We start from the raw sequence: 106,885 nt of genomic DNA, 5'->3' as shown, positions 1-106,885 counted from the left end.
CCAGGTCATGATCCCGCGCTTCGTGGGTTCAGGCCCCGCGTGGGGCTGTGTGCTGACAGTTCGGAGCCTGGAGCCTGCTTCGGATGCTGTTTCTTCCTCTCTCTCTCAAACCGTCCCCTGCTTGCACTCTGTCTCTCTAGCTCCCCAAAATAAATAAATATTAAAAAAATAAGTACATAAACATTAAAAGAAAAAGCATAAAGAGTGATATGTAAGTGATGTATCACTAAATTCTACTCCTGAAACTAATATTACACTATTTGTTAACTAACTGGAATTTAATAACTTGATACAAACAAAGTATAAAGGGTGATAGAATTGCCCTCTATTTCAAAGTGCCTGGATAGGCAAAAAGCAGTATATTCCCGCGCTGAAGGAATCAAAGCTTTGCCTTACCCATTTACATTCTGCTGCACTCCTGGGTAATGTACTGGGAAGGCTTCTTCATACTGGATTCCCATTAAGACTGATGTGGAAGTGTTGGAGTTCAGAGCCCATGGCCAAGAAAGAATTCTTGAGATGTCTTCAGTGCAAAAAGGTGGTTTTACTAAAACCTTGGGAAAGGACCTGTGGGCAGAAAAGGCTGCCCTAGGGTTGTGATGAGTGACTAATTATATACCTTCAAATTATGAGGGGGTTAGGGATAGCGTAAGTCTCTAAGGATTTTTGGAAGCAAGGTTTCCAGGACCTGGAGGGGGCTAGCTATCGTTAGGAAAAGTTCATTTATTACTGTTTAGTCAAAACTCAGTCATGAGACCCTTCAGATGCATATCAGTGGGCCATAAGTTTGGAGGATGATTCCTAACATAACGGGGGGTGGGTAGAAATAAAGGAAGTTTGGAAAGGAATTTTTATATGTTAAAGTAGACTTAAAGGATCTTGAGGTCAGGATAATGTTAAGCTAAGATTGCTTTTTGCCCTCAGCAAAGTGTCATCATCAAGCTCCTAGAGGGAGGTCACTCTGCCTGTTTCAAGGACTTGTCAACGGGCTGTAGACAGTAAGGAAATTTAATTTTTCACTTGCCTCTGTTTCCCACATCATGACCACGTGACATTTGGAGAAAAAAAAAAAAGTGACCTTGGATTCCATCTAGGCACAAACCCTCCACGCGTATTCCCCCTCATGTGTAAAATGGAAATACCACCTTTATCACCGTTGTCGCAAAGATTAATGACAAGATGCCAAATGTACACCTTCACATGGTAGTCATTGAGTCTCCTCTTTCAATTACCTACTTAATGAGTCCCCACCCTGGTGCTCTCTCATTCATCCTGTCTCCTAATTTTCCTGTGCAAAAAGTGCACTTGTTCTCTTATCCAAGGTGCAATCTGGTTCTTGTTCTCTTGTTGAAGGTGAAATCTGGTTCTAATGATTTTGTGGTGCTGGAGCAAAGTTATTCACAGCGTGAGCCAGTGGTTCAGGTTCTTGCCACGCGTCCCCTGGCAACTGAATTCCAATGTGTTCTATTCATATAATGTACTTGAAGTGATTGACCATAAGGCACACAATAAAAAGGAAGAGCAGTCTTGGGTGAAGGGTTAGCCCAATATTCAGTTCATATGCGAAGAGAAAACACTTGTTGAAAAGCGTGGGGGGGGGGGGGTCACTTTTGACACATTTAATTAGTAGGCATGAACATTTAATTAGTAGGCATGAACATCATACTACCCCCAAAATATTTGAAAATGTATTCGTTTGATTACCTACCTTAAAACTATTTGCAATAAAATCTTTTGTATGGTGCCTGGTGTATATATTCTGGCTTTATGTTTGGATTTCAATGAAAAAAGTTCATTACAGCTAACTTCAGCAAAGGGGAATTTACCAGAAGCCTATCAGGAACTCACAGAATTGTTACGAAGCTGGAAAAAAGGCTTGGGAACAGTTGCACAGGAGCTAGAACCCAGAAAACAACTACCGCCAAAGCACTCAGAGCCAAACTGTCTCTGATCTGGAGCATTCTTTGCTCTCTCTCTTACCCTCAGCAGCTGAGGAAGAAAATCATTACTTGTTTGCCCCCTCCCTAGCTTTCTATTTCGAAAACTTTCAAACCTCCATGAAAGCTGTAAAACAGTACTCTAGGTGTCAATATATTCTCTACCTGCAACAGCCAATTGCTGACATTTCCCCACAATTGCTTGCTCTTTGGGTTTTTTTGCCTGAACTATTTGAAAGTTAGTCGTAGACATCTTGACACTTCACCCCTAAATACGTCAGAATGGCATCTCCTAAATCAAGAACAAGACATTCTCTTAACCAATACAATAAACAGAACATTTGGCATTGGCAGAATACCATAATTAACATAGTCAATTTCCTCAGTTGTCTCAAATGCCTTTTTTTAATGTTTATTTCTTTATTTGGAGGGGGGAGAGGAGAGGGGGAGAGAGAGAGAGACAGAGAGAGAGAGAGAGAGAGAGAGAGAGAGAGAGAATCCCAAGCAGGCTCCACATTGTCAGTGCAGAGCCCCACTCAGGGCTGGAACTCACAAACCGTGAGATCATGACCTGAGCCAAAATCAGGAGCTGGATGCTTAACTGACTAAGCCACCCAGGCGCCCCTCAATAATGCCTTTTATAACAGCTCTCCTCAAATACAGCATCCAACAGAGGATTATGCATTTAGTTGTCTTGTCTCTTCGTTCTACTTTCATTTAGAGTAGTCCTCCAGACTTTCAGACTAGTTTTTGCAGAATATTTCTCAATTTGGATTTGTCCAATTGTTTCCTCATGAAAACATGAGCACTTAAAAAAACAAAACAAAACAAAACACACCAGGCGCCTGCATGACTCAGTTGGTTGAATGTTTGACTTTTGATTTCTGCTCAGGTCACGATCTCACCGTTTGCAGGTTCGAGCCCCGCATTGGGCTCCGTGCTGACAGTGTGGAGGCTGCTTGGGATTCTCTCCCTCTCTCTGCCCCTCTCCCGCTTGCTCTCTCTCTCTCTCTCTCTCAAAACAAACAAATAAATAAATTTATAAAAAAATAAAAACAAACAGTTGGAAGATAGGATACAGGCATACTACATAGGTATTGTTGGGTGTTTCTCACAATCACATCAAGTGGCACATGAGGCCAGTCTGTCTCTGTTTCAAAATCTGCCTGACCTCTCTCTTCTCTCAAAAGAAAGCATTTCACCTGGCACCTCTTTCTAGCTGTTGTCTTTTTAGTCTTCTCCTTCTCAGCCCAATTTCTTTTTTGGTAAATTGTAAGTACCTGGTTAGTGGTTTTCTTACTATAAATCCAGTAGATGTGATTATTACAGAAAGATACAAAAATAGACACAAGGATATGGAGAAAATGAAACGATTCTTATGATTCCATTAACTATATCTGGCTACAATTTCATAAGAGACTCTCATCCAGAATCACCTACCTGGGGGGCCCCTGGGTGGCTCAGTCAGTTGAGCATCTGACTTTTGATTTCAGCTCAGGTCATGATCCCGGGAGCTTGGGATCAAGCCCCACGTTGGGCTCTGCACCAAGCATGGAGTCCGCTTAAGATTCTTTCTCCTCTGCCCCTCTTCCCCGCTCATTCTCTCTCTCTCTCTCTCTCTCTCTCTCTGTCAGATAAAATAATAAGAATAAAAAAGAATCACCTGAGTTTGGTTAACCCACAGAACCAAGAAACTTAACATGTTATGTCACTACGTTTTGGGATGGCTTGTTATATAGTCACAGATAACTGGAACAAGTGGGATTATACCGTAACACTGTTTCATGATCTGCTTTTTCACTTAACAGTATGAACATCGTATCATATCCAGTATCATTCATCTATATCATTCTTAACTTAGCCAAACATTTTGAAAAAATAATATTCCTTTTTGTCTCCATTTACATTTACAATGCAACCTAATGCAGTCTGACTTCAGCCCTCACTGCTAAAGGAAAATTGTTCGAAACAAGGTCACCAATGATTTGTCAGTAAAAGTCTATTTTTTCATTTCTCATTGTCTCTTGAGCATTTGACATCAGAGACTACTCTCTTTTCTGTCACTCTCCTGTCCCTATGTGTTACTACTTTCGTAGTGGGCTTCTCCTAGTCCTCTCTGGCTTTCTTGGCTTGTGTCCTCCCTGTCATATATATTTGTCCAAATCCGTAGAATACACAACTTATGTAAACTATGGGTCTTGGGTGATTATGATGTATAAATGTGGGTTCAGAGATTATAACAAATGTACCACTCTGGCGGGAGATACTATAATGAGGGGAGGCTACGCATGTTTGGGAGCAGTGAGCATATGAGAAATCTCTGTGCCTGCCTCTCAATTTTGCTGTGAACCTAAAATTGCTCTTAAAAATGAAATCTTAAGAAGTATCTAAACAAAGATCGCACCAAATGTTGATAGCGGTTGCCTTTGGTGAGACTGGATGATTTTGTTATTGTTGCAAGTTCACCAATTTGCTTTATTTAAAGTGATTTATTTTCATAGCATGGTTTAATTGAAATTCAAAAAAAATTTTTTTAAATAAATTCACTAAGAATTCCAGTGAGTCAGACGTGAATCTGGTGAATTGTTATGGTACATTCTTTTTTACTCTTTTTTATTTTTTTTAATGTTTATTCATTTTTTTGTGAGGCAGAGAGGGACAGAGCGTGAGTGGGGGAGGGGCAGAGAGAGAGGGAGAGACACAGAATCCGAAGCAGGATCCAGGCTCTGAGCTGTCAGCACAGAGCCCAACGCGCGGCTCGAACTTGAGAACTGTGAGATCATGACCAGAGCCGAAGTTGGCTGCTCAACCGACTGAGCCACCCAGACGGCCCTGTTATGGTACATCCTTAAATACTTTTTCCCTGCCCAAAAGATAGTTAGAAGGATTTTGAATACAGTTGTAGGATACACTGCAACTTCTATAAAACTAAAGGAAGTACTTAAATTACTAGCCTCTTGTTCAGATATGAGATTTTTTTTTTTTAATTTTAGTATTATGGGAGCAGTTTTCTTCTTTGAGCTCAAAACATTGCAAACATTCGATTATAATTTCCTAAGACTATTCGGAAAATCTGAAGAAGTAGAATTGCAGAAGCTGAAGTAATTTACTTATAGACATGGACTTGAACTAAACTAAACCACCAGCCAAAAGTATAGTAAACAACAATGGATCATGAACTGAATACAAATATCAGTTTTGGGGGTGCCTGGGTGGCTCATCCAGTGAAGCACCTCTTGATTTCAGCCTAGGTCATGTTCTCACAGTTCGTGAGCTCGAGCCCTGCATCAGGCTCTGTGCTGATAGTGTGGGGCCTGTTTTGGATTCTCTCTCCCTCCCTCTCTCTCTCAAAATGAATACATAAAAAAAAAAAATGCCAGTTTTTGGCTGAGCCATGAACCAATTGCAATGTCTAGGTTTTTTTTTTTTTATTTTTTTTAAAGTTTATTTCTGACAGAGAGAGAGAGACAGAGCATGAATGGTGGAGGGGCAGAGAGAGAGGGAGACACAGAATTGGAGGCAGGCTCCAGACTCTGAGCTGTCAGCACAGAGCTGGATGCGGGGCTTGAACTCACAGACCGCGAGATCGTGACCTGAGCTGAAGTCAGACGCTCAACCGACTGAGCCGCCCAGGTGCCCCTGCAATATCTAGGTTTTAAAACATGGCTTGACTCAGGAGACACTATTGCCTGGAAGTTAAGAGCACAGTGTTGGAAATCAGACTTCCCAGGTTTGAATCTCAGTTTGGCAGTTTATTGGCCCTTAACTGTTCTAAACCTCCTCTCTGTAAATGAGACTCTTCTCTTTAGGGTAGTTGCAAGGACTAACTACACAAATAGCAATAGAGCAAACTGGTCAAAGGCTCAGACTTGAGAGCTTGATCGTCTGAGGTCACATCCAGCTCCACCACTAAATAGTGAGGTGACCTTGAGTGCCGGTGCATGCCTCAGTTTCTTCTTCTGGGTGTAATAACAGTACGAGATCATCAGGTTGTTATAAAGATTTACTGAGTTAATATATGTAAAGCCTTAGAACAGTACCGGGAATTATGATAAGTATGGCATATTTATATATATTCAAAACGATCTTATTCTTACTCTGATAATAATTATCAGTTCATTTGGCAACATCAAACTCAAGACACAGGGATAGAGGCATGAGTAACATAGATTGAACTGAACCAATCCCAATCCTTTTTTTTTCTGTGATGCTGTAATGACAGCAGAAGCAATTTCCCCTGTCTATATGAAGAGCTCAAAAGAATGAATACTTTATATTGAAAAATATAAATATGACTGTAAAGTCTCCTTTTGTTTTCCATATAAAGGAGTTCAGTGGATCTAACCCTGAAGAATCCTTTACTCATCCACTCACAATTTTGTATTAAATGTCTACTATGCACTGGGCACTGTGCTTGCACCTCGAAGATACAGATTGGGGGAAAAAGACCATTTACTCTTTAAAAAAAAAATCATGTAAACTTACCTATTCGAACATACTTATTTAATCATAACGTGGACAACATAAATATATACTTTTTTTTTTAAGTTTATTATTTATTTCGAGAGAGAGAGAGAGAGCACGAGCAGAGGAGGGACAGAGAGAGAGAGAGAGAGAGAGAGAGAGAGAGAGAGAATCCCAAGCAGGCCCTGCACTGTCAGTGCAAAGCCCAACACGGGGCTTGAACTCATGAACCGTGAGATCATGACCTGAGCCGAAACGAAGAGTTGGATGCTTAACCGACTGAGCCACCCAGGTGCCCCACAACATAAGTCTTTTAAATCACTATCGTAGCTACCAGATAAAATTTGGTTATTATTTTCTTAAAATGCTCTTGCTTAAAACCTATTTTGAGGTTAAACTATTCCATCTTGCAAATTGATATTAGTACTTGGTTGGCAATGTTTTATTCTTTTTTCCTCCTCATATTGACCAGCTCTTTTACTTATTTATTTAAAAAGTGTGGTAACATGCATAATATAAAATTTACTACTTTAGCCATTTTTAAGTGTGCAGTTCAGTGGAGTTAAGTATATTCAAAGTGTTGTGCAAAGTTATGTATAGTCTTAAATATATATATAAAAATATATAATATATATCATTATAAGTATATACATATAAATGAACCCCAAATAATTTTTATTTAATTCGTCTCCCTGCTCAAAACATATCAGATCTTGGTAATTAAGATGAAATTCTGACAAACATTTTATACATAAGGAGCAGTGATATTGTAAAGTAATTCAGGGCACCTGGGTGGCTCAGTTGGTTAAACGTTAGACTCTTGATCTCAGCTCAGGTCTTGATCTCAGGGTGTTGAGTTAAAGCCCTGCGCTGGGCTCTCCGCTGGGCATGAAGCCTACTTAAAAAAAAAAAAAAAAAAAAAAAAAAGTAGTTAAACATCAATAATATGAAGCAAAACAGAGCTCTGAATGCATTACAGGGGAACCTGCAACGTTCAAGTTTGGTTCAGATCAGGCAGCAAAAAAGACAGGATAAAATGTTAAATTTCAAGAAAAAGAAGTTCATGAGTCAGGGAGGAAAAATGTACTTAAGTGTGAAGCGTAAACTGTGTATGCCCTCCAAGATTCAGATGTGTTATTTGACTTCACGTTTAGAAGACAAAGTAGCAGAAAGACTAAAGGCTCGAGCGGACACTGATAGGATTCCAGCCAAGGATGTGGTTGTGGTGATAATACCGGGAAGCTATTGACTGAGTACATTATGTCTTTTCAGATAGGACTCTTTTTTTTTTTTTTTTGAGGGAGGGAGGTGATGCTATTTGGTTTGAAGCAAAATGCTTTACGCTGAGGTCAAGGAGGGTCAAAAGTTTCAATGCAGAGTCAGGTTGACACTGGTCTTTCTTTCCAGTAAGGCAGGGTGGTGGGTAGGATTTTGGTCAGTTCACATTTAATGAGTTATTTCACCTCTCTACAATCCAGTTTTCTCTTCTGTAAACTTGAGAAGATAAGAGTATTCTATTTCACAGTTTGTACCGGCAATTAAATAATATCTGTACCACAATTTGAGAGGTGGTGCAGAACACAAAAACTCCTTGGGTTGAATCCTAGCCCCCCTACTTAGTTGGTGGAGCCTTGGACAAATTATGTCTATGCTTCTGTATAACAAATAAATTTATTTCACAAGTTTATGGTGTGAATTAAATGAGTTTGAATGCATAAATCACTTAGAACAATACTAGTATATAATAATCACTCAAGAAACATTGGCTGATATTATCATGCACCACATGTAGCAAATATTCAATATAAGTGTTTGCTCTTTTGTTCAGCACCAAGAAGGCAGGGACCATATCTGTTTTTTTCACCTTTACCGTTTGTCATTTAGTAAAAGCTCACATTTTTCTTGAATGAGTGGGTCATTTCCAATCAATACAATTGCATTCAATTCCTCAGCAAGTATTCTAGTAAGAGCATCCACATTTGTATAATCAGGTTAAGTTTATTTTCACTTATATTCTGTCATATGTAGATACTTCACAGTACCCTCTACCACCTCAAAAGATTTCTTTATCATCTTCATCTTGAGAAGCTTAAAAACAGGAAGAACCCGTGAATAATTTATGTTACAGCTTCTCTTTCTTCTTTCGAATTATGTTGAATCTGAAGAGGAAAATAGAATGATGAAATGTAAAACTTTGTAATTTGGAGTGACCCGTTTACTGCTGAATTGTGATTTAAACATCGATGTCTGGCAGATTTTTAACATAAAATCGTAAATACATTATTGCTTCTTAGAATTCTAACAGTAAGAATTAGCTCAATGTAGGTTTCACTGTGGCTTGTGTTTCTAGTGTCTTAAGCATAAAGTAGTCAGTGACATTTTCAAGGTAGTGGTGAATTTGCTGACAAAAAGTTTGCCAGACAAATAAATCAATTGCAATGACTCCTCTTTACAGACATCTCAGGCTTCATCAATAGCGGAAATGATCTTGGAAGCAATTGAAAAGCTAAAATCGTTATTCTCTGTTGATACAGGGCATTCTCCAGCTAGACCACAATGCAGCTTATGCTGTTTCACATACTTCTCTACTTGGCATAGGAATTCTGTAAATCAAACACATTTGCGTTTCTGAAGAATGATTTATTAAGGCCCTGGAGAGAGCATTGCTTTGTTCTGTTTTCTCTAAATAGCACGCTTTATACGGTGTTTAGATTTTATTTTATTATGAAAAGAAGATAACTGGCATGAACCTTACCCCATAAATTCAACTAAGAAAAGTCACATTACAATTTTTTTCTTATATAGTGTTCTAAAAAAAAATTTTTTTTAATGTTTATATTTGAGAGAGAGAGTGTGCGAGTGCGCAAGTCGGGAGAGGGGCAGGAAGAGGCAGAATCTGAACCAGGCTCCAGGCTCTGACCTGCCAGCACAGAGCCTGACCCTTTGCTTGAGCTCACGAACTGCAAGATCATGACCTGAGCCAAAACTGGACACTTAACCGAATCAGCCACCCAGGCGTTATGGTGTTAGTTCTGACTGAGTCCTCATCCTGCCTGGTTTGGTGGGGTGAAGGCGAGAAATTTAATCTCACAGATCACAGTGTTCTCTCCTCTCTTCTGGGGTTTGCACAAGAATCCAGTGAGTGTCTTCTGTGGTGCTAAAGGCATTTAGCCTTCAGTTCACTTTACCTAATGCAGGTCATTGTCCAGCCTGAGTGTGTTGGCTGAATATGGGAGGAATGTGCTTCCTACCTACAGAATGAGATGGAAGAAGGCAGGGAGGGGGAAAGAATGTAGAGGAAACAAACACACACTATTATCTGACTAAATGATAGCCTTTAAGAAACAATATAACAAATAGTTAAAATTTGAATAGGTAGTTTACCATATATGGACCATTATCTTTATCTGTAGGTAAATATCTTCTAATTGAGAGGATCTTTGAAAATGTATCCTTAAGAGAATGCATCATGCATCCATAATGCTATGAGTCTATTCCTTTTTTTTTTTAAACATTTATTTATTATTGAGAGACAGAGAGAGACACAGCATGAGCATGGGAGGGACAGAGAAAGGGGGAGACAGAATCTGAAGCAGGCTCCAGGCTCCGAGCTATCAGCACAGAGCCTGACGCGGGGCTTGAAGTCACAAACCACGAGATCATGACCTGAGCTGAAGTTGGACGCGTAACTGACTGAGCCACCCAGGCACCCCGAGTCTATTCTTTAATGACAAAATTTTAAAGGTGTTATTTTAAAGATTGAAAATATAGCATATTTTGGGGCACCTGGGTGGCTCAGTCGGTTGAGCATCTGACTTGGGCTCAGATCATGATCTCAAGGTTTGTGAATTCAAGCCCTGCATCAGGCTCCTGATGACAAGCCACTTTGTATCCTCTTACACAAAACCACCGCCCCCCCCCCGCCCCCGCTCTCAGCACCTCCCCTGCTAAAAAAAAAAAAAAAAAAAAAAAAGAAAAGAAAATATAGCATATTTGGTTCATAAGTCAAGAGCAGGAATTGACTTTTAAAATACTTTGAGAGTATTTTGAGCTACAAAAATATTGACATATAAGAGCAAACTATGCAGGTTCTATAAATAGAAGTGCATTTAAAAGCATAAAATATAGACTATAAGTATTGGCAGTAGGCTGTAATGCAAAAAAACCTGTGCCTGTCTTGAACATTGACCTTGAAACTTATTTGGAAGCTTTAGTCTGTGTTGTAAAAGGGCATTAGGTAAAGCTGTACTTCAAAATCCATCCTTGCGTCCTATTTGCAATTTTTAAATGATGGAGTTTAATCTTTAGGAAACTGCTTGCCATCCTAGGGGAGTACCGCTTCTTTGTCCTTCACAAAATCAACGGAAGCTCTCTAGCTTTGTAAAAAGGTTGAATTTTGGGTAATAAAAGAAAGCTAAACTTCTTTGACTTTTTGAATGATGCTTTTTGTTTTTTCTGATTTAAGTATGAAGTTATGATGATGACTTCATTTAAAAAATTTTAACTTTACTTAATGATAGCATAACAATATTAGGAGACAACAAATAATTCAAAAGCATCCATATTACTACTGCTTAGTACAGTAATTTTTATTATTGCACATTATTTATCACGTTAGCATTCACATTTTACATATAATGACATTCATATAGCTTTTAAAATGTATATTCCAGAAACTATTATTTACCTGCTACTGACAATGAGGATTCTCTGTATCTTCATGTTCCTGTTTTTCTTTTTCCCACTGATGTATTTTTGCTTTTCTTCTTGCACCTACTCAGATCCCCCTAACTTCCTCACTCCTTCCCTCCTCTGTAGCCATGTTAACAACCTGGTATGTATCTTTCAGTACCTCGCTTTGTTCACTTTCAATACCTCATAGAAATCCCTCTAAGTCAACCATGAAACATCAAACTCATTCTTAAATGCTGCATAACGTTCTATGTGAGGCATGAATCATAATCTTTTCAATTATTCTTTATTGATGGTCATTCACCCTGTTGCAGTTTTTTCTTCAGTAGTGTGTGGCAGTAAATAGTCTTGTGTATGTATCCTTTCATGTCTTTGGTGTAGCCACCAGGAATAGGATAGCTGGGTCAAATATGCCTATTTTAACTTTCAACAGATATTAGCAGATCGCAAATTAAGATTTTGCTTTACCCCAAGGCTATGCAATGCACATTGCCATCAGCATTACACGACTCCTTTCTTGTTCTCTAACCTCCTTTTTGGAATTAGAGTGTTATCTCTGTGAATTTTGCCCATGCGTTGGGTTCTTGGTACTTTGCTTTGCATGTCTCTGGCTACTAGTTAGAGCATCTTTTTATGTTTATGAGCCATTTGGATTTGCTCTTCTCTGAACCGCCTAGTAATATTTCAACCATTTTTCCTTTGGATTGTTTCTTAATTTCTAAGAACTCTTCGTATTTTATAGATATGAACCCTGTGTATTTTATACTTTCCCAAATCTACTTTATAATATATTTTGCCAAATTATATATCCACATCTACATATCTATATATAAATATATATTCTTTAATTTTATTATAATTTAAATACATAAAATGTTTTAATTTTAAAATAGCTTCTGAGTTTCTTGAATTGGCTAAGGTCTTCTTTATCTCTAGACTACACTTCTAGTCTCTTAGGTTTTCTTCTAAGATTTTTGTTTTACTTTGTAGCTTGAAAATTTTAGATATATTTGGAATTTGCTTTAAAAATTTTTTTTATTGTTTATTATTTTTGAGACAGAGAGAGAGAGAGAGAGAGAGAGAGAGAGAGACTGAGAGCAAGCAGGGAAGGGGCAGAGAGAGAGGGCGACACAGAATCAGAAGCAGGCTCCAGGCTCTGAGCGCTCAGGACGGAGCCTGATGTGGGGCTCGAACTCACAGACTGCAAGATCATGACCTGAGCTATAGTTGGCCGCCCAACCAACTAAGCCATCCTCGCGCCCCTGGAATTTGCTTTATATAGAAGTTGAACTTTTATTTTCTTCAGATGGATAGCTACTTGTGTCAGCATCATTAAGTAACATTCTTTCTTACTGAAATATATATTTTTTTCATATATTAATTTCTGTTATATACTGGAATCTACTTCTGGATTCAATTCTATGCTGATTAGCATCATTGCTTCTTTCACTTGAACTTTAAGATCATTTAAATTTCGACTTCAAAACTTCACTCAGTTGAAATTCAAATTGGAATTGTATTACATTAAAATATTAATTTGGGGGAATTGATATTTTGTGATATTGTCTTTCCATTCAAGAATATATTATTTGTCTAAATCTTGATTTATGTGCTTTAGTAAGACTTTATAATACCTCTTCCTTGTCAGCCTTATTTCTTGAGGCATTTATAGTTTTTATCATAAATGTTTACCCCCATCTCAACTTTCAAGTGCTTATTGTGAATATAAAATAAAGCTATTAATTTTTGGCTTACTTATCTTGTATCTAGCCCCTTTCCTAAGTTCCCGAAGAATTCCAGTAGATTTTTTTCCAGCTTTTGAGGTATTCTCTTCCTATTATTTTTAAAGTAATCTCTACACCCAACATGGGGCTCAAACTCACAACCCTGAGATCCAAGAGTCTCATGCTCCACCAACTGAGCCAGCCAGGAGTCCTGAGGTATTCACTTATAATATCAGCAAAAATAATTTCATTTTCCAGTGTACATAATAAATATATATTTCTATTGATTTAATGCCTTTGTTAACGGTATTAGAGGACACTAATAACCCCTACTTCAACAGCATTGTGTTGAGGATTAAATAAGATAAACACACGTAAATTGCTTAGAGCAGTGGGTGGAATATGGTAGGGGGCCCAAGAAATGATTAATATTATTATTACTTCTCACCCATTAGAGCTTGAGAGTTCTTCCATCTGAAAAGGTCTCTTTCATGTAAACATCATACCAAAACAAAACAAAACAAACCCAAGAATTAAACTATTATTTGCTAGTTTTTCTTATTTCATCATTCCCCATTTTGATTGGTTTTGGGGAACCTGGGTCACAGCTTTCTTAAACTTTTATTTCTGATTCTCTCACCTTCTGATTCTCTCACAGAATAGCAGGAAAGGAAAGCAGAGAAATAGCTTGTGTATGAATGATTCATTCCACGGACTGTAATTACATAACAACAGATTAATAATTATAATAATTATGATTCTACAGATTATTTTTCTTTGAAGAGGAGTTACAGTCAAATGAGGCTTAAGGCTTGGTGACTATATTTTGGTTTAACTCATGTGGTGTTTCAGAGTTTATTTTGCGCAGGTCTGTCACAAAATCTTTTGCTTCCTAGAATTTACCTTTCTTCTTCAAAGTGAGATAAAACAGGTAAGTCAACTGTAACCAATGCTACTGCCTCTTTGAGGGAGTTTTAGGAGTAACTAAGAAAAAAGCTCTTTCTTATGATGTAATAGCTTTGGAGAGATGCAGCTCTTTCCTGACAGCGGTGGAAGAAGTGGCATTGGAAATTGTCTTCACTTTCCAGGGCTGACACAGTTTGGCACTTTACATCTACTCTGGATGACATCTCGAGATTCGTCCTCTTTACCCACCCTGAACGAGCCTTGGCAGAGGGCCTCGTGCAACAAAATCATTAACTCTACATCTGGCATTAGCCACATCCCGAGAAGGGGAGAATGCCTTGACCGTAAGAATATCCTGTATCGGTTCAGGGTAGAAAGAGGACAGCAGGTGCCATCCTCTAGGACAGCATTGGTGGAATGAAATCAGTGTCATGGCAGTGGCTAACAATACTCTTTGTTCCTGAAAAATTAAGGGCTAGCTGTTAGGTTTGCTAACTAGTTAATTACTAGCTGGTCTAGCTTCTGCAAGGAGCTCAAAATGTATTTCAGGAACTGATACCGTCTTTTAGTCTAATCCAATAGACTCTATTAAATAGTTTCCAGTTAAAATCTTGTATGATGCTTTACTGAAGTCAGAAAATTCAAAGGAACAAATGAGTGAAATGAGAACTTTTTCCAGAATAGTACCAGGAGACAATGACTAACTCAATTTCTGGAACTGTAAGTTTGTTTCTTAAACATGTAAAGCACACAAATGGTTACTGTCTCCTTATAACATTACTTACGGTAATTAATGGATAAAACTTCTCTGGAGAAGGCCCAAATCCAGTTCTGAGAAGTGATTACGCAGACAGAAACCTCCCCCTTAATGCAGGATGTACTAACAAATACAAAAAAACCCTATTGGATTGAATTAGTCCCTAATTTGCTTGTCATTTGGCTCTTGTGCCTGTCCATCACTCCAATTACTGAAACAAAAAACAAACAAAAAAGCAGTAAGGAAAACATTCAATTAAGTGCAGCAGTGGAGTAAAATCTTCTAAATCATGATGGTTTCAGAAGTGCTCACTTTCTTCTAATACGAATCATGTATGTCCGGATTAAGGGTGGAGGGGAGGGGGAAAGAAAACCTTGAGTCTGAAGATGAAAAGTAAGAAAATAAAGTTTGTTATTTATATCACTCCTAAATCTAAGCCAGTGGAAGGGGGAGATTATTGTCAGCACTGAAAAAATAGAATATATATAGTGAAGACAAGACGTATGCTAACACAAGTGGAAGGTAATTCAGCGGGATAAATTAGCAGAATTACATGAGTATTTTATAGGAGTACTATGTTGGTTCTGAAATTGTGGCACTAGCCTGGAATGGACCCCTTATCGACTCCTGGAAGGCTCATCTGATTCTAGGTTTCCCTCCAAAGAATCTCTACAGAGTAGCTTAGACGTGGGGCTTTCCGAGATTGGATTTCTCCAGGGAGATCTCTAGGTCTGTGGATTCAATTCAGCATGTTTTGGGTTATCATGCTGGTCTTTGTTACTGTAAAATTAGTAGGCTGACAATGGCTCCCAGATAATGTCCTAATCCCTAGCTTGTGGTATTACCTTTATTTGAGAAACAGGCAAAAATAAATAAACATAAAAAAAAGAGCCTTTGCAGATGTAATTAAGAATTCTGAGAGATTTTCTTGGATTACCCCAGGTGGGTCCTAAATGCCATCACAGAAGTCCTTAAAAGACAGGAGACACACATAGAGAAGATATGAAAATCGAAGCAGAATCTGGCATGTTTGTGTTTTCGTGTCAAAGAATGCGAGCAGTAAGGAATGGGTTCTCTCCTAGAGCTGCTAGGGAGCAAGGCCTTGCTTACACTTTTGATTTTGGCCTTTTGTCCTCCAGAACTGTGAGAAAAAGTTTGTGTTCCTCTAAGCCACGAAATGTGTGGTAATCTGTTACAGTAGCCCTAGGAACTAATACATACTGCTTAACTAGGACATGAATGTCTTTCTAGAAAGCTATATAAATAGAGCAAGAACAGATGAGAGTCCAGTTAATAACAATTTATCTCCCTAACACATTTCTGTGGGTAAAATACCAAAGTGCCTTATAAGAAAAATGAGAGGGGCAAAAATGTTTATTGGAAAGGTATGTGGAGAAATACTTCAATGGCATGTATTTGAAAGACGCCTCATGGCTTCGGTTTAGCAGAATTTGAAAAAAGCCTTGTCAAGGTTGGCTCTGAAATGCTTTATAGCCGCTACACGGACATCCATAGACCTGATACTAATTAAAGGCTGGAATTTCCAAAATCATCCTATTGTCTCCAATTAGTAGCCAATTCCCCACCAAGAAGTATATAAAGGGACAGGCATAAATTATATGTGTCTAGATTCTTTTGACATAAATTATGATGTGTCTAGAGAATAAAATTACTGCTGGCCTACGGATCAAGTAGAGAACGTTATCTTGTTCCTTGCCCTCGAAGGCGCTGTATTCTCAGGCTGTGGAAGGCTATTTGCTGCCTTCTCTCTGTAACAGCAATCCTTCGTACTCCAACCTTCTCCACTCCGGCCCACTTAGGCTGGGCTTTCCTATTTCACTTTCTCCATGCTTAATCCTTATGGAAATAATTTAATTCACTCACAGTTTCAGTTGCCTTCTGTATGTCAATGACCCCAAGGCCCAACTGTTACCATCTGCCTCTCCTCAGAATATACTCAGCAAAATATTTCCCTTAACATCAACATCTTACCAAAAAGTTCTTTCACTCATGCACTAAAAATAATTCCTTACAGGCTTCTTTCCATGTTACTGTCATTGGTGCTCAGTCTCTCTGGTCTTGTTGATAGATCAGGTTGTTTCACTCTTTCCTTCAGTTTCTATACCTAAGCCATTAACCAGTTCTCTAGTTATTCCTTTAAAAATTCTCTTCGACTTCCCTGGTCACCACGGCTCCAATCATTTCATGCTTACAGACCCCAGCAGCCCACAAGCTGTCTGGGTTAACTCAGGCTCTACCATCGCTCCTCCTGGGACTATCCTTCATGGCTCTCAAATCTGTTGTTGCTTTAACCATATGATTCTCATTTAGAACAACAGGGTATTTCCCTGCTAACTACCCACTGTATATATTATTTATTTGATTGTACTCCGTTCCCAACATGGAAAGGTACTTTTTTTTCCTGCCAGCTATGCAGTTCTCCAATCAGTCCTTAATTTGCTCAGAGAATCTAACTAAAACTGACCTGAGCAAAACAGAAATATAAATCAAATAGTTTACATATTTTCTTAAAAATTTTTTTTTCTTATTTATTTTTGAGAGAGCGCGTGCGCGGGAGAGAGCGAATGCAAGCAGGGGAGGGGCAGAGAGAGAGAGAGAGAGAGAGGGAGACACAGAATCTGAGGCAGGCTCCACGCTCTGAGCTGTCAGCACAGAGCCTGACGTGGGGCTCTAACCCACAAACTTTGAGATCACGACCTGAGCCGAAGCCGGATGCTTAACCAACTGAGCCACCCATTCACCCCTCAAATAGTCCATATATTTTAAAGCAAAATGCAATTTTTAGGGGCGCCTGGGTGGCGCAGTCGGTTAAGCGTCCGACTTCAGCCAGGTCACGATCTCACGGTCCGTGAGTTCGAGCCCCGCGTCGGGCTCTGGGCTGATGGCTCGGAGCCTGGAGCCTGTTTCCGATTCTGTGTCTCCCTCTCTCTCTGCCCCTCCCCCGTTCATGCTCTGTCTCTCTCTGTCCCAAAAAAAATAAATAAAAAACGTTGAAAAAAAAAATTAAAAAAAAAAAAAAATAAAATGCAATTTTTAATCATTAGTATCAGTAGAGATAATAAGCACAAACTGTCTGTGGTTAGATATGAATTATTACATTTTCACTTTTTTGATACTTGTTGACTGATCTTTCCCACCATCGATGCATTAAACACCTTGCCAGTAGGGTCTGGGCTTATTATATCATTTATTCTTTGCTACTCCTCTATGCCCGAGCATGGTACATTACACATTCAAAACTTTGACAGTAATAGTTTCCTGTTCTGAACTTAGTGCTCACAGGGGATATAGACTACTATACTATCTATAGTACAGTATCTGTAGTACAGACTACAACAGAAATTTGAATGGGTATTAATGGCAAATGACAAAAACATTAGACTTTGATCTCTGCCTACTTAAAAACTGCTATAACCTTTTGACTTAAGTGAAAGTATTATTCACATAAAAATCCTGCAAGATATGTGTTTCGTTTTCAGAAAAAAAACCTGGATTTTGACCCGTGTTGAACCTGGGTAATTATTTATGTCATCGTATAAGGAAAATCAGGTTACACTAGGTTCCTAACAGTAAAAATTCTTTCCATGCCCTTTCAGACAAATCAGAGAAATTATTAACTGCCTATAAATGATATTTATACATATTAAAAATAGTATTTTCCTGAAACCATTAAATTGTCCCAAATGGAAAGCTCTGAGAAAGTTTAAAAGACAATAACCAAATGAGCTTTGCTCATTCGCCACTTGTCTTCCCCCCCCCCCCCGCCAATAGAATGTATGCTCCATGTGGGTGAAACGACCCTGCCGTATCCCTCACACGGCCAACAATGCCTGGAACACGGCAGACATGGAATACTGAATACATCTGCTGATTCTTTGATACAAAAACCAGGTAGAGGTCTCTAATTTTGGATAAAATCTTTAAATTCTTAGTTCAGTAATCTATAGGCTACAAACAAGGATGTTTTAAGAAAGCAAGTTAAAATTATGTGCAACACGTGCAATACTTTTCATCTGCATTTAGAAAACAGACCTCTTTAGCAGTATTTTACTTTCAAAGAGAAACTAATGTCAAGCCCACAAACTTAGCTGCTCCATTAACAGGCTTACTAGCTAATTTTGAGAAATACCATCAATACCCCAACAAAGACTCATGCATTTTTCTCTGAATTGTCAGTTATGAGAAACTAGGTTTCATTCTACTCTGAATCTATTACACTTCTCTTAGTGCATTCATAAAAGACCAGATGTATTGATGCAATGGAGCAAATTACAGAATAAAGCAAAAACTTGAGTCCTATAAATCACAATTGTTAACACTCACTGATAGTTTAGGAGAAGCCTGAAAACACTAAGATTTCGAAGCTAAAGTCACAGGAGTATTAATCATAAAATACTGTAACTCCTCACTACATTTCCAAGACTTAAAAGGGAGGGGACAAAATAACAGCTGGAGATTAAATTCAGTGAAGGCACAGAATGAGGAAAACTAAAAGAAAAGATGTTGCAGGGATAAGTTTTGATTCTAAGTTTGTTGCCCCACATCTAAAGATGAAAGGATTTAAAAAAGAAAGCAAAATTTACTTTCATAACTGGGTATTTTAAAACTTTCTACTCCTAGTATCCACATGTGAAGATTATATATTAAATAAATAAAAAAACAACAACATGAAAGTCAAAGCAGCATTTTTTACACCTTTGTAGAAAAAATTAGGTGAAATGTCACTCTGGTTTTCTCCTAAAATTGAAGTTTCTCCAGGTATTGTTGGGGACATGAAGAAGTACTCATGATTTTTCCCGATTGAATTATATTTTAGTATTTTTCCATTTAAGCACCAGAAAAGTCCATCGATAGGATTCGAATTCCTAAGCTGCAGTTACTAATTTGGTTTTTTTAAACTTTTTTTTTTTTTTTTTTTTTAGTGTTTATTCATTTCTGAGAGACAGAGACAAAGCATGAGTTGGGAAGGGGCCAAAGAGAGAGGGAGACAGAATCGGAAGCAGGTTCCAAGCTCTGGGCTCGAACTCACGAACTGTGAGATCATGACCTGAGCTGAAGTCAGATACTTGACTGCCTGAGCCACCCAGGTGTCCCTGTTGTTACCATTTTGTATGGGAGACAATGATGCTTTTTGCCAAACGACAGTCCTATTTCCAGTAGCAAAATACAAAATAAAAAGCAAAACAAAATATTGACCAAGAGGATGGCACTGGCATTTACTTCACTCCCTTTAACTCTATATGAAGGGGTGCTATTATCATTCCTATTTTACAGATACGGGAACAGAGGTGCCTAACCACTGTCACATGCTAGGAAGTAGGAGAGCTGGGATTAGAAACCCAAGAAATCTGGTTCCCACAGTCTTGTTCACTATACTGAAGTGTCCACTTTACTCCCCTAACACTCATCTGTAATTAATGTGTTGTTTCCCACCAGATCAGTGGTTCTCAGGCAGGGTGATTTTGCCCTTCAACAACCCCTCACTCCCTGAATCTAGCTGGAAAACACTTGGGCAATGTTTGGAGACAAGTTTGGTTGTCACGACTTGGGGGTGGCGGTAGTATTACTGGCATCTATAGGGCAGATACAGGATGTGCTGCTAAAAATTCTGTAATGTGCAGGACAGTCTCCCAACAACTCGTTATCCAGCATAAAACATACACCGCGCCGAGGCTGAGAAGTCCTGTAACAGAGTATAAATTCTAGAAGGGCAGGGTCCTAAGCTGATCTCAGTTTTTGCTCTATCCTCACACCTAGAACAATTGTGCTTGACCAGTAAGTCTTAAACTTACCTGAATATTTGTTTTCAAGAGCCTAGAACTCAGCCTTGTGCCCAGCCGGTAGACAACATTTATTAAAGGTAACAAAATTAATGGTGATGCCCTCAAAGAAGGTCAAATGGGTATAACAGGACACAGCAAATCAAGGCAATTTTAGTGTCCCATAATCCCACTTTTTGGGTTTTTTTTCTCACAATGACTATTAATAAAACCAGTTCTTCCAAGATAAGTCTCTTAAGTGAGACTTCTGAAAGAACAGGTTTTTCTTTAGATACATAAAACTTTTAAATACATGGAACTCTTGGAGTTAAATTTGTAAAAGATGAAACCTTTTTCTTTAAAATGAAAGCCTTTAAAGTTCCATTCACGGGGCGCCTGGGTGGCTCAGTTGCTTAAGCGTCCAACTTCACCTCAGGTCACGATCTCACGGTCCGTAAATTCGAGCCCTGCGTCGGGCTCTGGGCTGATGGCTCAGAGCCTGGAGCCTGCTTCCGATTCTGTGTCTCCCTCTCTCTCTGCCCCTCCCCCGTTCATGCTCTGTCTCTCTCTGTCTCAAAAATAAATAAACGTTAAAAAAAAAAAAAATAAAGTTCCATTCACATGGCATGTATTAAGAGATTAGTAGACACCCCTAAATTAGATGGCATCACTAATCGATTGCTGATATGCTCCAGTGACTGGGAAATACTTTAAGAAAGTCTGAGTTAAGACTGGTTTACAAATTTCCAAATAACTGAATTATAGCACACATAAGAAAAAGCCAGGTTATCTAAAAAGAAAGTAGTACTTGAGTCCACTTCATTCCAAGATCTTTATAACCATAATATTCTAAGTATAACTTCATCCTGTATTTTTAAAAAACCCATGAAGCGTAACATTTGTCGAAGTATTTTCAATTCTTTCCCCTACACTTCAAAGAGCTACTAAACATTACCCAAAAGGCATACGTTCATTAATATTGCTTGATTTACAAAATTCTTTTCCAAGAAAAAATTCAAAAGGTGGTTTATGTGGCTATTCAAACAATACTAGGGAAAAAAATCTGACATCTTTCACTCACCATTTCTATAATTAATGAATGAATCTGGCTTGTCCAAATCTTAAATTATGAAATCACACTATGTAAAATGCACCTATTACATTTAAAAAGTTAAACCCATATTTATTTACTAGCACTGTTAAACATTACACAAAACACAGTCAAGTGGCAAGTAATTATAATGCAAGCCCTTGCATGGCAATCCAAATTTATTGAACTACTGATGCTAAGTTATACAAAATTGCACCACTTTAATTAAGGCTTTTAGTTTACATTTGGCCACCTCAAAGTCGTTGTAACATTAGGTTGGTCAATTTAAATACTGTGGCTCCCTGTTGGATAGACACACAATCTTTACACCCAAACGTTAATGCATACAAAGCAACAAGGCATTGTTAAATAAAACAGCAATAGTTACTGCAACTTAGGCCTTGTGACCAATTACACATGATTAAAATTACTTCCCACATTCACATCCACAGTACTCGTCCACCATTTAACATCTCAACCAAAACGTTACACATGTGAAACAATCACTAACAGGCAAAAATACTAAACCTGTATATTTGGTATTGCAAATACACTTATGCATGAGCAAGCAAGGGATTCACAGTGAGAATCTACAGCTGCAGAAGCCTGAAAATGATTTACAAAAATTGTTAAATCATTAAAAAATTGTTTGAAAATATACACTTCTTGTTGTAGACCCCCACTGTACACACAACTATAAACATTGTTCCCTATGTAAACAAAAAAGGAAACATATAATAAAAGATTTGAAAAGTCTGGACATTTCCTTCCCAACAGATATTAAAGGCAACGTCTTTAATCTAAGACATTATACTGAAAGGACTATCATATTTTAAAGACAAGATCACTGTCTCCACAGGTTTTTTTAAAAATTAAAAAAACTATATAGCTGTGTTAATCAAAGCACTTATTTGTACAATACAATGATAATGACCTTGAATTTCTTAAAAAAAATTACAATAAGCTACAAGTATCAAAGAAGCGAAGTTATCTGGAGTAGTCTATATAGGAGCTCTTTGGACTTTCTTTTATTATGCTAAAATAGTGGTGCTTTTAGGATTTACATTATTGTACTCTCCAATACAAAGTATGGGGCATGTTAAAGTATACAGTACACCATTTTCATACATGTACAACATTGGTGGATGAAAAATGTCTCTTAGCAGTAATACTGGATTGTAGCCTCTGGTTTTACCAGCTGCATACTCTAGGACTATTATATAAGTAAAAATCTCTCTTGTGATACTGGAAAGTGATTAGAATGTGCAAACTGATGTAGTAGCTTTCATCCGCCTCTTAAAGGGTACCACCACAGAAAGTCCATTTAAGATGTTGGTAGGTTTAACAAAGTTGGAATGCTGGCACTGTTGAATTGGGCAACAGTTCTTCAGACCTGTCAAAACGAAAAAATTACACTGAAAACATGGGTTGAAAACAGCACACTCAAGATCCAAAGGAACACATTAAAACAACAGTGTTAAAGTGTTAGAAAATGAAGAGAATACAGGCCCTTGTCATTACATTCGTGACGATGTACACACAACTCATAGCAAAGCAAAGCATGGGGAGACATTTTCATCCTTTTGGAATGACTTCATCTATTCTGCTGCCCTCCTGAAAGTCAGTCAAATGAAAGTTTTAGATATAAAAAGGGAATGTACCTTAGTGCAAATTTCTGCGTATTACCCTTCCAAAGACTAAAAGCAGAATAATAAAAAACACCACATTAAAACTTTAGGTCAGGTCAACTTTATTAGAATTAGGATTAAAAAACAGAGCGACATTAACAAAATGAATGTTTCCAATCCTAGAATTACAGAAGTATAGAATGCACATCTAACCAGTGTTTCTAATACCAGAAAACCAAGACCTTTCTTCCATACTCTTCCAGGAAGAGTGGCTACAGAGCTAGTTCAGAGAAGCAGACAAAACAGAATTTATTTCATGATGGCTCTTAACAGTTGACAGTTATCAATGTTCTAATTCCATATTTAAACAAATTAGATCAACTTAAGATGGATGTCAGAAAAAGCTGGTATTACGCTAAAATCATACGTAATTAAACTTAAAAAGTTCGTGAGTGATGTAAAAGAAGTAAAATCAGAACTCTTTCTGCCAAATATTTATTTTCTTTGGATGACTTTCTGTATACATTCCTGACTACGAAAAAGTTTTCTTTTTTTACTGTTTCTCTGGGGTTCAGACTTGCTGCAAGTTCCAGAAATGCTGTTAATATAGACATGGCTGTTGAAGCAATTTTTATAAATGCCTTGAACTTTAAGTCCTCATTTAGTCTGAATGAGTTTGGTAACTTTTCTAAATCCTAGCAGACTGAATGTAGCAAATTGAATAGCACAGATGGGAGTGTGTGAGCTCACGCACATGTGTGCCAAGAATGGGCATGTGGTCAGGAGTGAGAGGATGTCAGGAATGAGAGCACTTATCTAAACAGAAAGCTTTAAATGCAGAGTAGGGACAGAAACTCTAAGAGGCAGAATCAGAAGTGCTATAGTAGAGGGCCATTTTAACACAGGAAGTAGCAGAGCCACAAATACTAAAAGTTCTCAAGGATAAGTACAGTAAAATATAGTTTTAATGATAAGGGGGGAAGAAACCATTCTCATTGGCAAAGAGCAGCAGATGATAGTTGAGGGTTTACCAAGTACCAGGTACTGATCTAAGTGATTTACAAGTATTAACTCATTTAAAAAAAATAAAAAAAAAATTTTTTTTTAACGTTTATTTTTGAGAGAGAGAGCACAAGTAGGGGAGGGGCAGACACACACACACAGAATCTGAAGCAAGCTCCAGGCTCTGAGCTGTCAGCACAAAGCCCGACATGGGGCTTGATCTCACGAACTACAAGATCATGACTTGAACCAAAGTCGGATGCTTAACTGACTGAGTCACCCAGGCACTCTGATATTAACTCATTTAATATGACTGTTTTAAAAAACTATATAAAAATGTTGCATGTTCAGTTTTCCTTCGTTGTCTCATCTCTTGAGTTGTTTCTGTGGTTTTCTATGCCTGGGAACTCTTTGGCTATCAATGTCTCTTGCTGATGGACTTTCCCTGAATCTGCAGTTTATATTTGACTAATTTGGTGCCCCAGGTATATATGCTCCTATAGGACCTATAACAGCATAGTGACTAAGCATGGGCTTGAGAGCTAGTTCATTGTTTAAATTCTGAGCCATGAACTCAGATCACTGGATTCAAATTCTGGCTCTGCTATTTACTAACTGCAGGGCATGAACAAGAAATAATCTTTTTGTGCTTTAATTCTCTCATCTGTTATATGAGAATAACAGCTCCTGCCTCAGAGGACTGTTGTGAGAATTCAATTAAAATGTGGACAATACTGAGTGCCAGGAGTTTTTACTATCAATCTGATGCTGGACTTACACTATCCTGCATTTATCATATTTTGCAACTGTTTGTCTAATTCTTCCACTAGACCTGACTTAGCTTAAGGCTATAGATAGGAAAGAAGGTTGGTTTTGCTCACCACAATACCGTCAGCACAAACCAATGTCCCAGTGGGGCATAAGTATACATTGGATGAACTTACCTACAATATTCAGTTACATGAAATACCCTACTTTTGATGATATATAAAGGAAATAATTAATTACTGGGATATCATACTAACTTATGGATATCTTAAAAAGGAAGTAACCATCTTTTTTTTTTAGAACAAAACATTCTATACTCGTTTTCTTCATAGAGTGCCCTTAATGAAGCTGAAGTTAAAGGTTAGGGAAAAAGATAAATTAACATACCTGGCTCAGAGCTACAATGCATTTAATATATTAAAGCAGCTGACATGTTGACTTTTTGCGGGTCTTCCCAGGCACTGGAGTTTTTCTGTTAATTTGCCGCACTAGGTCATAAAAGATCTGCAAACACAGTATTTTTTTTTTTTTAATTTATAGGAGAAAAAAACCCAAAAAAGAAAAAGAAAAAGTAAAATGAAAGACTGAACTTTCCATGCATATATATATGAACTCCAACAAGTATTATGTTCAGTTAAGGAATAAGTAAAACCAGGTATTTCTGTAACTGCTAAATTTTCTTATTTATTTTTTAGGGGCGTTAAAATTATTCTCCTTAAAACAAACACTGACTTAAGAAGCAGCAGAGATCTTATTGTAGTTCATTAGAACATTTAACACCATTCAAAGAAAACAAACTTTTACTCTTTAAATCTTTCTATGTATCTTTATCCTACAATATTACTTAAGCCCCTTCAAAGCAAGAACCGTGCATGCCTTCTTGAATTTGTCTCCATCTTTTTTTTCTTTTAAAGTTTATTTTTATTTATTTTGAGAGACAGAGAGCAAGCAGGGGAGGAGCAGAGAGAGGGAGAGACAGAATCCCAAGCAGGCTCCATGCTGTCAGTGTGGAGCCCAATGCGGGGCTTGAACTCACCAACTGTGAGATCATGACCTAAATGGAAATCAAGAGTTGGACGCTTAACCAACTGAGCCACCCAGGTGCCCCAATTTGTGTCCATCTTTTACAAAACATCCTTTATACACACACACTTGAACTCTTAATCCTGTCTTTCCCACCCCTATCTTTTTTTGTCCAGTCTTTCTTTTTTTCATGGTAAATTCCAGCATTTAATAAAGAGGCTATAATAGATAGCTGTGCTACTTATTAACATGTATATATTTAACATAAGATTTTTGGTTAGAAGATCAACAAGCACCCGGAGTAAGCATTAACTTGGAGCTGTGTTAACACACAGCACACATATTTTTCATTAATTTTAAATCCTGAATTCCAAATCAAGAGTTTTTTTTAAAGTATGTCACCATACCTCATTAACATTTATTTTTGATTTTGCGGAGGATTCTAAGAATGCACAATTGTTCCATTGTCTTGCTAGATTTTGACCTTGTTCCTTTCCTACAACTCTTTCATCTTCCAAGTCACACTTATTACCAACCAGAATCATTGGAACCTAAAAATACAAAACAAAATTGTGAGGGTAAAAAAAAGTAAGTGAATATGCTCTATACATTCAAATCCAAAGAATTCTAAGAGTCAACCCTAAGGATTACTTTTTATGCCCAAGAAAAATACTAAATTAAACAATATGTAATAAAATTTATAATCAAATATGAAAACCTTAACTCTGTTCAGAACCTTTCATGTGAAATTTTTAGAAAACAAGCTATGATGTACTTATAAAAGAGGGGAAAAAAACTTTAAAATTATGTCCCAATGGACTTATAACTAAATATAGTAAGCAAAACACAAAATATTTTTAAAAAGTACAAAAGGGTATTACTATGAAATGTTAATATATTTCAAAAGTTTTAAATGTTTTTCTAAGGGATGTGAATCAATTACAAGTTTTTTGGTTTACCGACATGCATTTATCAAATAATCATTCTTAATTTAATAATACAAAAAGGAGAAATTTGGAAAGCTCCTAAAAGTTTTAGTTTTTACTAAAAATTTAGACAACCTTAATCATGTGATGTCTGTAACTTTAAAAGGACACTAAAGAGATAAATAATACTTACTCTGTAAAATTCCTATTAATCATTTAGAGATTGGTTTTCTAGAGAATTTTTGGGAAAAAAATCCAAATTAGAATATCAAGAATTTTGGCTTTTAGGAACAGATATAAAATTTTATATTCATACTTATTTAATTTAACGTAACTGATAGAACACTAATTATCAGAAATAGCAGAAAACGGACTAATTGTGAAATGTTCACTGAGCTGTAAAGATGTAATAATTCCCGAAAGTTCTCCTGTTTTAGAAGTCGAGGAAATGGGAACATTTCCCACAGATGCTTCTGAACTCTCACAATATTTGCTTATAATTAAGTTATGTATATAATACAGTGGTTCTTAAAAGTGTGATACCCAGACCAGCAGCATCAACACCATCTGGAAACCTGTTAGAAATGGAAATTCTTGAGCCCTAATCCTAGACCTACTGAATCAGAAATTCTGGGAGTCAGAGTTGGCAATCTGTTTTAACCAGGCATATAGCTGGTTCTGATGCAAGATCAATTCTGAGAACTGCTATCTATAGTATGATGAGGAAGTTAAGTAATCCTTTTAAAGTTTCCTACAGGGATTAAACTCCATTATGGTGCACTGTGAAGAGGTACGCAGGTTAATGTTAGAATCTAATGCATTTGTTGGCTTCCTTCTAAAAAATATTATTATGCTCCTTTTCTATCAGTTGAGGTGTGTTCATACGTAGTTCTGATTCTTGTTAGAAAGGCTCTTAAGTCTACCAGAAATGTATAGAACATCTATTAGTAACATTTGCCACCCACATCTTTCCTTCCTTCCCACCAAATGCATGATTTAAAGATAGGAGGGGGATAAAATTTATTTTACACAGGTTAAGAAGGGAGGAGGGGATTTCTTACTTTCCACGTTATATATATTTGAAAATATTATGAGTGTTAAAGATGTATTTCTGCCTTTTAAGGAAAAAAGCTTTCGAGAAACAAGTCCCCCAACCCCCCACCAACCACATTAACTTTAAATTGGATTTAAATTCAAATTCTTAAACTGGGTATCACTACAATAAGGGTTTGAAATAAAATATATTCATTAGGAAATCAGCTTACATCATCAGTGTCTTTAACTCGAAGAATTTGCTCTCTCAGATCTTGTAAATCATTAAATGTGGACTGTGCTGTGATGGAATAAACTAATGCAAAGCCTTGTCCGTTTTTCATGTATAAATCCCTCATTGCGGTAAATTGTTCCTATAGCAGAAACAAAGGATCATTAAAAAACAATAAAGTTCTTACAGTTAATTTGATAATTTTAAACGTCTATAATTAGTGCTTGATGAAGAATATAGTAGTATTATGTAACATTACTTAAAATTATAGTCCATGGCAAGATGCTATTTGAAAACTGGTATTTCATGAAATTTTTACTTAACAATAAAACAACCAAAGCAGATTTATGTGCAATAAATATACTTAAGTGGGGAAGAAATATCCTTTCTCCACAAGAATCCGAAGGAGGCTCCAGGCTCTGAGCAGTCAGCACAGAGCCCGACACGGGGCTTGAACTCATGAACCGTGAGATCATGACTTGAGCTGAAGTCAGACGCTTAACTAAATGAGCCACCCTGGCCCCCCAAAAGGCAGTTTTTTAACATATAATATGTAGGGTACGGAAACAATCCCCAAGTTACTCACAGCTCATTTACTAGCTAGTTTACTATAGCTCTAAGGGGACCACCAGCATGCTTACCTACCTTATCTTGCCATTTTCCCACATTTTTCCTCCTTCACTAGACTGAGAGCCTTTGCAAGTAAGAACACAGCCCATGCCACATTTCCGGTACTCAAACATTAGATGAATGAATACCATATACCCAGAATAAATCTTCCCTTCACCTTCAGATACCAACAAATCTAAGTTGGTCTATAAATACTTTGAAAGAAAAAAGATACTGCTCAAGATATTTCACAGAGCCACTGAGAAATAAATGTTTACCAAAGTATTTTCCACATTAATTAAAATATGGTAATACAGCTTAACTTGTTTTAAAAGTACTAGTGAGGCTGAAAATTTTCACACAAATTTTCTACTTTTCTTCAATAAATGACCCGCTGCAATTACAAAGCACACGCATAAAAAACAGAATCCAAGAGAACAAAACAGCTTTAAGATTTAAGGCAAGTAGTAAACTTTTAAATAAGCTTAACTAGTATTTGTCTATAGAGTACTAGTATTTACAAGGTCAATATTACACAAGTTGTACATATACTTTGGTACTTGTTTTACATACCGTTCCTGCAGTATCCAAGATTTCAAGCATACACTGTTGTGCATCTACTTCAACTTGCTGGGGGAAAAAGCAAAATACATCCTCATTTTTATAAGATATGAAAGAATACCTCATTATATACAAAAGCCAATATGACATTTAAAATAGAGATTGCTACTTTACAACTAATCTCAAGCAATACCTGAATAAAACAGGAGAAAAAAACAGCTAGATAATCAAGGTCCACTGACCCTACCCACCCCCCCCCCCCCCAACTGTGTAAGGTGCAAAAATGACATGCTTGCTTTTTATTTTTTTTTATTTTTTTTTATTTTACAGAGACACAGAGCACACAAGTAGGGGAGAAGGGCCGAGGGAGAGAGAGAATCTTAAGCAGGCTCCATGCTCAGTGTGGAGCCTGATGTGGGTCTCAATCCCAAAACTGTGTAAGGTGCAAAACGACATGTTGTTTGTTTGTTTGTTTTTTTCAATGTTTTATTTTACAGAGACACAGAGCACACGAGTAGGGGAGAAGGGCAGAGAGAGAGAGACAATCTTAAGTAGGCTCCATGCTCAGGGTGGAGCCTGATGTGGGTCTCCATCCCACGACCCTGGGATTATGACCTGAGCCAGAATCAAGAGTCAGACGCTCAACAGACTGAACCATCCAGATGCCCCTAAAACCATGTGTTCTCAACTCAAAGAAACCTACAAGATCCAAGTTCAATACGAATCACTCAGAACTTAATTCTGGGGAGGAAAGGATTCCAAAATAGCTCAAAAAATAATTTAAACCAGTAGTAGTTCCAAATAAGATCAGAAGTCATTCTATCTCATCACTGCCATACTTTACTTAGATATACCTTCACTTCTCTAGATAACTACATCGCCTTCGCTGCACTGGAACATTTCTGGTAGCAAAGAAGAAGACATGTATCAAATAAGTTATATATCCCTGTGACCTCTTTCCACCTAACATTTCCTAGGATAAGAAGTAAAACAGTATCTACACAGCAGCAGAGGACAAGCTGGCTATTACATAAGAGAGAACTCTCTCCCGACTAATTAAAAACGTCTTCATATTAAGTTTTATTGTCACATGTTGTGTTAGTGGACACTAACAGCAGCAGTAGCACTTTCTCAAAGAGTTATAAGTAAAAAGGTTAGGGGAGACTTGTGTATTTCCGTCTCTAGTTTAAAAGGAAAGGAACCTGAGAGTATTCAGTCTTTGGGGGAAGGGTGAGGGGATGTGGAACTATCACTTGAGATGGCCTCGTTCTGAAGTTTGTGTGTCAAATTATAATTTTAATTGTAAACTTTAATTGTAAACTTAAAATTCTCTGAGAGAGAGATAGAAAGAGAACAAGTGTTTTAAGATTCTCATTAACTGGTGAGGATGCAATGTCAGGATATAATCAAGTGTGAACTTTTCCTACTAATTTTATAGATTAACTCAGCTTCTTCATCCTACTTTGTAAACAATATTCAACACTTACAAAGCTAAAAATATTCATTTATATTTAAAGTCTAAAGCAAAAGGCTTTCTAGGGTAACATGTACCTTTCTATAAGAATCTTCTATCGTAGGATCATATTTTTCAACAAAAATTCCTTGAACAAACTGTACAGTCTGAAAAAAATAAATAGCACACCATTATACTTCTTAAAGAAAACTACAAATCCAAATCTGTATGCTTTAAACTATTAAACTATTGATTTCATATAGGCAGTTATGCCATTGATGAAAACAAAACCACCACTATATTTAAAGTATGCATTGGGTGAGAAAATTACCTTAGAAAGCTTTTTTTAAAAAACATTAGTAACCACTATGCTCCTTATTAGGTAATTCTAACTTTAGAGCTCACATATTTAAAAAAATTTTTAATGTCTTCTATTTCAAACAAACTCAAGGCTTAAACTTGAATTTGAATTAGAAAGAGGCTAATTATTTTGTGTACACAAGTGCATACACCCTCAAGACACCGCCCATCACTTTGGATACATTTACAAGTGAAAGAGCAGCTCAGGTCCCATGGTACACACTTCGCAGTTTGATCTAAACATATCAAGTTCTGTGCATGGTGGCCAATGTAAGTGGCTGAGTTAGATGGTCAATCTGTCTTATCGTGGGGTTTTGTTGAACTGAACTAGATGTACTCAAGTTATTTAGCCTGAGTTTCTCCCCTTCCCCAGCCACTACTGTCAAGTTTTCTTTTTTCTTACTATACTATTCTTGAAATGGAAAGCATGGCTGCTAAAATAATGTGAAAACTGGACAGTCACAGGAAATATTTGAAAAAGGTTTTTTATAAGCTTTAATATTTTTTAGCATAAAATGTATATTATAAGCCAAGTCACAGTGAGAAAGACCAAAATTCATTCCTATCTGGCTCAGAATACAGATGGACACACATTTATGTGTTCTGTGCTTAGCCCAAATTGTATTCTGCTTATCTCATGTTGGTCTGGAACTAATACACCAGAGAGAATATGATCTACCCAGATACAAGTAAAAGCTGACTAAAATTACAGGAAAAAAAATATTATATTGCTTCTAAAATCACTGAGATTTCACCTTAAAAATAAATGAAGACAAAATAAATGATAATCAAAACCTAAAACTCAACAGAAAAAGAACATGTGTTGGAGTGAATTAGCTTAAGTACAGCGAGAATGACTTACCAGAGCAGATTTTCCAACGCCTCCTGAGCCAAGAACAACTAGCTTATACTCACGCATGGTGCACGCTTGTCAAAAGCTAGTACCTTGTAATGAAAAAAAAAAATTCTTAAGTAATGTCTTTGTATTCATGTGCTTCTTTTATAAATTAGATATTCAACCAAGTAACTTAAAAATGATTACTCTACCATACTAGTGTGGCACGTTCCATAAACAGACTTACTAAAGGATGCTGTTGGTAGGGCTCTTTATGCAACATCAGAGGTAGAAAGAAGCCACAAAATTACAACTTGCAACCCTATCCTAAATTTATACAGAATATTTGCTCTATATTAAGTAGAAAAAGGGGGGGGGGCTGAAAAACAGCATGAAGGGATATTTTACTGGTTACAAGATGGCAGTGACAGGCATGTTTAACTCCCTTTCCTGAACCATCTGTAACCTTGAGACCCAAGTAGAGTGCCTACTAAGTACAGGGATATATCCAATGAACAACAACAACAAATTCCTGCCCTCACTGAGCAATATTCCAATAAAGATGAACAGACTACAGCACAGGTCTGCAAACAAATCCAGTCTATCACCTGTTTTTGTACATAAAGTTATTGAAATTTAGTCATGTCCATTCATCTGTGTATTGTCTGTAGTTGCTATCTTGCTTTAGTGACAGAGTTAAGTAGTTACAACATAGGCCATCTGGTCCACAAAGCCTAAAATATTTACTATCTGGCATTTACAGAAAAAATTTGCCAACCCCTGGGATACATGAATGGTAAATGAGTTAGCAGAGAAAGCAGACCAAATATCTATTCCTGAAATGGGGGAAGGTACAAGGAGCCTGACAATGGTCAGGAATCAGAGGCAGAACTAAAGAATATGAGTGCCCAGACTGAAAAACTATGGCATGTTCAGGATGATGAATTAGTGGAAATCAAAACCAAACCAAAAAGAAACAACTAAAATTTCAGTATACTAAGGATAGAGAAAGAAGATCCTAAAAGTTTCCAGGCTAGGAAAATAATGTAAGAATACAAAACTCCTACATTCCTAGAAAACAGTAATTGGTCAGTGGCCATTATATAAAGTAGCCACCAGAATAAGTTCTAAATCTTCTTAATCAAGAAATGATAGTTCTATAGTTATAATTAACAAGTAACTACTAGAACTGGTTTAAACACATTTAATCTACCAATAACCAATTGCTTCAATGAATGAACATGCTTCTGCAAACTAGCCATTACCATCAGCCCCTTAGTTCTAAAAGTCGGTCAATCAAGAAGGGAGACTCAATTTAGGCACATTTGTGTTAAATCTCTTTATATATTCTTTTTTTTTCTAAGACTTTCTACAGTCTTAGAAAAGATATCATTTGTTTTACCTTTTTATGCCACTCTTTTATTTCTCCTTAGGACACCGTATCTATTGCCATGGCTTCCTTTCAAAACTTTCTCCATTTCTGACTTTAAATATGTAGACTATCTAGCATATTTTCTCTTCTCCTGAATGGGAGGAAAATCGCCCAAACCAACCAACTATAAATTAGCTAACTTCTCCACTTAACTAGTTCCTATGTTTATTTCTACACTGATTGAATCCATCATTTCCATGGACTTTTACCCCAGTTCTTGAACATTGTCTCCTTGACTTTTGTGACCTGGATGATTCTTACCAGATTATAATTTTAGAAAAGGGGATATAAAATAAAAGTTGGATCTACTTTTAGCTTTAAGAATATTTCACACAGTAGTATCCATACAAACTTAGGACAAATTACTCTTGCAAATTTATTTTTTAATGTAAAAAATCATTTAAAAACAGGATTACTCAGGTGACAATTCTATTACCAGTCCCATGCTGACAATACTCAACCACACAGGATCTATAATGACCAATTTGAGAAATACTGTTTTAAAAACCTAAGGTTCTATGAAAGAGGTTTCCAAATTTGTGCTTCTGAATCCAACTAGAGAAAATATGGTAATTTTGGGGATAAGAATTTCCTAAACATCCCAAATACTTCAGTAACAGTAAACCAAATATTTTAACATCAAGAAAACTAGACTCATCTCTCTGCATTCTTTTATCCTTCATGTAGCTGGGCTGTGCCAATTTCTGATAACTTCATCATGGTTTATCTATTACTTAAAAAAACAACTCACTTCGATGAACATACACCAAAATGCCAAGCAACCGCCTTGAGTGACAGTGTTTCTACAGTTGACATTAATTCACTCCTGCCTTTGAAAGTTTGTCAATGTTTGAACTCTTGAGATTCCTTCAAACCCTGTAAGATTAGAAGTCTGGTCTGCTGAGGGGAGGTGTCTGACCCTTAAGTAACCAATAACTGCAGCTTTGTGCTTTTTGTTTCAGATATTGAATGGTGCCTTCCACTCTTTGATATTTGACCTCAGACCCTCATTTAGCATCATTCCACATGATGCCCTTAGACAAACAAATGTACTGAATGGGATGCTTGTGTCCGACCAATTTGTTTGTTCTATGAATTTGCCATCAGATGGATCAGTCTCAACAATGATGGGAACTCCAACTGGCTCCTTGAGCTCACACTGCCAAATTTATTTTGTTATCCTAGCATTTGTACCAAGCAGGTCTTTGTAGAATGCAATTAAGCCTTTTGGATATGGCTTGGAGGTGTACTATTTGGTAAATATTTTTGCCATTAGTTTAATTCTTTAGCTACTTGCTTTTTGTTCACCTATGTGCGTAAAATTTTGTGTCATGTGTTTTGTTTTGTCCTGGACTGTCTTGTTTCCAATCACTGAATAAAGGAATGCTCCATTTGGAATGAATGGAGGCATAGGCCCCGCAAGCCTCCAGTCCAATTCAAGCTGGCCCCAGGCACTAAACGTTGAAGATGAGTAAAACCAGTGGCCCCTTAGGCAGAGGCGAATGATTGGTCAAATGTCACCCTGGGTCACTTGCAAAATTTTGTGACGGTATATTATAAGGTCAATAACTGTGGGGCTGTTGATTATGCAGCTCCTCCCTAACCTCTGCTTGGTCAGGGAACCTGAGAATCTGTAAAGACACACTTGTTAAAAAATTTTTTTTCCAAATATTTATTTAGAGAAAGAGAGTGAGTGGGGGAAGGGCTGAGAGGGAAAGAGTATCCCAAGCAGGCTCTGTGCTACACAGGGGCTCGATCTCACTGAACCGTGAGATCATGACCTGAACCGAAACCAAAAGTCTGATGTTCAACCCACTAAGCCACCCAGGCACCCCTAAAGCACTCTTAAATCACTTTTACTTAGGAATAATTTCTATCCAGTGAAACAAACAGATCTTAAACAGTGAAATGAATTTTGACATATGCTAATACCCTCACAACCACAGACACAGCCCTCATTACAATTTAAAACACTTCCATCATCCAGAAAGTTCCCAACGTGCCTCTTCTCAGTTAATTAACGGGATACCCTTTTTCTTAACTCTAGGGACTGCTTTCTTAGTTGTCAAAGCCACAACTTTCCCTAGGAAGAACTTCTGTGTTTTTTATAAACTCAATATAATCTTGATTCTTTTAATTTTTTTTTTATGTTTATTTATTTCAGAGACAGAGAGAGAGAGACACAGCATGAGTGGGGGAGGGGCAGAGAGAGAAGGAGACACAGAATCTGAAGCAGGCTCCAGGCTCTGAGCTGTCATCACAGAGCCTGACACAGGGCTTGAACTCATAAACCGAGAGATCATGACCTGAGCTGAAGTCGGTTGCTCAACCGACTGAGCCACCCAGGCACCCTTAATCTTGACTCTTGTACGTATATGGGCAAATGACAAAAATTGTGACTGACAAGAATGACTTAATTGGACTTATGGCCAACTTTTAAAATATCAAAATTAATACATTAAGAGAAACTGTAACTACAGAAAAAATTATTAGACAAAATAACATTCAATAATCAACTTCTTTAATTGGTATTCTGGGGCCTCAAAATAAAATGACTAAGAGAGCCTACTCTTCTTGAATCGTTCTGTCTCTTTACTCACACTACCCACACAATCCTATTCCTTTTGCTCCTTCCCCTTACCTCTGAAATACTTTTCTTGAGGGTTTGTCACCAAAGGAACAATTATACTCACCTCTTTAATTGCTGGAGTAAAAGAACTATATAGAAACTGAATTTAAACATGAGTATAGATTTAGTTGAAGTTATGGTTAAGGATTTTCTTAAATCTCAGGATTTAGAAGACAGAAATTTGTTTCTGGATTTCAACTTAATCACTAATTTTGAGTAGTTTTAAGTAAGAGAAAATTACTTAATTTTCTCTTTATAAAGAAAAATGTTAAAAGCAGAATAGGAAAGACCAGATTCAAAGAACCCAGCATATTTTAAAAACTGGCCTTGACAGAACAAGAACCTATTTAGGAAACACACTATTTCAGAAGTCTTTTTTAGAGGTAGACGGGTCAAGATTTAAAACTGTAAATAAAATAAAAATGACTTGATATGAAACAAAATAAAAATTAATGTCAGGAAAGTGTAAAATATATTGTTTTAGACCCAATAGCTGAGATAAAGAAAGGCATGTCTGCTCTTTCTGTTAACTGGGCTTAGACCTGAATAGGAAACTTAAAACAAGAAATTAGTAATTTAGAAATCTACAATGGCTGAGATTTTTCAAAGGCCCTTACAAAGTAAAAAAGCTAGAAAAACCAAACCAAAAAGGTCTTTGTTTTATGAGAAATGGGAGTTTATGGATGAAGACACTTACATAATGCAAGGAGGAGAGCCATAGGAAGGACCAATGTTTCATGTTTGCTAAGAAGTGAAATACAATGATTCAAAATCTGTCCCATAATGCTGCTCCAAGTAAAACATGAGCACCCCACAATTCCTGCCGTTTTTCCACAAAAGGTAGCAATGGACTGACTACATAGAATCACAAGGGAATTTTGGGGGGTGATGGAAGTGTTCTAACACTAGTTGTAGTGATGATGCACAACTTTATAGTTACTAAAACCCAAAACGAAACACTGACACAGCTGACTGAATTAACATAACAATTACCATTAAAAATATTGACTATAAAAAGTAAACATTTATGGGAATTGCATTTCTTAATGAGAAGGTTGAGACCTAATTCCCCAATTGCTTTATTTATCCGTATTACCTATTGTTAGAATTAGAATCAGGTTCATCCACATTATTACTTCCATCAGTATTTTGTTTCTTTTATTCCTTATGATCAAAAATTATATTCATTGTAGGGATACATGACATTTTCTTTACACATTCATCAGGTGATGAACATGTGGATTATTTTCAGCTTGTGGGTAGTATAAATAATGCTTATCTATTTGTTTTAATTTTAGAAATTCAACCAAAAAGAATTTTTATTATAGAGCCCTATGGTCACAGGAAGTTTAAAACATTTCAAATTTTGAAGTAGAGAAATCTGATGTTGTCAACAGACTTTCAAACCTAAAATCATAGTGACAAAACACATCTAACTTGCCAAAAAGGTTTGTAACAAGGAACACTTATAAGGAAATGCAACCAAGCAAAGTCATTATCTTTCATTAATTTTTACTAATATCTCCTTATATATACCAAACTAAAATATTAAAAAAAAATTTATCTTGAAAGAGAGAGAGAGCATGAGTGGGGAAAGGGCAGAGAGGGAGAGAGAATCCCAAGTAGGCGGGGCTGACATGTGGCTGGATTTCAAGACCCTAGGATCATGACCTGAGCTGAAATCAAGAGTTGGACATCCAACCGACTGAGCCACCAGGTGCCTTCAACTAAAATATTTTTATTTAAATCCCGATAAATACCAATGCTAGGGATATTTTTTTCCTTAAAACAAAAAACCTAACTGTATGATAGCCAAAATTTGAACTAATATCTACATTTCAAATTGGTACTTTCCACTACACCAGCTTTGAAAAATTGTTTAGAGATTCTAAGATTGAAATAATGGATTTCATTGTGAATGCTAGTGACTGAGAAAGGCCACTGCTTCTGTTTTGAAAATGACTGTGGGGTTGCATCTAGTTTTAGCAGAAAAGACAACTCTGCTCAGCAAGTAAAGTCTGTCATTGGCTTTTGGTGGGGAGGAGGAAAGAAGGTGCTGGCACCTGTGTATTTGAGTTGTGGGCAGAACGTTCCTGTTCAAGTGCTGTTAACTTGAAGCCCAAGAATAAGCACTTGAGAAATCTGAATTTCTAATTTCATGCACAGTTCTGATGGGGAGAGTTACATCTGAATTTCTAAGGGATCTGTGATAACTACTGTTTGAGACATCGAGAATAACTGCTCTCTTTTACAGAATCCCAAAAAGGGACAATTTTGACAGCATAGCATAGTGGTTCATAGCACCTAAGTTTCAAATCCTAGTTTTGTACAACCTTGGGCAAGTCATGAAAACTTTCAGAGCTTCACTTTCTTTACGGTGAAAGTGGAAGCAGTAATACCTACACGATAAAGTTATGAGGCAGATACAAGAATGTAAACTCCAGAAAAAAATTTTGTCTGTTTTATTCATTGCTATATCCCCAGAACCTGAAACAGTGCCTGGGGCACATAGTACGTGCTTAAGAAATTAAGGAATGAAATGTAGTAGTACTTTTCTTAAAAAAAAAAAAAAAAATATATATATATATATATATATATATATTTTTTTTTTTTTTTAATGTTTATTTTTGAGGCAGAGAGAGACAGAGCATGAACGGGGGAGGGTCAGAGAGAGAGGGAGACACAGAATCTGAAGCAGGCTCCAGGCTCTGAGCTGTCAGCACAGAGCCCGACGCAGGGCTCAAACTCAGACCGTGAGATCATGACCTGGGCCGAAGTCAGAAGCTCAACCAACTGAGCCACCCAGGGGCCCCTGTAGTAGTACTTTTCTGTAAGAGTCATGGATCCCATGCACATAGTAACAATCAACAGAAGATAGCTTTTTAAATAATAATAGAGGAGGGGTCCCTGGGTGGCTCAGTCTGTTAGCATCTGACTCTTGATCTCAGCTCAAGTCCTCATCCCAGGGTCTGGAGTTCAAGCCCCACGTTGAGCTATGCACTGGGCATGAAGCTTACTTAAAAAAATAAAAACAACAGCAGCAATCCTCTGAGCTGTTGCTCAAGTTACCTCAGTTGAGAATCCATGCTCTACCTTTTTACCTACTCACTCAATAAAACATGTTGAGGGAATAGCAGTCCAGCTTTTGTTTGAGAAAGTTTCTTCTAGGTAGGTAAAGAGACACAATGTACAGGCTAAAACTGTTTTCCATCCATATATGGGTTTTTGTCCTTATTTCAGTCCTCGTGTTACTACAACCAGTAGTGGAATAGTGGAACAGTTGGGAATATTTTAAGATCAACTGAACTATATTGTAATTCTTTAGCTACAGACTCTAAGGCTTCCTACTATATTCTACTAAATCTAAGAAGCACTTAAAAAAAAACAAACACATTTTAGGGGACCCCTGAGTGGTTCAGTTGGTTAAACATCTGACTCTTGATTTCAGATCAGGTCATTATCTCAGGGTTTGTGAGTTTGAGCCCAACTCAGTTTGTGAGTTTGTGCGTCGGGATCTTCATTAACAGCACACTGTCTACTTGGGATTCTCTCCCAAGGCCCGTGCTCCCCGCCCCCCCCCCCCCCAATACATACCTAAACTAAAAAAAAAAAAAAAAAAAAAAAAAAAGTACTATACAAAAATTTCTGTAATAGTGTTGTTATCTTTGCTCTTTAACATTAATTACACAAGTGAATGAAGATTACTGTATGTACCTCAAGTTTTGCAGACTGTTATTTTGACTACCTAGGGAGAATCTCAGTATACTTTAGAAGCAGAAATATCTTGAGATGGTAATGTAAAATGAATTTTAATTCCTTTTGAACTTGTAAAATAGATACGTGTATGTGATAATGTGGTGGGATCATTTTCTTCTACTTTTGTTTTTTCCTGAGTTTTTAAAATTACTAATAAACAATATATTTATAAAATATGCAAATGAAAATTAAAAATTGAAGGCAAAAGAGGAGTTGTGGAGTTGTCTTTTAATTACCCCATGTTACTATCATTTAAGAATGTTGATAATCATTGGCATTTTTATAATTTTTTTTAAACGTTTATTACTGAGAGACAGAGTGTGACAGAGCATGAACATGGGAGGGGCAGAGAGAGGGGGAAACACAGAATCCGAAGCAGGCTCCAGGTTCCAAACTGTCAGCACAGAGCCCGACACGGGGCTTGAACTTATGAACCATGAGATCATGACCTGAGCCAAAGTCAGTCACCCAACCAACTGAGCCACCCAGGCACCCCTTATAATCACTGGCATTTTTAAAAAGTGGTCATTAGAAACTCAAAAATACCAAGTTGAGTCATTCAATTCACAATGAATAATAATTATAATACTGCTACTACCAGAGAAAAGTATCTTTCTGATAAATAATATACTGATGGTGACAGTGCATGTTTAAAGAAAACAAACAGGCAAGCTTAAAAGAACCAATTAAAATTCTTTTAATGCTATTTTTAAACCTTAGTAACTACTGTGCTTGTTCTGAAAAAGGGCTAAGAGGTATTATTGATAATTACAAAATTAAACATACCGTTTTAAGTGCTTTACAGAACTATCAACATAAATACTGACAATATTTACTCTAAAAATGTAAATATTGAAATTTTAAACATTTTCCTCTCTATTGTCAAAGAGATATTTATCCTTATGCTAATTAGCATGCCAAAAAAGTCTACTTAGAAAGAAAAGATAAGTAGGGTGGCAAAGGAGTTAAGTTCTAAGTATTTTAACAGGCATGCCAGGAGCAAAGGTTTGTATTCTGAAAAGCTGGCTGGTTTGTTGTATCTTCTTGTACTTCAGCAGAAAATACAGATTGAAACAAAAAGATACAAAGTAAAATTAGGGTACTTGATATTAGAAATTATTAAAAATTCTAGTTGTCAGGTGTTATTGCCATGGACTGTCATCTGAAGAAATGGGAAGTGCAATTAAAACTATTTCATAATGATCTAAAAAATCTACATTGGAAGAAATTTTAAAACCTTCAAGCAGTTAAAGGCAACACCACAAGAAAATGATAAATGAAGATGTATCAGCAATGGGGAAGTAGGTCTTGGTCAAACTCTATGACAAAAATTATGGTGCTACTGGTCAAATGTGAAACATTCTAGTTTGAGTTTCTAATACAGGTAATGGGATCTGGTTGATTTACATATGATTTTGTGGCATTCCTTGTAAATAATGGCATTTATTTGTAAAAATTAAATGAAGTGTGGAAGTTGAAAGCGAAGTTATGAATTGCTAATTAAAAAAATAATATGCTTATGTTAATCTGCATTTGAACCAAGCTTTAATCTGTTAACTCACCTATTATGTTAAGTCATAAATTAATAAGGGACTCTCAGATCCTCAATTTATTCAGGTGGTTAAACCGGTAAGAATGCTGTATATATGCAAAATGAATTCAGTGCTGTTAATAGTGCCACTTCTCACTTATACTTCTTCAGCAAAAAAATGTAATTTCTACAACAAGCAGGCACTTACACAATTATAAATATGAAGCATGATTCACATTACTTCTCTAATCATCTAAGATTACAAATGAAGAAAATTAAACACTAAGGAATCTACTCCTGAAATCATTGTTGCACTATATGCTAATTTGGATGTAAATTTTAAAAAATAAAAAATAAAATTAAAAAAAATTAAGAAAATTAAATTGGTTTAATAAATAAATTGAATAAAAAATACTTGAGGTTAAAATTTGCATAAAAATTTAGTAGGAAGGGGTAATTTTTGGGTATTGTATGTCATTTACATGTAAAGATTTCTAATTGTAATTACTTATACAGATTTCCTAAAATTTGTGTGACTTACAACCAACTCCTGATCAAGGAAACAGACTGATATATCTTAGACTTTGCTGCATTTCTTGCAAAACACTATTCACTAATTTAAAAGATTGTACCCAATGAGCCCTTTGAATAGATTAAGTTGTGTTTTCAACATAAGTTTCTACCATTTGGCTTTATTGTTTATTTACTTTTATTAAAAAAAATTTTTTTTTTTTTAGTGATTGTTTTGAGAGAGAGAGAGAGAGAGAGAGAGCAAGCAGGGGAGGGGCGGAGAGAGAGGGAGACAGAATCCCAAGCAGGCTCCGCATCGTCATCATGGAGTCTTGCGGGGCTTGAACCCACAAACTGTGAGATTACGGCTTGAGCCAAAATCAAGAGTTGGGCACTTATCAGACTGAGCCACCCAGGCACCTCCTGTTTATTACTTTTAAATCAACATCTCTGGTGGGGTAATATGCCAATTTATTTGTGGCTGGAGTTACACTTGGATTTGGGAAAGTCACAGAGATCTGTCTGGGATCCACTGGAGAGGTCATGGCTACAATGTCCCTTCCTCTGCTAATGGGTGAAAATGGGATTTCTGTAGCAATCTAAATGTAGTTGGTATTATGAGGTACCATTATTCAATATGTACAAAATGCCCCTCAGTGATTTCCTTTCTCTGCTTTATACACAAAGATATTCATGATGCCCTCTCCTGCCCACTGCCCCCCACCATTATGTAGCAAGAATAATACACAGATCAGGATAGAATGTTCCTGACCAGCATATACTCAGAATGCAATTCTGAGGAGGGTAGTGTCAAGGAAAACTTTCTGAAGTATTCTTGAACTATCTCAGTCCACAATCAGTTCCCCTTTCTGACAAACTACACCAAATACTCTAGCACTTGATTATATACTATCTTGTACTGTCTTTTAAGAGGACAATTATAGAAAGGAACATTATCTTAAGGTTTAAGAAGTTTGGCTCTATTTAAAAAGTTATATAACTTGAGATAAACTACTTTATTCTCAATTTACAGTATCCTTGTTTGTAAAATGAGGGTAGAGGGAAGGAGGAAGAACGGAACACAGAGATGCCTTACATCAGGCAGGTAGGCATGTAAATGCTTGAAGCAGGAAGGTGTTAATATTAGGAAATGGTGTGAGCAGAATGAATGCTTATACAGATGAAGTCATTCAAATTCTGAAAGTTGTGAATATTGTGAAAACCAACAAAATCTACTTAAGGTATGGAGATCTGGGTTCTGGTACTAGTTTTCTACTTCTGTACTAAATGATCTCTAAGGTCCCTTTCAATTCCAAAATGTATTGTTACATATACCAGGGCTTTGAAGAATTATATATAGACAGAGCTTTTAAAAGTATCTTAAATGTTATATTCCCTTTTTTAAAAAGTATTTTTTTAATGTTTACTTAATTTTGAGAGAGAGACAGCGCGAGTCAGGGAGGGGCAGAGAGCGCGCCAAGACACAGAATCCAAAGCAGGCTCCAGGCTCTGAGCTATCAGCACAGAGATCGACACTGAGCTCGAACTCACAAACGTGAGATCATGACTTGAGTCGAAGTTGGACGCTTAACTGACTGAGCCACCCAGGCACCCCTCCCTCTTCTTAATTATTATAAAATAAAGGGGCTAAAAACAATACAGGACAATGTACACATTCACAGGCTGCTCTCAGCTGGGAAAATCCATTAGTACCACCAGGTACTCAACCAAGGCAAGATGCAAAGGCTTTCCGTATTTTCTTCTTCGTTCTGGCATGCTAGTCCAACATGCTTTGTGCAATTAAGATCTCCTTTTCAACTAATTTATGATTAGGGCATGGACATGAGGTTCTCTCTCACTCAGGGTGGTAAACATGGAATGTGGAAAGAAGGGAGCCCTAGAACTGACTACCTATGCAACTTACCAGAGGGTAGTTACTTATTCTAGGCTTGTCTTAATCTATAAAATACAGACAATAATATCAATTTTACAAACTTAATGGACAGATTAAACGTATATGGTCTATGAAAGTCTTAAGTGTTAATCATTACTATCATCAACGAGATGAAGAGGGACAATTTTGTCCCCAATTTGGTCTAGAAATATTTGTTAAATCAAGGAATGACTAAAGACTAATAATTCACTTCCAACAAAGGAAAGAACTATTTAGATCCTTTTTTTTTTTTTAAAATCTTTATTTATTTTTGAGAGAGAGACAGAGTGTGAGCAGGGGAGGAGCAGAGAGAGAGAGGAAGACACAGAATCTGAAGCAGGCTCTAGGCTCCAAGCTGTCAGCACAGAGCCCGACAAGGGGCTCGAACTCACGAACTGTAGGATCATGACCTGAGCTGAAGTTGGACGCTCAACCGACTGACCCACCCAGGTGCCCCAGGTCCTTTTTTTTTTTTTTTTTAAAAGAACTATTTAGATCCTTAAGAGACCACAAACAAGTTACCTTTTGTACATAAGTTGCCATTTAAGTTCACATTCTTGACAGACGTCAAGAATCCCAACTGAGAATGAATTACACAAATCTTGAGAAAAATCAGTTCTTACACTTGCCATGTAGAAATGTAATTCAAGTAGAAAAGAAAATGCTCTGGAGCAGGAAAAGTATTAAAAGCAACTTTTAGGTTCCAGAGACACCTGCTCTCAACCTCAATCTGATTTATTCTTTAAATCAATCTCATTAATAAATGTAAAAAGCAGGTTATGGTAAGAATCAAATCCTTGAAAAGTGGTAAGTGATATTTAAAAAGCATTAATTCCTTGGGGTGCCGGGGTGGCTCAGTGTGTTGACTCTTGATTTTGGCTCAGGTCATGATCTCAGGGTCATGAGATAGAGCCCTGAATCGGGCTGAGCGTGAAGTTTGGGATTTTCTCTCTCCCTCTCTCCCTGGCTTGTGCTCTCTCTAAAAATAAAAAAATAAAAATAAAAAGCATAATTCCTTTCCATTAAAATGTCATAGGGTCTCCAAATAGCTATAGTCAAATTAAAAATTTTCCAAAAACAATGGTTAACTCAAGCAATTCTATCCTCAAGTTATTTTGCTACAACACCCACCCCCAACCATCCATCTTGAAATTCTGTGATCTTAAATTATAAATAAAGGACTAAGTAAAAAACTTAACTACTGGTTCCTGAAGTCAAGTGGCATTACTTCTCTCACTGAACACTTTCTGGAAGAGACGATATTTGATTTCTCCTTTCCGCCTCCAACTCCAAAAGAAGTATTTTAGCAGTTGAAGAGGACTGCTGTGTTCTCTTTGCACTCCTAAATAAATTTAACTAATTAAAATGTTAGGAGAACCTAGTATTAATCCATTGGACACAATGACAGAAATCAAAACTTCTGAGATTTAAAAATTATTTTTGGAGGTCCAAACACTACCTCTCATACTCTCTTTTAAAAATAAAACTAACAGGGGCGCCTGGGTGGCGCAGTCGGTTAAGCGTCCGATTTCAGCCAGGTCACGATCTCGCGGTCCGTGAGTTCGAGCCCCGCGTCGGGCTCTGGGCTGATGGCTTGGAGCCTGGAGCCTGTTTCCGATTCTGTGTCTCCCTCTCTCTCTGCCCCTCCCCCGTTCATGCTCTGTCCCAAAAAAATAAATAAAAAACGTCGAAAAAAAAAATTAAAAAAAAAAAAAAACTAACAATGAACCACAAAATAAACAAAAATCCATTAAAATGACTATTACTTATCATATTTACTTTCTGAGTTGTCTGCATCTCTCTTGAGGGGAAAATGGGAAATGTTTCTAATCTTATATTCTGCTGAGAAAGGTCTTCTCTGTGAATCAGTTTTAAATCTAGTTAAGTGCAGAATTTGTAGGCTACCCAACAATTTCACTGTTCTGACTACATTTATAATACCTCAAGTAAGGAAAAAATTTTTCTCTTGCCCTTTTCATGGATTAATATTGCCAGTAAATAAAGCTTATTCCTACATATACTATGACATGCAATATAAGGTCATGGTTTCTAGTTTTATTACTGGAGTTATTACTATAGTTACCTTTCAGTTTAGTACTTGATCATTTCTCAGCCAAATCAAGAGAGCAAGGTAGTTAGGTGACAAAAAAAAATGGAGATTCCAACATGTTTTGAAAAGAAGAAGAAATAATATGGGCTCAAGATGACCTGTTTGTTAGTTTCTATCAGATCCATCCCAACAGGTTGGATTTGTAGAACTCTCCTCTGCTCCCAAGAGTTCTTTGGACATGACTTAAGAATCTACCTTGGGGCGCCTGGATGGCTTAGTCGGCCATGAGCGTCCGACTTCAGCTCAGGTCACGATCTCACGGTCTGTGAGTTCGAGCCCCGCGTCGGTCTCTGGGCTGATGGCTCAGAGCCTGAAGCCTGCTTCCCCTTCTGTGTCTCCCTCTCTCTCTGCCCCACCCCGTTCATGCTCTCTCTGTCTCAAAAATAAATAAACGTTAAAAAAAGAAAAATTAAAAAGAATCTACCTGTCAGGGTTTTTTTTTTTTCTTCTTTTTCTCATCAGATCTAGTAGTAAATTCTATAGGTTATACATAGTGACTAAAAGATCTTCTGTGTCTCCCAAACATAATTTAGGTAAATATGGATAGAATTATGGATATTAACTTTACTATTTGTTATATATAATTTAGAATCTAATACACACACGCCTTATTTAACTATATCTTAATTAGGGAAAAAACAGGAAAATATAAGAATTAAGAGCACAGATTTTACATCTGATTTCCTAAAATGCCAGTTCTAACTATTAGCTAAATGACCTTGGTCATGTTATTTAACCTCTCATTTAAATGAGAGGTTATGTGCCTCATTTCCTCATCTGAAAATGAGAATAACAGTATTTGCTTCATAAAGTTTTAAATATTCAAATGAAATACGCAAATGTTAACAGATAGTAAGCAGTATTACTTGCTATTTTTAAAATCCCATCTACCTATTTACAGTGCTCAAAATTTGAAGCACCTACAGTACCTCAAAATCATACTATACTATAGGAACTTGTATATCTAGGGGAGTTGTCACTCTCTCTTATCCATCCCACTACCAAATCTGATCCATTCTACCTTGGCATCTCTGAAATCAATTCCATTCTCTCCACTTCATTCCTTTATAAGAGCCCTCATTATTTCCTACAATGAAAAAGTGCAGCGGGGAGGGGTGGTGGATCCAAGAGGCAAACATGAAGAGAAAACATTAATATGTTGTACACTTGAATTTCAATGACCAGATTACAGATGTTAGTTTATTTTTAACTGTGAAGACAAAGAGGTAGGACAAGCTAGAAATTTGAGGGAAAAAAATATGACAACTATATTTTAGTGGACTTTATACCCCAGAATAACTGTTGGTTTAAGACATTAAAATGTAGTGTTCGTGGGGCACCTAGGTGGCTCAGTCAGTTGAACATCCGACTCTTGATTTCAACTCAGGTCATGATCCCAGGGTTGTGGGATTAAGCCCTGTGTTGGGCTCTGTACTAAGCATCTAACATGCTTAAGATTCTCTCTCTCCCCCTCTGCCTCTGCTCTTGTGCTCTAAAATAAATAAAAAATAAATAAATAAAATAAAATACAATGTAGTGTTTGCACTGTTACCTCACAATCAAGCAGGGTCTACAGAACAAAGGGCTATGTGTACACAGAAGAGAATTCTCTGCCTATACAGACATGTCGAACAAGGCTCAAGAAAACTATATGGATATTTAAACCAGACCAGTGGATATTTTAAAGAAGTAGGGGAGTTCACTAGGAAATGAGGACATTCTGGGAAAAGGGATTATGAATGTATGGTGTGGAGGGAGGGGGGAGTGGATGGACAAGGAAGGGGACCCTCTTAGCTTGAGAGTTTGACCTGTATTCGACAAGAAACTGAGACAAAGAGTTTGCAAGTTGGGAAATGATATGACCATATCTGTATTTCAGAAACCGAGTATTAGTTTTCTGAATTTTGGGAATTGGGTAAGAAGCTACCACAGGTGAGAGATGGTGACCTAAGTTAGGGCAGTGAGAGAAGGACATGGTGACTGACTAGATGGGTGAGGAAAATGGGATGGGATACAGCATGATCAGACATGGATAGTGAGGCCATTAAACCAGATTGGGAGCCTAAGAACAGACTTGGTTCAGTAAGTATCTTATCTTTTACAATAGGTCTTAAAAGATGGCGGGGTAAAAACTGACAATGGTATAGACATGGTAGTAGGATTTATTACTAAAGAGATTAGGAAGAAGATGCTCAATGTATTCAAAAGGCTTCAGGCATAGAAGAGAACATTGATTTGTTTAGCAAGACTGTAAATGTACCATGTATAATGTTCCACTCAATATTCCTGGCTTATTAATTGAAATATATAATTCATTTAGATGACTACAAATCTCAATTTTAAGGTTTATAGTTTTAGTTAAGTCTTCATCAAATGATCTTTGATTTGATGAAGGCTTTTATCAATTTATGAATAGAAAAAATTAATACTGTACAAAACCAAAAGCCTTCCTAGGCTTAATGAGTATCTTGGGGCAAAATATTCAGTAACAAACTTGTGTTGTACAATAAACCATAACATATAAAAATCATTTGCCCACAAAGTGTCAAATAGTGTCTTTACACTTGCTTCTTTTCCTCCTTATCTGAAGCCTTTTGTGACCAGGGCAGTAAATATCTTGCATCCTATTTTCTCATTTCTTTAGGATTAAACAAGTAAGTACTGCTATGGTGACACCACTGCCAGTGTTTACTTCACATTCTTTTATTAACATCTAGTCTAAAGGAAAATTTATCTATTAAAAATCAGCCAAAACTACTATAAGCAAAGTACAGATTCCTTCCTTCTTTTGTGAAAAGAACACCATTCTTTCTCAACTTCAACCTAAAATTTTCCATTTTCTTGTCTTCTCAAGTTTTTTCATCGCTCAAATCTGATCTTTACATTTCTATATAGGAATATAATGTTGGGATACGTTTGCTCTAAAGGCACAAGTAATTTTTCTACAACAATGTGGTCCAAGATACAAGCTGGCAAGTCTCACAGACTGGCAAAAAGAACCATAAAAAGCTAAAACAACATCAGAGGATTCTATTCACATTCTTAAAACAAGAAAAAAAGAGGATAACAACCAAGCAAACTATTCCAGAAGAGCCTATTTTAGCCAACAGATTAGTCAAATTAAAGATGCTATTATTATTTTACATATAGCCCCAAGAGGTACAGTTAAAAAATTTAATCATTACAAAATGGGGGGGGGGGGGGAAGGAAGGGAGGAAAAGGGGGAGAAACCAGGTCATTAATGTCCTTTTGGTATAAAGTATCAATATTTTGAATGGCTCTTTCCCAATAATACCACCAAGGCACGGTGCATGTCCCAGAATAGTTAAGCTACTATGGCTTAACTGCTGATAAAACTTGCAAAGATTTTTGGTAATTTTAAGTTATATACCTGCTATTAGAGAGATTTCAGCCATGGACTTCTCTGACTTATATACATGAGGACATACAAAAGCCAATTCCAGCAAAGGAATGACTAGGCACAGACTATCCTAGACATTTCTTTAGAAACAGTCTCTGCAGTGCAAATCTGTGAGCAAAACTCAAACCACTGTAAAGGGAACTAAGAGAAAAATTTCAGGTCACCTCAGACTTTGCTTTATTTAATACAGTGCACTGAAATAAAGCATTAATCATCTGACAGATTATGCAATTTTAAATTAAAAAGTTGAGCAGCACCACGTTCTCATAAAGTCACCAATGATATGTCATACACAAATATATTCCTAAATAGATCAATTAAGCCAGTGCACTTTTGTATCTTCATTTGAACATTTAAAAATGTACAATACTCAGAAACTTAAAAAATAAAAGCTGAAGTGCCCCCCAACACCTCCTCCCGCCAAGCCAATCACCTAGTTACCAGGCATTTACTACACTTCTTAGAAACTGTGCCAACAGTGATATGCAAAGGAGATGGCTACAGCATAAAGTGGAATCAGGGTTACCAAAAGTCCTGGTTTTAGCACTGTAAGTCTTGTGTCCCAGGAAATCCTTAGTTCTGAGCAAATCAAGGTAGTTGTTCATCTTAGTAGGAATACATCTTCATATGAATTTGCTTTCTGTTATGTTTCACAATCTTAAAGATACGAGAAGCTTCTGGGTGGCTCAGTCAGTGGAGTGTCTGACTCATGATTTCGGATCAGGTTATGATCCCAGGGTTGTGGGGTCAGGCTCCACCTTGAGCATGGTGCCTGCTTAGGATTCTCTCTCTCTCTCTTTTTTCCCTCCCACTCCTCTCCCCTGCTTGCACATGTGTGCACTCTCTCTTAAAAAAAAAAAAAAAAAAAAAGAAAGAAAGAAAACAAAAGAAACTGCAAAGGCTTAGAAAACATCTTGCACAAACTTGGGGTACGACATAGCTTATCTTTTTCTGCAACAGAATCATACTCTTCTCTGAAATAAAATATGGAAATTAAAAACCAAATTGTGTGTGACACTATGCGTAAGAGCCAAGTTGAGTGTTTATATGGTAACAGACAATATTCGTATAGCATTTACAATTTACTGTATATCTTGACACGAGTTTTCTCATTTGGATACAAGTCTAGGGACGTTTCTCATAAAGAAACACTGTCCCTTGCTTAATTAGGAGTACCTTTCATCTAATTAGTATTTGAATATGCCTTAAGTGAAAGTCACAATGAAGGTTACAAAGATGAACAAAACATACTTGGTCTCAGGAAGCTTACAATTTTGTAGGAAAAATGACATAAAAATATGAAAAATATCAAAAGAAACAAAAAATATTGTGAAAATCTGAAGACAGGTCAGGGAGAGATTTATGAAGAAGGAGGCAAATGACCAAACGGCACAGCACTTCAATAGGAAAGAACATACTAGAGAAAAGAAAAGTGAAAGCAAAGGCACAGAAGGCAACAAAATGTAGGAATATGAGTAGACTCCATAGGAAGCACAGTCTGAATGGATCTCAGGGTATAAATGGGAAAATAAAAACAGCAAGAAGGTCTACATACAGTTAACATAATATAGATCTCTGAGTTTGGTCAAGAACCTTGTCTCATTTTAAAGAAAAAAAAATTTTAATGTTTATTTATTTTTGAGAGAGAGAGGCAGAAACATAGGGAGACACAGAATATGAAGCAGGCTCTAGGCTCTGAGCTGTCAACATGGAGCCTGATGCAGGGCCATGAGATCATACCCTAAGCCAAAGTGGGATGATTAACCGACTGAGCCACCCAGGTAGCCCTAGAAACCTTGTCTCATTTTTATAAGCAACAGTCCTAGACATTTTGAAGAGAAACATACCAATATTGAAAAAACTAGAGGTACTTTTTAAATGAATAAAAATAGTTCTAACAGAAGGCTGGACAATACATCTAGAAATATTAAGCATTTTATTAAGATGATTTAAATATGGTCTACTTTTAAAATGCACCGGTTTGCAACAAAAACCTATAATGAGTTGATGAAAACTAAAATTAAGAGATCAGAAATAATGTACTGCGTGGAGGAAAGAAACTGCAAGAGACTGACAAAAAGTTAAGACAATCAGTAATTTCAGCTTCATTCTACAAGACTGTAGGAATACTATGTACCTACTATGTGCACACAGTGCAGATACCAGATATACACATCAAGGCTATTTTTTACAACAGGATGTTAACTTTGATGCCATAGCATGTGACATCCAAAGCATACTGAGATTACTTTTAGTTAATACCGCTACCACACAACATGGCACCACTTAGGGTATTTGCGTTAAGATCTCACTTATATTGACAAATGAGGCAGATTCCTAGGGCAGGCCATACTTTTCCTCAAAAAGCTGCTTTGGATCCATCCAAGTACATAATACTCAGTTATGACTTAAATATCTCATGGCCAGGGATCTAAGTGTGAAGTTAATTGCTGCATAACCAGCACTTAACAGTTGGAATACAGAATGCAATTATTTGTTGAATGAATCAAAACCAGTTTCTTGCCCTAGGGTCTGGCAAACTCCAGACCTCAGGTCAAATCCCATTTACTGTCTGTTTTTTTATAATTAAAGTTTTGTTGGAACACTGCCACGCAATTGCATATTGTCTACGGTTGCTCATACTACAATGGTAGAGTTGAATGGTTGTGACAGAGACTGTATGGTCCACAAAGGCTAAAAATTTATGATTTGGCACTTTACAGAAAAAGTTTGCTGATACCTGCTCTATAAGCTAGAACCTCGAAGTAAGGATAGATCTTGTCCACTAATTCACTGGTGGCCAACGGGTTTTAGCTCAAACAACAACTCAAAATATCCTGGAGTGCAGTGTTGAGAAGGATTCTGAGACCAACTCCGGTCTCAAAGGGAAAGATTACAGTTCTTAATTATCAATGACTACTGTGGTTTAGGAGGAGAAATAGGGTTGTAACTCTAAAAACACTGAAAACTTCTGTTGCAGAAAACTTTATTTTAAATAACTAGCACTGCTGTTTGATAGTTTACAAAGATGTATTAATTAGCCACAAAATAATATGCACACTCTCTCCCCCCAAAAAACGTGAAAGGAATCACTGAGAATGGTTTGCCTGAATGCTGAAGACTGTCTACCAAAAACAATGACTTTGGATTCTGGCATAGTTGCTGATGCTCATTTTTACAACATTCATTCATTCATCATTCATTCATTCAATATTCATTCATTATTCACTTGGTCAACAGATTCAGTTGTTTAGAACCATTCCTAAGGATGATTAAACAGTGTTACCAGGGGAACCTATGGCAAGAAAATAAGCCCCCAACATACCCCAAAACTCAATCAAGCTTTAAAGATAAAACTGAAAAGGGCATGTTGGGTAAAGTACATTTTTACATTTGAAGCTAAATTAAATCTGCCCCCTTTGATTCTGGAAGTAGTTAATAGAGCAAACAGTTTAACATTAAAGGATTCATGCCACTGGAGCTCTGCAAAGTTTCCCTTTAGATTATTTTAGAAAATTCCTTTGTTGGGGCGCTAAGTGGCTCAGTTAAGCATCCAACTTTGGCTCAGGTCATGATCTCACTCACGGCTTGTGAGTTCGAGCCCCACATCAGGCTCTGTGTGGACAGCTCACAGCCTGGATCCTGCGTCTTCCTCTCTCTCTCTCTGCCCTACCCCTGCGTGTGTGCGCGCACGCTCTGTCAAAAATAAATATTAAAAAAGAAAATAAAATTCCTTTGTTTGCTGGACCTACCACAAGTACTTGCACCCTAGCTATAAAGGAGGCTGGGAAAACTAGTCTCCAGCATTTTTATTTTCTACAAAGCAGGTTGTTAAACAGGACTTATTTAGATCTGTGTCTTTTCGGGGCGCCTGGGTGGCTCAGTCGGTTAAGCGTCCGACTTCGGCTCAGGTCACGATCTCGTGGTATGTGAGTTCGAGCCCCGCGTCAGGCTCTGTGCTGACTGCTTGGAGCCTGGAGCCTGTTTCAGATTCTGTGTCTCCCTCTCTCTCTGACCCTCCCCTGTTCGTGCTCTGTCTCTCTCTGTCTCAAAAATAAATAAACGTTAAAAAAAAAAAATTTAGATCTGTGTCTTTTCAGACACTGGTCTCTCTAAAGGTAAATGTGAACACACACATCTGTGTATCTATAAAAGACATTTTAAGGCAGATATTACATTTCTGTTAGATGTACTCTGGCCCATATAGGCCACACCCCAGAACGACAGGAAGTAAGGAGCCATGCATGGGATATGGGAAGAGGTAACAAAACCACTGCGGGGAATGGTGACAAGGAGGGTCTCAAGATCAGATCAAATTTAAATCTGAAGACCCAGAAGCCTACAAGAGCTAAGTGGTATTACAGCAGTGGTTATCATATTGATGACCTCTCATCATAGTAGGGATTTTAAGTGTTTGTGTGTGAGTGCGCATAAGTCTTTAAAAGCACTTCTGAAAGACTCTGATAAAACCTCCTTGTTCTTCCTAAAGTCCCTAAGACCTACATTCCTAGCAAAGAAAGGTCAGTTCACCACAGACTGTCTTACTCATCTTTTTGCCTTCAAATAACTGTCCGCCAATTTAGTAAAGAAAAAGAGGGTCTCTCTGTTCCTCAGGTCTCCAGAAATCAGATTCTTCAGTAATTTAAATAACTTGCTCTCAATGTCTTAACTTTCACAAGTCACAGAAAAAGAGAAAACAACCACTGCAAAGAGATGACCATTATTGGAGGTAAGAAAGCTAATGATGTATTTTTCTGTTCCTAGGTGAAGTCACATCTTCTCCAAGTTTGCTGATTTGTCATTTCAGAATTTAATACTAACACCAAAGATGCTTAATAAAGTCTTCTGAACAGGTTGCAGAATCAGATAACTACAACCACAGAGACATCCCTATTTGTTAGATACAATATCTGCTTTCATATATTTCAAGCAAATGCTACACTAAGTACAGTTTATGAGCTGTTAGGGTAGAGGTAAAAGAAATCAGAAGTGAGGTGCTTTAGTACTAGCAGGTAAATTAGAATTTAAGTTAAGGGTAGATTCCAGAACAAACCAAACCTGTCTTCATAAATGGAAGAACACCACGACTATTTCTTTTAATATAAACACTCAAATTTTACAAAACACCACCATCTATAAGGATGGGGGAACATTTTTTTTAAAACGTAATTTTACAATCTGTTTCAACATAAGGCTGAATTCAGAAACAGAATTAGTGTCTTCCATGAAAGAAGGAATAAATGACTGCAAAAAATATTTTATTTCATTGTACTGTTAACCTCCTAACTAGGATTAAATGACAAAGCTTAATGTGACTGCCCTCAAATGCATTTGAAACCATAAGAGGAATGCCATGATTTAGACTGTGGGTTCATAATTTGCATGACTAAGTTACATTCTAAATGAAATTTCAAGCCCAGGACATTCCTAATGGAAAATTCCCTAGTAAACCTGCCAAAAGTTCAGAGGAGAAAAATTAACCAACTAACAAAAAAAAACAGTGGAAGCAGAGGTACTTCCCATAGTTTTCTCTTGTAATTTTAGTATCTCAATCTAAGTAAGCAGCAGTTTATGCTAGCTGCTTAATGCCAACACTGGTTTATGCAACTAATTGTTTTATGAAGTTATTTTTAACTAATTTAAGTTCTTCCTTTTACACTTTGCCATGGCCAGTTTGTTCAAAGATGCTCTCAGTTATTGAGTAAAATAAAGTCCATTTAGAAAAATAAAATGCATGCCACACTTTGGAAGCCACAAATAATGCTTGTATTTGGCTTTCTCATACATTACTCACTTACTTGCATAATTAGTAGGTCAGTAAGTACTTTTTTTTTTTTTTTTTTTAAAGTAGCTTCAGAACTTGCCTGTCTTGGCAATTCTAAGAAATAGAAGTCAGTATCCAAAAAATAGCATATACATGTTTGCATTCTTGGACATTCGTATATACCAAATGAATGGAGAAAAGCAATGAGAACCAAAGTTTGGGTGTTAATTAGGTTGTTAGAATAAGGAGTGCACATGGGGAAACCACAAAAAGTATGCAGGGACTTTCTGTAATCAATTCTGAGTTCCAAAGAAGCATCTTCAGATATTTCCTTCCTTCCTTGTCAAAAACAAGTGATTCCATCAAGGATTTCTATTTTTTATATATTTATGTATTTTGAGAGAAAGAGCATGTGTGTAAGAGAGCATGCATGCATGGGCAAGGTGGGGGAGAGGAGAGAGAGAATCCCAAGCAAGCTCCACACTGCCAGTGCAGAGCCCAACTCAGGACTCAATCCCAAGAACTGTGAGATCATGACCTGAGTTGAAATCAAGGGCTGGATGCTTAACCGACTGATCCACCCAGGCACCACCCACCCTGCTCCGGATCAAGGATTTTTAGAGATCAAGTCAGCCCTATATAGTATTCCTATTCCAACCTCCTATTGTACTCTTCACAATTAAATGTATCATGTAATTTTTAGAAACCTTATGAACTGGGAGACAAACTACATGATATCTTAAAAGACTTTAAAAATCTACTAAGAGGGGCGCCTGGGTGGCGCAGTCGGTTAAGTGTCCGACTTCAGCCAGGTCACGATCTCGCGGTCCGTGAGTTCAAGCCCCGCGTCAGGCTCTGGGCTGATGGCTCGGAGCCTGGAGCCTGTTTCCGATTCTGTGTCTCCCTCTCTCTCTGCCCCTCCCCCATTCATGCTCTGTCTCTCTCTGTCCCAAAAATAAATAAAAAACGTTGAAAAAAAAATTAAAAAAAAAAAAAAAATCTACTAAGAAATTGTGGCTAATATATGAGCTGTCAATCATTAAACATTTTTTAAAAAACCACTTATTATGTTCCAGGCACCAATATACACAAATGAATCTTCACTATTTCCAAACATTTAACTGGATTCTAAGGAATTAGGTGGTTTTCCCATTCCTTAAGAGACTCATCACCCTAAACAGGGCATTCCAGCCTGAATCTGTGTTGAAAAGAATTGCTTGGCAGAGACTGTTTCTAAGCTAATGTTTTCAGACCCTGATGTCCTCCCCAAAGACACAAAGTAATAAAGAGTAAAGTCTTTCTAACAATTTTAGATCCATTTTTCATAGAAGATATAATTTTTTTACAGAGCAAAACCTCACCTAAGTACTACCATGAGGCTATTTAAAGTTTTTATTCATCCTATTCAGTGTGACTATTCATGTTTCACTTTAGAAATATTAAGAGTTTGAATACTCTTACTAATATTCAAAACAAATCTTTCCACAAAATTCTGAATTCCAAAACACCTGGGACCAAGAATTCTAAGTGAGGGATTCTGGGCCTATAATTCATTTCATAAACATCTATGATAGCAAAACACTTCTTTGAAAAACTTTGCATTTTCTAATTTCCGTATTGTTGCCTACCCTGATTCACTGATGGTCTAAACCTTACGTTCTCTCTTGATATCATGTATAGATCATACCCACCTCATTTTTTAGGTCTTTTTGGACTAGTAGAGCCTAAGATTTTTCACTATTCCTCCGACTCTATAACCATTCATCTCTATCACTCATTTGGGTATCAATTATTATTATTTTGAACTGCTATTTAAATTTCAGATTAACTTTTCATGTCTTTGCTAAAACCTTTTGTGCATAATTACGTGATTTAATTCTAACATATAGTAACTGAGAACAATTAGCTCTCAATAACATTCAGTCAGATGAATGAGTCCTCAAGAGACAGATGCCCTAAATAATGAAGAATTATAGTTGGAAACAGATATAACACTTAAAAAAATTAGTGTAAATGGTCTATGATGGGAACTGATAAACTACGGAATACTTTATGTATTTTTCTCATTAAAACAAAAAATTGTTGAGCACTATGTGCCAGTTACTGGGCTAACCATTTGAGATTGTGGTGGCAAAGTGACATGGTATTCCTGGCCTCCTGAAACAGTTTAGAGGGCAAGAGAGAATAAGTGGATAAATGTTAATTACTGATTATGATAAGAGCCATGACGACAATAAACGGGATACTCCTTTATATAAGGTGATCAAGAGAAACTTCCCTGTAAATGTACAGCTGAGTTAAGATATAATGTTGACACTGAGTCAGAACTACAGAGAGCGGGAGAAAGATCACACTAGAGAGTAGCTGTAACCCCCAAATCTCAAAAGATGGTAAAGGGCTTGTTGGGTCAAGATCAGAAAGAAGTTCAGTACGGATAGAGCTTTGTTAACAATGGAGAAGAGATAAAGTTGTGAAATAAGCAAGAACTGGATCTGGTTTCTATTTTAAGACACTGGGGGGGGGGGGGGGGGAATTGGGACTGGAGGATACTACATGATCTGATTTACATTTTTTTTTTTTTTTTTAAATTCTAGGTGTAGACTGAGCTAGATGAAGACAAGAACTGAAACAAGTTAGGAAGCTCCTGTAGGAGTCAAACAAGAGAGGACTGGCTTAAACAAGAGTTAATACCACAGAAACACAGGATTTTAGCGCTCAAAAAGACCTAAACAGCCATTTAATCAAACTTGCTTTATGGAAAGATAAGTCCTAAGAGAGAAGTTAACTTGTTCAAGGTTTTACAGCCAGTGCCAGAGAGAAGCCTGAGACGCTTAGGTCAAAATTATAATCACTAAGCCACGCTACTTAACAGGCTGGAATCAAAGGTCTAGCAACTACTGAAAACTAGCACATCATTCCTCAAATTTACCCCTCAAGCTTCAAGTCATCAGCTAAAGCTTATGCGAAAAGTAAGTGTCAATTTGAGCACCTGAAGGTTCAGAGGAAAGTACATAAAGGGTCGGTCTGTTGAGGAATAAAAGTACTCTCAGCTCACACTGCTTAGTGACGGAACTTTTACTTTAAACCCCACACTCTCAGATAGTTAATATTAATTTATCTTCTACCTAGGACCCTTTCTTTGGTAGACAAGATGGATTAATCACTAAAACATCACAAATGCTTTTCAAAGTGTTTATCATTCCTGTTCAATCAGAGCTCTAAAGTGAATGCAGTTAACAGTAGTCTTGATCATTAGAGAACGTCTTAATCATCTTCCTTACTCTTTTCTGCACTATTTCCTGCCCTTCTACCTCTTCACTGCCTATTATCACCATCATCACTCTCATGTCAACAGAAAAATGTTATGAATGCTCTTCTGTTCTTAAAAGCTTGCACATCCTGTCTTCTCTTTGTTGAAGATGATGAAGGTGACAGGACTTTTGAAAGAAAAAAATGTATAAGAAAATCTAAAATAGAGGAAATTTCATACAAATTTTTTTTTCAGCTAGCAACTAAAACTGCATAAGCAATAGCCAGTGCTATTAACTGTGATTAATTTGGGTGTCCTGAACCTAAAATATAATCTCAGTATGTTCCTTAGTTCAGAACAGCTGACCAGGTAATTGTTTAATATAAAGAGAACTAAAGCTTCCTATTAAATTCCCTCCCCCTCACTGTGGAATTAGCTTTTGTAGGCAGGGGTTCTATAATGCTTACTCCTCAAAGCTACCCCAAAGTTAGCATTTTTACACTTACTCCTCTACACCACTCCACGCCTCTGCCTCTTCCTCTTCTGTCAACGCTGTTCTTTCAAACAGTGGAACTCAGACTCACTACTCTTCACAGAACACATCCATTTTATTATCTCTAGGGAAATAACTGGCACTAAATTTCTAAGAAATTAAGTACAGTATAAGCTACAACTTACCCACCTTTCATAATCTGAAACTTATTACTTGAACTGAATGCAGATTAGCCTAAAACTCCTTTAAAATTTGGAACTGGGGTGCCTGGGTGACTCAGTCGGTTAAGCGTGTCTGACTCTTAGTTTTTGCTCAGGTCATAATCTCCCCGTTTGTGAGTTCGAGCCCCACATCATGCTCTGTGCTGACAGTGCAGAGCTGCTTGGGACTCTCTCCCTCTCTCTCAAACATAAATAAACTTTACAGTAAATAAAAAAAATAAAAGATTTGGAGCTGTTCTATGACATGAAGTTTATAAAAATCCTTAACAAGGATTGCTACAACTGTTCCTAAACAAGCACGAAAGAAGAACTTTCAGAAGAACTTACATTTGTTTTAAAGGTATCTACTAAAGGGGCTCTTGGGTGGTTCAGTCGGTTGAGCATCGGAATCCTGATTTTGGCTCAGGTCATGATCCCAAGGCCGTGGGATCTGCATTTGGGTCTATGCTAAGTGGGGAGCCTGATAAAGACTCTCTCTCCCCCTCTTACCTTCCCCACCTTGTGCATGCTAAAATTTAAAAAATACATACATTTTAAAATGTATCCACTAAAGGCAGACAACACAGCAAATTCTCAGGTCAAAGAGACATTATTAAACTTGAAATGAGAAGAAAATTGATAGCTTTACTACAGGAAAGCTACTAAATATTCTAAAATCATGAAAGTCAACTATTAAAAAAACTACCTTAAGGTTATGTCAGAATTTGGGCACACGTACAATCTATGTAGAGATGAATTACCAGGTGTACAAAACAAATATTAAAACCAAGAAGTAGGCTTAAAAAATAATAATCAGCTAATCTGTTACTATGATCAAAAGTTGAATGGAATGCTCAAGAAGCCTATTAAAAAAGTCAACCTAAAATGACTACATATTAATAAGAGATTTCAAGATGAAGCACATGAAAACATTGCTTCACATTTATCTATGGTTCCTATTCTTACATTCCCCTCCAACATAAATCAAAGATGGTAAACACTGAGAACAAAGCATGGAAAAAGGAGTGTACAAAAAGGTGAGTAATAACCACACAGATGGAAACATTTAGCAGCCTTAAATGTCGATATTCTCTTTTGATACTACACCAAAACTTGACAACTGGTTGCAATATACTGGAACGGAAACCTTACCAAAAAACTTTAGATCTGCCGAAATATTAAAATCCATTGGTTTAATGGAAGGATTTCTTACCCACGCATGATTTTGTAACATCATGCATTGGTCACTTAGAAAACGCTTGTACAGAGTTATGTGGATCTTCAAATGTTGACACATTATATATTCTTTTTAAAAAACTATCTTCTTTAACATCACTAATATCATCAGAAAAATTTTTCTAAATATTGGGAAGCTGTCAAGAGCACAGTGGCTGATATAAATTTTCCAAAATTCTAATTTTCACTTGAAAACTGGAACTTTATCATTGACCATAAATACTGTTGATCCTTTCCTTAAAGCAACAGGCTCATTTTGTTTATTATGGAGAAAATGTCTCCCCAGTACCCAAGTCTGAATAACTGTAGTTTTTCAGGGATTCTTTAAAGTAAAAATGGTATTCATGAAAAAAGTGGCTGGTTCAGCTTGCAACTCAAATTACGCAAATGCTTTTCCTATAGACAACTGTTATATCTTCAATATGCCAGCAAAAATAGTGTTTCAAGCAATCTTTTCATTCTGTCATAGTATATTGAAATAATATGTACAAGAGCCAAGATTTGATTAAAAAACAAAAAAACAATTTTTTTTTGTTTTTTTACTTCTTCAAGTGCATTTAGGTGAGTGAAGTTTTTTGTTTCTGGTTTTTGTTTTTTTGTGCATGGCAGTGAAGAATACAATGACTATGAATACAGTGTGGTGCTCTGACTTGACCGGTTCTAAGGTGCCCTAAATTTTACCCACCACTGCTTTCGTACCATTGGTACACATGTCAACGCAGTAAAAAAGGTAAAGAACATCTCAGTATTATTGTAAAATCAGTTTTGAATGTGCAGACTCCTGAAAATGTTCACGCAACCCCAAGGATTCTTTGGAGCATACTTTGAAAACCACTGAGCTAGACAATTTGTTATGCTGTTCACAATCACAATGATTTTGTCTTAGTCCTTACCCATACATTAATAACAGTCTTAAAAATCAACTTCAGCTGGAAGAAGCAATGCTACAGAGGAATAAAAGTTTTACAGAACAAGAACGAATACTACATTAGTATAGTCTCTATAATAATTTACGGATAACACTCCACTTAATCCTCAACAACCCAAGGGATGCCTGGGTGGCTCAGTGGGTTAAGCATCTGACTCAAGTCATGATCTCACAGTTGTGAGATCAAGCCGTGTGTTGGGCTCCAAGCCCTCTCCCCCTGCCCCTCATCGGTGTGTGCACTCTCTTAAAAAAAAAAAAAAAAAAATCCTCAACAACTCTAATATATGTTATTTTTCCCACTGAGGAACCACGAGTAGGAAAACTTCAGAAAGGGAAGTACAAATTTTGCCTAAAACTTCACTGTACTGGTGGAATTATAAGTCATATTGTCTTCTTTGTATTCTTCTGCATTCTAAAACACTTTAACAAGAAAATTAAAAAGACAAACATTTAAAAATGCAGCCAATCTTACCAATACAAACCCAGTGCAATTTCAAGTTGAAGAATTTCAAGAGCAGAAGAAAATATACACATATTTATATACTTCATCCCTATCCTTATTATTTGTACAGTATAGAATTCAAGATTACCAAAGGATTCCTCAGTTTTGTTATCAAGTAACTTAAACATAACTTATAAATCTTAGAAGTAGCAGCTATAACTTTGTTAGCATAAAATAGTAATATTCTCACTGCAACCTTAAAACACAAGGTAACAGTTGGATGGAATATGCATACCATTTTGACACCAAAAACCTATTAATTAAACAGTTTATATTTACAGTTTTTATTTTATCGATATCCTCAGTTCCATTAACTTTCAGAAAGTCTCCCAATTTTTTTTAGAATAAAGTGACTTGGAAAAATATATTCCAAGTATAAACTTTAGAAGTATAAATTTTAGAAGACACAGATAATTAGAACTTTATTTTATATAACATTTTCCATTTCCTTTCCAGAAGCCTTTGCCAAAAACTGCTATTACACAGACAAAACAGATTTTCTTTCATCTTTTTTCTCTTCCCACAAAGCAGAGGAAAGCAACAGGTAATCTACCAGTGAGGCCATCAGTTCTGTGTATGTTTTCAAGAAAAAGTTATTTAATGAAATGCTAAGTTTTGAATAAGAAAAAATGTCTATTTTGTTAAAAGTACATATTTACTGATAAATTTTCAGAGCAAGTACTGAAAAATTCAGCAAGATCTATAATGTAGTGAAGGTGCTGATTCCAAGTCAATAATTTAAAGCAATCAAAATTATTTATAACTGTTTTAAATAGATGTTCTCTTCCTTTAATATCTTTATTGAGTCTATCTGTACAACAGTTAAAAACATTCAATTCCTCACCACTGGAAAAAATTACCTAGCAAATTATCTCCTAAGATCAGAATCCAGTTTAAATTTAAAAGGTCTCACTGGTTACATACATTAAATATATAAGGTATATAAAGGAGCTTATCTACAAAATTATAAAATAGCATAACTACAAGAGTAAGCTTTAGAAGCCAGCTCAATGTAAAAATCCAGAATCAGAACATTAATTACTCTCTGTGGTTAGAAAGACTAAGATTCTTAATTTAAAAGTAAACATATTTCTAGTACTCAAGTACCTCAAATACAAATAATTTTAATCATAGTTATATTCCAGATACTGTTCTGCATAATAAAAACCAGATGGAAATTCTGCAGTTCATGTTGCAAGTATTTTTTCTTTTGGTAATTTAAATATTATTTAAAACCTGGTACATTTCCCTAAATGTTCATTTCTTTCTTTTATAAATTTAAGGTTCCTTAGAAACAGTTTAAAAATTCTTGATCCTGTGTTAATGCAGAACAAAAATTCTTTTTAAATTGCTACTGAAATAATAATCACTTGCTATATACCCTTAATTTGACTAACATCAGGAATAAACATATCAAAGCTAGCAAGTATGGAATACTGGTATTTCTTTTTGTTTGGGGCACATTTTAAAAAGTTATTTTAATTCTTTAAAGGCAGCACAAAAATGGTTCTTCTTTAAATGTCTTTAAAACAGAAATTCCATGGGGTACCTGGATGGCTCAGTCCATTAAGTGTCCAACTGTCAATTTCAGCTCAGGTCATGATTTTATGGTTTGTAACATCAAGCCCCGCATCGCTCCATGCTGAGCATGGAGCCTGCTGGGAATTCTTGGTCTGTCCCCCGCCACCCCCCCATGGTCCAGGTGCATGCTCTCTCCTCCCACCCCCACCCCCAAAAAGAGAAATTCTATGGAAAAGGGATTGGTCTTAAAATCCAGTGTTCAACTAGGCTCAAAGTATAGCAAGCCAGTCTTTATTGCAAATGGATAAATTCATTCTATTTTTTGTAGCTACTGCTTCCAATGTATTCATGAGATTTCCAAAGAATTAATAAACTAAAGACTTAAGTTCTCAAATGGTAATTAGTACCTTTTGATACTACTGCAAAATATCTAAGAACACTGAAAAATATTTGGCTTCAGCCCAAGTGTTTCAGCACATGGTACTCCTGTTTATTGAAAAATTTGTTCAATGTTATAATGAATCATTGCATCAGCCAAAATATCTGTTCCTTAACTTTTTCTAAAAGAAATTTAACTTAAAAAGGCTAATAGTAGGGGCACCTGGGTGGCGCAGTCGGTTAAGCGTCCGACTTCAGCCAGGTCACGATCTCGCGGTCTGTGAGTTCGAGCCCCGCATCAGGCTCTGGGCTGATGGCTCGGAGCCTGGAGCCTGTTTCCGATTCTGTGTCTCCCTCTCTCTCTGCCCCTCCCCTGTTCATGCTCTGTCTCTCTCTGTCCCAAAAATAAATAAAAAACGTTGAAAAAAAAAATTAAAAAAAAAAAAAGGCTAATAGTAAAAACTTCAGCCTAATCTCTTAGACCATGGAGTCCTCAAAAATGGTACGAGGGGAAAAATAATCAAGGCACATATTTAATCACAACTTTATGTGGTCTTACAAAGTTTAAGATAAATCTTTATCAAGTTTTCTCTAGACTGAACATGTGACATCACTGTCATAACAAAAAAAGAGCACTTTTGAATATTTAGTTCACAAAGACTAAACTATTCCTGGTGTGTCAAATTTAGACAGCACAGATCAATACCCACTGTCTTTATATATACACATATACACGGGAACATGTTATTGTAAGTCTAGGGAACATGTTATTGTAAGTCTAGGAAAATGACACATGTGTATCAATAAGATCTTGGTATTATTCAGTAATAAAATTACCTATTTAAAATCACACATTTGGGAAAAAACTAAATATCCGTGTAAAACAGTGAAATTTTCTTTGTATCCAGATCTAGTTCACACATTAATTTTACTCCCCTAACAAATATTTATCAAATACCTACAACAAAAGTCAAAACTGAACGAGCAACCTCTCATCCCAATCTCAGACTTTCTACTTAAAACAACATGTATAATTAGTTACCATGTTATCAATCTCTGCATAGGCCTTCTACCAGTCTTGAATTACACTGAAGATACACTTAATATGATATTTATGTACATGATCAAAGTTTTAGGATTAATTCTTCATTACAACTCAATAGATGCCCCTTAGCATGGAGGCTTACTTTCCTTTCATATAGCAAAGAGAAATGTTGGAATTTTATAGTTAAGGATTATCTTGAGGATAAAATGAAAATCAGTTTGTAAAATTAAAAGGATCCCAAAGCCAATGTGTTAATGTTTATTTTTGAAGGAAGACAAAGTGCTCTCCAAACAGTCTCTCTTAAATGTTTACTACAATTAATTTTTCTACCTAAATGCTAAACCCTTATGTGCAAAGGCCAGGTTCTCAGAACTAAGATTATAATGGTGAATGAAATGGATCAGTTCCTCCCCTCATTATGCTTACATTTAACAAACTGGTATTGTCTATGTGCAATGTACCACGTACATGTGCAATGTACGTGCTTTGGGGCATACAAAGAAGACATCCTGTCCTTGGACTTTACAATTTAGAGTAAAAGATAACAAAAATCATACGAATAATGACAACAGAACAGTAGCAGAATGTTGGAAGTGATAGGTGTCATAGCAAGAGAGGACTTTCCTGGAATGGAGCAGGGGGTATTACGGAGAGAATGCAAAAGACAGAGCAGTTATTTTCATGCCCCCATCACATTTTTTAAATTCAGCCAGTGTATTATTGGGCTCTTCAGTTGTATTGATACCTCGAACATTAAAACAAAACTGGCTACAGGTGTTTTAAAGATCTGCTTTGGGGCTTCCTCAGATAAGACAACATCACAATTTATTGTGAATGCCAAACAAGAAAATCCAAGTGAAAACACTTGGTGCAGTGCAGAGTTTAAAAGCAAAGATGGGCTCAAGTAAGACACTCATTCAGGGTTCTGTGTCCTTAAAGTTATTTAACCTCCGTGACTGTCAATTTCCTCTCCTAAAATCTGGAAATGAAACCACCCAAGTGGTTCTTCCACACTATTTGACTAAGGTACCAATCGTTTTGTGTATGATTACTATCCTGTAAAAATGTAATTCACTATAAAAATACTTTATTTCTTCTTCCAGTTTCTCTACTACATACTGTCCTAAAAGTCCGCAAGGCCACTAACTAATCTTATCTTTTCTAGGCCTCAGTTTCCTCCTCCATAAAATGAGAGGGTGGGACTGGATGACCTAAATAGTCCCTTCCGGCTCTTAAAAAGTCCCATGACTCCGTTATGACTCAAATACTATTCAAGAGTCAGCTTTCAGGAGTGATAGGACTTTGAAGTTAAATGAACATCTCCCTTCTTTTAGTTACTTCTTGCTAAGATAAGGTTTTGTTGAGCAAGTCTAAACAGCTTTCTAATTACAAAAAAGTCAAAAATTTACAAGTTAGAAGCTTTAAGTTGTAAGTACTCGATATATATTAGATGCTACCAGCAAAACAAAAATCCAATTAGACTGAATTAATTTTAAAATCACGATGTTCATTTAGTGTCAACTTCTACCCCGTTAAAAATGTAATTTCCCGTTACTGTAATACAGAACTGCTTATGTTCCTTCCGAACAAGAGTTGCAGGGCAAAAATGCTTTGCTAAACTAATAAATGTGTGGGGCGGGGGGGGGGGGGGGTGGCGGCGAAGGGGAAGCAAATCTTGTACTTAAACTCGCAAGGATGATCTTTTCTCCAAAAGCCATCAGTTTTCAGTAGAAAAATCCAAATGGCCCAGTTAACTGGGGACAGTTTTAAATAAAATTCATGGTGCTGACAGTTTTAAGATTAGACACATCGAGATGGCGAAAAAGAGAAGACGACAAACTTCCTGGATTTTGTCTCCCTCTGTAAGAGAAAAGAGATTTCCTCTTGCTGACGAAAGGAAAGGCCCCTTTAACAGTTTTTCCCTACGCGGTGGCTGCTGCCAGACTAGGTGGGGCTCCCTCCGCTGCCTTCCTCCTGCCACTTCCCGCAACAAATGGAGCAAACCAGTCCCGTTTCAGGCAAACTTTTTCCCTGTCAGGCTGGAGCCTGCAGGGCGCCGGGGAGTGGTTTCCCCGAACGCTCCCCGTCCTGGCTCGGGGCTGGGGGAAGCTAGGTCTTCTCAAAGGACAACTTTCTGGTTTCCGTTCTAACTTCCACCCACACCCAGGAGGGCACAGGGGTGGCCAGCGAAGGGGCTCCGGCGCGGGGTACTAGTGTTCCGGGGAGCCCGGCAGGGGACGGCGGGCAGCGGGAGAGGCTGCGGCGGCCGCGGGCAGGAGGGAGCGAGCGGGTGGTGGGGGGGGGGGGGGGTCCTCGGGCTCTCACTTCCTCCGCCATATTTCAGACATTTGACCCCTTCCGCAAAGCGCGCTGTTCCTCGGCGGCGGCGGCTCGTCCCCGCCGGCCCGGGAGGCAGCGCGTTCGCCGGCCGGCCGCCGGGCCCTCGCACCACCTGCCGCGCGCCGTGAAGCCGCCGCCGCGGCCGCCAGGGTCCCTGACCGCCGCGCGCGCCCCGCCCGGCCCGCGCCGCACCCCACCCGCTCCCCTCAGCCGGCGCCCGGCCCCCGCCCCGCGCGGCCGCCGCCACCGCTGCCGCTCCCCTCAGCGGCCACGCACACACTCTGCGAACCTCTCACGCTGTCACCGGGTCCCCGCAGCCCGCGTCGCCCCGTGCCTTGCGCTCCCTCCGGGTCGCTGCTCCGGCGCCACGGCGGTCCTGCCGCTGCCGCCGCCGCCGCCGCTCGGGCTGGTTTACACGCCTGACTCTGGGCGAGGTTTGGCGGTGTCGCCTTGACGTCAGGCGTTCAGCCTCGCTCTCGCTTCCGTCCGCGGGCGGGGCGCGCGGGTGCGCGGCCGAGGAAGGGGCGGGGCCGCGGGGCGGAGCGAGGGGAGCCGAGGGGGCGGGGCCTTGCGCGCCGCCGCAGCGCAGGCCGGACCCACGCGGCGCCCTTCGCGGCAGCGTCTTCTCCGCGGTGTTTCTCTCCCTGCTCTCGTCCCCCTTTCAGCTTCGCCTGGGCCACCTGGTTCGGGACCCATAGGCGTGTCGGCTTCCCTGACTTCAGCGGGTTACATGGTGCGAAGGGCTTAGAAACCCTCCGAAACTTAAAAGATGCCTTTATTGCGAACTGTAATTCAGTCACCAACGCCACCTAACAGTTGGTGCTCGCGTATTCCTTTGTGCTGGGGAAAGTGGCTGGGAAGTAACTGAGCGTGCAGTTTCCACACCTAGAGCTCCCGTGAAGGAAACCAGGCCAGGGCACGGTCTTTTTCATTCTTCAAAGGGTTTTTCTCTTGACAAGTATTTCAAACACTGGTGTCTTAACTCGGGTGAACTCTTTGTCCAAATTACCCTGCCAAACTCATTTAACAAACCTATGATCCCAAACAACTTTGTACTTAAATCAACTATTTATATGAATAAAATAAATTGGATATTTAAATGAATGACTCGGGCACTTTAACGGGTTACTCATAGGTAGATTTATGGTGAGGCTACTGGGCGACAGAAAGCATTCTCTGTTCCAAAAATGCCTTGTTCCAAAAAGGGCGGGAACTTGACAAGGGAACTTACATTATTAGAGAAAAGACTAAAATATAAATACCCGTCTTACAAAATATCAGCTCTTTTATGAAATGAAGTTTTGATGGAAGAAGAGATTCAAAGAGAGTAAGTGCAGGAAAAAGTCAGACTTGGGAGGTAATTGAAAACTAACGTTTGCTTAGTTCAGTTTAACTATTCTTTTTTTAAATGAATTTATTTATTTTGAGAGAGAGAGTGCGAGCAGGGGAGGGGCAGAGAGGAGAGAGAGAATCCCAAGTAGGCTCCTCGCTGTTGGCACAGAGCCCGTTTGGGGGTTCCGATCTCACAAACTGTGAGATCGTGACCTGAGCCAAAATCAGGAGTCAGATGCTTAACCCAATGAGCCACCCAGGTACCCCCACTTGATTCTTAAAATAAGTTTTTATGAACTTTGATAAATTTGGAAGAGTAATGAGAAGTATGATTAATTTCACTCCTGTAAAGAATACTAGTAACTGAAAACTAACCGAGTTAAAGAATATTCAAGAATGAATTATAATTTTCCTGTTTTCTGTATGTAAGTGCTTTCTAGGTATCTCTCAATTTAGATGAATTGAATGTTACATATTTCTGCAATTTCCATTTCCTTAGAAAACCCCTATTTAATGGAAATTTCAAAGGCAAATTTCAGAGCAGTCTTTAGGAATTGTTATAAAATCTAAATGAATGAATTTTAAATAAATTTGACTTGACTTTGCATGAAACTTTGATCAAGTCTGAAAGCCTGAAACTCTTAAGTTCATGGAAGCAGATGTTACTTGAGTATACCAGTGTTTTTTCTTCTTTCTCTCAACTTTCCTTGACTTTCCGGCATTTGATTTATTATTTTTTTTTTTTTTTCAAAGCTCGTTTTAGAAGTTTGGAGTTAGGATTATTTAGACTTTGAGGGAATACTTTATTTTAATTAAAAATACATTTGTTTCTCTTTTAATAGACTAGAAATCATTACACTTGTATCATACTATTATCTTTAGGCAGAGAATGCGAGAATCTGCATGTCTCAGCACCAAACTCTTCTTGAAATCTTCACCAGGATATTCCACCGGCAACTTCAACTGGTCATGCATGCCAACTGAACTCACCATCTTTTGTCATCAAACTAGTTTCTTCTCTTCTTTTGTTAATCGTATCACCATCTTTTAAATTAAACAGTTTCCCAGCCTGATCCTCCTTTCTCTGCCTTTTCTCAAATCATCAGTCAGTTGGCACATCTATAAGTAATTCTTTTCTACTGAGACCACACTTGTTTAGGTTGGCACTACGTCTCAACTCCTTGACTTTAGCCACACCTTCCTACCTTGCCTGGTGGCCTCCTGTCTATGCCTCCTGTGATTTATTCTACACGTCGTTGCCAGATGAATTATCTTAACGCATATTGAGCAAGTCAGTCTCTTCCTCAAAAAGCCTTCAGTTACCCTGTTGCCCTACCAAAATAAAATCCTTGTATAATATCTTATTTTCCTTCTTACTGAACACTGCCTTACAGTCAGAGTGGACTTTTCGCCTAGCCCAAATATAGTGCTGTCCCACTGCTCTGGTGTGGTATAGGTGATCTCCTTTGCCTGAAGCGTTCCTTCCCACTCCTGCCTGCTATTCAAGGTCCATTTACTTTCTCTAGGAAAGACTGTCTTTCTAATCTAATATGGTCTGATATTTTCAATCGAACGTGGTTTATTCTCTTTTGAATCCCTGTAACACCCTATGGCTCTTTTTTTTTTTTTTTGGTCACTTGTTTTCTACCTTCCTCCAGAACAGGAGTTTGCAAACTTTTTCTGTAAAGAGCCGGATGGTAAATATTTAGGGCTTTTGCCAGATGGTCCCTGTTGCAGCTACTCAACTCTAACTTTGTTGTGCAAAAACAGCCATAGGATAAGTAACAAATGAGTGTGGCTGTGTTCTAATAAAACTTTCTTTATGGACACTAAAATTTTAATTTCATATAATTTGCACATGTCACAAATCCCCGCCCCCCTTCTTCTCCCCCTCCTCCTCCTCCTGCTTCTCCTTCTTCCATTTAAAAATGTGAAAACCATTCTTAGCCCCTGGTTGTACAAAACCAGGCAGTGGGGCTGTTTGCCCTACTGTGCTCAGGGCCAGCTTCATGGATGTGTATTGGGGTCCTGTGCTTAGAAAGGCTCAATGATCAGTTTAATGCTCTGATGTTACCATCTTGAAATTTTAAATAATTTTTGAGCAGGAGGCCTGCATTTTTTTTTGTTTATTTATTTTGAGAGAGAGAGAGAGAGAGAGAGCCAGCCTGAACTGGAGAAGAGCAGAGAGAGAAAAGGAGACAGAGGGTCAGAGTTGTCAGCACAGAGTCTGCCTCAGGTCTCTCTATCTCTGTCTCACGAACTGTGAGATCATAACCTGAGCCAAAATGAAGAGTTGGATGCTTAACTGACTGAGCCACCTAGGCAGCCCAAGAGGCCCGCATTTTCACTTTGTGTTGGGTTCCCCCAACTATTAGAAGAGAAGATCCATACGATCAGGATGTGTATTTCTTGCATTTGGTATGGTGCTTTTCACATCATAGGCATTCAAAATGTATTTGTTGAGAGATCTCTCGGGGTTGTATTTGTATTGAGCAATATTGAAGGATGAGGTAACACCCCCCACAAAAGCAGAATTGCTTCTACTCACTATAAAAGCAGCACATCTCCCAAGCTCAGGGTTTCCCTCCTGTATTACTATCCCTCTGCATGTGTAGGCATCTAGGCAAGTCTATTTTCATTGTCCCCACAGGACTTGAGGGATATGTAGATCCAGTGCAAGCATGATGCTCTGGCTACTGCTTTTGCTGTGAGCAATAAAGTCCTTTGTCTCTGAAAAAAAAATGTATTTGTTGAATTTTCTATTCCTAAGGCACTATGGAGTAGTGGAGAACACAAGAAACCTCAGCTTCAGCGCTTGTTAGTTGCACGGTCTTGGGCAAATTCCTCAACCATGGAGAGCCTTGGTTTTCTCATATATAACATGGGGATAATAAACTCTGCCTTACAGAACTGTTGTAAGATGGAATGTAGGACATGGTCATGTCTTAGCCCCTGGGACTAGATGAAGCTCAGAGTTAATCTTTTCCTTTTTAATGGAAGTTAATTCATAGTGTGCTTATCCATAATTCATGCTGCATTTAACTTGATATAGTATTTCTGATTTTTCATGTTGTTTCCTTAAAAGTTATACTTCAGGGGCACCCTGGGTGGCTCATTCGGTTAAGCATCTGACTCTTAGTTTTGGCTCATGATTTCATGGTTGTGAGTCTGAACCCCGTGTCAGTTGTGAGTTTGAGCCCTGTGTCGGGGCCTGCTTAGGATTCTCTCTCTCTCTCTCTCTCTGCCCCTCCCCTGCTCATTCTCTCTGTCTCTCTCTCAAAATAAATAAACTTTTAAAAAAAAGTTATAAAAAAACAAAAAAAAACACACAAAAAAGTTATACTTCAAATAACATCTATACTTCAGTAGTTCTATTTCAAAAGCCCACATAAATAGAGGTCTTATTGCAAATCTAAAATTAGATTTAAAAAAAAACCTCAAATTTACAACTTTCATGATTTTCATGAATTAACAGTTCATGATTATTAGCATTAGCAAGAGTCATGCTGTTTAACTTCCAGTTAAGTATGGTAACAGTAGCATTGGAAGTCATTAGCCTTAAATATTATCATGTTATTTCATTCACAAATGAACAATACTGAAATTTGATTCTTTCAAGGCACTTTCTTACTATTTTTGTCCTCTTTTGTGTGTATTCATGTATGTGTGCGTATTTATATAGATACATATATATAATATGTATGTGTATAGTGTATATGTAATATGTACATATATGTATAATATATATACACCACTGTATATAGTGTATAGTATATTAAAATAGTTATATTCCTTTGTAATATCCTGCATAGCTGGAGGTGCAGACTGAGAAGGATAAGAAGACTACTTGCTGATGCAAAAGACAAAAAACCTTGGCTTAACTCCTCAGGTTCATTCTGTTCTCTTGGTCAAAGATCGTGTTTCAAACTCCATGCAGTTATTTTCTAAATTTTGCTTTTTATCACACAAGAGACAAAGTAAGAGCATATTAGACCATTGTTACTCAGAACTCATACTCCCCTAGGGTGGTTTGTTTGCTTCTAAGATTTCTGTTTTGGGGAAACCAACTATTCCCATATAAGAAAAATGAGGCAGCTTGGCATGTTTTCTACTCTGTGTAATAACTGCTTATTTGTCTCAAGATATATTTCAAATTCTGTCTGTATTCTATTTTGGCAGTTGGAGGCCTAACCACCAAACCTGCCTATGCCACATTAAAGAAAGCTAACAGTTCTATAATTTTGTCATTGCGAATGTCTATGATGTAAGGAACAGACAGTGCTTAAAATTTCTCCCTTTCTTAAGCTGTGGCTGAGAAAAACCATACAAATGAAAATGACATTCCCCAAGCCATTGTGCAAATGAGTGTTAAAGGAGAAAATCACTGGAAGAACCAACTTTATGAAATACCCGCTGTCATGAAACTTTCAAAAGAAATTTAAAGTAAGAAAATCTTTTAACATCACATATAAGTACTTTCGGAATCCGGGCTGTCTCCAAATAAAACGGCTAATATAATCATGCCATAGGTGCTCAGAAGTTAGGCATTCTCTCAGACTTTATCGTTGCGATAGCATTTGGCATCTAGCCCAAGTTACCCCTGAATCCTGTGTATGAACCACATACCTCCATATTAATGGCCAAATTCCAAGAGGTAGGGTTTAATGACCCATTACACAGATGAGAAGGCTAAAGCTTAGAAGACTAAGTGACCAAGGCCATATAGAAATATGTGGGCAGAATTGAAATGTATTATCTTTGTCTGCCTTCTTTTGGCACCATGCTGTACTACCATTCTTCAACTAATGCTGTTTTTTCATCCAGAAAATCTCTCTTGTCTCTTTTGTACTTATTTAAAGCTTAGTCATTGTTTAGGATCCAGTGGTTTCTTGCTTCTCTGAATTTCTCTAATAATTATTGTTTTTACCACTCATTTGGTACTTATCAGACATTACTTTATTTAAATAGCTTTTGTTTTCTCTCTAACCTGAGATTCTTGGGAACCAAGACGGCATCTTACAACTTTTCTACCTACCATATTGCCTGGCATCACATAGTAGAAATAAAATGTAGTTTAGGGGATCTTTCTAATCTTTGTTAGACCCTCCAAGCTGATCATAATGTATTTGTGACCTCTGGCAGTTATTTGACCTTTCCATGTTCCCTTTTAGTAATCTTCAAAATGCATGTGACAATGCCTGTAACGTAGGGCTTTGAAATTTTTAAAAATAAGAGAGCAGATACAAAAACGAAAGTAATACAGAGCAGCGATTAGTGGATTGGTTCTGGAATCAGAAATCAGATTGCAAGTATTCAAACACAGGCTCCATTCATCCTAGAGAATTTACTTCTGGCAACTCAGTTTCCTCATTGGTAAAATGAGTACAATAATAGAACCTACATTACAGCATTATTGTGAGGATTAAAAGAGTTAACAATGCAAATAGTGCCCACCACAAAGTAAACACTCTATAAATGTTAGCTGTCGTCATCTGGAAGATTACCAATAAATGTTGGTTCCTCCTACAACTTCTGGCACAATAAAACTGTGCAAACATAGTAAGAATTCAACAAGTGTTATAGTTAAACCTTCCTTTTGCTTTGCTTATGACAGTCCTCAATTAAGGATTGGCTGTGTTCTCAAGTTTCTTTATGTCAGTAGCTTATAACTTGAAAATATGTATGCAGTGGAAACAATGATGTAAAGTTTACAGCATGAGTATCTGAAAATATGACTTGATTATTAAGGAAGCCTAAAAAAGCCTATTTTAATCCATAGATACTAAAAACACAGTTCTAAAAATACAGGCATACCTCGGAGATACGGCCAGTTCCGTTCCATACCCCCACAATAAAGTGAATATTGCAATAAAGCAAACGAATTTTGAATTTTTTTGGTTTCCCAGTGCATATAAAATTATGTTTACACATATTCTACAGTCTATGACTCGTGCTATTAATAGCGTGTCTAAGAAACAATGTACATAACTTGATTTAAAAATGCTTTATTGCTAAAAAATGTTAACCATCATCTGAGTGTTCAGCAAGTATAATCACTGATTTCACGTCATCATAACGAATATAATCATAATGAAAAAGTTAGAAATATTGTGAGAATTACCAAAATGTGATACGTTCACACCAAGTGAATAAATGCTGTTGGAAAAATGGTGCCAAAAGTCTTGCTCGATGCAGGGTTGCCACAAAGCTTGTTTGTAAAAACAGTATCTGTGAAGCACAATAAAACAAGGTATACCTGGACTCTTTCAACTACTACTAATCAGTATTTATTTATTTACTTATTTATTCATTTTTTTGCACATTTATTTATTTTTATTTTTATTTTTTAAATATAATTTATTGTCAAGTTAACTACCATATAGTGTATACAGTGTGCTTTTGGTTTTGGGGGTAGATTCCCATGATTCATCACTTCCATGCACTACCCAGTGTTCATCCCGGTAAGTGCCCTCCTCAATGCCCATCACCCATAATCAGCATTTCTAACACTGTTTGCTTAGTTCTCACAGCACCTTTTCCTTGTGGTTTTCCTCTTTTCTCTCTGGCTGTTTTTTCTCACTCTCTTTGGGCTATCTCTTCTTCCTTCTGACCTTTTAAGGGTTGGAGCCCCCCAGAGCTGGATCCTGGGCCCCTTTCCTGTTGTCTACTTTCTTCTGGGAAGTTCTAGTCTTTCCCATGGCTTTCTATGCCAGCTAAATGTCAGAAGCTCACAGGGGTGCCTGGGTGGCTCAGTAGGTTAAGGGTCTGATTCTTGATTTCCGCTCAGGTCCAAATCTCACGGGTTTGGTTCAAGCTGCAACTCCCTTCCTGCCGCCCCCCCCCCCCCGCCCCCCCGCCCCGCCTCCACTGGCAACACAGAGCCTGCTTGGTTCAAGCCCCCCACTGGCAGCACAGAGCCTGCTTGGGGATTGTCTCTCTTTCTCTCTGCCTGTCCCCCCCCCCAAAAAAAAAAATAAATAAACTTTAAATAAATTCCAGAAACTCATAGATCTATGTCTGCAGCTCAGACTTCTCTGCCGAGCTCTGGATGCATAAAGCCAATTGCCTTCTGGAAAGATTTCCTTTGTTGACCTTCCCCCTAACTGCTTTTCCTCCAGGAATCCTCATCTTAATAGAAGGTGGCAGCTTCCTAAAACAGAAATCTAGCACTTTCCTCTATCTTACTCTGCATAGCAAATTCCTTACCAAGTCCTATTGATTCCACTTCCAAAGTCACTAAAATATGCCCACTCTTCTCTATTTCCCTCAGCAGCTTGGCTTGTGTACTTTCACTTCTGTCCCTCCCCCCATCCATTCTCTGAACAGTGATCTTAAAAATAAAACAGTTTGGGGGCACCTGAGTGGCTCGATTGTTTGAACATCTGGCTCTTGATTTTGGCTCAAGTCATGATCTTGTCCATATTTAAATTTTCCATTGTGATGGGTGATGTATACACGGTTACGTGTTATGTTTATACCTTTTGTGTGACTCAAATATTTTATAATAAAAGTAATATATCTTATTTTCTAAATAAGGAGTTGGGGGGGAAAGAGAGGAAAGCAAACGATAAGAGACTCTTGACCATGGAGAAAAACGTGAGGGTTACTGGAGGGGAGGGGGGGGTGGGCTTGATGGGTGATGGGTATTAAGGAGGACACTTGTGTTGAGCACTGGGTGTTATATGTAAGGGATGAATCACTGAATTCTACTCCTGAAACCGATATTAACACTATATGTCAGCTAGCTAGAATTTAAATAAAAATTTGAAAAAAAACCCCAAAATAAACAAACAAAAAATATTTCCATTGTGGTGTATATCATTGTTGATTTATTATATTGTACATCTAAAACTAATATAATGTTATATACCAGTTTTCCTTGATTGAAAGAAAGAGGAAACCAGAGTCTGAAGAGTTAATAAAAAATATTTTCAGTCCTCAAAAATTCCTGATTGTATCAAAGATGACTTTTTACTGTTGATTTGTTAAGTTCATCATCCAAACAAGTCCAAACATTACATTTAATTATTATGCCTATTGAATGTCTCTTAAACTCTAATCGTCTCTCCTCCTTTTGTTGAGTGAATGACTATCTGTATTTTTTCTTTTGTGATGTGCCTTTTTGTTTCTTTCAGCTTTTGTACAAATGACATCACTTTCCGTCAATACCTTCCTAAATATTCTGTGGCGAAAATCCTATAGCTTTTACATTACACACCTTTATCTAGAAATACAAGACTGAAAAAGTAAGAACCTCCCTTTCACATATTTACATTATGTGAAGAAAATATAGAAGATGGATTGAAAACAATTCATTCAGCCCCAAATCCAGGCAAGAAGTCTAGATATTAAGCCTATACTACATACTAGGAAGTTATCTCATTTGATCCTTTATAAAAACCTTTGAGTTGGGTTTTTTAATCTCTGCTTTTAGGATAGGAAACAGATTGAGGGGGATTAAGTAAAAAATATGGGATCACAGTGTCAGTCCTGAGTCAAGGCCAGGTCTCTCTTTCTGAGGGGCTCTTGGTCTCCCCACCGGGCTATGCTGCTGTGGTAATAAAGACAGTGATGAGGTGATGAAGGGTGGTTTAAATGGGGGGAAACTACCAAAGGAAATTCTGGTGGTTGCTTTACCCAGATGAAAAAGAAAAAACAGGGTCCTACCCAAGTGTATATCAGGGGGAATAGATTATTTTGGCTTAAGGTAAATATATTTGAGAAAATAATTATTTAGTGGGATTCTGATAAAAAGTGGTAAAAGTCTGATAAAAGTTTAACAGCAGCAAAAGCAGTCTTCTGAGAGCATTTATCTCTCAGTGCCCTGCTCTAGCTGATCCTGTCTTTTTTCTTTCTAAATTATATCCTTTGCTTTTTTTAAAGACAGACTTTAACATCACCAATGTGCTTATACATTTCCTTCCTGCTTCTCAGTAGACCTCAGAACCACAACGTTTTTCACTAGAATCCCTTTCCCCTTCTAACTATCTCTATCTAAATTCTTCAGCGGCTTGTCATGTCCTTAATGCCTAAGAAAGCATGTCAAAGGATCATGTTAGCAAAGGGAGGGAAATTACATTTAAAATATATTTGGCCTGAAAAATTCTGTCTGCTTCCCCAGCTTGCCTGAATGTGCCTGCATTTATTTACCAAAGATGTGAGCCAGCCCAGCCTCCTCCCGCTTGCGATGACATAAGAATCATAAATACATAAACTTAAAACCAAGATGACACAATAATCTTTCTAGATAATTACACATTTATAATTGCTTCATAAAAGGAGACATCCACAAAACAAACAAACAAACGAACAAACAATCAAACAAAAGGCAAAGAATAACTGACCAATAGTAAAGAGAAGAAAAGTATTTAAAATATCTTGGCTGCTATGGGGTATATTCCCAAAAGAATTCAAAGCGGGGACTAGAACAGATATTTATTATACCCATGTTCAAAGCAGCATTATTCGCAACGGCCGAGATGAAAACAAACCAAGTGTCCATCAACAGAAGAATGGATAAGCAAAATGTGGTGTATACATACAATGGAAGATTATTCAACCTTAGAAAGGAAGGAAATTCTGACATTTGCTACAACATGGGTGAATCTTGAGGACAATACACTAGGAGAAATCAGCTAGCCACAAAAGGAGAAATGCTGTATGATTCCACTTATATGACAGCTCCCTAGAGACAGAAAGTAGCATGGTGGTTGCCAGGGGCTGGGATGTAATGGGGTGGTAGTTTTTAATGGGTACAGGGTTTCAGAGTGGGAAGATGAAATGTTTTGGAAATGGATGCTGGTGATGGCTGCGGAATAAGGTAACTGTACTTAATGCCACAAAACGGTATACTTAAAGGTGGTTAAATTGGCCAATTTGGGGTTACGTGTATTTTGCCATAATGCAAAAACGTGTCGGTGAAGAACTTGGGCTCTGAGTGAGAAAGCCTCAGTTTAAATTCTGACTCAGTACCTTATTAGCTGTGAGAACCTGGTCTATTTCCACATCCTAAGTTTGAGTTTCTTTACCTAAAAATTGGAATAAGAATAGAGACTTGTGAGAATTAAATAAAACAATCCATCTCAAAGCCTTTGCACGTCACCTTGCACATAGTCAGTACTCAATAAATGTTAGCCACTATGATTTTCTTATCGTTTAGTTACATCTGGACTCACTTTTAGAGGCTAGATTGGCAGATTTTTCTGATGAGTTTTTAGGAATTTCGCACAGATTTACATGTCTTAATGATGTGATTCCTGAGGGTGATGTCGCTCACTACCTACATCAGCAACAAAGGTAGCTGATCCAGAGACACTGATGGCAGGGATGAAGTTCCAATGAGCTTGTGAAGTTTGGTGGAAAGAACGAAGGTATTGGAATAATTATAAAAGTACCCCGTCGTGTTTGGGAGGTGCGATTTTCAGCCATTTTCTTTCAAAGGCTCGAAAATAAGAAGCAAGGCAAATGATATTGATTTTTGGATATTCTGAAACTTTAGCTAGGTTTTAAAACTTGTCTGGTAATATCTGCAGCATAATCCGAGAGACGCTGTCCAAGTTGTGACTATAGGAAACTTTCCTCTGGCCTAGATCGTGTCCTTCTTTCTGGCACTGAGTGTGCATCTACTGACTTGATGAATTATAGGACCATGATTGTGAAATGTCTCAATTCTACACTCGGAAGTATGATCCTTTCGTGTGTGTGTGTGTGTGTGTGTGTGAGAGAGAGAGAGAGAGAGAGAGAGAGAGAGAGAGAAACAATAGAGCTGTGGAGTCGCTGTTTTTGAAAAGGATAAACCTGAACGATATGGGGGAGACAGTGTTCCCGGTGTTTTACAAATCAATGCTCAACCCTCCAATGTTGCTACTGTCATCAACTGTATTTTAAAGAAGAGGAAACAGGTTCAGAACTTGCCTCTGTGTGTGTGTGTGTGTGTGTGTGTGTGTGTGTGTGTGTATTACTGAGCTGTAGTTTGAATACAGGTTGATTTGGCTCCAATGTCCATGCTCTTTATCTCAAACCATAGGCCCCAAGCCACAACGTCTTGTCATGTGTTGCTGTCACGAGGGCTGGCGTCACTTTGGGAGTTGCCGCCGGTTGTGAAGTCACAACCACTATCACTGGTGGAATAGAGTGGTGGCTCTTTGCTCTCCAGCCTGCCCTCTGCGAAGAGGGAAGGAGCCATTGCCCAGGGAAAGCAGAGGGAGTGGGGCAGTACAGCCCCTGTTGCCCTCAAATATTGCTTCTCTTCCCTTTCCTGACCTCAAGGGGCCACGATCAAAGCCACTCAGTTTGGAAAACAACGTGCCATTGTCTTCAGAATTCCCCTGTGACAGTAGCCACAGGCTACCTGGGAGTAGGAAGGAGGGACAGGGTTTCTTTCACACTCCCTCTCAGAGAAGCTAGTTGTCTCCTGGAAAGCCTAGAAAGACTATCTCAGCCTCAACAAAGACACACTTGACAAGTGTCACTAGCGCTCAGGGAGGGCCCAGTGAGGCCAGCAGGCGTGGGCAGGGGTCATGAAACCCACGTAATGATGGGGCAGCCTGGGGACCCTGGACAGACATGGCTGCCTGTAGTAGTGACCGTCTGTTGGTTGCAAGTAACAGAAAACAACCTGAGCTACCTTAAGCAGAAAGGGGACAGTATTAGAAGAATACAGAGGTATCTCAGGGAACTATGGAATTATAGAACAGCCAGGCCTCAGGAAGGGAAGAGTCAAGGAAAGTCCTGGGACTGCAGCGGCAGTTGATGGAGGTCCCGGCCCATAGCAATCCAGTGACTTGACGTGGCTCTCAGTTCCAATATTTCTTCAGGCTCAAGAGAGAGTGAGAGTAGGATATGCTTGGCTCAGATTATTCTTTGCAGTTGGCTTAATCAGCAACGGCTGAACACGGGGAGGGGAAGGGATTGGTGCAGTGGGAAGTTCACACAACAGAAACAGGAACCCTCTGTGGGCAGAGATGAAGGGCGGGGATGACACCATATTAGACACCCACCATTTCCCCCCCCCCCCCGCCCCCCCAGAGACCGATTTTACATGGAGAGTCATTCTGCAGGGAAGTTGCTCACAGGCAGTATGGTATAGCAGTTGGGAGTTCAGGATTTGGAGCTAGATTGCCTGACCTCAAAGCCCAGCTCGGCCACCTCCCAGGCAACTTATGTAAGTATCCTGTGTGTCTGTTTTTCCCCCTCTAGAGTGGGAATAGTAACAGTACTTACTACATGAAAGCGTTAAGATTCAATGAGTTAATAATACCAGCAAAGTGCTTAAAACAGTGCCTGGCACACAGTAAGCCCTTGATAAATTACTATTATTATCTGGCTTTTGAGGCATCATCATATTTATTGAAATTGTCAAATGGGTCCACCTCACTTTAAAAATACCCAGTGGGGTGCTTTTTAACATGCAATTTTATGAAAGAAAGAGGAGAGCGATCAGATAAAGGCTCTGTTATGAAAACAAGCATGACAACTTATGTTTAACTTAGACATAAATACAGATGCAACAAATTAAAAAATATATGGATACCAAAACATTAAGAAAAGAAGTAAAACAAAGAAAATAAAAAGGAAAAATACAGATGCAACACCAAAAGCACAGTCTATAAAAGAAAAAAAATTGATAAATCAGACTTTATCAAAATTAAAAAAAATTGCTCTTCCAAAAGTGCCATTAAGAGAATGAACAGATAAGCCACAGACTAGGAGATAATATTTGTAAATCATATATCTGATGAAGGGCTTGTGTCCAGAAAAACAACCCTGCTTACAGTTCAATTAAAACTACCTAACTAAAAAATGGGCAGAAGATTTGAAAGACATTTCACCAAGAAGCTACCTAAGTGGCTAATAAACACAAGGAAAGATGTTTGACATCCTGGGTATGGGAAACGCAAATTAAAAATCACAATGAGTTTCCACTATAAGCTCACTAGAATGCCTCTGATCCAAAAGATTGATTTATCAGGGCTTCCGGGTGGCTCAGTCGGTTAAGCATCTGACTTTGGCTTAGATCGTGATCTCACACTCTGTGAGTTCGAGCCCTGTGTCGGGCTCTGTACTGACAGCTCGGAGCCTGGAGCCTGCTTTGGATTCTGTGTCTCTTTCCCTCTCTCTCTCAAAAATAAATAAGCATTAAAAATATTTAAAAAACCCCAGAAGGCTGGTTTATCAAGTATGGAGGACATGGAACATACTCTTTGCTGGTGAGACTGTAAAATGGTGCATCCACTTTGGCAAATTGTTTGGCAATGTCTTAAACATAAATTTAGTATATGACCCAGCAATTCTTTTCCTAGGTATATACCTAAGAGAAATAAATAACATATGTTCAAAGAAAGACTTGTATAAAAATGCTCATAGAACCATTGTTTACAATAACTACAGACAAAAAAAGACAAAATTCAAATGACCATTAAACAAAATGTAGCATTATACAATGAAATACTAACCAGTCATAAAACCCCTCAGATTATTGCTATATGGACAACATAGGTGAACCTCAAAATCATCATGCAAAGTGGAGAAGACAGAAACAAAAGACTGTATCTTGCATGTTTCTGTTTATATGACGTTTCTGAAAATGGCAAATCTTTAAAGACAGAAAAGCAGAACAGTGATTACCTGGGCTAGGCATGGGAGTGGCCATTGACTGCAGGCAGCAATGACAGAAATGTTGACGGTGATAGAAATGTTCAAAAACTAGATTGTAGTAATGTTCGTACAATTGCACGAACTTATTAAAATCGTTAGGATGTATACTTGCTAGCAGGTGAATTTTATGGTATGTAAATTATACCTCAGTAAAGCAGTTTCTGTCCCATACTCACAAATCCTGACTGAGTTACCAGTAAAAACCATAGCTGACAATAATTAAGAAAGAAGAAATCTTTTAGTCCAACACTACTTGCAGAGCCTCTTTGGGTTTCGTAATGTTTTATGCCCAGTCCCGTCCCATCTCCCCACTGATCCACTGCAGAGTGGTGATGTTTTATGATCAGGATTGAGAAATCGTGTAGAGACAATGGAGTCTAAGAGTACTCTGCCCTGAATCTTTTAGGTGGGGGTTCTTTATGAACTGTACTTAAAAAGCTCCAGCTATTCCCATTCCTATTTGCTATCCAAGCTTTCCTGGAGTGTAGGAAACCATTCTCCAAGGAAAATTCTCCAATGCTGATTTCTGTAGCTTGTTTGCTATTACCCAGGAATTTCTTTTCTTTCTCATCAATGTATCATAGTGCCCTGACCTTGACAGGAAGAAAACAACTTTCAGGTTGACTGCTACATCATAAAGCCTTCTCCTGTTACTAAAAAAAACTTCATTTGCTTGATAGTTATTTCCTGTCTCAAACTATCAAATGTTTCTCCTGACTGCAGCCATCTGGGGGTTTGTTTTTTTCACACCAACATGTTAACAGAAGCCACCCAGAGGGAACAGTATTCATTCATTTATCCATCCATCCATCCATCCATCCATCTTTCCATCTTTCCATTCTTCCACCCATCATCTATACATTCAAGAATGATTTCTTGAGTCCCAGTTAGGGACCATACACTGTACTAGATATTAGGGATGGAAAAATGAGTAAGAAAGTCATTGTCTCCACCCTCTCAGAGCTTAGAGTCTTTCTTGAATGACAGTACAAGACTAGCACTGAAGACATGTTTTTTCCACTTTCCAGGTTTTCTTGGGCTGGTCTTTGCTTCTCTAGAGGCTGCCCTGGTGGCATCTCAGGTGATCTGGTGTCTATGTGGTAGCTGTAATGGTGGAGGCAAGGAGCTCCTGGCTCCTGGGGATGGTTTTGATCCACAGGCAGTGGTCACTTTGGTAGGCTCCAGAGGGACGGGCTTTGAAGCAGCTCTCTTCTTCTTTTTTTAAGATTTTACTTTTAAGTAATCTCTACACCCAACATGGGGCTCAAACCTACAACCGCAGAATCAAGAGTAATGTCCTCTACCAACTGAGCCAGCCAAGCGCCCCTGAAGCAGCCCCTTCTTCAATGGCAAGTGCAAAAGTTGTAAGGGTAGCCACAAGAACTTTGGTGGTGGTAGCTGCAGCTTTGCCATCGTCTCAGGTGACTCCAGCACGTCTGCAAATTAAATAGACGTCAGACGCAAGGAATGGGTCCTGTTGCCTGGGAGCATATCAGATCTGTAAGGTAGAGATGAGAATTCATTTGTTTCTCAAATATTTCGTATTTCTGGGAATACACGGTAAATCAAGGTTACTTTCCAACTCTTGCAGTATTTTCAGCTCAGTGGTATGTGGTAGCTAGGCAATAATATTAGACAACATTGTTTTAAGAAAAGAGGAATTAAAAATAATGTGTCTAGTTGGGACTCTACAGAGAAAAAAAGACAGTAAGTAATCAGTCAATTGATAGCTAGAACCAAAAGGTAGAGTTTTACACTTTATTTTTTCTTTAAGTTTACTTATTTATTTTTGAGAGAAGACAGATTGAGAGAGAGAGAGAGTGAGAGAGACAGAATCCCAAACAGGCTTGGCCCGATTCGGGGATTGAACTCACGAACCATGAGATCATGACCTGAGCTGAAATCAAGCGTCGGATACTTAACCAACTGAGTCACCCAGGTGCCCCCACACTTTACTTTTGAACAAAGCAATAAAAAGTGTGTACAAATGGAGCAGCGCTTTCGACAACCTGAGTTAAAAACTCATAAGAACATTGTATTTGTTGGATAGTGTTTCTGTTGTAAACTGACCCTGCATATGATAAAGTTTGAAGCTTCTTGAGTCAGATATTTTGCAGAATGCCCTAGAGTCTGATCTACTTAACTGTATCAGTCACGTCCATCAGCTGCGGCAGTCCCCTTCCTCCTGCCTCTCTGGAGATTCCTACCATTAAAAACACTTCCTGTGAGGTCAGGGAAGACAGATAGATACATGGCAGACATGCCCATGCCCAGAGCACCAACTCTATTTTAGCCCTCTTCACCACTGAGTCCAGAAATGGCTTCAGCATCCGTATCAGCTCAGCATCCCAGGCTCCACTACCGATCAATTGGAATTAACACTTGCGATGAAACTTACCTGTCATCCTTGGGTTAGAGAATGAAAACAAGGGCGTTAACTTTATAAGGCTGTAGTGAGATGAAAATATATTTCTTGGCAAGAAAGAAGTTGCCTTGACCAAGAGTAAGAACTCTTTTTCAAAGTTAACCCCTGGTCCTGAAGAATCAGGGGAGAGAGAAAGAGAGAGAGACAGAGAGACAGAGAAGACAAGAATGTCACCCTGAGGGGCAGCAGGTAGGGCCAGGGAGATAGCACAGAGAAGAGTAGGCGAGGAGAGAAGAGCCAAAAGTGGCTTATTTCACAATTCTCTGGGGTTGGGATGCTCCAGCTTGGTCTTTTCTTAGCACTATCCTGAGGAATTTGGTGGAGAATGACTCAGAGTGTGGGCCACTAGAAGTGACTCACCTGCCGCTCCCTGCATTACCTGGACTTGGAAGCCATCCACCAAATACTGGTTGGAGCAGCCCAGCCCCATCCACTCTGTGACAACTGACATTTTGCTCTGAGGCAAATCTGAGTAAATAGACTTGAACGTCCCTGTGCTGATCATTCCAGTGAAAATGGAGATAAAGCTTTTAGTGACCTCAAAGGCTGTGAGGTTTGTGGCTTTACAAAGAATGGCCTGAAGTCATGTGAGCGTGGCCAAGCAAGTCTGGGAACTTCCATTTCAAGTTCTCTGATACAATAACTTAGTGACGGGGATAATTTTACTGGCCCATTTAATAGAATGATAAAGACCACAAAGCCATCTCTGAGACTCTGGGCAAGTCTTGCTATTTCTCCATTTCCGTATCTATAAAGTAGGGTAATTCCTTCTGTAGAAAGAAAAAAAATCATAGCAAAATATATTGAGTTTATACCGTCTGCAAGACATTGAGATCGGTCCTGGGGAGTAATAAAAGGGGAATAAACATAGACAGCGCCCTCAAGGAATTCAAGACGTAAGAAAGGAGAATACGGACACCTAGAACAATAACAACACAAGGCAGACTAGGAGATGGGTCTGAAGAGCAATGTAAGAATTGAAGTCTTGGAGGATGGCTCACTGACCACTTCTCGGCCATCTGACTTATTCTGGATGGAAAGGTGTTGGGCAAAGTCTGGTATAGATGTTTTTCATATTTATTTTTGTTTTTGCTGGTGAAGAAATAAAAGGCTGATTCCATATGTTTTATTCTCTTCTGCATTATTCATGGAAGAAAAAAAAACAGTGAGCCATAAATAGTTTGAAATTAATATATATGAGGCTGTGCCTTATGTTTTAATATTATAAAGAGCTCAACTGTAATATATTAACACCGGGGAAGGTAAAACTTCCTTCCACATAGACCAGAGGCTTGGGAGCTTGTTATGGTGCAGAATGAGGAACAAGACACAGGTCTGCCGTCTTCAAAGCAAACTCCTGGTTCATGAGAAGGAAGCTGCCAGTGTCAAAGAAACTTGAACCTTTTGTTACCTTAAGACGCTTTTACTCTTCTTTTGGCTCTGAGCTGAGAGAAGCGCTGAAGAATTTTGTAGCAACAAGCTAAAAATAAACTAATCTATGGCCCTCCTCCTTCTCTTTCTTTCAGCGGGAGGATTCTAACCCAATTAACAAACTGATTTAAATGAAAATAAAATTGTGATCAGTTTGGTTGCTTTCTCCTCCTTCCCGCTGTTGAATACCACTGTAATTAGCATTTCAATTTTTTCATATCTAGCTTTAGTCAAGGAAACAAAATTGAGGATGTAGGCTGTGTAATTTGCTAGAACTTTTATTCATTCTTGCTTAATACACTCCCCCATCCAACAGACTTTATATTTCCACAATTTTACATACATTTTTTTCTAGAACATGAAGAACAGCCCCAAGAGAAGAGACCCATTAGCAAAAATTTTCTATCTACATCTCTTATCTGCCTCTAACATGGAGCAAACTATCATATGTGAAATATGCGTGTTTAACCTCAAGTCACCTTAAATACATTGAAAACAAACTAAGTCAAATAGAAATGGGAAATTTTGTTACTGATATTTCATTCAAACTGCATTTCTAAATTAAGAGTTTCAAGCACACCATGGAGCCTAATTGTGATTGTACTATCATTTCTAATGCGTTAAAAGAGTTAAATAATTTATTGTAAACCACATAGTAACTTACATGAAAGAGAACCCAGAACTGGTGATTTCTAACCAGAAGGGGCACCTCTGCCCTACTACATATGATATCATGTCACATCGCTTGTCCGTTGCCCATATCCCCAAGCTCATGGACTCTCTTCCCAATTATTACTTCCTACTAAGTAAAACATTTTATTTCCAATGAAACTACTTTTCTCATTTGTAGGACTAGATTCATTCTCTTGTTATCAGAGCTACAGAATATATACCTGAATTTTTGTATATATAATAAATGTATGGACAGTTGTGTTCTTGTCTCTGTAGGGTGTTTCATTTATTGTTATCTTTAAAGTACTTGATGGACATTTACATTTGTTTATCTTTTAAATTTATTTTTGAAATATTTTCCTATTGACTTGGATGACTGTGGCTATATCCCTTTGCCTCAGCTTGAGGATTCCTTTCCTCTTTCTTTCTTTCTTTCTTTCTTTCTTTCTTTCTTTCTTTCTTCTTTTCCTGTGTGGGATTTGTATCATTTGATAGAAATCAACTACCAAAAAATTAGAAATCTAATAAGGGTCTTAGATGTCTAAATATTTTCCTGTAAAGTGTGACTAATCTTGATTCATATTGTGTTCAAACTCAAGGGTCAAGTTCAGACGAAACTATTTGGTATCAAACACAAAGGCAATAACAAAAGTCTACCAAATGTCAGAAGAACGTATCAGTGGGTGAGATGCCCTTTCTCTCTCTCTCTTTCTCTGTCACACGCACACACATACGCGCACGCGCGCGCACACACACACACACACACACACACACATTGGTTCACTTGATAAATGGTTGGTAATTTTTTGCGGTGAATACTCTAGGGCATGCTATTTAAAATAGACCTTATTTAAAGCTGCTTTGCTTGAAGTAGGTCACTCTATACTTTCCAACAGTCAGATACAATATTCTCTATAAAATCTAGGACTTCTAAGGCTAGGAGTTAAATTCACTCCATCAAATAATGTGTTGACCAGTTCCTTACTATAAATCTCTTTAAATATTTACAGGGGTGAAAGAAACATATCTTTCCTGAGTTTCTCTTCTATGTCAGGCACCTTTCTTCAAGTCCAGGTCCTGAAGATAGACTTCTTTGATTGAAATCTGGGCCCTGCCACTCTCGACCTGCAGGACTTGGGCAAATTCTTTAATCTTGCTGTATCAGTTTTGTCATCTATCAAATGGGGATGACAGGACTCAGTTCATATATGGTTAAGAGGATTAACTAGATGGTACAACAAAATATTTATCACAGTACCTGGTCCTTAATCAGCAATTCCTTCTTGCTGTTGTGACTACCTTCACATACCATCAGCACCTTCTGTCCTTACTATTACTCTGGGAGGCAGGCATTACTGTATCTATTTCACAGATGAGCAACCTCATAACCAGTGAAGTTTAGTAATTGACCTCAAGTTACAGAGCTTTTCCTCAGCAGAGCTAGTATCGGAACTTCATCTAGTTAGTTCTAAAGCCTGTGTACTTCACTGCACTGAGTTCTCTCTCTGCATATAGATTATAAATCATTATAGGACATTTTCTACATGATTTTTGACTTTTGGCATGAGTCAGTCAATTTGAATTTATCTGTATTTCAACAACCAATTAATTCTGGTAATAGGCACACTTGTAGCCATTCTGCATTTTTATTTTATGAGAAAGACACTGATGATAAAAAGTCAATGTATAGGGAAATTTAGCTGAAGAAGAATGAGGAGAAGGAGACAGAGGGGGATTGTGGGGGAGGAGGAAAAAAAACCACACACACAAATTCCAAGGTGTATTTCAAATTTGGGACCAACTCAAACCAATCTCTTACCCCATTTACATTATGCAAAATTATTTTGGAGGCATCACATTATGGCTTGAAGAACACAGATTTTGGAATCTTATAGAGCCCAATTATGTGAATTCCAGCTCTGCTGACTTTGGGATCCTGAGCCTCAGGCTTCTTACCTCTAAAATCAGGTCAACAGTATGTACTTCACAGGTGTGTTAAGAAGATTAAATGAACCACTGTGTGGAAATGCCTGGGACAGTGCCCAGGACAGACATAATGCTCGGTGAATGGCAGGATATCACAACATATATCTTCTATAAGAAATGTTTCAGGCTGCACAAGGTTCTAAAAAGTCTCCTCAATAATGTTAAAGGATGTTCAATATTAGTATAATCACAACATTGTGGAATTTCAGAGATGGATGGTAAATTAGAGAGCTTTCTAGTTCAGTTACTTCATTTGATGGTTGAGGAAATTGAGACCCAAAGAGACTAAGGGAATTGCCCAAAATCACACAGCTAATTATAATCAGAGTTGGGACTAAAACCTGGCCTCTTAATTAATAGTTCTCCTAATATTTTTAAAGTTATGAGTCAATGATCATACCACTTGAGCAATAAAGTGTGAAATATAAGTATTTGTGAACAGAGTTTAGGATTCCAATCAAATAACACTTATAATGATGTTAGAAATATATTTAATGATAGCCATAATAATTACTGTGCTGCACAATAACAAGGAAAAAACTGTAGGTTCATTTTAATGTGTCATTGTAATTATTTTGTACAACCAAGCCAAGAAAGGGAAACATGAAAAGAAGAGCAAGAAACTCCTCTGAGGGCCTCTTTGAAGGCTCTTGAGTTTGTTACTCAAAGGCCTTCATAGCTGTGTTTTTCTGCTGAAAGATAAGGGGCTGAGAGTGGTTTTGAAAGGAAGGGAGACAAGAGGTTCCATTGAATTCTTCTCTGGGGAGGAGGGATAAGGGCTCACATCTTTCCCTGCTGATGGAGAAATCAGCTGGTATCTCCTTCTCTTTCTCCATCAGCTACTTGCTTGGATCTGGACATTTCAGCTACACCAGAATCCAATTCGTAGTAAATAATGCCAGAGTCAACACCCAAAGCAGAGTGTTGGAATAGTTTTGCTTTTGGCAAAACTATGGCTTGTTTTCTATTCTCACTGCGTTCTGATTCCCAGCACTTTGTTGTCATTGCACTGATCCATTTGAGGGCCTCAAAGATCACCTTGGTCATGGAGCACTCCCCACCCCAGATGAGTGGGAAGGCTTGGCTGCATAATTACCTTGTGGTCATTGGAGAAAACTCTAGGTTTTCTGATTCCTTCTTACTCCCAAGAGGAGCGGGTGAGACCTCCCTTTTCCCACTCTTCTACTAGGACTCTCTCAAAGATGTGCTTGAGGAAAAGTCTTTCGGCTCAAAGACATTTTCTCTACGGTGCTCACATGGTTCCTATCAGACATTCATCTACAGGGTTCCCCAAAGCAGGATATCTTTCATTTACACTTGGGATTGTTGAGTTTGATCAGATTGCTTCTCTATTACTGAAACTGAGAGAAAGGGACTATTGAAGAGAGAGGAGAAGGGAGGGAGGGGAAGAATAGAGATACATTTTGAGTGGTGGGAGTTTTAGGGGAGAAGAAGCCTTTATTAGGGGCCCTTGAGGGGGAATCTTTCATCAGCCTGATCGCAGGGATGAAAGGGAAATTGTGCCAAGAGATCCTGGAGGTGCAAATGCAGAGAAGGAGGTGAGGTTCTAAAGACAAGTTTCATGTGCACCACAAAATCCCCTGAGAACCTCCCCTTTCCTCACTTCTGTCTCTCTCTCTACTCTATCTCAAAAAAAAAAAAAAAAAAAAAAAAGATGATATTTAAATCTGATGAAGTCCCTGATGCACCTTATTCCTGGGGACTGGCGGGGCAAGATGGGGAATTGCTTACTCAGGGATGATTCGTACAAAGACTTTGCAGAGACAAGCCCAGGACAGCCTTTGGGCAGTGGGTGAGTATATTTCTTAAAAAGTGTAAGAAGGTATTCTCTGCCTGGGTCTGGGTGCAGCTTGGCTGGCTGTGTCACCTAGTGACATTTCCCTCGCACCTTGCTACTCGGGTCTAACTGGCGCTTCTGCTCATGTCTACCTTCTTTATTCGGGTCATGCAGTCAGTGTGTGTGTGTGTGTCTAAGAGGGGCACTGGGAGGGCCGAGGCTTGGACAAATTATTAAAACATTGGCACTTTGTTTCCTTGCTTCTAAATTGGAGACAATAATGACTTCTTCACAGGATTATTATGAGAAATAACGGTATTTTATGAAGATACTTGGTATATACTGGGCACTTAGTTAATGGTGACTGAGGCCATTGTTTAAATGGGTACAGTTCCTTCAGCCAGTGTGAGATAGTTCAGAATTTCTGAGGTGGACGTGGAAACTAGGACACTTTTCATGGTCTTGTCATAACTGGTTGGTGATTTATAGATGGTTCTGGGTTAGTTTCTGTTCCCAGGGAATATAGGTGAGTTCAAAATGTTATTTCTAGACATTCAGGACAATGGGGTTCTATGGAATTTTTTTTCACTACTAACAAATGAATAAATCATTAGACTATTGAATATTTTCTTTTCTTTTCTTTAAATGTTTATTTATTTTTGAGAGAGAACAAGTATGGGAGAGGCAGAGAGAGAGGGGGACAGAGGATCCGAAGCGAGCTCTGCTCTGACAGCAGAGAGTCCGATGAGGGACTTGAACTCACAAACTGTGAGATCATCACCTGAGCCAAAGTCAGACACTCAACCAACTGAGCCACCCAGGTGCCCCTTGAATATTTTCTTCACAAACCCAGTTTAAGCACAGAAATAGCCGGCCTTTTCAGAGCTGGGCCAGTGGCTGCAGGACCAAAGGCAACCATGTTTCACGATACAGTGAGTTCTTTGCTGGATGTTACCGAAAGAGAGTGAGCCATTGCCTGAACCCAAAGATAATGGCACTGAGCGTGTAGCCATCATTGAACGTAGCCACATAGCCACGGAATTGTTGGTTTGGAATCCATTTCTAGGATATGCCCAAAGAAAGATGGTGGGACCCAGTCCTCATCTTTTTTAAGATAAGGCAGAAAGGGAAGTCCTTAGAGCAACAGCATCTTGAGGAAGGGTTCCTCATCCTGGCATGAATTCCAGGTTTACATCATACTATGTACTGATATATATCCAAACCAATATCAATGCCCATCCTAATAGTAAGAATCTATTAATCTAATACCAATACTAATTTCAATATTATTAAATGTCAATACCAGGACTTTTATTTCAATTTCTGATACAAACTATCGTCTCTTAAGTGTTAAGTATATATCAGACACTGTGCCAAGAACTGTGTAGGTAATATCACAATTAACCCTCACAAGAATTTTTTGATGATAAAATGTATATTGCTTAGTATATTCGAGGCACAGGTCTAGGTGTTTTACAGTTGTTTGCTTACTTACGTCTCACAACTGCCCAGACAGGTACAATTATTACCCTGGTGAATGAGGAAATTGAAGATCAGAGAGGCTAAGTAACTTGCCCAAGCTCACACCGTTAAATATACGGCAGAGCAAAGATATGAAATAGTTTTCTCTCACTCTAGATCTGTAACTGTATGGTGAACCTGTGTGTTTAGAGTTGCCAAGATGCATTTATAAATTTTCTGTATGCTTTCTGCACCTATTAAGAAATTTCTAATCTAAAATGGTCTCCACAGAAGCACCTTTTTTGTTAAAGGTAATTTTACCCTCAAATTTTGCTCCCCTGAAAACTATCTTTTTTTAAATCAGAAATATTTTCTCTTGACTTTCTTTAACTCCACAGAACTGATTTGAATATAGGCTTCAAAAATTGCTTCAAGGCTGCGTCATAGTCCATTTTTATGAACACTGAGGCTGTCTTTTAAAATCTCCTACAGTTTAAAAAAATTGCAAAACATATTCTTCATCATGTTTTCCGTGTGTATGTCTCTTTAATAGTAGACAAAGACACCAGAACTATTTCCTTAAATTGTTCTTGTCAAGCACCATTTTATCGTAGACATTTCTTTCGCTAAATTGGATTTTGGGGGGAGCTTGGATCTTAATGTTTATGAGGAGTTTTCAGAGGAATTTGATTTTCATTATTTTTCTTCGTTTCATATTTGGTTTTAGTGTTCAGAAGGATGTCCCAAATAAGGCCTTTGAGACTGAGGTCTTTCAGTCTGAGGTTTATTCTGCACAGAATAAACACGTAACCAATTTCCTGGGTCTCAATCCTCCGATAGGAGATCCTCAAGGGGCTAACTGGTAGTTCATTTTTCCTATAATCCATGCATTGGCCCGTAACTGCAATCCGATGTCATTTGTCACTGGCAGCGGAATTAACGTTTTACAACACCGGCCTTTCTGGATGACGGTGACTGGAGTCAGACATCCACGCATTACAGCTTTCACGAGTTTCTTGAACTGCAAAAGGTGCTAAAATCCAGGGCTGATCCTGTCAGGCATGAGTCATATCACAAACCAGACCTCTTCAGTGGTCTCTAGTGGAATGCAGATATCACAAGGATTCTTTCATGGCTTAAAGTAGGGTTCTTGGGGTGCCTGGGTGACTCAGCTGATTAAGGCCCTGACTCTTGATTTCAGCTCAGGTCATGATCGCATGGTTTGTGAGACTGAGCCCTGTGTGGGGCTCTACGTTGATGTTGCAGAACCTGTTTGGGATACTCTCTCTCCCTCTCTCTGCCCTTTCCCTGCTCACCCACGTGCACATGCATGCTGTCTCTCTCACTCTTTCAAAATAAATAAATAAACTTAAAAAATAATAAAGTAAGTTTCTTAACTTAGGATTCATAGACTCCCAAGACATCTGTGTTTGTTTGTGTATTACTTAATTTAATTTTTTAAGTTTAACATTTATTTATTTTTGAGAGACAGAGAGAGAGCATGATCAGGGGAGAGACAGAGGGAGAGGGAGACACAGAATTCGAAGCAGGCTCCAGGCTCTGAGCTGTGAGCACGGAGCCTGACCCGGGGCTCGAACTTACAGACTGTGAGATCATGACCTAAGCTGAAGTTGGACGCTTAACTGATTGAACCACCTGATTAAGCACAGGTGCTTAAACTTTAAGCACCCCCTAAAGTTTAGGGGGCTTTAGAGCCCCCCTAAAGCATCTGTGTTTAGAATTGAGGGGTCCATGTACCTGATGGGGAAAAAAATCCACATACTTATTTTCACTAATCTCTAGCTGAAATGTAGTATTTCCTTCCCTTAAGAATGTAGGCCACAAACCACAATAGTATTACGTATTGCTAATACCTGTGATTCTGTTTCTAATAGAAATCACAGGTATTTTCCTTTTATATTACAGTTGCTCCTGATGTCACAAAATATCATTTATCCTCTTCTCAACGTTAAAGTCCTGGTAATTCTTAGATGTACTGTGACATCTTCAAATTTAATGCACAAAATTGGGTGCCTTAAAGAAGCACATATATTATGATATCAAATTCAGAAAATATGTTGATAATTATAAGGAGTGCATTTGTTGTGACGCGCACTGGGTGACGCATGGCATGGTTGATTCGCTATACTGTACATCTGAAACTAATATAACACTGTTTTTAAGTATACTGGAATTAAAGAAGAAACAAGAAAACACCAAAATATGTTGCTAACGGTGTTTCAATGTAATTGGCCTACCTATGTTGCTAAGTGTTCCTGTACCCAGATTGAGGGGGTACATAATATGTAAAACACACTGACTCAGCTTAAGCCCTCATTCTTAAACATGCATTCAGGAGAATCTAGCTTTTACTCTTCGAAATGTAATATAGATCTAACAGTATATCCAGATGTCAACTCTGTAACTTGGGACAGCTATTATCTTGAGATAATCACTCCATTCTCTGATTGCTCATTGGTGAAAGCATTTATTTAAAAGAACATAACCTTAAAATAGAAATAATTTGGGAAAATTATGTGTATCAGTTGGGATTAAGATCTGCTGCATATAATTGGAAACCCCAAATCACAGTAGCTTAAACAAGATAGATATTTATCCTCTCTCATCTAAAAACAAGTCCAGAGGTAAGAAGTCCAGGAGTAGTATATTCCTCTAAAGTCTAAAGTCATTCATTGACCCAAGCTCCAATTTTTTTTTTTTTTTTGCTACTTCAACCTTAGCATGTGACATCTAGTCTTATGATTCAATATGGCTGATTCAGTTCTCTTGATCACATCTACCTTTAAATGGCAGGAAGGATTTGGGGAGAAAGATATTTGCTTGAGATCCCTGAATTTGAGGTGCCTGAAGACACTAAAGGGAAGGTGCCAGGGAAATGGTTGGAAATGTTGGCTCAGAGCTCAGAGGAAATGCCTGGTGGAAGGTACAGGACCAGGAGTCGACTGTGTGCAGAATGAAAGCCAAGGGTGTGCATGAGATGGCCCAGAAGTAGTGAATACCATTAGAAGAGGACCAAGAAGAGAATCTTGGAGACTTTAACAAAATTAAGGTTTTGTTTTGTTTTTTAAATACAGAAGGACAAAAAAGTTCTCCCAGCTGAATTAGCTTCTTCTAAGCAGTCTTCTCAGTAAGTAAGCCATTTGACACTTCTGCTTATATTTCATTGACCAGAATTTAGTCACATGGCCCCATGTAGGTTTAAAGGAGACTAGGAAATGTAAACTCATAAGTAGATATACTGTTGCCTCCAATCAACCTGGGGTTCTACTTCTTTTTAAAAAAATTGTTTGTTTGGGTTTTTTTGGGTAATATTTATTTATTTTTGAGAGAGAGAAAAAGAGAGAGAGAGAGACAGTGTGCATGCGCGCGTGAGTCGGGGAGGGGCAGAGAAAGAGGGAGACACAAAATCTGAAAGAGGCTCCAGGCTCTGAGCCATCAGCACAGAGCCTGATGTGGGGCTGGAACCCACAAACTGTGAGATCATGACCTGAGCCAAAGTTGGATGCTTAACTGAGCCACCCAGGTGCCTGGGGTTCTACTTCTAAAGAAGACAAGGGAATGGATATTAGGTAGCAGCAATGGTCCCTATGACAGTATACAGACAGGGACTCAAGGATACACATGCTTCAGAGAAGAGCTCAAGGAAGAGCCCTGGACTAGCAGACAGATGCCCTGGGTCTTAGTCCTGCCTGCACTTTTTACCTACAACGCCTTAGACAAATTTCTTAGTTTCCTTGAAGGTTTAGTTCTTTCACTTTTAATGCTGATGTGACCATTGCTTTTTCTTTCTGCTTTCCAACTGTTGTTAACCGCAACTGAGGCAATGTACGTGAATGCGCGTTTACAACTATAAAAGCATTGCATAAATGCAAGGCAGGTCGTGCCCTCAGAATGCCTGGGAGTTGTAATCAGAGAAGGTTAGATTTAGCTGATCTCCCAGTAAAATCACACCTAAAACCCTGAGCCAAGAAACAATCCCATCTTTATGTTGACTTCTCAACTCCTGATAATTGAATTTTCTAAGTTTAGATGGAAATTGAACTATTGTCTCATCAAACCACTAAATGATGCCAGCTACATGTACTGTAATTGTGATATGGGCAAAGAAGCTAATTTTCAGTGATAGCATCATGTCTGATGAGCAATGTTTTAAGCAGACGTCTTGGTCGCTGTTGAGCACGGAATCAATTCTAGCCAGTAGAAGCAGAATGGAATGTATGGCAGGATAAAAATGGCTTATAGAATTCTTGGGGACAGGGAGCTGAAGAAATAGGCTGAGCTTCCAGACAACTCCAAAGTCCCCATAGAATTGCCTGGCTTCTACTGCTGTGATCAAGAAGCCATCGGTTAAGGCAGGAGTCTTTCTTGAGGTCCTGGGTCCGCACTGCTGCAGCCTCAAGCAGATCCAACCTGATACACACAAAAATGGTGCCTCACGCTATTTCTCATCCCACTTAACTCCATTCCAAAAACAGTTCCCTCATGATCTGACTGGTGGTGGATCCTCGATTAACCCAGAACGCTAGTTTCAAAAGAGTCTAAGAAATATAGTTCTTGCCTGTAAAACCTCTGCTAGAAGTGCATTGGAATACACGTCATATGTGTCGATCGTCAACCCATAGTATTTGTCAGAATGGGTTTTATATGTACCTATGAAATGGAAATTACTCTCTGAGGTCCCCAAACACTGGCTACCTATCTTAGAAATGAAATGACTTCAGTGCAACATAATATAATTAGAGTAGAAGGAATTCATTTAACTCAAGTGTGTATTCAATGAAGAGGCAGAAAACATAGGAAACGTTCACATACATACATCTTTAGCACGTTATTCTTAAGTTAAAACATTTGTACTAGCATTAAACCTAAGTTAGGCATGTGGATGGTTCATTAAGAATATTCTTCACTCATAAATATAAATTTCTGTTTACTTGTATTGATTAGGATTGGAATAACTTAACTCATTTGAATGTATTTACACATCATGATGAAACCACAATAATTAAAGTTCAAGATGTGCATAGAGATGATCTAATGAAATTTTATTGACTAAGAGAGTTCCCAATAATTATCTTTCTGCTTGAACAGCTTAGCCAATAAAACATAAGGCATTCAAAAATAAGAATGGACTAGAGTCATAGAAAAATGACCACAGTTTTTAATGAATCTAAAAATATTGTGAAAGAAATAGGTATTCATTAGAGTGAGAAAATAGTTTTGCTGTTGTAGGTCAGACCAGCTTCTGAGAAGGGCAGATTCTCAATTAGATAATGTAGAACTTCTGTAATAAAACCATGACCTGTCACTGAATGATGAATTGGAGAAATAAAGATAGTCAATGGATGAAAGAATTAGACTGAGCTTTTTTTTCTTTTTTGAAAGTTTATTTATTTATTTTGAGAGAGAGAGCGCGTGAGAGCGCACATGTGAAAGTGGGGGAGGGACAGAGAGAGGAAAAGAGAGAATCTCAAGTAGGCTCCACACTGTCAGCATGGAGCCCAATTCCAGGCTCGATCTCATGAACCATGAGATCATGACCTGATCCGAAATCAAAAGTCAGATACTTAACCAACTGAGCTACCCAGGCACCTCTCCTTTTTTTTTTTTTTTTTTTTTTAATCTTATTTATTTATTTTGAGAGAGAGATAGAGCATGAGCAGGGGAGGGGCAGAGAAAGAGAGGGAGAGAGAGAATCCCGAGCAGGTTCTAAGTTGTGAGTGCAGAGCCTGCCAGTGGAGCTAGATCACACAAGTCTTTTGATCATGACTTGAGTTGAGACCAAGAGTCGATGATGGATTAACCCCCTGAGCCACCCAGGCACCCCTACACTGACATTTCTAAAGATTGCTTAGGAGGGCTTGATGAGAAGGTAGGACAGAAGAGAAGTCTGGAGGGCAATGGAGCAATGAGAATATCCTTTTTTCTAAGCCTGTTTTGTTTTTCCCTAAGAAAGCAGTTCTCGAACTTTTTGGTCTCAAGTTCTTTTTAATTTTTTTTTTACATTTATTTATATTTGAGAGACAGAGACAGACAGAGCACAAGTGGGGGAGGGGCAGAGATAGAAGGAGACACAGAATCCAAAGCAGGCTCCAGGCTCTGAATTGTCAACACAGAGCCCAATGTGGGACTCAAACTCACAAACTGTGAGATCATGACCTAAGCTGAAGCTGGACGCTTAACCGACTGAGCCACCCAGGCACCCCTCAAGTTCCTTTTAAATTCTTAGAAATTATTGAGGCCTCCAAAGAGCTTTTTGTTTATGTAAGCTATATCTAGTCAATATCTACCATATTCAAAATTAAAACTGAGAGATTTCAAACTATTTAAAATAACAATAATAACCCTATTACATGTTAGTATAAAGGTCAGTTACAATCTAAACCCTTATCAATGAACTTTTTGTACTCAGTTATATTAAAATCCATTGGTCTATCTTGTACTTTGAATGAATCTTTTATATGGTTTGATTTTGTAACATCATTCATCGGTCATTTGGAAAATATTAGTTCACTGAATAATGCAAATGTAGCAAAGTTGACACAATATATCATATATATCAAAAAATCACATTTGTTAATGTCATCATTGACATCATCAGAAAAGTCTTTGCGCATTGGGAAGCTGATTTTCACTTCCACGCTTCACATCCATAACCGATTTTCACTTTAACCTTGAATTCTATCAACGGCAACAAATACTGTTAGGTATTTTCCTTGAAGTGACAGGTTCACTTCATTCATTTTTTTGAGAAAATGCCTGCTAAATACCCGGGTCAGAATCATCATGAATTTTCTGTCAGTTGCTCTTTTATTTATTTATGTACTTTTTTTTCCCAGTTGTTCTTTTAAATAAAAATGGTGGTCCATGAAACAAAAAAGTGGCTTGTTCAGCCTTGAAACTCAAACAATTGTACAAGTGCTTTTTCTAGAGACGATCATTGTACTTTGGTGTGCAAAAGCACTTTATGTTTACTTCCCAGTTTATCACATGAACTGTACCCAGAAATCTAGATGTAAGAAACTGCTTCATGAAGGACATTCTTAAGTGAAAGCAGCATTAATTTTTTGATGTGAATGCATGGTAGTGAAGAACACCATGACTGCTGGTACAATTACTGCCACTGCGTTGATTCATGCTAAGGTGCTGAAAGTTTTGTTCAGTGTCATTGCAAATATCAATAGAGTGAAAAAGATAAATAATACCTTAGTGTTGTCATGGAAATAAATTTGATTTCATAGATTCCCCAAAATACTTCTGCACTGGTATTTTAATTGATGGTTCCTAGTTAGGTCCCATACTGGGATCTGTGGTAATCACCATTGACAGGGCCATTTGGGTTTGCATTGAGGAAGCCGCCATCTTGTATTGGCCCCAGTGCATGAAATATTGAGAAAATCTTAGATTATCATTTGTGTATCATTAACATCAATCATGAATTGCTACCCAAGGAGCAGTGGTCCAAACAAAACTCATCATTTTGGAAAGATTTTGTTAGTGTTTCCAAGGTTCTTCCTTGGTCCTCTTCTAATGGTACATACTTTTTCTGGGCCTTCTCATTCACACCCCGGCCTTCATGCTGTACACAGCTGACTTCTAGTCCTGTACTTCCCATCAGCTGGTTCTTCTGAGTTCTGAGTGAGCATTTCTGACCATTTCTCTGGCACTTTCCCTTGGGCATCTTCAGGTACCTCAAATCCAAAGTGCTCTGAAGTGAACATCTTTCTTCTCAAATCTATTGCCCCTTGTTTTTAGCTCCTCTCTTAGGTGCCTAAGCCAGAAACTTGCAAGTAAATCCTAGACTCTTCTTTTTCTCGGCTCCGTAACTAACCGATCCTTGGATCTTGTTGACTGTATTTTCTGTCTTTGGAATCATCCCACTAAGCTGCAGCTCCATTGTGAATCCCTGGATAATGCTTCTGGTGCCCTAACTGATCTCTCTGTTTTAGATTTCCCCTACTATAATCTATCTCTTCTTACAGGTAGTAATATTTTCTTTTCCTAAAGCCAAAAATGACTATGTAACTCTTCTGCTGAAAATCTTTCATTGGCACCTTCAGGACAAAAGGAAAACTCACCATGGCATACAGGACCCTTTAGTATCTTGTTTTGTCTCCTTCCAGCCTTATTTTTCTGCCATGACCTCTGTGTTCCTAGTCACAACATTCTGGTTAAGTACTTCAAAATACTGTACTCTTTCCTACGTTGGTAGTTTTGCTCACGCGGGTCCTTTGCAAAGAAGTTCTTTCGCTTTCATTTGCCTGGCTGTGTCACACTTATTCTTCAGTATTCAGCAGACACATCCCGATCATTCAGTTTATGCCCTCCAGTATATTCCCACGACCCCTCGCACATATCTCCAGAATAGTGCTTGCTACACTATATAGTTATCATTGATTTTCTTGCCTGTCTCCTCTGGGACACATCTGTTAGTACAGAATTTGTCATGTAATGTTTATCTCTTTCCCTGGTACCTTTCAAGGTGTTGAGCACACAGAGAAATTAAAAAAAAAAAAATTGAACTCATTAAATCTGGTAAAATAATTTTTTAAAAAAGAATATAATTTTTACATCATATATTCTTAGAGGACAGTTCTCTTTTTTTAATGTTTATTTATTTTTGAGAGATAGAGGGACAGAGTGAGAGCTGGGGAGGGGCAGAGAGAGAGGAAGACACAGAAGCTGAAGCAGGCTCCAGGCTCTGAACTGTCAGCACAGAGCCTGATGCAGGGCTCGAACTCGCAAACGATGAGATCATGACCTGAGCTGAAGTCGGATGCTTAACGAACTGGGCCACCCAGGCACCCCAGAGGAGAGTTATCTATATGATTCTATATAAGCATGATTAAAGAATTGGCAGAATAATGCTACATATTTATACAGTTTTTTTTTTTCCAAATTTGACTGGTTTTCAATTGATTTAATATACCTACTTCCTTTGTGGAAGCAACATTATGCAGTGGATAATAAGAGGTTCTTGATTTGAGATGGGGTCAGTAAGAAAATCACTTACCTTTACACAAATATTCCCTTTTTCATGGGGATGTGCCAAAGTACTCCTGTGTAGAGTGATTTCCAGCTGCTTGAGGTAGGCTGGATACTGCAGGGTTGGGTTGGGTAAATCTTACCGTTAGGCTGAATCCTAGAGAGAGAGAGGGGAATCTAGAAGCTGAAGAGAGTTTTTTTCTTTTGCATATTTGGGAGAGCCTGTTAAGTAGCATTCTCCTGGAGATCAAGGCACTCATGATTGCCACGAACCCAGCTTTGGATTGATTTTTTATCCCAGACTTTCTGAATTATGGCTGAACCGTAAGTGTCAAGAGGCAGAATTAAGAGCCCCACCAGGGACTGGATGATGTTGTGACATCTTTGGGAAAGCTTCTTGGAGACTCATGAAATAAAGTAGGTTTATGTCTTGAAACAGTCTCATTAGAAAATCTCATAATCCAATGTTTTCTTCTGTGAATTCTTAGAAACACACAAATTATTTCTTGAATGTGAAGAGTCTCCAACATTTCACAGCTCGACGGTTAGAATTTACTTTAGCCAAGTTAGATTTATCTACTGCAGACTCCTACTCAAAATTAAAGGCCTTTCATGTGAAGCAGAGGAGGATTTGGTCTCCACATACAATGTTTCTGACTTATCACAGGGAGGGCCCTGGTTGTGTTGACTATGGAAATCTTTTGATATTTCAGAAAACTTCTTATCAAAATCTTTTCTTTGGCCTATCCTTCTTCCTTCCTCTCTCTTTAAAAAAAGGTCTTATTCAGGTTGGTCCTTCTTTTCTTCATGCTTAGGGTCACAAGATGACTGAAATGTGTTTTGCTCACACCTTTATTTAGTTGAACACACTATCTTACTTAAAGCTACATCTTTTCCACAGTAAATATTCAAGTTTACTCCAGGATTTTGAAAACAACGTTCCTCTCATTTTCAAAATTAGTAAAACTTACTCTTTCACCTTATGGTTTTCCATGCAATACTGTACATTCATTTCTATTTAGGTCTGGGTGTAGTTACATACTCTACTTCCTCTACAGGAGAATCTCCAGCGTATACTCATTTTATCAGATGTGTTTCTTATGGTATTTCTGTGGTCGGTGTGATCGCTAAATGCAGAATAATGCTTCACCTGCCAGTACCTCTGTTAAATCATATTTCAACATCATTGGTAATTTTACCAAAATAGTTTTTACCTTACTCCCTAAATACAGATTTTGATTGCCACATACATTTTGTTTTCTACGCTTACGCATCTAAATTTGTATAGTTTCTGTATATCGTGTGGTTTGTATAACTATCTGAAACAGTGGGATCATAGAATTGTATCCAACAATGCGTCAAATAGTGTCACAATAGAGAAATGCATGGAACTAGAGTCTCCCTGCATTTCACTGGGGTTATTGATTTAATAGTAATCTCATTAACTGTGCTACTTTCCACAGTGATAACAAACATTACCTCATATTGCTAAGCACAGAAATTCTCCTTTGGAAATTAGTACAGATAATTTTCCAAAAGGACACAGTCATTGCAAAGTATGCTTTAGCTAGAAGCTAAAGCAAATAAAAACTACAAATGAACCAATATAAAAGAAAAAGAAAAGCATTTGCACAATAAGTCTTATGATGCACTTAGAGAAGAGCTGTATGACATTTCCTTTTGCTGTTATAACAGTCTACTATTTGGTTGACCAGCTGGCCGGCCAGCCAGCCCCTAAAGACTTCATATCCTGTTTTCCAATTATAGGGCTACACATTAATACATCTCCAGTGTTGAGCAATGACATTTCGGATCATTTAACTAACTCCTTTGCACGAGTTACCTTCCTTTATCACCACCATAAAAAGGAGACTGACGGCAGCATGTATAGTCACTGAGACGTGTGGCCTAATAAGCTGATGAGTCATGAACTCAATTCTTTCCTGTTGCCCAGCATTTCTAGCAAAGCTGAAACGTTGACAAAAAATAAAAATAAACCATATATTTTGTAAACAAAAAAATGCGATAGGTTAACTCTGACAATATTAAAGCTAGGATGAGAAATCACTTGTTCACCATATTTCACAATCCAGAACCACTGCATAATAACGAGGGTCAAATTTATGTAATCAGGTAGATTCATGACGTGCACTCACTGGCAAATACACCGAAAATTATCTGGAGCCATAAAAGTTTGTGGAATTTTTTTCCTTAAAAAATTGCTGGGGCATCTGGGCAGCTCAGCTGATTAATGTCCAACTTCAGCTCAGGTCATGATCTCATGGTTGGGTTCGTGAATTCGAGCCCTGTATCCGGCTGGGAAGTTATGTTGGAGAGAACAGAACAAATTGATCACGTAAGTGATCAAGTATATGAGGACATATAAGGGTTTCACATAGACCCTGCAAAGTCCAATTCGATAGTTATTTGATTGGACTTTTACCTACTTCTGAAAAGCGTCTTCAGAATTCAAGAGCAGTCTGAAGAGTATGAGAACAGTAAGCCTAAGTGTCCCAGAAGCTGGCAAGGAAGTGACCGTGGCTCTGTGGTTTCTTTCAGTATCTCATGGAGCTCTAACCTGGCAGCTTCACATAAGGGTTCAAAGTTACCAACGTGTGGGTGACTTAGAGCAGTCAAACCTGTCCAAGTTTATGTCTGATCTATCCCATCCATCCTGTGACATAGGATGGGGTTTTTATTTTTAAATCTAGGATTTTCCTTCTCCTTCTCTCAGAGCGCCATGCAAATATTTATTGATCTCCCCAACATCTGACAGAAAGAATACCCCCCAAAATTTAAACATAAATAAATAGGGGCGCCTGGGTGACTCAGTCAGTTGAGCGTCTGACTTCGGCTCAGGTCATGATCTCACAGTTCTTGAGTTCTAGCCCTGCGCAGGGCTTGGTGCTGACAGCTCAGAGCCTGGAGCCTGCTTCAGATTCTGTGTCTCCCTCTCTCTCTCTCTGCCCCTCCCCTGCTCATGCTCTGCCTCCGTTTCTATCTCTCTCAAAAATAAATAAACATTAAAAAAAATTGAAAAAAGAGCTTTTCACCTTTTCATTTTCCAAGCACTGACTAGGACACACCTACATATTTTACTCTCCCTTGTTTAGCTTGGGGATACCGGCTTTCAGCAAAGTGTTAAGGCAGTTAGTGCTCGGGCCCCAAACAGTGTTCGTATTCTCAAGCTTAACACTGGGGAAGCTATTTTCCTTCTCGTAAACTGCTTTATCAAACATCCAAATAGTAAATTGTAAGAGGTGATATTCACCCTCCCGGCAATCCCAGTGCATGATAAAAAGCGAACGTTTATGTTTGAATTGGGGGCAATATCCTCATCCAAAGAAAGGCATTTTTGGGTAGCGGCATTCACGTTATCAAGGACAAAGGAGAGTTATTCCACTGTCTTCAATTATAGCACAAAGAAACTCTACTTGTGCATAAAATGGGTGCTGCTTTTGGTCCAAATGTTAAAATAAATCATTTAAAGATGCAAAAAATTGGAAGGTAGGCAAGTAAGTGCAGATACAGTTGCATGGAACTAGGTTGGAAAGGCTTGGTTTCAGTTTGTTGAAATGGGAAAAGATTGAAAGAAAATTTGCCACTTTTTACAATCACAGACAAGCTTTGTTCTTTTTTGCTCTATCTTTTTGCATTCGACCTTGAATGATTACAAGAATGGCTACAAAGCTTCTAAAAATTAAAGCTCATTTCACTACAAAGGAAGTTTTCTGCAGTAGCTTTAATGTCGAACTTAAATTGAACTAGATTCCGGACTGCAGACTGTGATTAACTTTCTTGATGGTTTTATGTAAGTGAATTAATTTTGTTCCTCAATTTCTCTTCCAATTGTAGATATTTTCAATCTGTGGGTATAGTATGGAAGTAGAGACTGCTAATAAAAACTATTCCAAAATGTTTTCATAAAATTTTACTCGTTATAAGATATGATAATTAATATCACTGTGCATACTATATTGACATCCCTAAAGCATGCTTTCTCTTTTGTGTTTTTACACAGCTACCATTTGTTAACCAAAGTAAGATTATTTAGATTACCTAGGCAACCCTAAGCGATTATATGAATTATGTGCTAGTCAAACTATCACTGTGGTGGGGAGTTTAGGCACTATTTTCAGCCCTGGTTGTGTATCGCCAGATATGTAGCTGAAAAATGTGTACATGCACCATTTTGTCAATAAGAACAAAATGTGTAGGTAACAGCGCGGGCTGAGTGTGACATAAATGTGAGTGACATTTAGCTCTGGGAAGGTATGTTGGAGAGAACAGAACAAATTGATCACATAAGTGATCAAGTATATGAGGACATATAAAGGTTTCACATAGACCCTGCAAAGTCCAATTCGATAGTTATTTGATTGGACTTTTACCTACTTCTGAAAAGCGTCTTCAGAATTCAAGAGCAGTCTGAAGAGTATGAGAACAGTAAGCCTAAGTGTCCCAGAAGCTGGCGAGGAAGTGACCGTGGCTCTGTGGTTTCTTTCAGTATCTCATGGAGCTCTAACCTGGCAGCTTCACATAAGGGTTCAAAGTTACCAACGTGTGGGTGACTTAGAGCAGTCAAACCTGTCCAAGTTTATGTCTGATCTATCCCATCCATCCTGCGACGTAGTACTTCCTTTTTTTTTTTAAATCTAGGATTTTCCTTCTCCTTCTCTCAAAGCGCCATGCAAATATTTATTGATCTCCCCAACATCTGACAGAAAGGGTACCCTAAAAGATGTGTTTTATAAATTGCTAGTGAGTAGACAGGTGCTCTGGAAAGGAAGTGCGTGGTTCCTTGTACAGTAAGTCCTCAGTTCTGAGTGTCTTATGCTGCTGTTGATGTGATAACACAGGCCTTGGTGTGACAGCAGAGAGAGCCTGATTTCCCAGTCAGGGAGGTCTGGGTCTGCATTTCAGACCAACAACCCCTTAACTAACCCTGTGGCATCAGACACGTTAACCACAGTTTCTTCGTGTGTAAAAAAGGCATAGCAATGCTAGCTTGTAAACATTAAACATGCTGTGTGCAAAGTGTCGGGTGCTCAACAAACTCTCAACACTTAATAAAAGTTCTAATAATTCTTTTATCTTTAATTTTATCTCTAATGTCACACGAAGAGAAAATGCCCACAAATTCTGGCCTGGGGCATTTGCTGTTTTCAGTAGACTTTCTCAGCTGCGTACGGATCACAGCCTTAAGTCAACTTGTTTAAAAAGCCCTATGACAAGACATGACCATGAAAAAACTCTCCTTGTGTCTGGGATGTACTTGTTCGTCTGCGGCCAAGCTCTTAGCCAGATCTGCTTTTGCAAGATTTCTTTGAAAGTCCTGAAAGAAAGAATTCATTCAGTGTTTTTCCCTTGGTCACTTACATTTCATGTATTTCAGGAGTGAGCAGCATCTGGGATTCACATCTATTTATTTATACAGTTTAGTTTTCTTTAAAAGCCAACTGATGACTCCCGCTGGCACTCTTCTGATGTGACTTGGTCCAGCCTGCCCGCTGATACCCCTGGGACCGGCCACTCCCTTTCACTGCTTTCTCTGGGGAAGCTGGCCCAGCTGGCCTCTGCTGGGCTCCCTGGGGTCAGGCCACCGTCGGGTGCTCTCCTGCTCTCTCTGGCTTGTCCCTTCCGCCCAGCCCACTCCAGCTGCTTCCCATTCACTTCCTGGCTTCATAGCTTGGAGGGCTTGGGAATTCTTCCCTAGCGAGGCAGTGATCCGCATTCTCCACAGCTGGCAGCTTTCCTGCCAAATGTGAGTCTTCCTCGTGTAGCATCCGCACCTGTCTGCAGCTCAATCGCTTCTGGATGTGTCCACGGCAGACAGAGCTCAGAGTGCGCAGAACAAAGATGTGAGCCGAATTCCTGCCCTGGGCTGCAGGGGAGGCCACCAACTGCACACTTCATTCAGGGACGTGGAAATCGCCCCCTGCCCTGCTCCCCACCCCCAGCCTGAGGGGGAGCACGCGCTGAGCAGATTTCCACCGTTCCTGTTCTGCCCACTCCCATTTCCCCAAATGAGAGCACTAAGGAAGACCAGCAGAGCATGGAATCAACTAACCAGGGTTAAATCATGGAAAACCCCAGAGGTTCAGACAGGAAATAGGGGCCAAGCGTAGTTTCAGATAGTTGACAAAAAACCGGATTGGCTGCACATTCACCCCTGTGGATAAGTGGGCCTGGCCACTGCCTGATAGGATTGTTGTGCCTCTGTAGGTGTCCTCCGATGGCTTCACACAGCGCCTAAAGTGCTAGTTCCTAGCCCAACTTCCTCTTTCCAGTAAAAGCAGGGTGTGGTGCAGCATTTTCCAGAGTGTTCTGTGGAACGATAATCCCCTGAGATGCTCCTTGAGG

At 38.2% G+C, this 106,885-nt stretch overlaps 1 protein-coding gene across 1 annotated transcript; it reads right to left on the bottom strand.

The window, feature by feature from the left end:
• Window positions 1-21,496: 21,496 nt before the first annotated feature.
• Window positions 21,497-67,220, bottom strand: RAP1B (RAP1B, member of RAS oncogene family). The gene is made up of 8 exons (XM_078449702.2): window positions 67,048-67,220; window positions 31,807-31,889; window positions 30,683-30,751; window positions 29,144-29,200; window positions 27,963-28,103; window positions 26,179-26,322; window positions 25,136-25,252; window positions 21,497-22,743 (listed from the first exon to the last, which is right to left on the bottom strand). Exons 2-7 carry the CDS (start codon window positions 31,861-31,863, stop codon window positions 25,166-25,168), a joined length of 555 nt encoding a protein of 184 aa, XP_078305828.1. The 5' UTR covers window positions 31,864-31,889; window positions 67,048-67,220; the 3' UTR covers window positions 21,497-22,743; window positions 25,136-25,165.
• Between the last annotated feature and the right edge of the window lie 39,665 nt (window positions 67,221-106,885).

The sequence above is a fragment of the Panthera onca genome, chromosome B4 (genome assembly GCF_046562875.1).
Source record: "Panthera onca isolate mPanOnc1 chromosome B4, mPanOnc1 haplotype 2, whole genome shotgun sequence".
NCBI classification, from domain to species: Eukaryota; Metazoa; Chordata; class Mammalia; order Carnivora; family Felidae; genus Panthera; species Panthera onca.
This window is presented reverse-complemented; position numbering and strand designations above follow the sequence as displayed.

Excerpts from the sequence above, each read along its gene's own strand:
- RAP1B (XM_078449702.2), bottom strand. The coding sequence starts at position 31,863 with ATGCGTGAGTATAAGCTAGTTGTTCTTGGCTCAGGAGGCGTTGGAAAA. Across the intron at positions 28,104-29,143 it reads TCTTGGATACTGCAGGAACG|GAACAATTTACCGCAATGAG; the intron begins GTATGTAAAACA and ends TTTCTGCTATAG. Across the intron at positions 25,253-26,178 it reads CAAAAATAAATGTTAATGAG|ATCTTTTATGACCTAGTGCG; the intron begins GTATGGTGACAT and ends CTGTGTTTGCAG.